This window comes from Ranitomeya variabilis, chromosome 2 (assembly GCF_051348905.1).
Source record: "Ranitomeya variabilis isolate aRanVar5 chromosome 2, aRanVar5.hap1, whole genome shotgun sequence".
Lineage (NCBI taxonomy): Eukaryota > Metazoa > Chordata > Amphibia > Anura > Dendrobatidae > Ranitomeya > Ranitomeya variabilis.
In genome coordinates, this window is record NC_135233.1 from 1,069,947,004 (window position 1) to 1,070,091,182 (window position 144,179).

Consider the following 144,179-nt stretch of genomic DNA (forward strand, 5'->3'; position numbering starts at 1 on the left):
CTCTAACTTCCTGCCTGACCCCCAGTTTACCCACTATGGTGGGGAGTGGCCTAATGAATAGCACCCTTAGCTCCCCCCGGAGGCCCAGCTGTGAAACATATTGGTGTCTGTGATACCTGATTGGAGGAACTCCTTCAGTGCCATCGAACGCACCATGGCTCCCCTTAGTGGCGGAGCCACAGTACTGCAACGACCAGGACTCTGGGGCGCTGCACTCCCCCCTGGTTAAACACAGTACTCCGGGACTGGGAAGAAAACAACAATACAGGTTAGCAAAAAGACATACAAATTTGTTGAGTGCAAAACAATAAGCATACTTGAACAGGCTTCCCTTTATGGGAGGTGAGGACACTTTAACGTTACAAAACATAATCAAATATCATAGCAACAGGCTACAATTAACTCTCATTACCCAACCGGGTATTCTACTAAGTGCAAATGCTGGAACAATAAATTAACATTGCCTTTAAGAAACATACACTCTTAGTTTATCAAAGGCCTTCCTATAATCACATTACAGGGCAAGGTAACTCTTCATTCTCCTACTTTTGAACCTGCAGGACCGCCTGTCCCTATGGCACCAGACCTACTGCCTCTCCTTTCTTTTACAGGACCGCCCCGTTCAGCCAGGGCCTACTGCCTTTCTCTACTATACATAGTATAGACATAACATTCCTTTCAGTTTGAGAACATGGAGCCCACTCTGCCTGGCTCCTATAAGGACTCACTCACTAACCCCTACGGGTCTACTTTCTGTCCTTAGTAACGAACTAACTTTCTATGGGGACGCAGGGTTTACCTTCTATCCATGCAGAACTCTAGTCTACCTCAACAGGCTTTCTGCATCTTTCCTTTTGAAGAACATTATTCAAGCTTCACATTTCAAACATATTAAACACATATAACTTTTCATGTAAAACGGTTACATTTCTTGCAAAGCATCATCATGACATTACTGTTCCAAGACAGTATCACTTTCAGGTTCAATTCCCACCTCCCCTTTAAGAGGAGATCAAGTCTTTCTAAGGTAGCTCTTCTTCTCAGCCTACCAGTCCATACCAGAGCTCCGGAATGGCATCTTCGCAAAGTGTCTTTAACTAAAACCAGTAGGAAGCACCTTTAAGAAGGTGCAAACTATTTACAGGAAAGTTTGAATCATGCACAGTCCATGATTTCGCAGTTTGTGTAACTTTGTGCAAAACTTCAAGAAAACAACAATAGTGACCCCGGGTCAACAAAGGGGTCACCTTTTTAAAGTTTACCCTGAACGGGTTTAGCAGCAACAGGAACAAAAGAACAAACAGTAACTATTTACATTTTCATCAAGCAATAAAATCTCAGAATCCCCCACGAGGCGCCACCTGGCGGGGGAACCCCTGCAATACAGGCAGTGCAGGTTCCAGGTTCACTCCCGCGGCCAGGTACACCCCATGGGTGCGGGTCTGCTGCACAACCAGATCGTGTGCGGTGATGAGGGTCTGCGTTCCCACGTCTTTCTGCGCTGGTACATCAGGAACATCGGTCACTTGGAAAGGCACTTCCTTGGCCACTACGGTGGTTGCGGGGGTCATGCGGCAGATCGCAGGTTCTGTGATCAGACAGGTGGGGGCGACCGGGGTGGTTACGGATCGATCACACGGTGGCACCTTGGCTACAGGGGCTGGTTTCTCTTTCTTGTAGACGTTCAGAGCAAACCACCCCTTTTCCCCAAAATGCCGGGTGTAAGTAACGCTATCCCCCGGGTAGAGGTCCCGATCGGGGTGGCCCTCTCTAAGGTGTGACTCAACATCCCGTCGGTTGACAAAGATCTCCGCATATAGCCCCGGTTCCTTAATAAAGCCCCAGCCTCCTCGGAGCTTAAAGGTGGTGACGATGCCCTGCCTGCGCGGGGCCTGGTGAGTGGTGGGGTCCTTGCGGGCCCGATCCTTGACCGCCAAATCCTTTTGATGGTGAGCCTCCCGCCCAGCCTGATGTACTTTCTCCTCCTCTCGCCACCGATGTTCTAGCTGGATTTGGTATTCCTCCCAGCTTAGGGCCTGTACCATCTCCCCCTTCTGGGTCTCCACCCCGGGGAACCCCATAAGATTGGATCCGGGGTTCACCCAGCGGCACACCATGCGCTCCGCGTGGACCTCACACAGCAAGGGAGTAGGGGTGATTGGGGCTCGCATACGGTGTTCCATGCCCGTGGCTTCCTCCCATGGTAGCAGGCGTTGGAGTCTATGGGTTCCCGGGAGAGGTGGTGCCGCTACAGGACCCACTAACACACCCTCGGCTGGCGGGGCAGGATCGGCGGACTCACCAACTGGTACGAGTTCACTTTCCGTAGCAGGTCCCGCTGGTTCTTCCGATGAGAACTCCGATGTCCGGGAACCCTCTACCGGCTCCACCGGGTGCGGAGCCTGGACTCTCACATTCAGTTGGAGGAGCTGGTTATATAAGTCCTCCATCTCAGCTCTCAGGAATCTGGTGTTATCCACGGAGGACGGGCTACTGGGCTCATCCGGGTAGTCGGGGGAGACTTCCACTTCAACCCCACTGTCGGGTTCGGAGCTGCTGGCCATAGCGTCCTCCACGCGGGTCACTTCCTGGTCTTTTTCCCGCTCTCTCCTTCGGGAGCGGTTTCGTTTTCTCTGCCTCCGCCCCCCATTAAGAATTAGGAGGCGGATCTCTGCTGCTGACGGACACGTCCTCACCGTGCAGAAATACTTAGACTGGGCGGCCATTGCTGTTCGCGCTCTCCAACTTGTCTACGCCCACTCCACGCCCCTCTTCTCTTCCTGCGCTCTCCTCAGCGCTGCAATGGCGGCGGATTTTGGCGGCAAATGGCACAACACACAGTCTTTTCAATAAAGTACGGTTCAAGTACAGTAAATCACAGTCTCTAGGCACACATGACCTGATTCTTCAGGCTTAAGTAGATCCTGTTCGTGATGCCAAGTTGTGGAGCGCCCCCACACCGCCGCAGGGCCGAGGGGTACCCGGAGCCGGGCCTCTAAGTCTCAGTCCTGGGGTTGTCACGGTGGCTAGACCCGGTCCGTGGCCCTGTCCGTCAGTGGGGGACGTCCGGTGAAATAGGTGGTGATAACGGTGGTGTAGCGGTGCAGTTGTGGGGTGCAGGTCGCGGTAAATAACGAGGACACCAGGTTGCAGTCTCTTTACCTCTTTACTGGAGATCTCTCGGTCCTCAGTCCGGAATCCGGCCCACCAGGCTGCGCAAGTCCGGCCGGTCCAATGGCACCTCCAGAGTTCTCCTCACAGGTGGAAATCAGTGCCTTCCTTCTTAGCGCTTTGTGTTGTAGTCCTTCCCTGCTGTGCTCACGGAAAGTACCCCACAACTGTTGTGTCTGTTTCTTAAGTTCCCTCACAACTCGATTAGATGTTCCTCTCTTATTCCGTCCCTCCCTGATATTCAGGTTGGAACGGCACCCGTTTGTCAGGTAGGCCTGGAGTTCTTCCGGGACCCTAGTGATGCCCCTCTCCCGCAATTGCCCCCCAAGACTTCATAGGTGATATGTGGTAGACAGCCCGCCTGAGACTGACTGTCCTGCCGCTGTTTGGAGTATGGCTTAAAGCTGTATATTATTCCACTCCCTCGGCGTTCCGGCCACCGGTAATGCGCCTCAGCAAGGTGCTGCCTCTTTCAACAAAACCCCTGCTGGTATTCTCCGTCTGCTTGATCTCGTTTCTCACTCAGCACAATCTATCTCGCTTCTAGTCCTTTCTTGGGCACCGCCGCTATGCTGAGCAGGCACGGTCCCGTTACGTTCTTTCCAATGCCAAGCCTCTGCCAGGATCCCACCCCTGGCAGAGACCCTACTGTCTCTTCCTCCACAACACCCTCTCTCACTAGGTGTTGCTTCGTTCAATCCAGTCAGCGTTCTCTCTAACTTCCTGCCTGACCCCCAGTTTACCCACTATGGTGGGGAGTGGCCTAATGAATAGCACCCTTAGCTCCCCCCGGAGGCCCAGCTGTGAAACATATTGGTGTCTGTGATACCTGATTGGAGGAACTCCTTCAGTGCCATCGAACGCACCATGGCTCCCCTTAGTGGCGGAGCCACAGTACTGCAACGACCAGGACTCTGGGGCGCTGCATATATATATATATATATATATATATATATATATATATATATATATATACAGGGAAGCTCCCCTGAAACCGGGTTCAGAGCTACCCCTTCTGGCCTGGAGTCAGAACTGTGTTGCATGTATGTGAATACCTGATAAAGAGATCCTTCAGCGCTTATAAGAGAGACATCACTCTCCCCGTGAGGAAAGCAATGCCACTGTAACAAGCAGGAACCTGGGGTGTTACACACCCAAGAATCTAAAGTTGTCCTGTAACTGGGGTTAATATACTAGTCCTAGTGTTGAGCGATACCGTCCGATACTTGAAAGTATCGGTATCGGAAAGTATCGGCCGATACCAGCAAAGTATCGGATCTAATCCGATACCGATACCCGATACCAATACAAGTCAATGGGACTCAAGTATCGGACGGTATTCCTGATGGTTCCCAGGGTCTGAAGGAGAGGAAACTCTCCTTCAGGCCCTGGGATCCATATTAATGTGTAAAATAAAGAATTAAAATAAAAAATATTGCTATACTCACCTCTCCGACGCAGCCTGGACATCACCGAGGGAACCGGCAGCATTGTTTGCTTAAAATGCACGCGTTTCCTGCCTCCCGCGACGTCACGGCTTCTGATTGGTCGCGTGCCGCCCATGTGGCCGCGACGTGACCAATCACAGCAAGCCGTGACGTAATTTTGAGGTCCTGGAAGCCTAATTCTAGGCATTCAGGATTTTAAAATTACGTTCCGGCTTGTGATTGGTCGCGTCGCGGTCACATGGGCGACGCAACCAATCACAAGCCGTGACGTCAGGGGAGGCAGGACACGCACGCATTTTAAAATTACGTCACGGCTTGTGATTGGTTGCGTGCCGCCCATGTGGCCGCGACACGACCAATCACAGCAAGCCGTGACGTAATTTCAGGTCCTGAATGCAGAAATAGGCATACAGGACCTGAAATTACGTCACGGCTTGCTGTGATTGGTCGCGTCGCGGCCACATGGGCGGCACGCAACCAATCACAAGCCGTGACGTAATTTTAAAATGCGCGCGTGTCCTGCCTCCCGTGACGTCACGGCTTGCGATTGGTCGCGTCGCCCATGTGACCGCGACGCGACCAATCACAAGCCGGAACGTAATTTTAAAATCCTGAATGCCTAGAATTAAGCTTCCAGGACCTCAAAATTACGTCACGGCTTGCTGTGATTGGTCGCGTCGCGGCCACATGGGCGGCACGCGACCAATCAGAAGCCGTGACGTCGCGGGAGGCAGGAAACGCGCGCATTTTAAGCAAACAACGCTGCCGGTTCCCTCGGTGAGGTCCAGGCTGCGTCGGAGAGGTGAGTATAGCAATATTTTTTATTTTAATTCTTTATTTTACACATTAGTGTTGTATTTTACACATTAGTGTTGTTTCGATACCGATACCCGATACCACAAAAGTATCGGATCTCGGTATCGGAATTCCGATACCCGCAAGTATCGGCCGATACCCGATACTTGCGGTATCGGAATGCTCAACACTAACTAGTCCCAGTTACATGCAAAATCATATAGAAAAAAAGTATTGGAATGTTGAAAGTCCCCCAAATGTCCTTTGTGACCTTATTTAAAGCAGAATGTGTGAAATAAATGAATAAATAAATAAACAGAAGAAAATAAATAATAAAAAATAATAGGCATCTGCAAGTATGAAATTGCTGTTACTAGCCCCACAGCAGTATAAAAAAAAGTGTCTGACATACACTGCTCAAAAAATTAAAGGGAACACTAAAATACTACATCCTAGATATCATTGAATGAAATATTCTAGTTGCAAATCTTTAATTAAAAATTATCAATGTAAATCAAAGTTAATATCCCATCTGGGGATCTGGGAGGTCTGGATTTGAAATGATACTCAAAATCAAAGTGGAAAATCAAATTACAGGCTGATCGAACTTCAGTGGAAATGCCTCATGACAAGGAAAAGATGCTCAGTAATGTGTGTGGCCTCCACATGCTTGTATTTTCAAACAAAAAATGCAGCACATTGTAGAGCCAAAACTTGCAGACATGAAAAATGAAAATTGAATTGCATTACTGCACTAGAAATATGAAAAATTTAGAAACTTTAGCTCATAAATTGGCCAATTCATGTGTACCTGGTAGCCACCATAAGGCATTTCTCATATACCAGGGCCTAGCAATGCCTTACCTCTCTGAGAATAAAGTCTTCATCTGAATGGGAACCTAATGTGAGTCCTCTCTTAGACTAATATCTCTCTCTTTGGAGGGGTAGTGGTCCTGCTGTGATTAAAAACACCTGTGGCTAAAAGGTGGTGTGCTCAGTCAGAAGGCTAATGAATACAAATTTAAAAAAACTGACCGTCACATCCAAATTTGGATGTGACGGTCAGTTTTTTGACATTTTTAATTTCCACATGCTTGTATGACCTCCCTACAATGCCTGGACATGCTCCTGATGAGGTGGTGGATGTTCTCCTGAAGGATCTCATCCCAGACCTGGATTAAAGTATCAGTCAACTCCTGGACAGTCTGTGGTGCAACGTGACATTGGTGGATAGAACGAGACATGATGTCTCAGATGTGCTCGATTGGATTCAGGTCTGGGGAGCAGGCAGGTCAGTCCATAACATCAATGCCTTCATCATGCAGAAACTGCTGATACTCTTCAGCCACATGAGGCCTAGCATTGTCATGCATCTGAAGGAACCCATGGCCCACTGCACCTGCATATGGTCTCTCAATCTGTCTGAGGATTGTGATGTCATCCCAGTGCCTAATGGCAGTCAGGGTACCTCTGGCTAGCACATGGAGGGCTGTGCTGCCCTCCAAAGAAATGCCTCCCCACACCATTACTGACCCACTGCCAAACCAGTCATGCTAGAGGATGTTGCAGGCAGCAGAACATTCTCCACTGCTTCTCCAGACTCTGTCATGTCTGTCACATTTGCTCAATGTGAACCTGCTCTCATCCGTGAAGAGCACAGGGCGTCAATGTTGAATCTGCCAATCTTGGTGTTCTCTGACAAATGCCAATCACCCTGCACAGTGTCCGGCCCTCACACCAACCTCTTGGAGTTTGTTTCTGATAGTTTGAGCAGACTCATGGATGTTAGTGGCCTGCTGGAGGTCATTTTACAGGGCTTCACAGGAATTGATGGAATGCGGAAGGAAAAAAATAAACATGTAACTTTTATTCACAAAAAATTTCCTTTAAAACCAATTTTTTTTACTTTCACAGGGGTAACAGGAGAAAATTGACCCCAAAATTTGTTGAGAAATTTGTCCTGAGCACACAGATGCCCAATATGTGGAGGAAAACTACTGTATGTGCACATGGCCGGGCTTGGAAGGAAAGTAGTGCCATTTGACTTTTTAAAGGCAAAATTTGCTGGAATAATTAGCGGATGCCAAGTTGCATTTGGAGAGCCCCTGATGTGCCTAAATAGTGAAAAAAAACACAAGTGACACAATTTTGAAAACTAGACTCCTCAGGGAACTTTGTGTGGAGAGCACGTTCAACCCCCATATGCTTCACAGAACTTTGGGCCGGGAAAACAAAAAGAAATCACATTTGTCCTACAAAAAATTTTTTTATAGCCCCAAATTTTGCATTTTCATCATGGTGACAGAAGAAATTGAACCATACAATTTGTTGTGTAGGAAAACTACTGTTTGGGCGCAGAGCAGGGCTTGGAAGGAAAAGAGTGTCATTTGACTTTTTGAATGCAAACTTTGCTGGAATAATTAGTGGAAACCATGTAGCATTTGGCGTGCCCCTGATGTGCCTAAACAGTTGAAACCCCCCAGAAGTGACACTATTTTGGAAACTAGACCCCTCAAGGAACTTATCTAGATGTGTGGTGAGCTATTTGAACCCCCAGGTGCTTCATTAGAAGTTTATAATGTTCAGCCATGAAAATAAAATAAAAAATTCCCACAAAAATGTTTTTTAACCCTCAAATTTTGCATTTTCACAAGGGTAACAGGAAAAAATGAAACCCCAAATTTGTTGTGCAATTTCTCATGAGTACATTGATACCTCACATGTGGTTGAAAATTAGTTTTGAGGTACAATGCAATGCTCAGAAGGGAAGAAACACCATATTGAAGTTCAGATTTTGCTGGACTGGTTTGAGGGTGCCATGTCACATTCGTAGAGCCCTTGAGGTGCCAGACCAGCAAAACCCACCATATGTGATCCCATTTTACAAACTACACCTCTCATTGAATTCATCTAGGCATACAGCGAAAACTAGAAACAAGCAGTAGTGCATGTTACTAAATGAATATTGCAAACTGCCATTGTAGTGACCAGTGCTTCGTAGGGCCCAATACGTTGTAGTGACCAGCTTATGCTTCTAGAGATACGTACTCATAAATTAGGCAGGCTCGTATCGCTACAGAAGTGCCAAACATGTGGACACTAAATGTGGTTGAGACACACTGGGACCCAGAAAGGATGGGCGCATTTGGATTTGAAAGCGCAGACCTTTAATTTCTTTTGGGGCGGTGAGGAGCCATTTTGCTTTTCCAGAGCCTTCGTACTACCAGTAACGTGGTAGCCCTCTATATTTCCGATAACAAATGACGGACCTGAGCGGGGACTTTCTTTTTTGTGGATTGAGTTGAATCTTTTATTGTGAACATTTTACATAACATTTAGGATCACATTTATTCAGAGCTGTACCCTGAGCACTTACTTTGGGATTTCCATCTAAAACTCTGAGAGACTTGAAAGTTGAAACCCCCGATGGATCCAGTCACTATAATGAGGCAGCAGAGTTACTCTTGACTCCATCTGACCTCCGTTCAGCAGTGTCCTTTTCAGAAGTGCACAAAACTGTGGTCGTCCGCGATTTTATGCACGCCTAAAAAGACGGACACCATCGGATCACAGGTCCTATGGCGTCCACAGTGCCTCCATCTGCCTCATTATAAGGAATCTTCCACCAGAGGTTCTGACTGAATCACATGTACCAGAGATTTACACGGAAACTCTTGTGTAAGTGTTCAGCATAGAGTGTAGGATTAATGTGCGCCGAGCCTCAATGCGATCCTTGGGAGGCAGAATGAAAAAATCACCAGCAGGTGAAGAAAAGGTTTTATTTATTTTTTATGTCGTTCCTCGTGCAGTATAAGTGATTAGGCGACTTTATTCTTCGGGTCGGTGCGATTACAGTGACACAAGATTTATATCGGGTTTTTATGTTTGGCTGCTGTCGCACAAAGACGCTTTTATTGCAAAAAATAGTTTTTGCAGCCCCATAAAAGTCATTTGACAGCTTCTTTTTTCCAGGTCGAGATGACATTTTGATTGGTACCATTTTTGGGCACATGACATATTTTGATCGCTTTCTGTGTTGATTTTTGGGAGGCAGAATGAACAAAATTCAATTCAGCAATTCAGAAACAGTTTTTTGGTGTTTTTATTATGCCGTTCCTCATTTGGTAAAACTGAAAAGGCGGCTTTATTCTTCAGGTCAGCAATATCACACATATCTTTTTTTATGTTTTGGCGCTTTTACACCATAAAAACTATTTTATAGAAAAAAAATAATTATTTTTGCAACACTTTATTCTGAGAGCTATAACTTTTTCATTTTTATTCTGACAGAGCTGTATAATAGCTTTTTATGCAAGACAAGATTATGTTTTCAGCGTTACCATTTTTATTTACGTCTTTTTGATCGTATTTTATTGCTCTTTTTTTCTGTGGTATGATGATAAAGAATAGTTGGGTTTTTTATGATTTTCACTGAAATGGTTAACTATTGTGACAGTTTTATAGGTCGGGACGTTCCGGACGCAGCGATACCCAATATGTGTCCTTTTTTTTTTTACATAATTAAATGTAGTTACCGTATATACTCGAGTATAAGCCGACCCAAGTATAAGCCGACCTCCCTAATTTTGCCACAAGAAAATGGGAAAACTTAATGACTCGAGTATAAGCCTAGGGTGGGAAATGCAGCAGCTACCGGTAAATGTCAAAAATAAAAATGGATACCAATAAAAGTAAAATTAATTGAGAGATCAGTAGGTTAAGTGTTTTTGAATATCCATATTGAATCAGGAGCCCCATATAATGCTCCATACAGTTTATGATGGCCCCATAAGATGCTCAATATTAAAATATGCCCCATATAATGCTCCATAAAGTTCATGATGGGCCCCATAAGATGCTTCATACAAAAAAATGCCCCATATAATGCTGCACAAAGGTTGATTATGGCCCCATAAGATGCTCCATAGAAACATTTGCCCCATATGCTGTTGCTGCTGCGATTAAAAAAAAATGACATACTCACTTCTTGTCCTGAGCAGGCGGGGACACCAGCACTTGCAATATTCACCTGTCTCCGTTCTACCGCCGCTCTGTCTTCCGGCTCTGTGCAGTGACTGTTCAGGCAGAGGGACGTCCCTGCCAGAGGACAAGGAAGACGGAACGGCACGCGGCGGGGGAACGGGGACAGGTGAATATCGCATGGCTCACCCTCCCCGTCATACTCACTCTCCTGGCGCGGTCCCTGGCAGCTTCTCTGCGATGGTCTCTGGCATCAACAGCTTGTTCCCATGTTCAGCAGTCACTGGTACCGCTCAATAAAGTAATGAATGTGCAGCTCCACCCCCATGGGAGTGGAGTCACGTCCATATTCATTAATGAGCGGTACCACGTGACCGCTGAACACAGGAAGACCTGTGGGCGCCGTAGAAGCAGGGACATGCAGAGACGCGTCGGGAGCAGGTGAGTATGATGTGACAGCTGCCACTCCCCCTCCCCTGCTGACCCCCTGGGACAATGACTCGAGTATAAGCCGAGAGGGGCACTTTCAGCCTAAAAAAATGGGCTGAAAATCTCGGCTTATACTCAAGTATATATGGTATTTGGTTAATAATTTTTCATTTTTTCTGTTCTTTATTTGTTTTTGTTTTTTAATATTTTTACAATTTTTAATAACTTTTTTAAAAAACTTTTTTACATTGTCTCACTGTGGAACATCATCTTTACACTGACAGATCACTGATCTGTTACTCTGCAATGCTTCTGCACTGTAGGGCATCAGATCAGCATCTGACAGGCAGGGAGGAGGCATGTCAGCTCCTGCTCTTAGCAGGCGCTCACAGGCCATCTTCCCTGAAGGACCCCACAGCCATTTTGTGGCCTGGGGTCACCATGGAGACCATCAGCACAACACAATCGCACCGCGTTGTGCCGATGGGAGCAGACAGGGAGCTCACTCCCTCTGCGATGCTCCTCCATTCCGCCACTACTGACAACAGCATCATTCAGAGGGGTTAGACGTCTACGATCGGTGCTAGCAGGGTGTGAGCTCTCATATAGAGCTGACACCTTCACTCGATTGCGGCAGCGCTCAACGTGAGCCCACGCAATCAAGAAGTATATGTATGGCGGTTTGCAGAAACATATACGGCACATGTCCATTGTGGTTAAAAAAAAAACAAACAAACAAAAAAAACACATATTTAGTTTTACTGTATTGCTATGACATCAATGATTTTGATTTTGCAGCGAGCTAATTATAAAACCTAAAGAATAAAGATATAAAGCGTCCGTGAATTGTGATGTAATAATCTAGTGTTTATTTTTGTGTCCCTGTATTTATTTATTAGACTTCTGTCAGTGCCGCTCCTCAATGATACAAAAACTCCGCCATGAGACAGGGAGACAATAAGTGCCCATAAAGTGTCGCAATAAGTTAATAACTGTGGGAAATGGAACAATATAAGCAAAAGAAGGAACAATTGAACACAAAGCCAAAAACAACTCATGAACGACGATAAAGCAATCACAAGTGTATTCACAGGCTAGCCCATGGATTGTACCGAGACGTTCTTTTGTTGGCTTCAGCAGGGAAACCTACCCAATGTGAGGCCAAGGTTCCCTGGACACACTCGGAGAATTTGTTCTGAGGTCCCACTCTCCAAGACATAACGTTATTGGACCTTTCTGACAAGTCATTGGTTCCAAAGTCATCTCCATATTAGGTTGTCTTCTCCTGAACAACCCTTGGGGAATATTTGGCCATTTGTGCACATCTTTTATACTCAGGCGAACCAGATGAAGTTTTCACCCAGAAGATTTTTCGGGAAACTTTTGAGGGTTTTTTCCTGAAGAATCTTTTGTTTATTTTTTTCAGTCATTTTCTGGGCATTTTCCAGTCGTCTTTTCAGCTTTCTCATTAACACGTATTGTAAAGTACAGAGCTTGTGTTTAGTGAATCCTGCATTGAGCAGGGGGGTTGGACACGAAGGCCCCGGGGGTCCCTTCCAACTCTAACATTCTATGATTCTCTGATTTCAAGCTCTGAAGTTAAAAAGTGGTCAAAAGAAGCTCAAAAGCCTGAACAAAGCAAGTCGTTTTTACATAGAATTGCTTATGATCATTCTTTTGAACGTTTTTATTTTATATGCTTTTCAGATGGTTTCCATGGCTGAATCTACCTGATAACGTTGTTTTGTGCACATGGAGGTTTTTTTATTAGGAATTTTTGGAATACAAACTGGATTTGTGCACATAGTGTCTTTTCCCGGTGGTTTCCGCCACGGAACCGACCTATCAAAAAATGTTCAAAAGAATGAACATGTGTATGTCTATGGAAAAACAACATTGCTGTGCATTTATTACTTCTTTTAATCGCTTTAGGGTTTCGAAACTCTGGAGCTCTTAAAAAAGAGGTAATGTTCATTCTTCGGGCAACTTCCACACAGAAGCCACCCACTCTCTTAACAGGACTTACAGTATAGAAAAAAGCGCAGTCGGATCCGCTTCAGGAGAAAGCCACCGGCCCATGAATTGAGGAGAGAGAAGCAGATCTCTCTGATAAGAAGTATTACAAAATTATTATTATTATACATTTTTTTATAGCGACATTTATTCCATGGCGCTTTACAGGGGCTGGCTGGCACTTTTCAGCCTGGGGGGCAATCACAAGGCGGTGGCCCTCCTTTTCCCTGCTTATATCTGGCCACTGCATTAAAGTAGCAGAGATAATAGCCTTTAAAAACAGGCTGGTACACAGATATGGGAACAGAACGGAGCTTGCTGCATAGATATGGTAGCAGAACCAAGCTTACTCCAGAGATATGGTAGCAGAATTGAGCTTACTCCAGAGATATGGGAACAGAACCGAGCTTACTACAGAGATATTGGAGCAGAACAGAGCTTCCTATAGAGATATGGGAGCAGAACCGAGCTTACTCCAGAGATATGGTAGCAGAATTGAGCTTACTCCAGAGATATGGGAACAGAACGGAGCTTACTACAGAGATATGTGAGCAGAACAGAGCTTACTACAGAGATATGGGAGCAGAACCGAGCTTACTCCAGAGATATGGGAGCAGAATCAAGCTTACTACAGAGATAAGGGAACAGAACAGAGCTTAATATAGAGATATGGGAGCAGAACCGAGCTTACTGCAGAGATATGGGAGCAGAACCGAGCTTACTGCAGAGATCTGGGAGCAGAACCGAGCTTACTCCAGAGATACGGGAGCAGAGCAGAGCTTACTACAGAGATATGTGAGCAGAACAGAGCTTACTACAGAGAAATGGGAGCAGAACAGAGCTTACCATAGAGATATGGGAGAAGAACCGAGCTTAATAAGTCTACTACATAGAACCAAGCCTGCTACATAGAAACTGGAGCAGAACCGAGATTACGACATACATACGGTACCATAATCTAGATTACTACATTGATACAGTACCAGAACCAAGCTTACTGCTTAGATATGGTGCCATAACGGAGCATACTTACAAACATACATACAACAATACGGCTACACAGTGCCTAGTACTATCGCCACTACACAGTGAATACATATTATAATATCACCATTACCTCTACATGAAACTACACTCTATACAAAGACCAATGATGCCACCATACACTCCCTGACAGGAGTTATGTCGCTTATCCATGTTATGTAAATAAAAGCTTATAACCTGACGTTAAATTCATCCATTGGTTGTATAAATTATTCTTTTGAAAGCTGAAACCCTCCGAAATGTGGTTTAGGTTAAGAAAATAAATTGTCATCAATGCAGAAATATTGATCAGTTAATGGACACAGAATGGTCAGATTTTGGCAAGACAAAAGTTTTGACGCACACAGAAAGTAATGTGATATTCAAACAAATAATTAACTTAAAATACAAATATGTGTTGCATAACATTGGTGAATGAAGTTGTGGTGCTATTAGAGTCATATTTAATATTTTGTGGGACTTCCATGAGCTTGAAGGACTGCATCCATGCGGTTCAACAATGATTCATACAATTTATTAATGAAGTCATCAGGAATAGCAAAGAATGCAGTTTTACATGCCTCCCAGAGTTCACCCAGATTCTTTGGTTTTGTCTTCCAAGCTTCCTCTTTCATCCTACCCCAAACATGCGCAATGATGTTCATGTCTGGTGACTGGGCTGGCCAGTCCTTAAGCACCTTCATCTTTTTTTGCCTGGAGGAACTTTGTTGTAGAGATGGATGTATTAGATGGAGCACATCCTGCTGCAGAATTTGACCCCTTTTATGTTTTGGAATATAAGAGGTAGCTAATACTTCTTGATATTTTAGGCTATTGATATTGCCTTCCACCTTGCAAACGTTTTGCACACCCCCATACTGAATGTAACCCCAGACCATGATCTTTCCACCACCAAATTTAACTGTTTTCTGGGTGTATTTTGGAGCCATACGGGCTCCAGTAGGTCTCCTGCAGTATTTGCGGCTGCTGTGCTGTAATTCTACTGAAGATTCATCAGAGAAATCCACCTTCTGCCACTTTTCCAGCATCCATCTGTTTAGCAGGCTGTGGGGCTTTGCAAATGTCACACGTTTTTTTATTTGCCTTTTGTTTAGTGCTGGCTTCTGGGCACTGATTCGACCATGGAGGCCATTTCGAGACAGAATCATACAAACTGTTCTAGTTGACGCAGGGACTTGAGGTGACCAGGCCTGTTGGAGCTCTGCTGCATTGGAAGAGGGGCTTGCTTTGGATTTTCTAACCAAAAAAAATTCCTCCTGAGCAGTTGTCTTGCGGGGTCTGCCGGACCTGGGCTTATCAAACACATCTCCAGTCTCTTCAAATCTTTTTTTAATTCTTTGTACTTGACGCTGAGACACATTAAAGGTGCCCGCCACCTCTGCAGTGGATTTGGTCTCTTGATAATCCAGGCTTTGGTCGCAGGGTGGATTTTTGGCATGTTGTCAGAGCCTAAGTTGCAGTTCAAGTGAAGGTCTGGGGTGCTGAGTTTCTTTTTATACACACACACTAATTAACCGATCATTTACTGAGCACACGTGAGGATGTAAACTAGGATTGGGTGCATTATATGACCAGGCGACAAAACTTTTGTCTTGCTGAAATCTGACCATTCTGTGTCCATTAACTGATCAATATTTCTGCATTGATGCCAATTTATTTTTGTAACCTAAACCACATTTTGGAGGGTTTCAACTTTCAAAATAATAATTTATACAACCAATGGATGAATTTAACGTCAGGTTATAAGCTTTTATTTACATAACATGGATAAGCGACATAACTCCTGTCAGGGAGTGTGCACCTTTTACTACTTGTATACTACAATACTGATAATTAATTAAAAAAAAATCACAATGCTAAGTGCCATTGTATACAGGAACTCTGTATTTACTGTCAGTGTAAACATAATACAGTGATCACTCGTGACATTATACACAGGAGATCTGTATAAGGTGTCGGTGTACAGGTAATACAGTGATCACCACTGCCAGTGACATTATACACAGGAGCTTTGTATATAATATACAGTGTATAGTGTCAGTGTATAGGTAATACACTGACTCACTAGTGACGTCTCTAGCTGAAGTCCTTCATCTTTGCTTTTCATTTTCATCCAGCACAGACCGCCGTCACTTCTTCCAGCCAGGACTGGTCTCTGCACAAAATAACAGTTACCTAGAGCACTGCTTCCAGAGCACATTCCCCACTTTTTCCCTTTCTTCTACACTACACATCTGAATACAGAGGTGCAACCACAATCAATATATAATTGGTTATTATGCAACCTCATAGATTGTAAGCTTGCGAGAAGGGCCCTCATTCCTTTTGGTATCTGTTGATCTATGTGTTTATTGTTATGCTTAATGTCCATTGTCTGTACAAGTCCCCTCTAAAATGTAAAGTGTTGCGGAATATGTTGGCACTATAGAAATAAATTATAATTATTATTTATTATTATTAACCCACCATTCCAAATATAAATTATAATCCACCACTGTGCACCCACTAACTATAAATAGCCACTTTCCCCATTTAATATATAAATTAATTAGTACCTGTACTCTTTCCCCCAATTCATTACCAGTCACTTCATCCCTAACGCCCCCACTATGTACCTACCACTCTAACCCTAACCCCGATTCATTATAGTTACATGCCCCTCCTGCCCCAATTCATTGTCATGTCTTTCTCTCCCACCCTCTATTCATTATCAACTGCTCTACCCCACATTCAATACATCATTTACTCCTCCACCCTTAAAATTCATTATTTGTTCTTCCCCTAGATCATCATTTGCTCTCCCCACCCCCTCTTCAATTATCATTTGCTCTCCCCACCCCCACCTTCAATTAAATTGCTGTCCCCTGTCCCTCACACTGAATTCATCATTTGCAGTCCCCCCACTTTAATTTGAAGTCCCCTTACTTCATTCATTGCAGTCCCCTATCACCCCCTCGCTTCACCTGCAGTGCCCCTTCATCATTTGCAGCCCCCTATCCCCCTTCCATTTAATCATGAGCAGTCCCACCTCAGGCACACTTCATTATGTGCAGTCTTGCAGTCCCCTTCCCCCCACTTCATCATGTGCAGTCCCCATTACCCACCCACTTCATCATGTGCAGTCACCCTTACCCCCCACTTCATGTGCAGTCCATCTTACCCCTCACTTTATCATGTGCAGTCCCCATTACCCCCACTTCATGTGTAGTTCACCTTACCCCCCACTTCATCATGTGCAGTCCCCCTTAACCCCCACTTCATCATGTGCAGTCCCCCTTACTCCCCCCCACTTCATCATGTGCAGTCCCCCTTAACCCCCAATTCATCATATGCAGTCCCCCTTACTCCCTCCCACTTCATCATGTGCAGTCCCCCTTACCCCCCACTTCATGTGCAGCCCCACTCTCCCTTCATCATGCGCAATCCCCCTTACCCCCACATCATCATGTGCTGCCCCATTCCACCATGTACAGCCCCACTCTCCCCACTTCATCATGTGCAGTCTCCTTTATCCACTAAACTCCATCATGTCCAGCCCCACTCCCCCTTCATCATGTGCAGCCCCACTCCCCCTTCATCATGTGCAGCCCCACTCCCCCTTCATCATGTACAGCCCCACTCCCCCTTCATCATGTGCAGCCCCACTTACCCCCTCACTCCATTATGTGCAGTCTCCTTACACCCCCCCCCCACACTTAATCACTTGCAGTTACCCACCATTAAATTTATTTTATAAAGAAAACAAAAAAGTTTTTCATACTTACCTCACCAGTCGCTCCCCTGCAGCACCTCTCTGCTTCTAGCTTTCGGGACATGTCGGCGCGTGTGTGATGATGCCATCGCGCATGTTCGACACCTAACCTGGAAGCATAGAGAACATGAAGGGAGCAGAAGCTGTGCAGCCATCAAGGTGACAGCCAAGCATAGCTCCCGGCCCCAGTGCAGACGTGTGCGCTAACTGTGATGCGGCTGTGTCTGCTGCCGACCGCATCACAGTACAGCGGACATGGCTGCGCACAATTTGCTGTGTGACTGTAGCCACCACCAGGCAGCCGGCCCTGAACAGCTGCTGGGGGAGTGGCCCGGGGGGCATTTGCCTCTTTGCCACCTGGGCCAGTAAGCCCCTGGCGCTTTACATGTGAAAAAGGGGGCAAATATAGACAAATACATTAAACATGAGGAAAAAACAAGGCACACAGGTACATAAGGAGGGAGGACCCTGACTGCGAGGGCTCACAGTCTACAGGGATGGGTGAGGATACACTAGGAGAGGGTACAGCTGGTTGTGCGGTGGTTCAGTAGGTTGAGGATCACTGCAGGCTGTAGGCTTGACGGAAGAGGTGAGTCTTCAGGTTCTTTTTGAAGGTTTCTATGGTAGGTGAGAGTCTGATGTGTGGGGGTAGAGAGTCCCAGAGTAAGGGGGAAGCACGGGAGAAGTCTTGGATGCGGATTACTATTTTCAGGTGCACTAATAAAAGTAAAAACAACGGTTATTCTTTAGCACTGTCTAATGAAAAGGCTGCAAAGAACACTTCAGAAAAAAAAAACTCGTCACCAGTCCTGTGATTTTATCATAAATCAAATCAGTGACAAACGAGCTCAACATCCGTCCAGAGCTCCTGCGTCGTTGACTTGAGCTCAAAGGGCTGGTGACAAAGCAGAAACACTCCCTCCTGTGATAAACCAGGCAGGGAAATTGGTTACCTTAGAAATTGGTTTCATTTCCAGAAACAGAACCTCCTTTTATTGTTAAAGGGGTTGTGCGGTGCAATATAGATAAGTCTGCAGTCCCTCAAGCTCATTCACTGTGTATGTATGTGTTATACATACTCCCAGGGCTAGAGACAAGGCTAATTCACTCGCTCCTGTGATAAAACAAGCAGTATATTTGGTTACCTTGCAAAACAGAAGTTGCGAGTGCCTGCTGTTTCCTGTCTATCATTAGTGGCTTATCCTTCCTCCCTTGGCCAAGAGCTGTTGTATGTGCTGACCGTGGACAAGCTCTGCATAGTCGGACACAGCAAATAAGACATTTATAAGATTATCTCATCACAGGAACATTTTTTTAACACATCCAAATGTGGAACTTATTATTATTCCAAGATCTATTAACTCAAATGTTCTTTATTCATGGGAAAAGCATTGTAAGTCTGTAAGTAGGGAATATATTAAGTAGGCTGCGCTTCGGAATATGTTGGCGCTCAGGGTGATACAGAAATATGTACAGTGACGTCTCTTTTCAAAAACCTGCAACTAGTAGAATTTATTAGTCAACTTTGAGTTTTCCATCCTCGTGGTTTGGGTTGCCATTTCCAATTTAGGGGACTGAGAAAAAAAAAAGATGATGCATAATGAAAGGTTTACATTAACCTTCTACACATCAACGAGGACATGTAAGAATCCACCGACGCCGATGTGGTGTCACTGCAGAATGATGACGGACGATTTACCACACTCAACTTTTGTATTCTCAGAAAGCTAAACACATCAAAAGGCCGGAAGGGTGAGTAAGAGAGAGGTGGAGGGACGCATTGCTTCTATTGGACCTGAAAAATCATTGTGGATAAAGCAGAGCATGCCAGTGACGTACAAGACGTGTTGTGCAGGGTTTCATTAGGTGATAGGCAGTAATAAGTGGAGGCTAGTGATGAGCGAACATGCTCACATATCATCATATCGGAGCACGCTCGGCGGTTATCCGAGTATCTTGTATTGCTCAAATATTATGTTCGAGTCCATGCAGCTGCATGATTTGTGGCAACAAATGTGGGGGTTCCCTAACAAGCAGGTAATCCATGTAACAGCCGCAAGACATGCAGCAGCAGGGACTCGAACATAATATACCAGCCCGCCCAGAAGCTAGGATAACACCCGAGCGTGCTCGGAGAAGACGTTATCCGAGCATGTATGCTCATCACTAGTGGGGTTGTCCTCCACAGCAGCTTCCAGTCTTCTGTTTAGGTCGGCTAATGTAGTATAACTATATCTAACCAAGTCTGGTCAAAAGTGGCCAATTTTATTCCCGCTGGTCCTTATTTTATTCCTGCTTCTCCCGTGAGTGTTCTGGGGTTTTTTTTGTGTATTTGATTCCTGAGATATGGGACTTTTTATTTAGAGCTGTTTTTTGCTTTTACAGCTTTTACAATGGGGTGTGGCTTAGAGGGTAATTATGCAAGGCAGACAAAAGACACGCCCCCATAGAATGTCTGAGCCATGCCCCTATTCAAAGACCATAAACATAGCACTAAATAAAAAAGCTCAACTCTTTGAAACGATATGGTGCATTAAAAAAAAAACCTAAAAAGCAAATGGAATACTCAGGGAAGAAGCAGGAATAAAGTAAGAACAAAAACTGGACTATTTTGACCTGATGGGCTCATACTTAGCATTTTAAAAAAGTCAAAAGGAGCAAATGCCCCAAATCGTCCAACACCCAAATTCCTACAGCTATTCAAATTTTCTAAATCTTTATTAGGCCACGGTCACAAGAGCGTATAGTCTCTCATCCGAAAGAATTGGGCCAATTATGCTAATCACACAGAGTGACATCATAGTGTGGTCTGATTCTCTCAGATGAGAAGATGGAGAAAAAAATGTCTCCATCTTCTTCATTGTGTCGGTTCGTGGAAATTGGAAATGTCTTCCAAGTGCAGTCCGATGGTTTCCATGGACTCATTGATATACGTGGCCGAGTGTGATCTGAATATTGGATTAACCTTAGACATGCTGCGTTTATTTCCCAGGACCTTTCTCTGTCCGAGGAAGCAATGTGCACGGCCCCATAGAATAACATTGGTCCGGGTGTGATCCAGTGTTTTGTTGGATCGCACATGGATGATTATACGGATGTTTGCACAAGTCCTTAGGGTGAGAACTTCTTCTTCTTTTGCATTGATCAACGTCTCCTTCACCCGAACTACTAACTAGGAGGAGTCCCATTAACAAGTTTATATTTTCATAGTCATATAGAAAATGTTCCCTAGAGAAACCAAAAATTGCTCTTAAGGTAAAAAGCCAGTATTGTTTTTTTATTTATTTTGTAATGAGCTGAAAAAAAAATACAGTATAATTCGGCCAGTCGTGCTACATTTAGTTGCTAATTTTTAACTGAGAATTCATGGATTCCTTTTCTTCAGTTGGGCATGTAGTCTCATAGCGAACCTGTGGGAATGACGTACCTGTATGGTCAACAGTTTGATGAAACGGCAAGGACAAGTTATACAGCACTGTGTACTTACAACTGCTCATTTTGCCTTTCTACCCAGCTAATTCTTCTCTTTTCTCTGCTCTATGTAGAAACAGGAAGTCTCTTGTCCCTGCCAATCATTCCCCTTTTCATCTCCTGACCCAGCTGCTCTCTCCTTCCCCTGGCAGGGACTTTTGCAGTGACTCATGACTCATACAGGGAAAATTGACCTCCTGTTTCTACATAGAGTTTAGAAGGATTCAGATAGTCACTTTTTAATCACACGGTCATAGCCGTAACGAAAAAAGATAATTAATTGGGTAGAAAGGTAATATTAGCAATTGTAAGTGCACAGTGCTATATAATATGATCACTGCAATATATTAAGAGGATAAAACTTTTGAAGGGAGGAGGAGTGCTGCTATAAGGCTATAGCATATATGTATATATATATATATATATATATATATATATATATATATATATTTCCATTTAGATTCAAAAGTATCTTTTCAATGACGTAAGCCTAATAAAGGGAAGAATTTGATTTTTTCCTTAGCACCAATTTAAGGTACATATGATGTGTGCTGTAAGGGTATATTCACACGTTGAGTTTTTACAGCAGATTTTTCTGCATGAAAAACGCAGTCCCTTGGCAGTTAAAATTTAGTGTATAGTAAGTACATTTATCCTGAGTTTTATTGTGTTTTTTTTTTTTTTTTTTATGCAGTCATTTGAATGGGTGAAAAACACTGCAAAAACGAGGAAACAATCGGGCAGGCCGCAGATGTGAAAAAACGCAAATGAAAAACATTACAGCATGGGCATGAGATTTTGGAAAATTTTGGAAATTATATTTATGATGCTGGCACTTTAAAATATTGCAATTTGCTGAAATATGCTGCAAAGTCCAATTTTTTTCCATTAATTCCACCATTATTTGGGGGGTTTTCTTATTAGAGCATTCACTGTATAAGTGATACAATAAGTTTATTGAGTGAGTCATTACGGCAATATGAACTTTATGCTGTGAGTCGCTCGGGTGAATCATTAGAGAAAGTGTAACTTCAATAAGGTGACAAATCTGTGCCGAAGAGGGGCTTGTGGGATGAAAGTCAAAGCCCCCATCTACCGGCTTAGGTGTAATGGCTATTAATGACTGAATCATGTAAAGGGGAACAAAAGGAGGGCAAGGATTGGCGAGAGCCATGTTCTAGCCATGTTCTCGTGATTGCGTCAGGGCATCAGCTGTATGATACAGCTCTCACCCGCTGCTGGTGGTGCGGGCACAGCTCCTGCGCCTGCACAGTTCCATCCAGTGTTCCGTCCAACTTTGCGTTAATTACTAGATCTTTATATTGTTTATATGTTTATTAGTAATGAGTGAATGTGCTGGGATAAGGTGTTATTTGAGCATCCTCGGGTGCTAACTGAATGTCTTTGATGTGCTCAAAAAATATTTTCGAGTCCCCGCGGTTACGTGTCTCGTGGGATTGCCTAACAGTCAACCCCCGCATGTATTGCAGCTGTCGAACAGGCACGAGACAAGCAGCCGCACACCGAAGACATTCAGTTAGCTCCCAAGCATGCTCGGATAACACCTTATCTGAGCACGCTCAATCATCACTAATGTTTAGATATTGTGCAGGGTGGGAAAGGTGTTAAAAAACAACCCCAAAAGCAAAAATTTGAGGAACATTTCTGGACAAAGAGTATAAACAATATGCAAACATAGCTTAAATGGAATCTGCCAGCAGATTTTTGCTATGTAATCTGAAGACAGCATGCTGTAGGGGTTAAAACACAGATTTCTGTGATGCCTCTCTTGTCAAGCTCCGTGCTGTTGTTTATTTGCAATGATTGTTTTAGCACCACGAGCTTATCAGGGCTGGACTGGGACAACACATGCCTGGTAGTCCGACTCCGCCTCCTTCTGTGATAAGCAGCTCGTTATCTACAGACAGGGTTAGCTTTCTTCATTCACTCCCTGCATTCAGCTTTTTGCCTCTGAGAGAACGAATGGAGAGGCGGTCGAGCATCAAACCTGTCACTCCATTATATCGAGGATAAAAGTAACCCCCGTTGGATAAAAACTGCATGATCTGTCGATCAGTTACGGGACCGAGCGGTCAGACTCCCAGATAGACCTATCCTGTGGTAAGGGGACTTGTTTTCACCAAACAACCCCTTTAAACATAAAGCCAATGCGTTTCGTAGCCAGAGAGAACGCGCTCATCATCCTTTCCCTAAGTAATAATGATTATACAGACCTGATAGAAATTTATCATAGGGAAAGGGCACAAATCTTCCATCTGACGGAAGTCTGGAGCGTCCCCATTCTAACACTCTTTTATAGTAAATACTTGTACTTAGGGGTCGCTGCTTAGGGGTGAGGGTGAGAATAATTATGGAAAAATATGAAATTAGGGAGGATAATCATAATAAATAGGAGACGTCTATGGCCAGCTGTGTTATTCTACAAAGCCCATTCACTATTCATGGGGTAATGTGTTAAATCCCTCTGTAGCGGATAACATAGGAAATGGAGACGTGTTCTGTCTGGAAAGAAGTCTCCGATGGATCAATGTTTAAAAAATATTCAACCTAGAATACAATCAGCCTTCATTAAAGGGCAGAAGTCATTCTGAGCGCGGCATGTAATACTCTGTCTATGGAAGGAGTCAGCAACCTCTGCTGTAAGTGACAGCATGGCCACCGATCAGGGTTATTGGAATGTTTTATACATGAATATGTGTGGCTAGATAGATAGGTGGAGAGACTGAAAAGACAGGGAGAATTAAATATATTCCTAGAGTCTCATTCACACATCAGTTTTTTTCGATAAAAGAAAAACTGACCGGGTTTCATGAGTAATTTCGGTCAGAGTTTGCTCTGAGTTTTGCTAGTTTTTCTCGTATGTATCTTTTATCTAACAGTCCGTAAAAATCAGACCGCACTCAGATAACATCCGATTTTTTTCATGGACCCATAGACTTGCTTTGCTGATTTTGATCCAACACTTTGATCAAAATCGAATGTCCCGGCAGTTTTGTGAGGACCTCACGGACCGTGAAAAATTGGGAACATGTGCATGACATTCACTATTATATTGTAAAAAATGCTGGGTTATGAGAATTTCTGGATAGCGGTATGCTGGATTAGCGGAATTTTAAAGGGGGTTTACCTGGACTATTTAATTTTTTGCAACTACCCGCCTGTCCTACCCGGCGCCGGCTCAGAGAGGTCATTGACCGGATCCTATTAGCGCGATTCAGCTGCTCCACATTTTCCAGGTTTTTTTTTGTCTTAATAAATCTTTTTTAATAATTTTCCAAAAACCACAACTTTAGCAAAAAGTAAATTTACAATAATGTTACAAGATTAAGGCTGTGTGCACACGATGCGGAATTGGTGCGGATCCGCAGTGGATTTTTCCGCGCAGAAACGCTGCAGATCCACACTGTCATTTACAGTACAATGTAAATCAATAGGGAAAAAAAAAGCTGTGCACATGGTGCGGAAAAATCCGCACTGAATCCGCTGCGGATTGAAAAGACATGCATGTCACTTCTTTTGTGCGGAACTGCAGCGTTTCTGCACCCTTCCATTATACAAATCCGCAGTGGTAAAAAAAGCACAAAATCCGCATTAATTCCGAATCAAAACCACACAAAATCCTCGGCAAATCCGCACCTGTGGTTTCTGCCAGGAGATGCGGATTTTGTGCGGAAAATTCTGCACCCCAGTCCGCAATGTGTGCACATAGCCTAATGGAAGTTCACAAACCCCCGATAACAAATTCAAAAGATTACATAAATATAAAGTTACCTTATGGATATATTCACCCTACTGATGATTGACTTTCAGGCACTTAACTTGAATTATCGATAACCCTGTTATAGAAACATTTCACATAACAATTTGCAATGAAGACAATTAGTATTATCATTTTATATATCCTAATTCTAATACATAGAGGATGGGGTTACACCTGCGAATTCCCGCCACATTGACCACAATTTTTAATATTTACCATATACTCTTCTCTTAAGATATGTAGAGTTTTCACATATTATGACCAAATTAACTTTATTAATAAAATCTCTCTTGGTAGGTGAGGAAGGTTGAATACTGTTTGTTAGTCCTCCTGTATGTGTTGTGGCTGTGGAACAGTCGTGAGACATAGCATCCGCAGGGACTAGGACATATTCTTTGAGCGCGCTGAAGACACTCGAGCACGGCGGATAACACCCTATCCCAGCACGCTCTCTCATCACTAAAGGCTAAACATGTCTTAGGTCTCTCTGTCTCTGGATATGTTAGTATTGAATACATTATCAAGAAGGTCCAGTATCCCAGACCAAAACCCATGAAGTTTCGATCAGGACCAAAGCATGTGGATCATATCAGCTTGGCTTCTGCCACACCAAGGACAAGTGGCGCTCTGTCTAATTCTAATTTTCTTCAAAAACTCTGGGGTTGTATAAACTCTATGTAATATATATATATATATATATATATATATATATATATATATATATATATATATATATATATATATATATATATATATATATTTGAGAAAGTATTAAGTCTCCCAGCTTGGCTAGCGCTGGCAGATCTGGACTTGACCATAACGGTGTAAATTCTGTATAATTGGAAATGTCTCTTATCTATTTGATTTTGGCCCATACTGAGCTCTCAAGGATCAAGACAGGAATATTCCCTCCCTGTCCCTTTCATCTGTTTCAATTCTATGGAATGAAGCAGGTTTGTACTTCAAAGATATTGTTTTAATATGTCCCCTGTCAATGCTTCAAAGGCCTGTCCGCCCCAAACCTTAAGGTGCTGACGTAGTGCTGCTAAAAAACACAACCTAGGGTTCGATAGGGCCAAGCGTCCATCATCCTTACTCGTCTGCAGTACCTCAGGTTTGATTCTGGGATGTCCCTTTCTCCAAATGAGATATATGAGGTATTGATATAGTGAAATTTATGAAGCGGAATCCAGGTGCGTTATGTAAAACATAGAGCAATTGAGGCATCAGAACCATTTTCATGAGGTTCAACTTTCCAATTACTGAAAGGAACAGTTTGGACCAGGCAAGAATTTTCTTTTGAAGTTCAGCAAGTAGGGGTGTTAGATTAAGATGTAGAAGCGATCAGCTCTATTAGAGATCATAGAATCCTAGAATGTTAGTGTCCAACCTCCTGCTCAATGCAGGATTCACTACATATATATATGCACACAGATGACAATACCTAAATACTTAAATTGATCTACACAAGTAATTTGCACCCGATTATATATTAACGGGCCTGTTATGGGTCCACCGGCGTTAGGACTGACTTCTGCCAATTAATAATGAGTCCTTATAGCCAAGCTCATCAAATAAGGCCATGCTTCCAAAGATGGACCTGTATCACCTAAAAAGAGAAGAGCATCAACCACCTACAAAGTAATTTTACTAACAGTAGGACCGTATCTAAACCCCTGAATCTTTTCTGTGGTTCTTATGATTGCTGCAAGCGACTCCATGGCCAGGACAAACAATAGCGGTTCCCTGTCTCATATCCCTGCAAAGGCTAAACTGTCCTGATAACCCACCATTGGCACAAACTTTGGCCTTAGGACTAGAACACGAGACCTGAAGTCAAGATATAAATTTGCTACCGAACCCATTTGATTCAATGTGTACCGAAGATAACGCTATTGTTTGCTATCAAATACCTTGGTAGCGTCCAATGACAAAATTCTCCTATTCCCACAATTGTCAGGGGGTAGCTACAGGCATGTAAAAAGGTGTGTATCATTTATGGCTGTTGAGCACTCTGGCATAAATCCTGTCTGATCGTTATGTATTAATGAGGGGATTACACCGTTCAGACAATTGGACAATACCTAAGCCAGAATTTTCATATCTATGTTCAAGAGGGAGATTGGCCTGTACGGGCTGCTCTGTTCACGGGTCATGACTGCTGATGATAGCCGACTCCACGCAGTTCGGCAGCGGGGAGCCAGCTGTCAATTGACATGATGTTGGCAGTCACACCCCATCTCCAAAGCAGAGCAGATGAGAAGCTATTGTTCCGTCGACGTGACATCAACATCGGAAGACAGAGAATCGGTGGCAGGAGCGGTCTGTGATTCAATTTTTATTGATCTCTTTTATCTATCTATTATCTATATATTATATATCTATTATCTATCCATCTAATATTTATCTCTCTATCATATATCTATCTATTACCTATCTATTATCTATCCAGCTATTATCTATATATTATCTATCTATTACCTATCTATTATCTAGCTATCATCTATCTATTATCTATATATTATCTATCTATCATCTAACTATCTATCATCTATCTATCATATTAATATATCTATCTAATATCATATCTACTGTATCTTATCTATCAATATATATTTATCAGTATCCATTTATTTCATATCTACCTACTGTCATGATCCAGGATGGGGTTTTGACTTTGTCCCGTCCTGGTCAGACAGGGTTTAATTGTTTCGGCCTCTCTCTGGCAGAGGGCGGCTACTTATTTGCCAATTGATCTAGGTCTGCTGTCGGTTACACTCCTGCCCTCGGCTGAGTTGGTTGATCTCTTGCGTGCCTGTGCCTTGTGCCCGATATCCTGTTGCTTGTTTGGTTTTGACCCGGTCCGCCTCTTCATTGTGAGTTTGTCTACTGTCTTGGTAATGTGTATTTGCCCGTTCTGGTTTTCTGACGCCTTGGCTACGTCCTGACTACTCTATGCCTGCTTCTCTTGTACTGCGCTGCTCTCTATGTGTATGACCCCTTGGCTCCGTCCCGACTATCCGTTCTGTCTAATCCCTTGGTAACTTTATCCAGCCGTTACTAGTGATGAGCGAGTATACTCGGTACTCAAGATTTCCCGAGCATGCTCGGGTGTCCTCCGAGTATTTATTAGTGCTCGGAGATTTTGTTTTCAGCGTCGCAGCTGAATGATTTACATCTGTTAGCCAGCATAAGTACATGTGGGGGTTGCCTGGTTGCTAGGGAATCCCCACATGTACTTATGCTGGCTAACAGATGTAAATCATTCAGCTGAAGTGAGGAAAACTAAATCTCCGAGCACTAAAAAATACTTGGAGGACCCCCGAGCATGCTCAAGAAATCTCTAGTACCGAGTATACTCGCTCATCACTAGTAGTTACCCTTCTAGTTTTCCTTCTGCTCCTAGCTCTCGGAGCTTAGGTCACTCCCCCAGCAGTCAGGTGCTTCAGTTCCTATCTGACCTGAAGCAGTCTCTCTGCTCCTGCTTCCTCTGAGAGACCTGTGGCTGGCTCCGCCCCTTGGCAGTCATGTGCTTCAGGTCCTGTTGGTCTGAAGCACACATCTTTACCGCCTTTGCCCAGCTCCACAGGTATCTCTGAGTACAGTCTGCCTTAAGGTACCTTCACACTAAGCGACGCTGCAGCGATACAGACAACGATGCCGATCGCTGCAGAGTCGCTGTTTGGTCGCTGGAGAGCTGTCACACAGACAGCTCTCCAGCGACCAACGATGCCGAGGTCCCCGGGTAACCAGGGTAAACATCGGGTTGCTAAGCGCAGGGCCGCGCTTAGTAACCCGATGTTTACCCTGGTTACCAGTGTAAAAGTAAAAAAAAACAAACAGTACATACTCACCTTCGCGTCTCCCGGCGTCCGCTTCCTGCACTGACTGAGCGCCGGCCCTAACAGCAGAGCGGTGACGTCACCACTGTGCTGTGCTTTCACTTTACGGCCGGCGCTCAGTCAGTGCAGGAAGCGGAAGGCGAGGGACGTGACGGACATCAGAGGGTGAGTATGTACTGTTTGTTTTTTTACATTTTACACTGGTAACCAGGGTAAACATCGGGTTACTAAGCACGGCCCTGCGCTTAGTAACCCGATATTTACCCTGGTTACCATTGTAAAACATTGCTGGTATCGTTGCTTTTGCTGTCAAACACAACGATACACGGCGATCTGACGACCAAATAAAGTTCTGAACTTTAATCAACGACCAGCGATATCACAGCGGGATCCAGATCGCTGCTGCGTGTCAAACACAACGATATCGCTATCCAGGATGCTGCAACGTCACGGATCGCTAGCGATATCGTTTAGTGTGATGGTACCTTTACTCAGGACATGCGCACTGGCTCAGTGAGCAAGTGCAGTGCGGTGTTCCTGATACCGAAACTATCAGACTTGGTGTGAATTGATTCATAGGACCTGGTCTGGTGGCTACATCACTAATAACCCCTGGACGAGTGCTCTGAGAGAGAGTTGCCTCCTATCTAACGGAACCTGCAGCTCTTCTATTGATTAGTCGGCCTCGGGCAGCGTCAAATGTGCATCACACCACAAAGAAGATGATGCCGGGAGGTAGGAAGTGGTTCTCAGAGCTCCTCTCCTGTGGCCACAGACTCCTGATGTAAGAAAGATTGACTTTGTCATGGCTGGTGGGCACAGACAAATTATTACTTTTTTCTCAAAGCAGCATCACTGGAGGTTTCACCGTTGTCTTTGTGACGGCTCCGCCAACGGCGTCTTTCTCTCTTTGGAACCCAACTGATGAACGAACACGTTACCTCTTTTAACCGCTTCGCTGTTTCCGAACCTTGAAGAGGTTAAAAGAAGTAACGAAAGACTGAACATGTCGTTTTTTACATTGCTGCGCATTATGTTCTCTTTTTTAGTTGGTTTTGCTTTTTCAGAAGGGTCCCAGACAGAATCTGCCTAAAAAAAAATAACATTGTGTGGACATAGCCTAAAACTATATTTCAGACAACGAAGAAATCTTAAAATTTCCGCTGTATTCAAAACTCACACAACAAATTTTATCAAAAAGAAATTTATTGGAAATAAAATTCAAACATCCACTTACAATAATAACAATAATAATTATAAACAGGTGCAGAGCAACAAAATATCATTTACAGATGCCCCCAGAAAAAAAAAAGAAAAACAAAAGTCCCTTTTTCATATGATAGTAAACGTTTCCACAGACGCAAAGCAGAGACATGAAAAATACAACATAAAACATGTGCAGGTAAAGCAAATATAACTCGCCAAATGGACCAAAAGCTTCTATGTACAAGACGGCGCAAGTATTCTGCTTTCAGGAAAAACTGGGAAACAACATTGAATGTCACGTAGTAGTGAACTAAATTTCCATTTTAAAAAATCGTATTTTTGGCCGATATGTGTGATCTTATAAAGTTAAGTACAAAAAAATAGAAAAAACACAGACCTATGTAAACATGAAATCTCCATATATTTCGAACTTCAGCATAGATAAAATTTGTACCAAATGTACCATGCGCTAGATAAAAACACAACATCAGACAAAGGCATCGGGTGGCTGCTCGGTGCAGGAGTTTCCTGGGTTGACCAAACTTTTTGGAATGTAAAGTTGACACTGTGATAAATATCTGAGTATCATCGGCTTCCTGAGAACTGACACAGTAAAGTTAGCACTACAAACAGATATGGCGTTTCAGTTTTCAACAATGATAAAATAAAAAGTCATAAAAAAAAGATAAAATAATATTTTTTTTAAAAAAGAACTCTCAAGTAAAAATGATTGAGAGTCACCATTGATATCCAATCTCCACCCTGGCCAAGAGGTGAGGAACCTAATCAAAGGGCCTCCTCTACTAATCCAGAATTCCCTAAAAGGATAAATGAAAATGGGATTTCTAAACTTGACAATCCCTTTAAGGTGAAGGCAATATTCCTTTCATAAATTCAAAGTAGAATAATATTTGGCTCATAGGTTGGCAAAAAAACATTCGAAAAACGAATTACTATGGAGGCTGTCAAAAAACCTTCAAGTCCATGGTAGGAGAAGGCGCAATAACTGGATTTTTCTCAGTCAATGTTCATTGCACAGCTGTAAGAGTAATACGACTGACTACTTTGGTTATAGTCAAACCTTCCTGACCTCTGGACGTATATTTTTATATCCACACTCAGCTCAGTATGATATCTTTGTCAATAGGAAAAATCAGTTAGTTTGAGAAGTTGATGGCTTTACTGCTCCTTATTGATCTCAACGCCTAAATATTAGGATCAAGTTACAGTAAAATAATAGGTCGTAGAAAATAGCAATATGTATTTTTTAAAATGACCCAACATGAAAAGTTAAAATTACAGCTTAGATTTATGTGTTACTTTATATTGTTATTATTTTATTAAAAGGAAATCCAGTTCTAAAGAATAAAAACTGTACAAAACAAATCATACTGGGGCTTTGAATTGGACGGAGGAGATGTAAACATTTGAAGAGGTGGTCATGGTATTGTATAAAGGCCCCTATACACATTAGACTAATGTCAGTTGAACCCGCCTATATCGATGAGAAAAACTGATGAAACTAACACACTGACTAAATTTTGAAGAAAGTCTGATCAAACAAACTGACGAAACTTGGACCGGTCTTTTTGGCGTACAAGAAAAATCATTGACATGTGAACGAGGCCTTAGACATCAAACTGTTGGCAGCTCATGGTCTGACTGGCAAGATCGGACCAAGAAAAACCTTAAAAATTACAACCAGCTTAAATCTTGGCCCTAGTTGTTTTTGTTTTCTTTCCAGAAGGCAGGATGGTTGTACAATCTGTATTTTATATCAAATCCAAATCTCTTGGTAAAATACGTAAACTTGATGAGTTTAGGGATTCATTTAATTTTGACTACGAACCATAAAACAGAAGTGTATGGACTCTAAAGCTGCCTAGACATAGCTCAACGTTTCTGTGCAATTTGACAATTGGGTGACATAGACGGCTGCTGATGAGCCCGTCTGACAATATTACTCAACAGACTTCTAACAATATTAAAACAATCCTCCAAAAAATGGAATTGAGAGATTATCCATCACCATGAAAATTCTCTCTGGAGTACTGAGGAGCACAGCACCCTTGATCATAACTTGATTATCTCTCCGACATCACCTGTTGGGGAACAGTCTTCATATCGGTGGGTTCGAACGTTGGTTGTCTAATGTGTATGGAGGCCTTATGCCACACACTATGGTATATTATGAATATGTGGCTGTCGCGTGTTGACAAATACAAAATTATCAACACTTGGTTCGGAGACCCCTGTTGAGGAGGGGTCCTTGGCAGATGTCTACTTGTAGACAATATCAATTGTACTATAGCACCATCTTCTAGAATACATTGGGGAAAGGTGACAAAATCAAGTGCGTATGAATCAGTCGTGCCCATATTGGGCATTCACCATGGGTAATGGTCATCGCCTCCATTTTTCCTTTCCATTATTGCTACTGGCGTAACCCTTGGAGAACAGATATTGAGGCATCGGTGCCAATATGTTAAAAGAAAAACATTAAGTGCATACACCTTTTACAGACCGGCCCGACCATCTTTAACTTTTAAGACAAATAGAACAAAAATTTCGGAACTGAGAAGTGCAAGATAGAAATCATAGCAAAGGTCGCAGTGCATTTTTTTTACAAGAACATGATATAATTTAGATATAAAATATAGTGCCCTTGGTTTTAAAGTTGCTTTAAAGCTCTTTAGTTCATTTATTTGCTCATCGCTACATCATCATTTCACTATACACCTGTATCCAAAATAATTTTTAATGTACTTTGTCATTTTATGACCAATTCCAGCACATTGTACAGATATCCCTGGTATATTTCAGAACAGAACTCCATAGGCTCAACAAAAAGAAACGCAAAAGATAAAAGAAGGCACAAAACAATACCAGATTCCTTGGCTTACAAATGTCATACTTAAATGCCTGATGCCTATATGCTGTGGAAGCGGGCATTCAATGGGCAGAACTATAGAGAAGAGCAGATCAGGCAAAATTTGAAGTTTTTCGATTAGCGGAGAAGTTAATGTCCCTTATCATGCTCTTAGGTCTCTCCAGATCCCAGAACATAATAAACATATGTAAAAAATAAAAAATACTTATATTCACTCACTCCTCCGTCCCCGCCATTACTCACTGCTACTCAAACGGTCCTCACTGCATCTTCTGATCCCTCACCGTTCAAGTTGGAAACTTTGGGCCTCTCACAATGTGCTGGATTCCCAGCTGTCATGGCGTCCAGGTGGGTTCTGCATAAGAGCATGGGAGGTCATGCTGTCACGACATACACTGTGACCTTCCTGCTCACATGTGCAGAACGGTCCCATGTGCCATGACAGTCAGAAGTCCGGCACAGTTTGTGAGGCCCGAAGATTCCGACACGAGTGGTGAGAGATCAGAAGATGCGGCGTTAGGTGGATGGGTGGTGGTGAATGGTGGAGGGTCCAGAGTTGTAAAACAGTGAGGTAAGCTTAAGGATTTTGAAAAAAAATTGTTTTAACCTTTTGATGGACCATCATGATTCAGAAAAATGGGGGGGGGGCAGTGGCAAAACCTTGAGGCTGAAGCCACTTGCCGATATTAAGCTTCCATTTAATTGCAGGAAAAAATGTTGGCACGGTGGCGGACAACCTTGCCTTTTACCAGCTTAGATTTCGAGCATCGGTCACCAAGACACTGTTGCACACCAAAGAGGCATCCATTACAGTGTCACGGCTTATATATTAGGAAACAGCTAATCAGTTTTGAGTCTCATGATGTTTCCAACTTTTTTTCACCCATTTCATCTTGACCCATCAAACGTCAACTTCCACAGCATGTCCTGGGTACATTTCTAATTTCTATTTAATTTTTATCTGGACGTAAAAAAAAAATCGATATTTTTGGAAGAATTTATATCTATGCGATTTGTAAAAATAATAAAATATATATATATATATACGTTTAGGGACCTGTCTACACAATTTTTTATTAAGAAACACTTGAGGGTCCAAATATTATTAAATAATTATAAATTAAAAAAAGAACATTAAGATGAATCAAACTTACCAGAAAACAAAAAAGATTACACATACCGATAAATTAAAAATTAAAGAACAATAAAATTCATACCATTGGAGCTGATATTGTTACATTTGCTGTTGCATAGGAAAATTATTTTTGCTTGTATTATTTTTTTTTCGTTACAGTTGTAAGATGGCGAAATGAAAATTTCGAGAGAAGTGCATTTTGCATTGTTCCGAGTCTGTACCGTTCCACAAAATTCAATTGTGAAAACATTTTGATCATTGTTTTGTGCAGCTTTTTGATGCATGTGAGGTTTTCCCTTTTTTTCCTGTAAATAAGGCACAGTTTTTTTTATAGCATATTTTTTTGTATTTTTGGTACTGGAATGAACAAGTCTTCTTAGATTCCTACATTTTTTTTCTTTCTTCCCGCTTGAGAGAGTAACTGAGTTTCTTTTTTTTAACTATTTTCTTTGGAATGTTTTTTTTTGTTCAATATAAATATAAAAGAAATAAAGAAAAATAGTTTAAGGCAAAGTGTGCTTTTAGCCATCTTTTTTTTTTAATATAAAAATGATTGCGGTAATTATCAGAAAGTTCTATTGCAACAAAGTCTTGGCGTCACATATAGAATATGACACCATATCAAAAAAGGCATTTTCTTGAATGGTTAAGGCACTTCCATTTGTTTTCTATTAGTCTTAGAAATTATTTAGCTCCCGGAGTGGAGTTGGAATCAATATGGCCTCCATACTGACTCATCCATTCGACCGCTAGAATTTAAAACAGTGGGGGAACTGCTATGACTGCCATCCGCATCCACGCCATCATTTTGGCTGCCCATGTTCGGGTTGAGCAACGTATTGCCGTTGGCTGTTGTACAAGGAGGAAGCATTCTAGAAGGAGAACGATCACCCCCTGGAACCATGGGAAACTGGTAGGATCCGGACGATGTACCATAGTAAAGATAGGGCGTGCTGCTGGTTTGGAAGGGTCCACTTTGGTTCTGGGAGGAGCCTGGATACGGAGGCGGTAGATACGTATGATAGTGAGTGGTTGGTGACATACCCAGCGACATCCCTGAGGTGACCGGAGGCGTGTATGTAAATGTGGCAGAATAGTGCATTCGTGGGTTTGAGAATCGACTTTCTGTAAGTGAGGAAATACTTGTAAACTGCCTGGGATCAGAGAACGGACCCAACTCTGAGGCACCTAAAAAAAAAAAAGAAAGACAAAAATGTGTTATTTGGACGCGCTCAACATCAATCAGGCTAAACTTTACACAAAGTAATATAAATTCAACCTAGAATAAAAATGTTCTTGGAATATGGCGTTACCAGAAGTCGATTTAGCTCAAGCTTTTGTTCTACCGCATGTTACCGCAGATTTTTGTAAACCAAAAAAAGTGACTTAGAGAACCAGTAATGGGACAAAAGTTCAGCAATGATTTAGTCTTGGAGTAAATGAGGACCAGTGATGACCAAGGAAGGACACTGAATATTAGACTGCCTACTTACCAACATTAGCGGAATAGAAAGATTTAAGTCCCACCCCAAATCTACCTGAGAACGTCCTAGCCCTTCTACAACACCCAATTTGGGGTGGGGTTTATATAAACCCAACAGGACACCCTGCAATAACTGAGATCCTGTATCAAATTTCGGGACAGTCCTGGCAAATCTGTACAGTATAGACATGCATTTGATAGAAATCTATCACCATATATTTTTTCTAATTAAAACCAGATATTGGAACATTTTGTGCAATCTGCTTTTATTCTTTGATTACTCTTATTTTGTTCCATGACTATGGGGGGTGACCATCTTTCCCGAATCGTTGTTACAAAACAGTCCAGAGATTTATTTTTTATGGAAGTCACAAGGACCATAGGAACATTTAGATCCTTGACTTCTATCACAGAGTGTTGTGGGCATGCTCTGTGATCTGAGCAGAGGTCATCATGCAGGGAGGGGGAAGGCACAGACTCATTACCTATTGTCAGTGATGGATCCTGTTACTTGCCTCCTCCCCATTCATATTAGAGGTGTTTGCTTTCATTGTAATTCTGTCTGGGATTGTTTAAAATGTTTGACAGTAGAGTCTCTTTAAGTTACAATTGAACATCACTGAAATAATGTATTTTAAGGGGGTTGTCCAGAGAAAGCAAGTTATACGTATCCACAGTTTAGGTAATAACTTACTGAGCAGTGGGGGTCTGAGCGCTGGGACCTGCACCGATCGGCAAAACGGGGGCATTTTTATCTTCGTTACAAAGTGAAACGACAGGTCACTTGCCCGACCACTACGCCTTCATTTCCTATTGTGCTGCTAGAAAAAGCCAAGAGCAGTGCCCTGCAGCCCCTTAGGGAATGAAAGGAGTGGCGATTGCACATATGTCATTCCAATCTAACAGGAATAAAAGTGTCCCATTCTGCCGATCGGTGTTGGACCCAGCAGATCACCGATCAACAAAGTATTTGTTCTTGTTTCCACCGGACAAATCATTTAATGTTAGAGGGTATTAATCAATTTGTTTCCATACCTTCCATATTTGGATTCACATACCAATTGCAATCTTTTAGCCTCACTTACCCAGAGCTTTGTATTTTTTTTAAATATTTTTTTTCTATTTCGTTAATTTTTGCATTCCCGTCCTGTAAGAGGAAGCATTTCTCTTCTACACCGATAGCGGTGGTGCTGAAGCTGCGCTATAAAACTATAATAGGTCAATAACGTGTCAGTTAAAGTGCCAGTGGTCAGTCTTTTTTTTATTTTTTATTTCATAAAATTGTCTATAAAAATATTTTCAAGGGTTGACGGAGCCGGTAATTGCTTTCTAAGAGGCGACTGCATAGGGGCTAGCCTTCAGAACGGTTCAGGTGGGTCAGGATAGGATTAGTGCGTTAAAGCCATGGAGACCGCAGTACCGTATAATAAGGGAGTCGCGGAACAACTCTGCAGCCAGTAAATGTAAATGGCACATATTTGTGTTATCCACGCTCACTTGTAACCCAAAAAGTCAATTGAAAGGGCAATAAATAAGTAAATTAAACGCTGAAGTATTCAAACTGCAGCTACAACACCTTCCCTTTACTACGAAGTATATTGCGCCGGTCAGAAACGAGGAACAATTAAACGGCATGTGTTTCCAGTTAGTTTGTTGCAGGAGTCTCATTAAAGTCTCGGGGTTGGCTCGGCTCCAGCTCGGTCTGTCTGCTTCTCAATGGCTAATTCTTCTCGTTTACCCTTTTACCTGTTGTCGTCTGCAGAATTCGGAGGCCTAACAACCGTGTCATGACCGTTCTCCACACACACTCACTTATGCCAGGTAATGTCACTTGCCATTCATGTAACAATTACTGGCCAAATCATGCGGTTTACGGGAAGTGATGGAGAACAAATGCGTCCCTGGTTTGCCAAGCTTTGGTCTTTCATTCTCAATTATGGTAGCAGACGTAAAGAGAGCGCTGCGTCGGCTTGTCAACGTAATTGTATAATGATCCTTATATTAATTCGCCGGATTATTACAAAGTCATTTTCGTGTACTCTTGCATTCGATTAGGCTAACGCAACCATGAAAGTCGAATATTGGAGCAAAACAAGGCTGAAGGTTTTTCCATCTACATTTATTTTTCGAAAAATCTGATTACTAAGGCAGCCTGAGATGGCGAAGGGCAACATGCGACTTATGCCATCCTGACAGCAAAATGCCATCCAGTCCTGACCTCAGTGGCTAGTGAAACAGATTAATTGCAAGGAATACATGGCCTGAGGAGAAGCGAGCAGGTATGACAATAAGGTTCTCCATCTACCGTAAATGTCATTTTACAAAATTTTACAAAAATCTGAGTACTAGCGCAGCCTGAAATGGCAAAGGGCAACGTGAGACTTATGACATCTTGAAAGCACAAGACCATCCAGTCCTGTCTTCAGATTATTTGCAAGGAATATAAGGCCCGAGAAGAGGCAAGTAGGTATGACAATAATCTTCTCCATCTAAATGTAATTTTACAAAAATTTGAGTACTAGTACCTGAGATGGCAAAGGCCAACGTGAGACTTATGCCATCTTGAAAGCACAAGACTAACAGATTAATTGCATGGAATACATGGTCTGAGAATGCACAGGTAGAATTGACAATAAGGTTCTCCATGTAAATGTACATTTACAAAAATCTGATTAATAGAGCAGCCTGTGGTTCCAGAGGGCAAGGTATGACTGTTGCCGAGATGACAGCACAACACCATCTAGTTTTGGCCTGATTGACAAGGGGGACAATTTGGTTGCAAAAGGAGCAAGTAAGAAGGGGCAGAAGTATTATAACTTTAGTAGTCTCTCTATTGATGCCATAGTAATCAGATTTCAAATAGTGAAGGCAATGGCAAAAGATGGCATAACGCCATCTGGTTTTGACTTGAAAGGCAGCTGATGCAGAAAAACTGCAAAAAATACACTGGCAAGTAAACTAGGTAATAAGCTTCTTATTTTGATAAAAATCAGACTAATAGTGCCGGCTGTGATTCCAAAGCGAGAGGTATTAAAATGTAACTTTTAATAAATATAAATTAAATAATAGCCACAAAAAACACTAAAATGGTGAATAAACCATTGATCAAAAATGGAGGTATCCAGTGAGTACCATTAAAAAATACACTAATTCCTTCAATGGAACAACACTGCATAAAAATTCTCCATGAAATGAATGATACCCAACACTGGTTCATGTAACACTTGGTGTTGCTATCAGGTACACCTTGATCCATTCAATGGGGAAAAAAACATGTGTGAGCAGAAATAAATAGAATGATCTCACCAGTTTAGTTGATCCTGCTGGTGGGATACATGGGTATCAGTAGTCACATAAGAGGCATACAAAGAGGCATCCATAAGTAAGCCCCAACAGTCCCTCAAAACAGGCAATGCCTCTCCTTGTGGTCCCATAAACTCCCACCCTTAGAAGGGCAGTCCACAGCTGTCCCTATAAATACCCTATGTGCGCTTCTGCCACGAGGATTTATCAGGGGAATTGTATATATAAAAAGTAGTCCAAAGGGTAAGAGCCTGGTCACGTATGGTGATTCCAGCCTGGCATCTCCAACATTCATTGATCAGACCCAGTAGTTTAACTTGAAGCTCTTGGATCCCAATGCGTACATCAGGACGCCCAACTATCGTGGGTATTTTATAGTGCTGGCCTTCTCAAATGAGAGGAACAGGCTGCCGCAAGAGGTTTTGGTTTCTCCTTCAATGGAAGTCTTCAAAGGTTGGACAGACATCTGTCTGAGAGGGTTTAGTGAATCTTGCATTGAGCAGGGGATTGGACACGATGACCCTGGAGGTTCCTTCCCACTCTAACATTCTATGATTCTCTGATATGGGCCGAAAAGGTCTTTTGGGCACCACTTGGCTTAGTAGGTCCAGGTGGGACTGCAACCTTCTACACCCACTGTCATTACGTTACTGTTCAGGACTAATATTTGCCATCAACATATAGGATTGAGATTAGGTAGACACCTATGTCTGGCCAACTTTGTTTTGGGTAATTTGGTTGAGACATCTGACCACTATAAGCTGTACAAATTTTGTCCTTCTGGGACAATGCTGCTGTTAACAAACCAAGCAAGTGGGCCTCCCCCGACAGAAGTAAATCAGACTGGAACGTTTACAGGCAAAGAACAGGAAATCAAAGATGATGGTTATTTACAAACTCCGAGTAAACACCATAAACAAACTGTGTCCTGAAGTAAGGAGGCCATTTCATTGAAGGCTCCATCACATGAGCAGAGGTGGAGAACATTTTCTCCTCCCTGTCATAAACAAAAGGTCAGACTGGTCTGTGCAAAGGCAAACGAACGCTCTCCAAGCTATCTGTACTATCCAGCCACACAATAATATTTACGCTTTTGCCTGGGGTTAATAAAGTAATATTTGCTTACTGTACGTTGATAAATGCAGCACACGGTGACATAGAAGCCCCAGAATGTGGAGAGGAAAGAGATGCAAACATTCTCTGATCAAATATTTGCTTAATATAAAGTCTTTAACTGCACAACAGTCACAAGAAGAGGTTCTCACAAAGGAATTGAGCTTCCGAAGAGAAGCTGACCTGTAGACTGAACATGGACTCATGAGTCTCCATGTCCAACGTACACGTGGACTACCAAAAATGTGCCATTTATAGCCTTGCTGTGCGGTTATGTGACCCTTTAGGCCTTCAAAGGCACCAGGACCACATGAGGTCCTGAATTCAAAATTGGACCAGAAGGTTTGCATGATCTCTCTTGTATATTTTTATGGGTTTCCTCTCCATTGCAAAAACATAGTGCTGAGAAGACCATTTGGTGTCTTCACGTAAACACTCAAAAAACTAGAGTAAGATGCAATAATACACACTAGATGAAAAGCCACATCTGCTATTCAGAAGCTTGAACTGAATGGTGACAACCCTAGGAGGAGCTATCATTTTAGACACTTTTTGTTGTCACTTTTGGAAATCATAGGAAATATACGGGTAGAAAACAGATATCACGTTGGGCTTCCGATAAGTGGAGCTGATATAGACTTCAAAACAATAGAGCAGAACCCTTGCAGAAACCTAACAGACCTCACAGAAAGAGATTTTACAGGACTTATAGTATATATTGATGACCTATCCTTCAGATATATTGATGACCTATCATTTGGAGATATTGATGATGTATACTTCAAATATATTGATGACCTCTCCTTCTGATATATTGATGAACTATTCTTCAGATCGAAAGTATAGGTCATCAGTATCAGATCTGTGGGGGTCAGTCAAGTAGCACTTCCACCGACCAACTGTTTGCAGCTCCCTCCAATGAAAGTTGTACATGGTGTACTGAGTAGTAGCTGTTCCTGGGTGATTCATCTCGGATCACATGTATAATAGGGCTGCAGTACCCCAGAACAGCCACTACATGGTGTATGGGGCTGTGATGTTATGCTCAGTATACTGGGTACACCAGGCAGCTGCAACAGCCGGTAGGTGGGGGTGCCAGGACACAGAGCCATGTTATTTCTTCCAACTGCTTCAGAAGTGAAGTAAGGCAGAACATGTGTGCACGTATCATTTTGGCATTGCTCTGCACTATGTTCATTTTATATTGCTCTTTTACAGAGCTTTTTTAGGTGGATTCCGGGCAGAAAAAAACGTTGCTCGCACATAGTCTCAGATTATGTGCACAAAACTAAGAAGAACCTCAAAGTTTTATCTCAGTTTCTGCATATTGGTAATGTGCGCTCAGAGTTTTTCGAGGAGGTTTTGAAGCAGAGACTGAGCGGAAACTGTCCAATTTCCTCCTCAAAAACTCCTGAAAAATTCGGAGGTTCTGTTCAGTTTCCCCTCTGAAAACTCTGCAAAAACACCCTGTGGACACGTACCCCAACAGTGCACAGTGTCGGTTAGTTGCAATTTTTGCAGCAAAAGAAGATTCAGGAAAATGGTGGCTTTATTTTCTTTTCTGAGATCTGGTTTGTCTCTTTTTCTTTTTTTTTTTGTGGCTTTGCTTCCGGCGTCTTTTTTTTTAAACATTTTTTTCTTTTTTTATCCTATATATAACATAGTGGGGGCTTCCAAGCAGAAGCCTCCAGTAGAATGAATCAGTCACTTCTTTAAGCCGCTTTCGAAGGCGTGAACAGTGACAAAAGACGGACCATGTGCGCGACAGAACAAGAATATTCATTTCAATTCTACATAAATCCAACACTTAAGTTGAATATTTAGTTTTTTTAAATTTTTGCTTCACAACAAAGTCTCCCCAGCACAGGACAGTGTTCATTAAGCAGAAATCAGCAGGGCTCCCTGACAGATTGATTACAAACCAGGAAAAGTTTGGGCAAAAAAAAAAAGTGAAGTAGGGGAGGGTGGAGTATTTTTGACTTTGAAACTAGATCCGCGACACTACAAAAGCTAGTCCTGGGGCAGCTGGCTGTGCGGAGAGCCCACACACAGTGCCAGTGTAGCCATGTGACTGCTCTGTCACATCCTGCAGTCATTTCCAGCCAGCGTGCGTGCGTGCGTGCGTTCTTATTCCGCTCGGAGAAAAAAAAAAAGACGAGATATATTAGGAAGCAACATATGGAAACACTTTTAGTAAATCCGCTGCCATGAAATTCATAATGAGCAAGAAGTTTCAGATGTGGTTAGGAGCCTGAGATAAGACCCTTAAAACCAGGACAGACGATAAGACTCCCCTCGCTGTTTATGCCTTTAAAAAGCAAAAAAAAAAAAAAATGCAGGGAAGGTAACAACGTAGAAAAAAAAGGAAAAAGCAACTGACGGTCAAGTGGGTAATCGGCGAACACTTGTCAGTCACGGCCCGATCAGATAACGTACAGGAATTCTGCACCGGACGAGACTACAAAGGCGACGGCTCTTACAACATGTGCGCCGGATCAACCTTCATTTATAACTCTGATCGAATAGTGAAAAGTTAAATCTCCAGGAAAATAAGTGATGGTGGTGGGGAGTGGGGTGAGAGCTGTGTGTTTATTCTGATTTTTTTGATAAGACGAATTTAAAACGCTATAGTGTCAGATCCATGTGATTTATCGTCTGCGGGGGGCGCTGAGAGGCAACATTTGTTACCGTGGATCAAGGGAGGGAATTAGGGCTGTCACGGCGCAGACTCTTCTAGCAGACAACGCAACGTGTGCACTTAATCTCCACGGCGTGGAGCAACACGTGAAGGGATTTGGGTTCACGAGAGACCACACGACAATCTGACGTGTCGTGCCGGGGAATGATTGATGGTCGCCTTTATTGTAATTTTGGATGAGTGGCAGCCAAAGGCGAACACGGCAACAATTTTAATGGAGCTCGAAAAATTCAAGAAAAATCGGAAAAACATAGTTTGATAGACGCTCGAGACTGAGCCACAAGTCGGGTCTCGCCAGCCTGTCCCCACCCACTGCCCTGGAGTGAGAGGTCTCCTCTTGTGGATCGGGCAACATGTGTCAGCTGTCAGGTTCCTATTGAAATTAAGAAAGGTTCTCCGATCGAACCATATCCAAACCACAGGTTGGTCAAGGCTCTGTCACTTTGGGCTTGAGGAAAGAATGGCCTCCTCTTACCTTTCGATTTTCCCTCCTTTTATTCTAAGAGCTGTAACTTTTTTAGTTTTTCAAGATTTTATGTTCTGGGACATTTTAATTTTTATATTGGGTGATGTGAACTTTTATATTTAAAAAATATATGCTTTTTTTTTAATATATATATGTATATATACACATTGTTATTGGTCTCCCAAGGGGACTTGAAACTGGTATTACTAAATCTTGTATAATACACTGAAATCCTGTAATATTGCAGTGTATTGGAGAATTAAGTATTTCTTCTGAAGCCAAGGCCCAGGCTGGGCTTCATAGGTGTAAAAACCTGTACGACGGTTCAGTAGACCCTCCGGCTGCAATGACAATGCTATCGACACCTTGCAATCATGCCCGAAGCTACTGATGAGGCTTGGAAGGCACAATTCCCCCATTTCTAACCCCTTAAATGCCACAGTCATGATTGACAGTGGCATCTATGAGATTAAACTGATGTGATCGGAGCTAGTTCTGATCCTAGCAGTTAGACTCGGGTGCCAGCTATGTAACACAGTCGGCATCCGCTGTGTATGGAGCAGAATCAGCTTCTGACTCCTCGCCATACGTTCAGTGTGCACATCTATTGTACATGTATGATGGATGTCTCAAACTGAAACCTAGGGTGAGTTTGCCCCTCTTCCCCCCCGGGTCCTGTTGGACCCAGCCTTTGATCGCGTTACCTGCATCTGGTGCACTGTTGCCCTATGCATTTTCAACCGAAATAAGCAAGTGGTAGTCCTCGCGAAAAGACTCCATTCGGAGGCATGGGATGCGGATTTCATGCAGGTCTACGAACGAAATCACTGCTAAAATCCCACAAGTGTGAACATTCTGGTTCTGGGATTTTTAAAAGGCAGCACAGTTCTTACTATAAAAACTGTATGTAATGACTTACAGGACTTAGGATGCTCTCCCAGGTGTCAGCTTTGCTGCCGTCTTTTAGAATTGTAGCAAAAACATTGGAATTATTGTTTTTTAAAATTCCGCCTAAAATGGTTCATAAAACTGCATGTACAGTATGTGAGATCCGAGTAAGTGACGCCTATGCAACCATTTACCGCCTGTGTCCCCATTTGTCCTCACTGATCCCATGATCCAAAAATTTCACGTCGTCTCAATAAAAAACATTAGACCTTGGAGGGGATATTTCACCTGTTGTCAGACGTGGGCAGATTTTGGGTGTGACGGGCTCTATGGTATTTAAGTACACCCACACAACGATGTAATAATGTCATTAGCGCTGTAAAACAATAAATATACAATCCGACTCTTTAATGTGCAATAATATTTTTATAGCGTGAGCTTAAACCCACATCTCTCCAACGCAATGAGAATTATCTTATGTTTACTCGCCATTGATATTTCCTAAAGGTATGGTCTTGAAGACAACCATGTTTCATATGGCGCAGATAAATATCCAAGTATTCATATAGTGACTAGTACCTGAGAGGCGACGAGGAACATCGGTGATAGCAGGAAGCCCTGTCCCTCGGCTGGAGGACAAGGGGGTGGTGGAATGAATGGATGGAGAGGTCATCTGGCTCAGATACGATGGATACGACTGGTCATACGACCATGGTGGGGATGACTGCGTCTGTCTGGGGTCTAGAAAAAAAAAAAGGAAAAAGAGATTTTTCTATTACATCTGAAATCATCCCACAAAACATAATAATAATATCCAACACATAGGGGGAATCTCTCCATGGTACTCTTGCTTGTTTTCATTTGTTAGTGCATATAAGACATATAAAGTCTAGGAAAGTCCTAAAGAACAAGAATGGTTAACAAAATAAAATCAAGATCATTAGCGAATCCAATTATTCAATGTAATCTTTATTGGGAATCTGGAAGTGTTTATTTCCCTTTTGGGGGGGAAGATGCAGGAAAACTAAAATATTACATCATTTTCATAGGCTGCCTGAGTTAACCATAAACCTGGTCCTCTAGAGAGAAGTTAAAGCTGGACATACACATGAGATGGCCGTCAGCAGAATGTTGGTTTGACAGATCTCAATCTCTCCCGATGCCCCATGAACATGAGCACTCAGCTGTGAGAGAGGTGAATAGCACTGCCAAACACCTGCCCTGAAAACAAAAGAATCGGGAATTGTAAATTCCAACTGTTTGATCCTTTTCTCATTTGTCGGGGGAAAGTGAGGATGTCTCCAAACATAACATGGTCCAGCTGAAATTGACGCATTTAGCCAACTTTCATCTAAAATGTTATGTCTGAGGGAGTCATTTGTTTAGCTGTCTCTAATAACCTTTACCGTCTTCAACTGAGAAAGCCACACACATAGACATCTACTTCTTCTAAATGTGGATGCTTTGAGTTGGTCTCCCCCTAAAACATATATTGGCAGAGAGTGGGGAGGTCTCCATATATGTAAGATGGTTGACGAGTCCCACCAAAATAGGCATTGGCTAACTATCTCCATAACCTGTACTGACTTCAAATGAGAAGATCACATACATGGACGTCTGCCTCTTCTATATGTTGCTACAATGGGTGGGTCTCCCCAATATCATCTTTAGGGAGTGAGTGGGGAGTTCTCCATACACATAAGTTGGTTGGCTAGTACCACCGAAATATGTATTGGTTTGCTGTCTCTATTATCTCTACTGAGTTCAATTGAGAGGGTGATACACGTGGACGTCCCCCTCTGTTATATGAGGCTGCAATGGGTGGGTCTCCCCAATATTATATATCAGGAGTAATTTGGGAGGTCTCCATAAGCAAAAGATGGTTGGCTAGTCCCACCGAAATCAGCAACTGTCTTCATAACCTCTACTGACTTTAATTGAGTGGGTAATACACATGGACCTCCACCTCTTCTACATCTGGCTGAAATTGGTGGGTCAAATGGGGTGCTTATCCCAGACATCATATAGGAGCCATTCAATTAGCTTATATTCAAGTAACTACCATGGTAAAATTGTGGTCTACCTCATGAGATATTACCGTAGGGAAAAGAACTTGTTTAACAGTTGCAAGAATTTCTATAAAGTCATGAGGTGGACACGTTAACCTTAAATTTTACCTCAAGTGTATCATGTGAGATACATGACTTGTTGGACACACAGGTGAAATGGCTTAGTTTTCTCTTCACGAACACTAATCGTTCATTTAATGGTGGAGCAGTTGGCATCTTTCAATATTTGACTCTCAGAAGTGATTTGGCAATTGACTTGACATCGTCTGGTTTTCAGCTAAACCACATGAAAAAGCTAATAGAACAAGGAGCTCATATCGGTGCGCCTGCCTTGTAGGGTCTGCCAAAAAACTATTATCCAATTTCAACATTAACCAGGAGTACTCGGAAAAGTTGTTCCAAGAGGAGGACTACCCTTAATCCTATTAACAAGTGTCCAGGAAATACGTACAAAACAGGTTGGACCCCATCCTGGTCCATCCTCCGACCTCCCTGGATTTTATGTACGTCCAGTAGCCGGATGGGGAACTGTTATTAGATCAGTTACTAAACCAGACCTCATTAGTCTGTCCTATAAAGAGCTGGATGAGTTTGCTTGGCTCTTACATAAGTTGGCCGAGCATTTGAGTGTGTCGCTTGGATTTCCTCTGGTTAAAAAAGTGGAAGAAATAAAAATAAAATAAAACAAACAATGTGTCTTATGGAAACTTCATAGACGTCGTCATTGCCAAGTGTACAGCCAGGCCTCGCCCTCCTTGCCCTGAAATAGCAGGACCGTAGGAAATTTGTGTTTAACAAAACCGGGATGGACCAGCACCAACAATAAGGCAAGTTACATAATATCAATAATCCTGAGTGAATCATTGGTCTTAAGAGTTTGGGATCGGGTAATGATGGACCTACAATGTAGCATGCTGATAGCCTTACAAAGCTTACAAAGCTTCAGTGTAATGAAGTGAGCTTTATCATTTTGGTTGCTGTCTATGCAGTGTGCAGCCTAACACAAACTCACCTAGCCTGTTGCGCTCTGCATATGCAGCAACAGAACTGAATGATGTGCACTGCACAAGAGCTGCACTGTGATCTTTACTGTCTCCCTCTCCTCTCACTTGTCATTTTGTAAGAGGAAACACAAAGACCTATTGGGAGTTGTCCACAATTTTTTTTTTTTTTTTAAAAAGTGGCACCTGTACAAAATAGATACAAATTACTAATATTATAAAAACGTTTCTGTTATAACATACTTTTTGGAACCTTAACTAAGGCTAGCATTATTGTGTGGACATGGATTAGGATTAAGGCAATAAAATGAAATATGCTTGTCTTGCCCCAGGTGTTTGCAACCGGAGTTACATTCGTATCCTGACGCTTTGCGTATAAGCCTAGAAAAGCAGTCAGCGAAAAAAAAACCAACAACTCATCCTTGTGTCCTGTTGGGTTACTATAACTCTTATTCAGACTGCACTTTCATATAAATCTACCTATCTATCTATCTATCTATCTATCTATCATCTATCTATCTATCTATTATCTATCATCTATCTATCATCTATCTATCTATATATTATCTATCATCTATCTATCATCTATCTATTATCTTATCTATCTATCTATTATCTTTCTATCATCTATCTACCTATCTATCTATCTATCTATCTATCTATCTATCTATCTATCTATCTATCATCTATCTATTATCTATCATCTATCTATTATCTATCATATCTATCTATCTATCTATCTATCTATCTATCATCTATCTATCATCTATCTATCTATCATCTATCTATCTATTATCTATCTATCTGATATCTATCTATCATCTATTATCTATTATCTATCTATCTATTATCTATCTATCATCTATCTATCATCTATCTATCTATTATCTATTATCTATCTATTATCTATCATCTATCTATTTATTATCTTTCTATAATCTATCTACCTATCTATCTGATATCTATCTATCATCTATCTATCATCTATCTATTATCTATCTATCTATCTATCTATCTATCTATCTATCTATCTATCTATCATCTATTATCTATCTATTATCTTTCTATCATCTATCTATCTATCTATCTATCTATCTATCTATCTATCTATCTATCTATCTATCTATCTATCATCTATCTATGTATTACCTATCTATCTGTTATCTATCTATCTATCTATCTATCTATCTATCTATCTATCTATCTATCTATCTATCTATCTAGAAAAAGAAAACAAAAAGCAGCACCAAAGGAAAAAAATATCTTCCAGGTATGTACCAAACCTCATGCTATAATCCAAAAAAATGAAGGCAGCGCTCCAATAGAAAAAAAGATGTGGTTGATTGGCCCATGTGCACATAGGCCAATAAACCACATCTTTTTTTTCTATAGATAATAGATAGATAATATATAGATGATAGATAGATAGATAGATAATAGATAGATGATAGATAGAAAGATAGATAGATAGATAGATAATAGATAGATAGATAGATAATAGATAGATGATAGAAAGATAGATAGATAGATAGATAGATAGATAGATAGATAGATAGATAGATAGATAGATAGATAGATAATAGATAGATATAGATAGATAGATAGATAGATAACCTTTTACTGTAATTCATATTCTGATAACTCACGAAATTAAGCCGATATTGGACTATAAAGTGATAGTTCCAGACCTTATATTTTCACTCTATTTTGCTTTTCTTTACTTCTCTATAATAATCCAGGATTTGTAAGCCTGACAGTGTGAATCGTCCATACTTCTTTATCACAATGAGTGCACAATGTCAGCGAGGAGGCGCACATCCCTTATAATATTATCGTTGCACAGACGGCCGTTTTGCAGGTGCACCGTGAGACCGTATTGCCCTACACAGCAGACAGACAAGTGTATTTCTCCACTTCCGGGACATGCCATGCAGGGCACGCTTGCACAAGTGAGGCCCGAACAAGCCTACAAACATCTCCTTCCTGTGTGTGCAGCGACAGCGCGTTTCGCGGAGCTTCAAACGTCAACTCTGCAAGTTATCTCGTTCCAAATAAGTTGACTTGTGACTTTGAAGATCAGTCCCCCGTGCTTGTGTGCTGCATATGCTAACGATCTGAGGTTCTTTTTATCTTGGCTGCCGACAATTTGAGCGAGTAAGAAAATAGAAAAATAAAATTAACTCATCAGCTGCCAGTGATGCCCATATGTTCTGGTGGTAGGGAGTGGAGTCCTAGGACATGCCACAAAAAAGGGTCACACAAGGTAATTAAATAGTAAACCGTGCTGGGGTTTTATCCTAAAACTGCTTGTGAACTCACCGAATTACCAAGCAAGGACATCTAACGTAGCGTTTATAGGTACCACGTACACTGTATATGGATCTTTCTAAAATACGGCCCATCAGAAAAATTCCTGGCCTGGAAAATTAAAGGGTTTGTCCAGGACTTGGTCATCAATATCAGACACCTGGCACCCACTGATCAGATGTTACCTACAAACATCTGATCGCTACGCCATATAGTGGTCCGAAGTGTACGGACCTGAGCTGGGAAACCCAGGACGGTGATTGTTGCTGAATCTGAGACGAAAGCTATGTCAAATCTTCAACGTGTGAGTGGGCCTAAACAACTAAAGAACTGGCTTTCGTATTATCCGTTACCTTTACGTATTAATACATGTTCTTTCATATCTCTCATTTGTAGGAAAAGCTTAAATTTGACACACAGATAAAAATGAAAAACAAAAACCCCACAAACATTACAGTAAAAGCAAAACAAAACACAGTCGTAGATGACGGGGCATATACTACACCATAAAAATATTAGAAACGTTGCAAAAAATTAATGTGACGTGTCCATCTTCATGGACAATAAAACAAGGCTGCAATCACACGACGAAAAAAATATAATCCACCACTAAAAATGGAAAAACTCCTACACGGAGACACATCTATATGTACATGTTCCAGAAGGAGCTTTATGTCCCTAACGACTGGTCATTAAGTATTAAAGCATTAAACTAGCACTGTTAGATGGTGCACACAAGTAAGGAGTTTCATAAATTTTAGTGACCTGTTTGAAGGATTTATTTACCTTCTTAAAGGCGACCAAAAGCTTGACAATGCGCTCCGTTAGCTAAAGGTGGGAGCCCAGCTCTTGACATTGGAAGACAAAAGCTGGCCATTATGAAAGTGAACCTCAATGGATGTAATCAGAATGCAAGAGTTTGAAGGAGTTGGCCTGTTTGATGTCAATCATTCCTTTCCTAAACGGTAGGGGTTGTCCGGTAAAAACAAGTCATCACCTACCTACAGGATATTGATAGGCGGTTCTCCATTCATTAACTATGGGGCTGCAGAGCGCCGTGCTTGGCTCCTTCCGGCATTCCTATAGAGAATGAATAAAGCAGGGGACAGGTGTCCAACCTGCAGCTCCATTTTCTAACAGGAATACAAGTTCCACAACAGGGATAAAAGTTCCCCATTCTGCCAATCGGTGTGGGTCCAACCGAGTTATCACCTATACTGTGATGGAGTAGGAGATGAATTGGTCTTAGGACCTCTTCCTTTGCACTCTTACTTGAGAGTGACCCATAGCATGAGAATGAAAATAAAACCCTGCTAAAGTCCACTATACAAAAACATTAACTAAGTGGCTAAGAGGCAATACACGGCTGTTATTGAGCCCATGAACAGAGTGAGACCCCAACATAAGTTACCGTAACTTTGTCCTATTTCCCTATGGACATCGTAGAATGACCTCATGTAGCACACCAACTTTCCATGACCAACATAACGTTAGAAGATTACCTTCTTAGATGATCTCCTTGAAGCCATAGAAGATAAAACAATCACCAAGTCCCAGTATGAGTAGCATGTAGGATTTAACAGGTCAAAATCACTATATGTCTGTGGTGCTCCCAATAATACCTTCTACACAACAATGACCGGCCAACATGAACAACCAGTTCTTAACACAGCCGTGAAAAGGTAGAGAATTTTAAAAATGGAAATCTATGATTTTAGGGGATATCAATGTATGGAAAGCACCTAACATAGGTTTGCCTTATCCTTTTCTCCATGAACATGAATGGATATAGATACTCATGTAGGACACCAACTTTCCATGGTCAGCACAAGATTAGAAGATTACCTTCTAAGATTATCTCCTTCAAGAGATACAAGATGATAGAAACCATGTTGACGTATACTATCTAAAATGCTTTCACTAGATTCATAGCTGAGAGACTAAGATTCATGTCGGTTTGAGTCAACCCACAAGACCGCTATTGAGCTCATTTACACAGAGAGTCCTTTTTACCTCACCCTACTTCTCCATGGACATGAACACCAACTTTCCAAAGTCAACACAATGTTAGAACATTATTTTTTATGTCTAACTCCTTCAAGAGATACAAGATGAATTAAATCATTTGAAGTCCACTATACAAAAACATTAGCTAAGTCACTAAAACCATGAGTCAACCTATGTCGCTGCTCTTGAGTCCAAGTACAGACTGATCCCTCACTTTAGTTTTACTTCACCTTACTTTTTCTTTTCCATGGACATGACTTCATGTAGAACACCAATTTTCCACGGTCAGCACAACATTAGAAGATTATTTTCTAGGACTATCGTCTTCAAGAGATAGAAGATGATAATATTACTGGGTTCCGGTACAAGTAACAGGTGGGATTTATAGGTCACAATCACAATGTGTATGTGGTGCTATCTATAATACCTATCACACAACAAGGACCAACTACCATGAAGAACTAGCCATTTTTCATAGTCTCTACTGGCAAAATAGTGTCAAAATGTAAATTCCCCATCCAGTCAACACCTCTACTCTATAAAAGTTGTTTGATTTTTAATTATCAGTAAATTATCTAGAAATATAAGAAGGGAATGAGATCAATAGTAGGTGAAGGACCACCAGGAATCCCCGAGGACTGTCTACAATTCTAACACTACTAACATAGAAATGAAGGCCTATTTTCGATCGCCGGTTACGAGACCAATGAAAAGGACATGTAAACCTCTCTATAATCTCAACGATAATGTCTATAAAAAAATGACCGAAAAAGTATATCTGCCCCTTACCTGCAATCTGACTCTGTCCTTGTGGATTAAAAGGACTTGATGCAGAGGTCAGGGAGGGCCGTGGACTCTGAGTTGGGACACCCACTCTCATACTGGGATGAGGAATGCGCCCTAAATCACTGAGGCGTTCAGAGAACAAACTAGGCTTAGAGTCATCAAGCTTCTGTCTGTGCCCTAGAAACAGCAAATCATAGAATTAGAATTATTATTATTACTGTTGCCCACAACAAACCTACCACACAAAGCACTATATAAAACACCTGGCTGGTAAGAAAAAAATTAAGGTACAATCGGCCGGGGATCTTTAAAAAAAAAATGCCCCTAGCATTCAACTCTGATAAATGCATAACATAAATTACCTCAATATTTCAAATTATTCAATTTAAAAAAAATCCCAAAAGTTTATTGCATCATGGAATGTTCTTTATAATAATGGCTTTATCAGGGAAAGATCTAGGTCAATAGTAAAAACCCGCGTGTTTCAAGAACAAAGTCAGTATGTTGTATAAGACAATGTTGAAAAGTGGCATTAAAAAAATCTAATAAATTAAATAAATTAAAAAATAAGCAACATATAAAAATAATAAAAGAGTAAAATAATAGATTTTAGAAATGTTGGAGAATTAAAGTAACAGACTACTATGTATTGTCGTATGTTTGGCAAGTAAAAAATAACACCTAACAAGAGGCTTCATAAAGATTCAGAGTAAAGGGTATAAATCCAAATTTTATTGGGGTGGACAAAGCATTTAAATGCGAAACGCGCGTCGGGTGTGGTGGACGCCTGGACCTCTACTTAGCTGGTAATGTATATGTTACCGTATGCTTTGTTATGTATTGGATACTCAGTGCAGATTAAGGATTTACGTGTTACTTACTAAATTTGTATATGCACCGATACAAAATAAGTTCACTACTGAACTATTAAAGGTATTTTTTCATTTTCTGGCCTGCACTTTAAACGAATCATTACAGCATTGTGTTCTTTTGAGCCACACAAGGAATGTTATCCAACTACTGATGTATTGATTTACCTGTATTTTAATACTATTGCCTCTCTGCAAAGTTGCAATTCATTATGTCGGATTCACACATCCATGTGTCGTGGTCCAAGTACAGACCAATACTCAAACTGGCCGTGGTTCTCCCTACCCCAACTTGACCACTTCAATATATACATACGCTGCCGTTGAGTTGAGATCTGGACACTTGGGCCATGGATGTGTGAATGCAGCCTCAGTCCATGTTACAAAGGGACCCAAGGCAATAAAAATTAATTAAAAAATAAAGAATATTCTATATAAATTCTATAGATTTTTTTCTTTTTTAAATATTGGATTAAATAAAAATCAAAGAAAAAAAGACCTTTGACACCTGAATCTGTATCAACGTTCAAAATGTAAAAACTAAAAAAAAAAAAAGAGGCTCAGGGCATTAAAAACATTTTGTTCTTTGATTTGGACATCAATAAACAAAAAAAAAACTATTTATATATCTAAAAAATATATATATTTTAATTTAAGGATTTTAATGTGGGTGTAAGTGTTTCTGAACAAGTTGAACCTGCTAATTATGATTAGAAATAAGAATTTTGAGGATTTGAAGGGATTGTCTAGGATTTAAAAAAAACCCGAATAATTAAAATGTCTAACAGCGGTAAATACTAAAAAATAAAAAAAATAAAAAATCAATAAACAAGCTATACACCTGTTAAATCCTCCAAAGCTCAAGTGGTCCCTCCTGAATTTTGCTGCAGTCATAATGTCCCTAACTACCTTGTAACCAATCACTGACCTCAATGATCATGTGCCGTACATCCCAACTGAGGTCAGTGATTGGCTGCTTGGACACATGACATGTGGGGACCACTGGAGGGAAATTTAACAGGCAAGTCCGGTCATTTTTAAAATTTTTAAATCTCTTATTTATTTATTTTTATTTTATTTCATTTTCTGCTGCTAGACAATTTTTTTTTTTTAAATTCTGTAGAACCTGTTTAAACCACAAGGGGCTTACATCTAAATATAGGGAGAAAGGAAAAAAAGATATACGAGAACCTTTAATATACTGGACATTTATCCACCCTGTATTTGGAGGGTTTGTCTGGTATCAAAAACCCACCTTTTCAGGACCCTAGTCTAGTGGCTACATCGGCAGCCCATGGCCAGAGCCGAGCGAACCACCTCCTACCTGCAGGTATTCCTAGCACTTCTTCGAATTACTAAGCCTAGTAATCAGAAGATGCCAGCAGATAGGGGGAGATTCCTTGGGCTGGTGGACCAAGGTCATGCGAATCTTTGTGCTCAACTCTACTGAGGACCCCAATCTATCAGGCAGAGTGCCTGCAAAAAGCGTCTCTGGAGGACCCAGCATGACAATACATTACACATAAACGTTAGTGTTTTTATTGGACACTGTGCAATGCCTCATTTCTCCTGTTGGGGCACTGCAGCTTAAACTAGTTTCCTTCACAGTTAAAGCCGATCATTGGGGTTCCCTGCAGCCGTAATCATCTTGTCATTGAGGGACCCTTCTAAAAAAGAGGATTGTTTTTAACCTTTAAGGCACTTGTCTTGAAAAAGTTTCAAAACTTTTTTCTATATACAGGAATTTTGTCAATTTTGAAAAGAATAGCTTTACCATGGGTGGGAATAGGAGCAATAACTCTTGTGACCTGCAGTTTATCATAACATATTACATAAGAGGCTGATGGCGATTGGGCCAAAGAATACAGAAAATCTTCGCACTATCGCCCTCGGGCTACAAGAACTTGCTAAACTCCTCTGCTCCTCTGTGAAACTAATAAAAGAGAATATAAAAGTTGGAGTGTTTCTGTGCCAGCGGGAAAACCAAACGAACACGATGGTATTATTGTTGTTAAAAGATTTCAAAGACGGCACGGCCAAGTCAAGAATGTCACGCCATGTTCCCAAACCACTCTACCATCTCTGAGTCCTTGAGGAAGGAGACAGGACAATGGCATCCTCAAGTCTTCCATTCAGCTTTCCAAAATAAATATCGAGGTTACATCTTGTTCTGTTATTCTATTTTTAACCCTACGGAGCACCATGTAACTGGATATACTGGTGTGACATGTAAGCCCGATCCAAGACTGTTTTTTTCTCTAATTACAGTGGTTTAGCAAAAGATCATGTTTTAAAAGCCTAAAAAAAGTGTTGGCAAAATGAAACATGGGTGCAAGGGTTTGTAAACTCTTGGGCATGAAAATCAAACTATGAGTTGACAAGTATAGAAAATGTTTACGTAGATCTTCATGGACCCTACATTCTCAAGGGACTGCCCTTTGCTGACATCAGAGACATTTAGATTAACACGTAAGTCTCTTTGTTCATGAAAAAAATCTATTGCCCCCCATGTGGATTTTAAGCTGTGTGAAATAAAAAGCTTGCGTTTATCCTAATTTTTGGCTAGATTACTGTTTGCTTGAATCTTCAGTATTGGCATGGTCCAGGGGTGAACATATCGTTAGTGCAACCTATGAAACCACACAGGGGCCCAAAATCTTAGGGGGCCCACTTCTACTTCCAAAGCTACAAGTAGCTTCTCTAATATACAGAAATGTGGTTCTGCAAAGAGCCCATACACTGTACTCTTACGGGGGCCCTTTTTATCCGGGTCCAACACTGGCATAGTCAGTCAAGCCATCCCTCTGGTGAACTGGTTCACTTTCTTTATTTTTTATAAAGTTACATATAGATTCTCCATACTACTGCTCAGCCAATTTTATGTGTACAGCTAGGGCTAGTGACCGTGGGTCCCATACACTCCTAGTCATGACCTTGGTCCTACAGATTCAAATTCTGGCTCCTAGTCACGGCCTTGGTCCTACAGATTCAAATTCTGGCTCCTAGTCACGGCCTTGGTCCTACAGATTCAAATTCTGGCTCCTAGTCACGGCCTTGGTCCTACAGATTCAAATTCTGGCTCCTAGTCACGGCCTTGGTCCTACAGATTCAAATTCTGGCTCCTAGTCACGGCCTTGGTCCTACAGATTCAAATTCTGGCTCCTAGTCACGGCCTTGGTCCTACAGATTCACGTTCTGGCGAAACAGAACATACAAGAAGTAAGAACATAGCCTTAGTAATTTTCCAAGTGGCGACCTGAGATGGAGTAAGAGAAAAATCAGTTTATCCCTTCACCAGCATATTTTTTATTCTACTTTTAAACTAAAGGTGGTTTCCCACAATGCACAAATCATAACAAATGGCCAACAATGCATGATAGACTGGGATTTAAATCCTGGGACTTTCAAGATCTGTAAAATGTTGTACCGGACACAGCCGTATAAGAAGATGAACCATGGGTGAAAAATGAAGAAAAGGGGCTCTACTGACACCTACTGCATGTAGAAATCTTAGAAGTCAATACTGATCATTTAAAAGGGTTGTCCACTACTCGGAAAACTCCTTTTTAAATATTATATTCCCCAGTGTAAAATAAAAATAACAGATATTCGTCAACGCACCGATGCCTTTCCAGCGATGCCATCGCCGGGGCTCATGTAACATTTTTATGCCACAGGAGCACTGCAGCCATTCAGGGGTTCTCTGTTAAGCTTGCTTCTCTCATATTTTCATCGGACGAACCTTGGAAACCCATAGAAAGTGTGAGAACTTCAGATCACTAGCGGCTGCTGATTGGCTGCAGGGTTCACTTGGCTTAAGAATGTTATGCGAGCCCTGAGACCAAGATTGCTGGTATGGCGGTGCCGGTATGGAAAGTGGGTAGGTGTTATTTTTATTTTACACTGGGAAATAACCTTTAAAAAGCTAGGATATTGTCCGAAAGGAAAAGAAAAATCCAGCTTTGTCAAAGTTTTTGCCTCTTGTCAGTGCAAAATAGGAGACTGTTTGGCGGATTACATGATCTTTGATGGAGGTCTACGATGTATGGTTTCTCCTTGAGGAGAGCGCCAAACTGACACAGACTTATTGGCTAGGCAATAACCGGCCTGGGAAAAGGGTAAAAGGCACTACCTAGCATATAAGTTTACAAACATCAGGATGGTGCTATTCTCAAAGAGAGCCGAATGAACATTGTAGTGCTACAGTTGCTGAATTTTGATGAGTATCCAAATCCTGTACGTTTTTAGAAAAAAGAAGACACCCAGACGGATTAGTTACTTAGGACATGCTGCACAATTCCATATGAAAATGCTGTGACTTTTAGATAAATTTTAGGTTACTTCCAGTGACAAAGGCCACCATACATAGTAGACAGCTGTTGGCCGAAGGTTGGTTCGGCCTCTCCGATACACCCATACACATGAAAGCTTGGTGTTCCTGTATTCACCATGAGATAGCCGAAGTCAAAATCTACTAAAAGCAGTTTATCTCCACACCAAACCAAAGAATAAGCCATTGCAATTCAACAGGAAGAGAAAGAGAAGAGTCAAGAGGCCCCCATACACATCAGATGATTTGCCGAACCCACAGGAATTGTTGGGTTTCGTTTACTTTCTTTTAATGTAGTCTACGCCTTAGCAAATGTATAAACAGACTTGATTTTCTTCAGATCAAATGGAAAAGTGCAGATAGTACAAAACCCATTAAAGGGGGCTTATCTTATTAAAAAAAAATCTAAAAAAAAAATTAATTCAATTTAATTCCAGATCAGTAGTGAGCCGCTAGGCTCGGACACTGTACTTGCCACACGTGAGCTCCACATTTCAGATTTTCCTTTTTTTTTGCCATTAACGTATCAGGCAACTGTTTCAAAAACAAAAATAATAAAATAACCGTGGAAGGTGTCACTCAGACATCAGCCATATTTATTACCAATGCTGCGTGCAATGACAGATAAGATGCTGCGGTTGCTCCCAGCGTTGCGAGCGGCATGGGACGGCTACATCTGTTCATCTCACAATATTTGAGGTGGAAGTCAGATAAAGCTCTTCTGCAATAAACATCTGTGTGTGAGTGATAGGTCCTTCTCACACACTGGTGCAAGCAGTACAGTGAGGAGGGGCCCCGAAATGTCATAAAGAGACAGCAGGGTCTCCTGCGGTTTAGAAACAGGAAATGTGCAAAACAAAGATCAAGCAAGGTCCTGGCACAAGCAATAAAAACACAAAAGACTCACAGGCCAAACAAATATCACTCACCCCGGAGAGCGGCTTATTCTCCCACCAGTTATATGCTGCAGGAGACAATGATGGACAGGCCCAAAAATTTTGTTTTATCTCCTTTTGCTAGCAATGTACAGTTCCACATACTCATTCACAGTGACCACAGAAATGCGATAAAAGTCGCCCAAAACAGAACAACTATCTTTACCAATTATCAGACATTCGCGAGGGTTAAGGTGCAATTTAGGATATTCTTTTACTACAGAATGTCAGGAAACGCAAATATTCTAAATATACTCACAGTCGTAAAAAAAAAAAATACTCAGGCCAAAGTTACTTCTTCCAGAAATCCGGCCAGTAACCTCATGTCTACGGAGAGGGAACCCATGCCTAGAGCAGTCAACCATTGAACACCCGAAGGGCATTATGTTAGAAAGGCCATGGCATCAGTAAATGTTACAATCAGTGGCCATGTAGGATAGCTGCGGAGACACCATCACGTGTTTCTCAACGCAAGCAGTGAATAGCCAGACCTTTCCCCGGGAAGGAACAACCACGGGAAGGGTAGCATCCAATAAAGGAAAACATCCAATACAGGAAAACCACCTATGCCAAGCATGGTATCCATCCACAGACAGCTGTTTCGGGGTGTTTGCCCCTCATCAGTGTGGAGTAGGAATCTGGCTATTAGGAGCAGTGCCTAGTAAAAGGCTGTGAAGGAACAGATGATTGGCCTCGGGGAGACCAAAACATCCAACGCCGCGGAGACACCATCACGTGTTTCTCAACGCAGTGATCCAGAACACTGCCCCCATCCCTTATGGGAAATATGCGAATGCATGTAGGATAGCTGCGGAGACACCATCATGTGTTTCTCAACGCAAGCAGTGAATAGCCAGACAGCTGTTTCGAGGCCAATCATCTGTTCCTTCACAGCCTAACATGGATGGTTTTTCCCCATACAGACATATGATGCCGGGAGAAGAACGACTGGGCACAGTGAACTTTAACTCGACAAAGTTTTGTACTTATGGGAGGTGAACTGCCATCAGTTGTCTCAGGCAGAGGAGTAGTCCCTTCTCCTGATTCATAACTCATCCCTGATTGGCTTAGCAGTCTATGGAGGGTTGGAAAGAAGGCTGTTGGTCAAATGAGTGTTCAGCTGCCGCCTATCAAAAGTGTTGCCTCAGCCAAAGTTTCTTTAATGTGTATGAAGGCTGTAAGCCAAGCACAACAAGGAAAACTGATATTTTGCTAAAAATCTGAATTTAAACATATTTTAATAATTATTATATGTTGCCAACATATTATAGACTTTGGCATTTCTATGAAAGTCCATCAGGGCCTTTACTCCATCACTGAATCCACTCAAGTCCCATGAAGTACATAATTAATAAGCTAACAATCAAAAGTTGTGATTGGCCGCCAAAACACCAGGTTGGGACTGCCTATGCACTTTTCAGCATTGCCCTTCAATTTATCGCTATATGTCCTTATTGGGAACCCGTAGAGTTGATTTCATATGCCTGAACCACAGACAGCATGAATCAGACACTTGCTGCCTTATTGCGGCCATGTAAGTTTTACGCTGCGGCGTTTCTGGGAAAACATACATTGGAAAGCCAGTTGGAGACTATGAGTCTCAGATGACAAGCCCGAGGCAGCTCCTTGGCATCTTCTCCTCCACGTAATTACTTTGTCTGACATGTCAAACCTTTCAATCTAGGGGAGCTGGGAAGGGAAAAACCATTGGGGACCGGCCTCAGACTAATCATCCCATACGCAAAGTCTCTAGTTGGCTTTTTAAACTATTTTTTTTTTCTGAAAAGCTGCCGCGTTTCAAAGTAGAACATACATGGTTGCAATAATGGAGCTAGACTCTGATTTGTGCTGTCCGTGGTTTGGGTAGCATGAATCAGTTGACAGACTCAATTAAGGTCAACCTTGGTGGTAACTTTGGATCTGGTTGTTCTTTGAGGATCTTACTGGTTTTATACCCATGAATAAACAGCTATCATAAACCCACGAATCTTAGTATGCATTGGCAACCTCAAGATGTAGCATATAATTCCACAGTAGCCAAAAAAGCCAGACTCACTCCATTAACGTACCTTATAGAAACAATTGTACCAACCAAAAAGCTAGTCTTATCCAGCTAAAACACATGCTAATGTCAGCAGTCCACCAAAACGATGAATGGTCACCTACAGATTTGCTACAGCTGCCTGAGGAACATGTATAAACTGGCCGTCTTCCTGATGCTAGCAATTGTTTTTAAAACCCAGCGAAGGCCCACTTCCACATTCTTACCGCACAAATGTGATTTCACAAAAGTAATTCAACGGCAAGATTTTGGTCCAACTAAAATAATTGTGCAGACAATGTGACCTGATTGCTTTCAACAGAGCTTAACCTGTGTGGTCCATATGTATTTCTTCTGCACCTCAGGGAAACACAAAATAATATTCATGTACGTATGTAATTAATGTGCAGGTCGGGATGAAGATGAATGCTCTGCAAGATTAGCACCTGTCACATTAAATATGCCATCGCCTGGAAGACTCACATAATCACACATGGAACGAACTTTAGGTTAGGCTGGGGCGATGTCTCAGCAGCTTTTACAGGCTGCTCCTGAGACTGCTGGAAGACAAGGAGTTTCTAAGGGACAATAAAATGTTATAGCCAAGACCCCCTCCTAGAAGCTCAAGGCAAGAAGGACCTCGACCTCCCACCAGTAGAACATACAAATGTTTCAATAGGAAACCTGAGTCTTATAAGCTCGGCACCACTTGTGGTCCATAAATGATCTACACAGTTTACGAGATGGGTCCAATTTTCCACCAAGGTGTTAGAGCCTTGTAGGGGATGTTACCTCTGCAACTCACAATCAGTACTTCATTTTTCTAAATCTACCATCATGAATGCGCAAATTTCATGAAGCCCCAAGTTTTTATTCAACCATTGAGTAAGCCTTGGTCTTAAATGTGTAGAAACACTTGTGGTTCATAAATGATCTACAAGTTGGCTCCTATTGTTCTCTAAGGTGTTGGAGACTTGTAAGGATTATTGCCTCTGCAACCCACAATCTATCCTTCAATTTTCTAGGGTTAGCATCATGAATACACCAATTTCATGGAGCTACAAGCGTGAAATCAGCCATTTACAGCCAGATATTTGACCTAATCAGGCAGGAATTGTGCCCCATAGGAAATGAGATCTTGAACACTTTTGATTGTGGAAAGAAGATCTTTACTGATGTAGGAAAACATCTATAATATGATAAAATTGTTCCTTGTTCTTCCACTAAACTACCTGTCTGGGGAGATACCTAGGCTGGAACAGCGCCCCCATTTGACAATATTAAAATTCAGCAAAGAAAAATAATAAAAAGAGCTTTATTATTATTTTATTATTATTATTATTATTATTATTATTATTATTTATTTATATAGCACCATTAATTCCATGGTGCTGTACATGAGAAAGGGGTTACATACAGAGTTACAGATATCATTTACAGTAAACACATTTACAGGGACAGACTGGTACAGAGGGGAGAGAGGACCCTGTTCTTGCGGACTTACATTCAAGCTTTATACCCCTTGGCATTCTCTCATCAACTTTACCAGGTAGTCAAAGGTGTGCCTCATCAAAAGGTTAATTTTGGAATCACCGGCCTTCAATGTGTTTGTAACCATCAGATGTGTTTTGCAGAGGCAATGTTGTTATATAGATCCATGCAGTGCTGAGCCCTATTCCACCACTAATGTCAGACAGAATAAAACAAAAACCACTCAACTAAGCAAATAGAAACAACAGTCCATCATTACTATAAGACATGAAGTTCAGTTGGTCTGGAAAATTGCTAGAACCTTGAAGGTTCGGCCACGTGCCTTCTTCCGGGGGGGTAGGCACGTAAAGAAGGCACGTGGCCGAAACGCGCGTCGGGGTGGGTGGCATCATGGTCTCGCAGGTAATTATATCTTTTATTACTATTATGGGTCATGCTCTCCTGTTACTTATAGGTTTTACTTTGGCAACCTTGTGATGAGACCTTTTGGTGTTCCTGCATCTTTTACATTGGTAAATATATTTATATCCCTATGAATTTTCTGCACAATGCACTGGCACTTTTGGAGCTGACCATTTGTTTATTAATTACTAACTATTGATTGCCTGTTGGGTACTGCTTTGCCACTCCTTTTGGTGAGTCCTTTGTCATTTCCCTGTGATCTCTATTGTTTTACTAATTGTTATGCTATTTTTTAATTAATAAAGCTGTTACTTTTATATTATTTTGGCTCTTTTGGTGCTTTTGTTCTCTATTGGTTGCCCAGCATTCTGTAATGCTGTAGATAAGCCCCCGATGTATCCTAAAAGATGAGAAAAAGAGGTTAGATTATACTCACCCAGGGGCGGTCCCGGTCTGGTCCGATGGGTATCGCGGTCCGGTCCGGCGCCTCCTATCTTCATCAGATGACATCCTCTTCTTGTCTTCACGCTGCGGCTCCGGCAGAGGCGTACTTTGACTGCCCTGTAGAGGGCAGAGCAAAGTACTGCAGTGCGCAGGCGCCGGGCCTCTCTGACCTTTCCCGGCCCTCAACAGGGCAGACAAAGTACGCGTGAAGACAAGAAGAGGACGGCATCGTAAGAAGATGGGAGGCCCCGGACCCCGACGCCCATCGTACCGGGACCGCCCCTGGGTGAGTATAATCTAACCTCTTTTTCTCATCTTTTAGGATACATCGGGAGCTTATCTACAGCATTCCAGAATGCTGTAGATAAGCCCCTGATGTCGGTGGGCTTAGCTCACCTTCCATTTTGGGGGCGACAGGTTCCCTTTAATCTATCAAGCTATTATCTATCTATCTATCTATCTATCTATCTATCTATTTATCTAATCTATATCTATCTTTATTTAAACATGTATATGATAAAGGCCTAATCAGTCCTCATACTTGAGGTCTCAGTTCAACCACAATATCTGCTCCTAACTTCAGGGGCCAATAAATAGGGTTTTCTCAATTTTTCAGGAAAAAAAAATTACGGTTCAGATGTTATAAAAAAAAAACAGGTTTTACATTTTAAAAATGAATAATGATAAGTCAGAATCTCTCGTTAATCACAAGATACTTGGTTTTATCAATCTTATAAACCCTGGTCAAAAGCAGATTTCACAGTGGTCTGCCCACCGAGGGCGACATGTCTCCTATCAAACATCTCCGGTTCCGCTACCCCTCTGATCCACTTCCTTCACTATGTGCCCTCTCCTGCCTCCTCGTTTTACTTTTTGGCTCGATGCGACACTAATGTCAGTGATGGATTCTGGGCGAATTCTCCGTGGTGGTTTTGAGGTTTCGAGTACTAAGAAACTGCGCGACGTGGTGTAATTGACAAACTGTGCTCCAGATCACGTCTGATTTCCCATGTCTACAGAGATTCAGCTTAACTATTTCTCTCCTGATGGTCAAAAGAAGCAAAAAGTTGTGGTGAAAAATAAACCCTGTGGATACTAAAACGGACCTGCTAAAAGTAATTACCGTATACTATTGCAATATGTGTATGGTCACAAAATGTTTACAGATTATATTAAAGATTTGTTCAAAAATGAGCATTCGTAGGTAAAGACTGATCAGGGGTTTACAAACTGATGGATGGCCACCTTCAAAAAGTCCCAGTAGGGACCAATGCACAATAAGCACCCGCACAATACAGAAATCCTCAATATGGACCATAAAGGAAGAAGCTTACAACTCAATGGCCATGCGTACAGTCTCATGAGACCACATATGAAGCCATGACACAAAACTACCAAAAATTCTCCTGGTCACACCTCCATATACTATTGACAGGGGGCTCCTATGGTGCACGATAATAGTTAAAGCTTTGAACAAACCTTTTCATGTCTATTGGATCTTTGTGCAATTTTCAAAAAGTTCTAAATCCAATTGTCCTCAAAGGCTATTTGCAGTAATGTAGTAAAAAATAATGGGGAGGAGGGGGATGAAGATGCAGGAAAAAAAACAAAAAGCCCTAGGTAAACAGAACAATAGGGTTTTATCCTGTATAAAAAGTAAACAGTGAATGAACACGTAACTGCTCACTTTTTGAAGTTGTGCAACCCACAACTGACGAATTAAGGGAAGGTCTGCTGTTGCAGCACTCTCAGGACAAGAAAATCTGCTGTGTATAGCACGAGCATGGAGGATCGGATGGGTGATCTGCACTGCCGATGAGGTATTCCCAATAAAAATTCAAAGGACGCGGTAAAAGAAGAACAATGTGGTTTATTTTAAAACGCGTCTTGAAGTTGGACTAACTTCTTCATCCGGAGAACCGCAATTAGTCCAACTTCGAAATGGGTTGAGAATAAACCGCATTGTCCTTCTTATGCCACATCCTTTGGGTTTTTATTGAGAATACTTAAGCGGCAGCATAAATCACCACTTCAATCTTCCAAGCACGTGCACAAAATAAGCCCTCAAACAAGTCCAATGACTGAAAAATGAAAATGTTACAGGTCTCTACACAAACAAAAATTAATTTTTAGCAAATTTCTGAATTTTTTTTCTCAACAGGAAAAAAATATATATATATAAGTTTGGCATTACTGTAACCGTACAGATGTGGAAAATCATATTTTCAGGTAATTTCTCCCACCATAAAAACAAAACCCCAAAAACAATTGACAAATTGTGTGTGGGGGGGGGGTCCCAGTTTCACTGCATTTGGGATTTTTTTTTACTTAATTTCCAGTATGTTTAATGGTAAAATGAATGCTGTACTTCAACAACTCCTCGTACTGCAATATGGACTGAAAAATAAAGAAGTGATGACTCTTGGACAAAAGGGAAGAAAAAAATGAAAATACAAAAACGGAAAACCGCCATGTCGGGATTGGGGTTAAGATTATCTTCTTTAAGTTTACACTGCCTATTAATTGTCTTACCCTGTGCTAGAATTTTTTGTCAAAATTTTGACACGTATTTTTGGTGAAATGTCGAGCACATTAGTCCACGATCGTTTCAGAAAGGCCATGCCCCTTTGTATGGTAAGTTGTGAAAAGTGTCTAAATCACATAATAAATATGGCTTCAGTCATGAAAGATAGTTTTTTTGCACAAATTATGCCAGAACTCTGGTGCATTTAGCATGATAAATATGCAACATTAATTTTTTTTTTACATAACTGTTTGTAGATATACAAAGCAGGCATTAATATGGCAGGCGGGAGCTAACTGGTTGCAGCTTCCCAGTATCCAGCGGTGTTAATGGTCAAGTACCGTTCATGATCCAACCACAGACTCGCTTCCATATCTAGAGCGCGGTGTTGAAAGCCAAGACCACAGTAAATTACAATCAGGACCGCGTCTTGCACAATCCGGAGATTTATGTGTGGTACTGATTTCCTCTCTGCTTTTCCTTCAAAACAATTACGACTTTCGACATTTTCTTTAAACCATATTATCAAAATAGTCATTTTCTTTGCAATGAGATATCCGCATTAAATTGCTACTTGGTGACGTGAGGAATTACCAGCCCACCTTTGGGCTCACAGATCTTCCCCAGTTATTCATTTTGCTTTGTCCCCGGAGTCGGCGTATGCCAAACTCAACACGACTTATCTGCCAAAAAATCATTTACAAAATAATTTCCAGTGCAGACACTGCACATTGTCGAGGTCCAGAATGCAGGACGTCCCGGTGGATAATTTCCCGCGGCTGGGCCGATATAGAGGGTCACGATCTGGATGATTTGCAATGGATGCGTTTGGAACAGTTGTGTTGGCAGCCTGCTTTTTCTTTTCCAAGAAGATATATTTATACCCTGTCATTAAAGGGGAAATGTCAAGGTAGAGAAAAGCTGGGACTTGTCCTTTTTGGCCTTCTTACCGTGTGTGCACACAACAATTTTCACCTGAAAAAGCACAAAAAAAAAACACCCAAAAAACTGAACATAGTGCACGGCAAAGTCGAAATGACTTGATGCGCATGTGTACAACCTCTAGTCCTTTCCTTTAGCTTCGAAAGCCGTGAAGTGGCTAAAAGAAGTGACCTGACCATTTTGGTGGCTTCTGCTTGGGAGCTGCCCCTATGTTATATATGGAATTTAAAAAATAAAAACACAATCGGCAAAGCCAACGCAAATGATGTCCAAAGAAACAACTGAAAAAGTGTTTTCCCTGAAGCGTCTTCAGCTCCAAAAACAATGCGGGAACGCCGGCATCTAAAAGATGGAGTGTGTACAAAGATGGGGCTCAGATACAGAATAAGAATGACAGATTCATTATTGTCTCACCCAAAAAAATACTATAACGTCGATGAGAGCTGATTGCGATCACATATCACTGTTGGGTTTCGCAGGAAAACACCTCTACGGCAATCGTAAGTGATCAAAGGACGTCCTCTATCCACATGCCCTAAAAATGGGATCCCTTGTGCTCGTTGCCTCAGGGAGCCATATTGGAGTTTCCAGATAGTTTTGGAAGATTCATCAATTTTTAAAAAGATGCAACATTTTTTGCACAAATTTATTTCAGTCTCCCAGCCCCCCCACACTCCTGCAGTGAATGTATGTATGCCTGTAAATTTTGTCCAATCTTTGAAAGTAGCGTGAAAGCTTAACGAGAAAGGCAAGGAGCATTTGGGATTGTGCATTAAATTTTGCACTTGAGCCATTTTGAAGAATTTGGAAATAAAATAAAATAAAAATCTTAATGATTTAGAGATGATCTGCAGAGAGGAGTGGACCAAAATTCCTCCTCACATGTGCGCAAACCTCATCATCAACTACAAAAAATGTCTGACTGCTGTGCTTGCCAACAAGGGTTTTGCCACCAAGTATTAAGTCCTGTTTACCAGAGGGATCAAATAGAGTACTTATTTTTCACTGTAAAATGCAAATAAATTTATATAATTTATACAATGTGATTTTCTGGATTTTATTTTTGATATTCTATCTCTCAGTGTTAATATTAACCTACCCTTAAAATTATAGACTGTTCATGTCTTTGTCAGTGGGCAAACTTACAAAACCAGCAAGGGATCAAATACTTATTTCCCCCACTGTAGATAGATAGATAGATAGATAGATAGATAGATAGATAGATAGATAGATAGATAGATAGATAGATAGATAGATGTAGCAAGTGCTGTATAGAACAACTATCCCCAGCATTGTATGTCTTCGCTCTGGTATTACTCAATGCCTGGAGTCATTCCTCCCGGGCAGCTGTTTCCTGTCCTCCTCGCTTCCAGTCCCCCTCCTGTCCCCTCTATGAAGCTGCTCTGGAGTTAAATATGAGGACAACAAAAAACACAGAATAAAATATAGAAAATAATGAAGAGACAAAACAGTATATCCTTGGCCAGTGGGGCTGCAGCCGACTGGCCTGATCTACCTGCCAGGATAATGACACTGACACTGGGGGTACAGGATAATGACACTGACACTCGGGGTACAGGATAATGACACTGACACTGGGGGTACATGATAATGACACTGACACTCGGGGTACAGGATAATGACACTAACACTAGGGGTACAGGATAATGACACTGACACTGGGGGTACAGGATAATGACACTGACACTGGGGGTACAGGATAATGACACTGACACTTGGGGTACAGGATAATGACACTGACACTGGGGGTACAGGACAATGACACTGACACTCGGGGTACAGGATAATGACACTGACACTGGGGGTACAGGATAATGACACTGACACTCGGGGTACAGGATAATGACACTGACACTGGGGGTACAGGATAATGACACTGACACTGGGGGTACAGGATAGTGACACTGACACTCGGGGTACAGGATAATGACACTGACACTCGGGGTACAGGATAATGACACTGACACTGGGGGTACAGGATAGTGACACTGACACTTGGGGTGCAGGATAATGACACTGACACTGGGGGTACAGGATAATGACACTGACACTCGGGGTACAGGATAATGACACTGGGGGTACAGGATAATGACACTGACACTTGGGGTGCAGGATAATGACGCTGACACTCGGGGTACAGGATAATGACGCTGACACTGGGGGTACAGGATAATGACACTGACACTGGGGGTACAGAATAATGACACTGACACTGGGGGTACAGGATAATGACACTGACACTCGGGGTACAGGATAATGACACTGGGGGTGCAGGATAATGACACTGACACTCGAGGTACAGGATAATGACACTGACACTGGGGGTACAGGATAATGACACTGACACTCGGGGTACAGGATAATGACACTGGGGGTACAGGATAATGACACTGACACTTGGGGTGCAGGATAATGACACTGACACTGGGGGTACAGGATAATGACACTGACACTGGGGGTACAGGATAATGACACTGACACTCGGGGTACAGGATAATGACACTGACACTGGGGGTACAGGATAATGACACTGACACTGGGGGTACAGGATAATGACACTGACACTCAGGGTACAGGATAATGACACTGGGGGTACAGGATAATGACACTGACACTTGGGGTGCAGGATAATGACACTGACACTCGGGGTACAGGATAATGACACTGACACTGGGGGTACAGGATAATGACACGGACACTCGGGGTACAGGATAATGACACGGACACTCGGGGTACAGGATAATGACACGGACACTCGGGGTACAGGATAATGACACTGACACTTGGGGTGCAGGATAATGACACTGACACTGGGGGTACAGGATAATGACACTGACACTGGGGGTACAGGATAATGACACTGACACTGGGGGTACAGGATAATGACACTGACACTCGGGGTACAGGATAATGACACTGACACTGGGGGTACAGGATAATGACACTGACACTCGGGGTACAGGATAATGACACTGACACTGGGGGTACAGGATAATGACACTGACACTGGGGGTACAGGATAATGACGCTGACACTCGGGGTACAGGATGATGACACTGACACTCGGGGTACAGGATGATGACACTGACACTCGGGGTACAGGATGATGACACTGACACTCGGGGTACAGGATGATGACACTGACACTCGGGGTACAGGATAATGACACTGACACTGGGGGTACAGGATAATGACACTGACACTGGGGGTACAGGATAATGACACTGACACTCGGGGTACAGGATAATGACACTGACACTTGGGGTACAGGATAATGACACTGACACTCGGGGTACAGGATAATGACACTGACACTGGGGGTACAGGATAATGACACTGACACTGGGGGTACAGGATAATGACACTGACACTGGGGTACAGGATAATGACACTGACACTCGGGGTACAGGATAATGACACTGACACTGGGGGTACAGGATAATGACACTGACACTCGGGGTACAGGATAGTGACACTGACACTTGGGGTACAGGATAATGACACTGACACTCGGGGTACAGGATAATGACACTGACACTGGGGGTACAGGATAATGACACTGACACTGGGGGTACAGGATAATGACACTGACACTGGGGTACAGGATAATGACACTGACACTCGGGGTACAGGATAATGACACTGACACTCGGGGTACAGGATAATGACACTGACACTCGGGGTACAGGATAATGACACTGACACTCGGGGTACAGGATAATGACACTGACACTGGGGTACAGGATAATGACACTGACACTCGGGGTACAGGATAATGACACTGACACTCGGGGTACAGGATAGTGACACTGACACTTGGGGTACAGGATAATGACACTGACACTCGGGGTACAGGATAATGACACTGACACTGGGGGTACAGGATAATGACACTGACACTGGGGGTACAGGATAATGACACTGACACTCGGGGTACAGGATAATGACACTGACACTCGGGGTACAGGATAGTGACACTGACACTTGGGGTACAGGATAATGACACTGACACTCGGGGTACAGGATAATGACACTGACACTGGGGGTACAGGATAATGACACTGACACTGGGGGTACAGGATAATGACACTGACACTGGGGTACAGGATAATGACACTGACACTCGGGGTACAGGATAATGACACTGACACTCGGGGTACAGGATAATGACACTGACACTCGGGGTACAGGATAATGACACTGACACTCGGGGTACAGGATAATGACACTGACACTGGGGGTACAGGATAATGACACTGACACTGGGGGTACAGGATAATGACACTGACACTGGGGTACAGGATAATGACACTGACACTCGGGGTACAGGATAATGACACTGACACTCGGGGTACAGGATAATGACACTGACACTCGGGGTACAGGATAATGACACTGACACTCGGGGTACAGGATAATGACACTGACACTCGGGGTACAGGATAATGACGCTGACACTGGGGGTACAGGATAATGACACTGACACTCGGGGTACAGGATAATGACACTGACACTTGGGATACAGGATAATGACACTGACACTGGGGGTACAGGATAATGACACTGACACTCGGGGTACAGGATAATGACACTGACACTGGGGGTACAGGATAATGACACTGACACTGGGGGTACAGGATAATGACACTGACACTGGGGTACAGGATAATGACACTGACACTCGGGGTACAGGATAATGACACTGACACTCGGGGTACAGGATAATGACGCTGACACTCGGGGTACAGGATAATGACACTGACACTGGGGGTACAGGATAATGACACTGACACTGGGGGTACAGGATAATGACACTGACACTTGGGGTACAGGATAAGGACGCTGACACTCGGGGTACAGGGTAATGACGCTGACACTGGGGGTACAGGATAATGACGCTGACACTCGGGGTACAGAATAATGACACTGACACTGGGGGTACAGGATAATGACACTGACACTGGGGGTACAGGATAATGACACTGACACTCGGGGTACAGGATAATGACACTGACACTCGGGGTACAGGATAATGACACTGACACTCGGGGTACAGGAAGATAAAGCATACATTAGAGGTACTGTACTTTGTATATTATATATCTTATGTATATTGTGTATTATATGTACTGTACACTGTATATGATTTATCTTATGTATATTGTGTATTATATGTGTTGTACGTTGTATATATCTTATGTACATTGTGTATTATATGCACTGTAAGTTGTATATTATATATGCTATGTATATTGTGCATTATGTATATTTTGTATTATGTAGTAATGGGGCTGATATGTCTTCTCTGTGGTTGGGGGGACAATGGACAGGACTCGGGGGTCGTGTACATGTGTCTTGCTCCGCCATGCCCCCTGCAGCCCTGCAGGAATGTGTAAACAGCCTGTGTATCCTTGCAGCAGTTTTCTCAGAAGGTTGCTCAATAAAAATGCCTCTTGATGTGTCATTTCCTGCCTGGACAACAGCCGAGCCCCTGACAGTGAAACGGAGAAAACAGCAGCCTGAATGATGAGTCCTGAGACCCCGAGGAGGCTGGAGGGCAGACACTGTGTGCACACTCTCCTGGAGGGCAGACACTGTGTGCACACTCTCCTGGAGGGCAGACACTGTGTGCACACTCTCCTGGAGGGCAGACACTGTGTGCACACTCTCCTGGAGGGCAGACACTGTGTGCACACTCTCCTAGGGAATGTCCACTGCCTGCAAAGTGCCAGCCACACTGCCCTTCCACCTCTACACAAGCTTTAAGGGGTCCCTTAGCTTTGGGAGTAAAAGCATGGCCACACATCACTCAAACAGGAGATGTGTAATGCCTCATGTACCCTGCGGAGGCGCTGCAGGAAAACGAAACACATCTACAATATCAGTCATGGCAAAATGTCAAACTTAAAGAAGTTGTCTACAATGGGAAAAACATGGATAACTTCTTTTTCAAAACTTTTTTTTTCCCCAAAAACAGCGCCACCCCTCCGTCTTCAGGTTGTGTCTGGTACTGCAGTTCAGTTCCATTGAAGTGAATGGGGCAGAATCTGTAATACCACATTCAATATTAAAGGGGAATCACATTATAGCCAGTTATTGCACAAAGTTTGCTGGTAGTCTGGTATTATGGAGACACTTAGATTGTTGCATTGTAGCTGCATACATAAAACGGTAGGGGATTTTCAATCAAATTTGTTTAATTTTCCTAATTTAGATGCATCGGAGCAATAAAAAGAATAATGTGGAGCTGAGGATCGATGCATTGCTTTTTACCCGCGGACCATAGGGCTTGAGTGGCCGCGTCACACAGGAAGTCGTCCTCTATGATCTGTATTTGGGAGGACTTCTGGTGCTTCTGGTCCCCGAGTGTGTGAATCATCCCACGGTCGCCCTCCCCTTGGTTTTATGCCATGGGGAAGCCATCGGAAATCCGGTCTCTCATCTTTCTCATCTGGGATGTAGATGTCCAGGGAGTTCACGCATGTTTTCAGTTCCTCTGTCTGTCAAGAAAAAAATGAGTATCTCCCGCAGTGGACAGATCTACGGCCCATCCTCTGAAGGTGGATCTCCAGCGCTGGATTTATATTCTGAAAAGTTTTGCATTCTTTTGCAAGTCGGATCAACACGATAAATGGTTGAAATAGCAAAATGTTTGTACAAAAAAAAAAACAAGCAACTTGGTAATTTTCCTCTTATTAAAAATCTCCTCCTTTCTAAAGAACCAAGGAATTTTTAAGACTATAGTTTACACCTCATTGCCAAGGTTACTGGCCACCTCAGAAGTGGCCGGTTTCCTAGGCAAGGTGCACTTTTGCGAGCAGTTTTCTTGGAAGATGGGGCAGCACGGTGGCTCAGTGGTTAGCACTGTTACTTTGCAGCGCAGGGGTCCTGGGTTCAAATCCCACCAAGGACAACGTCTGCAAGGAGTTTGCATGTTCTCCCCGTGTTTCTGTGGGTTTCCTCTGGGCGCTCCAAAGACATACTGATAGGGACTTTATATTGTGAGCCCCATTGGGCAGTGATGATAATCTCTGTAAAGTGCTGCACAATATGATGGCGCTATATAAGCAATGCATAGAAAAGGAACAGCATCGGAGGCCTGAGTGGTCAATCATTAGGAGTGGACAAGCAGAAAGCCCGGAGGTATAGAAGTGGTGCACTCATGAAGACTGAAAGTGGTAGCGGTGCGCTCATTAATACTGAAAGTGATACAACCCCTTTAACGACTATATAAGAAGAAAAGTTATAAAACTTTGTAAAATACTTTTTGCTTCAATTTGTTACAATGTATCAGTCAATGATGTAACTATGATAGGTGCAGGGGTTAGGCCGTAGCGCTTAGGGGCTCAGAAGTCTATTTGGCCCATATGAAAGGATGAATACACTTTCTCCCTGCGCTCCTCCGTCTCCCTGCATACCCAGCCCATGTCCCAAAGGATGGAATTAAGGACTTTACTTTTAACCGACTTGATGAGTAACGCGCTATCTATTCTTCAGATGAATACTTTTAAAGACCTGAGATACTTTGGGGCCATGTTGGAAATTTACTTACTGAAAGAGGGGCTACCGAGAAGAAATTAAATTTATTTCTCCCAGGAGATGCCACCTTTCAGTCATAGAGGCACGGATGACACGCGCCAGCTTTCAGTCATAGAGGATTCGGCCGACACCCTACAGCTTTAAGTCATAGAGGCGCAGCCGAAACCTGCTGGCTTTCAGTCAGCCAGCTACAATCACACAATGATCAGTTGCTGTGAACACTGACTTGACAGTTGGCTCGGCAATGATTTAAGCTGTCAAGGTGCCAAGGCTTGCTTCCAGCTGCCGCTCACTGAGTACTGAGCAGTGACTGTAGCCACACTGGCCACACCTCTATGACTGAGAGCCAGCAGTTTATTTTCTAGGCTTTCAGTAAGGCAGTTTTGTAGCACTATTAACCTGCATATTATCCTATCCCTATATCTTCAGGTTAATAGCATTTGGGTACATGACAGGTTCCCTTTAATTATCAATATAAGCAGTCACCCAGCCCCTTTAAGCTTTATTGCACGTAGAATCATAGAATGGTAGAAGTGGAAGAGACCTCCAGGGTCATCATGTCCAAGCCCCTGCTCAATGCAGTGTCCAACCCCCTCAGTGCCCTACTCACTAAACCATCACATTTATCCTTTTGAAGGCTTTACCCTTTTCTACATTATTTTTTAGCGTTCCGAAGCATTTGAGATAAGAAACAAAACAGCTTTGCGAGCAGCGTTGATTAAAAAACCTCCTGCTGTTTTCTGTGTACAGCTCCTATCAGACCTATGTGTCTCCGTGGTCACAGACTACAAATAAACATTGTGTCGTCGTCATGCTCCATCTCATAATTATTTCTTGATACCCTGCTGATATACATATCCTTTCTGCCACAAATTCTGTGATTGAATAGGCGAACACAACCTCCATAAAATACTGGAGCCACTGTGATAATAACACAGCATCCCATAGGCCCCCACAACTGCCCTTCGAAATCTTATCCAACATCGGGAGGAGCCATCACTAGTTCCCAGCTATCACTACCTTATATGAGAGACTGGTGACAAGACCCTCAGGTATGCTGCCCCTTTTCTGGTTTGCTTACCATCTACTAATAAAGCGCCCAGCCAGAAGTCCCTTCATCAGACTGACCTCGCGGGACAGGAAATGGGTGGGACCTAGTTATGCAAAACTTTTCTAAAATGTTGTCAAGTGTGCCTTCCAATATTTCCGAACCCCTACAGGAAAGCTCCAAAATAGAAAGCACTTAACCACTTATAAGGGTTCTCACATAACATATATCACCTCTCCGACATGTTTATGAGCGCAGCTCCCAAGAACAGGCCTCCCAAAGTCCTCGGTATGAAAGAAGCTTTACTGAGCATGGGCGACCACTGATCAATTAGTGTTGGTCGCACATGCTCAGTGACATTTCATTCACACAGGGGACTTTGACACAAAGGGACAAATTTCTTATTGCATTCGTTTAGATTTTTGTCTCATCTTTGGTGTTTTTCCTATTTTTTATTTGCGCCTTATTATTCTTTTAGCTCTCACTTTTTTTTAAGGATATTTTTTATGTGTTTGTCTGTTTTCTTGATTTTTTTTTTAGGTTCATCATCGTGGTCGGGGTTTGGAGCTTCCAGACTTTTGTGACCAATTTATCAGTGCAACTTTGGAATAATCAAGTCACAATCATTTTTATCTTATAGTACCCAAACTGGCGCAGGTTTATGTACATTTGACGCTTTTTGGGCAAATATTTTGCAACATATTTGCTGAATAATCGACTTTTCGGAGCTACAAAGTCACAAAAAAAGACAAAAATACATTTTTTAATTTGCACATCATCCACTGAACCCCCTGCTGTGCAAATTATTAGGACCAAAAAATGTCATCAAATGCCACAAAGCAAAAAAAAAGAAAAGTGACATAAAAAAAATGCAAATGAGATATTGGGCTCAAAGTTTCCCAAACTGGCCTGAACTTCTCACATCTGCATCCTCACTACTGGACACTGAGAACTATTCCTTCTCCTTCCGTTTATCTGTCTGGCATAAATGATTCTCTTTCATAACATTTTCCCATCTTATCAACAGAATATAAATATTTCTCGCAGAATCTGGGCATTCGACCTTAAAGAGTCACTCTGACACTCTGTAATCTGCTATCTGCTGTACACGGGGGCTGCACGGTGTCAATCCGGGGAGATTTCACTGAAACATCACTAGACGAATGTAAGGAAGCCCGGTTCATTTAGCTGCATCCAACCGCGGTAATTGCTCCTAATTCTGCATATGAAGCTATTATTTCCGCTATCAGACGATTGCTATAAATGTGGTGTTTTTTACAGGTCTGGGTACAATTTAAGCTCCTGGGTAATGTCTTTCGATCTGTACAATACCCTTGAGTATTACCAGTTTATCACTTCCCAGATTTAAAAAAACAATACTGTAATGCCTCATTTAGCCTGTGGGGGCAGTGCAGAATAATTGAACACTTACAGGTTTCGTAGAAATTACAGCTGATCGCCAGCTGGTGTTTTTAACAAGTCTGGGTACAATCTCCTGGGTAATGTCTATCGATCTGTACAGTACTCTTCAGCATTACAAATGTATCACTTCCCAGATTTAAAAAACAAGACTGTAATGCCTCATTTAGCCTGTGGGGGCAGTGTAGAATAACCGAACACTTACAGGTTTTACAGAGATTACAGCTGATCCTTAGCTGGTGTTTTTAACAAGTCTGAGTACAATTTAATCTCCTGGGTAATATCTACCGATCTGCACAGAACTGCGGAATATTACCAATTTATCACTTTCCCAATTAGATAATCAAGACTGTAATGCCTCATTTAGCCTGTGGGGGCAGTGTAGAATAACCGAACACTTACAGGTTTTACAGAGATTACAGCTGATCCTTAGCTGGTGTTTTTAACAAGTCTGAGTACAATTTAATCTCCTGGGTAATATCTACCGATCTGCACAGAACTGCGGAATATTACCAATTTATCACTTTCCCAATTAGATAATCAAGACTGTAATGCCTCATTTAGCCTGTGGGGGCAGTGTAGAATAACTGAACACTTACAGGTTTTACAGAGATTACAGCTGATCCTTAGCTGGTGTTTTTAACAAGTCTGAGTACAATTTAACCTCCTGGGCAATGTCTACCGATCTGCACAGAACTGTGGAGTATTACCAATTTATCACTTTCCCAATTAGATAATGAAGACTGTAATGCCTCATTTAGCCTGTGGGGGCAGTGTAGAATAACCGAACACTTACAGGTTTCACAGAGAATACAGCTGATCCTTAGCTGGTGTTTTTAACAAGTCTGAGTACAATTTAACCTCCTGGGCAATGTCTACCGATCTGCACAGAACTGTGGAGTATTACCAATTTATCACTTTCCCAATTAGATAATCAAGACTGTAATGCCTCATTTAGCCTGTGGGGGCAGTGTAGAATAACTGAACGCTTACAGGTTTTACAGAGATTACAGCTGATCCCTAGCTGGTGTTTTTAACAAGTCTGAGTACAATTTAACCTCCTGGGCAATGTCTACCGATCTGCACAGAACTGTGGAATATTACCAATTTATCACTTTCCAAATTAGATAATCAAGACTGTAATGCCTCATTTAGCCTGTGGGGGCAGTGTAGAATAACTGAACACTTACAGGTTTCGCATAGATAACTGTTGATCGCCAAAATTTAGATGCCCATATTATTAGGGAATAATCCTCAGAAATAGGGACACTTTCTTTAAAGGGGTTTGTAAATAGTCAAATCAGGAACAGCACCAATCTTGTCCAAGCTTGTGAACTGCAATACCAGGCACAGCCTAAAAACAAAAGGGGCGCTGTTTTTTGTTTTTTTTTAAAGAAGGATATTATTTCGGATCTTGTCTGACTCTTATAATAATCATGATGAAGAGTCCTGCAACTTTCGCATATACTTTGTGGTTCAAATCCTTTCTATTTCCAAGATCTCTGCTTGCTGTCAGTGTATGGAAATATCCTCGGCTACGTCGACAGAGACTCATGCACAAAGGACTGGCTTCACTGGATATATTAGGAAGAGGCAATCAGGGCTGAGAATGAATGAAGGGGGTTTGAGGTGGAGGTGGAGGGGCAACAAGCCATTTTGCTGTGTCCAGGGTATTAAGAAACAATGCTAGGGTGAAAGCGAGAACTCGGTCAAGTCTGGCTTCTACACTTTGCACGTAAACAGGAATAATCCCATTCACTGACAGCAAGCAGAGACTTTAAAATGATACCGGAAACACAACAAGCAAAGGAGAATCTTATTACATAGGTTACGTCTACATTGAGATGACAGCAGAGCGATCTGGGACTTACGTCTTGGTTCCCGTGGCCCGTCCACCGTCACTTTTATGGCTCTGTGGTAGGTGGCGACTTGAGGTGGGTTGGTAAAGACAGTAATGGTCAATGTAAAGCTCTTTCCTGCAATGGAGAATAGGGGTTATAGTGCTGACCGCTGATTGTATAGTGCCACATTCCAATATTACAGTATATTACACATGTGTGTGTTTGTAGCCGGAATATCCCTTTAAAGTATTTATTTCCACTTATTATTCAGTTTGGCTTTTCTTCCTGCAAAAACTGTCAACAAACTGATGTTCACAGATCTGTTATTGCAATTGTTTTGGGTTGTGGAATAAATTATTGATTAATTTTTAGTTAAATGCATGTATTGAAGGCTAAAAAAAATAAATGAATTTTTGCAATTAAAATTTTTGCACCAATTTTTTCTTTTTTTTTTTGCTCTTCGTTTCTCTCTATATTAAACTTTGATCAGGTCTGTGGTCATAAATGAGCTGAGAGGAACTAAAAAAAAATGTTACAAACTCCTCTTCAGATAGTCGCGGCGGGCTCACTGACAGATTCTCAGTTAACTCATTCTGTAGCCAGCATTAGCCAGTGCAACCTAGAGGAGATAGAAAGCAAACAATGCCACATTTTTTATGAAACAATTGCAAAAATATATTTTTTGCCCCAATTACATGCATTTAAGTATGGAAAAAAGCGTCCCTAAAGGTGAACAACCCCTTTAAGTGCAAATTGTTGCCCTGTTGTCAGCAAGACGTGGGAATAATTTACACTTAACTTATCAATATATAAAAAATAGATACCGTAAATAATAAAAATGGTAAATATTAAGCTCCATCAACAGCAACAGCTAACCTACAAGTATTCAAAAAAGTTGTTTTAACACCAAAAAAACTTTAAGGGGAGTCCTGGTAGGTAGAAGTTACCCCCTACCCATAGGATAGGCAATAACTTTCTATTGGGATACCCCTTCTAGGTATATTGCCTGAAATTGCACATTTTTTTTTACAGAAACAGTGCCTCCTCTATCCGTAGGCTATCCCTGGTACTACAGATTGACATCATTCAAGTGAATGATGACAAAATAAAAGTGGCACTGTTTCTAAAAAGAAAAAAAAGAATGTATTTTTTCGTACTCCCGAACAATCCCTTTAAGTGTACATGCGGATAGTATAAGCCAGGACCCCTTTTTCATTTTCCCACTTACCAATATTTTTTGAAAATTATAAGGAACCCATTCTTAAAGGGATTGTCCTTACAACTCTGCCACTCTCTATATCCTCTAGACATCGCAAAATGGGGGACTATCCCCTTATATTAGACCAAAAAGAACACCCCGGAACAAATATCTTCTCTGGCAGACTCGATGGTCCCCTTAAAGTTGCCCTTCACCTTTAGTTATTAGAAAAGGTGAATGAAGATGAATGATGGATGATAGCGTCATTACAAATTTCACCTGTCGGTAAATTTACTGACACAGAGTCATGGCGCTTCCTCCATTCATTATACAGTACATTCCTCCATAGGAAATACTGCCTGATAATAATCTGGGATCAGTAAGGAGTCTGCACGCCAGGAGCCATGACGGTTGTAATCTGTTAAATGTATGGCGGGTTTTTTTTTTCTCCAGTGAGAGAAACTTCTGCAAACTGTTTTAGTAGAGGAAGATGTGGGCGGTAAGCGGTGACTCAACAAACCGTCATCATAACACATGTATGGGGATACTTCTGCTCCCGCTGCGTCTGCTGTCAGCGTCCAGCACATTGTCAGCACTCCTAGGAGTACTTGAGATATGAAATCCTCACGCTTCATACTTCGTTAGTCCTCACCGCCTCAAGTTACAGTGCGAAAATGTAACAAAAATCAATCAATTTAGGCTTAAAATATCAAACTTTGCAACTTTAAGGAGGACCTGTCACCAGGACAAAAGTGTCCAGTTTTTGCTCTTATATTATTCCCGTTGCTCATCTGAGTATTCCGTTTTTTATTTTTTTTTAATCCGACATACGGGTCCAGAGATATGGGTCTTTTTATTTAGTTCTCATTTTTATAGTCTTTGTAAGGGGGCGTGGCTCACATGATCATGGGGGCGTGTCTTTAGACTGTTCTCCATAATTACCATGTGAGCCACGCCTCCTTAAAAAGACCATACAAATTAGCACCAAATAAAAGGGCCCATATCTCTGGAACCAAATGGCAGATTTAAATCAAACTAAAGATTAATTATTCAGGAGATGAGGGGGGAATGAAATAAGAGCAAAAACTGGTCGCTTCTGACTTTATGATAGGTCCCCTTTAAATTCCCATAGCCTTCTATTTGTCTGACAGATGTTAAAAAATGTCTTCTGGACCTCCGATAGGTGATGACTTGGTGATCACTGGAGGTTCCCTTCACTGAGACCCCCACTGATTCTGAAAACAGAGGGCTAAAGTGCCCAGATGTAAGAAAGCAGTGGATGCTCATGTGTGCCATGACTCCATTCACTGTCTATAGGACTATTGTTATTACAAGACTGTATTTATAATGAGTGCTGATAGGTACGGGTGACCCATGGCATGGGCAAAAACCAGAAAGACTCTTTACCTACCCCCCTTAAAATTACAGGTATGGGTGGCCGACCCATGGCATGGGAAAAAAACAGAAAGGGTCCATACCTTCTCCCCTTAAAATAAAAGTTATGGGTGATCCATGGCATGGGCAAAAAAAAGATAGGGTCCATACCTACCCCCCTTAAAATTCAAGGTCTGGGTGAACCATGGCATGGGTAAAAAACAGAAAGCATCCATACCTATTTCCTTTAAAATTCCATATATGGGTGACCCATGGCATGGGCAAAAAACAGATAGGGTCCATACTTGCCCCTCTTAAAATTCAGGGTATGGGTGACCCATGGCATGGGCGAAAACCAGAAAGGGTCCATACCTACTCCCCTTAAAATTCAAGACATTTAAGCCCCCATTCCAGAAGCTTCCAGGACCGCTCTAAAATGCTCAATAACTGACCCAAAATTTGTTCCGAATTATTGGACTGTCCAAGGAAAATTGGGACAGTCAGCGACTATGTAGGGGCGTATGTTGGAAGTTTGAATCCCACCTTTATTCAGAGCCAAATTCAGATATCTGATGGACTGTGTACCCCAGCTCAGCACAGAAAGCATCCTTCCTCTCCTGTCTCAGAAATGGGCGGCTGCAGCCCCTCAAATTGCCCAATGTCCCCTTTTTGCCCCCTTCTAGCCCTTTTTAATAAAATCTCTGCAAACAACACAATGAACCCGATTCATTATTATATTTTTGTCTTTTTTTTCCTCGAGCTTCCGGTGGGATTTTTTTGCCTGTTTTTTATTTGCGCCCTATTCTTTTAATTTGCTCCTTTTTACATGCGCGCACCTGTTATTTTTTTATGTTCCTCGCTGTAGGCAGGAGATCGGGGTTTCCAAATGATTTGGGCTGATTCATCAGTTCCGATTTTTTAATAAGCCGCAACATGTCCTCCAGGTCCTCCCCTTCCTAGAGTGATTTTATGTAGATTTTGCAACATTTTAGACGAACATGTGATTTTTTTTTGCACTGAAAGTCTCAATAAAAGGTTAAACATGAAAATAAAGAGCATTTATTTTCTCATTTTACTCAAAATTCATGAACCGCCTGCGCCATTTTGAAGAATTTAGTGCAAAAAATGAAAATAAATTACACAAAAGCTGCGTAACAGTAAAAACTAGCCTTGTTGCCCATAGCAACCAATCAGGGCACAGCTTTCATTTTCCCAGAGCTGTTTACAAAATGGAAGCCGAGCTCTGATTGGTTGCTATGGGCAACAAGGCTAGTTTTGTTTTAGTCACTTTTGAAGACATGAGGCCTACTAGGACTCCTTTATCAAAACTGATTAAAAGTAAAATTATTGCTCATAGTAATCAGTTTTGTTAAATGAGTCTTAGTGGGCCTCATGTTTTCAACAGTGACTAAAACTAGCTGTATTGTTGATAGAAACCAATCAGAGCTCAGCTTTCATTTTGTAAACAGCTCTGGGAAAATGAAAGCTGTACTCTGATTGGTTGCTATGGGCAACAAGGTTAACTTTTTCGGTTAGGCCTCACTGATAAATAAGGCCTTCAGCTACCTTCAGTAACACTTTCAGCTCTGCTACCTCAGTATTGCACAGGCCTAGACACAAACTTTAGCATTCCCAAAAACCCGAAATAGTTGGTTTTAGGGTGGTTTGTGGCAAATTTTTGTGAGGCCTGGGGGACTTGTTGACTTTTCTGGGATGACTGTCAAAGTATGGTGTAGATTAAAATTCCTTTAATCCCAGTACTAACCCGTGATCCAGAAAGTCTGATAATCCGGCATCCATGTACCTATAATGAATATATCTTGGGGTCTTATTACGGCCTCAATCCTTATTAGTCATTTTTGTATATTTTTCTTCAGCAGTCCAATAATCCAGAATAATCCCCCAACCCAAAAAAATGAAAATTTACTTCAAAATCGTAGAATTTCATGTATATTTTGTAAATTGCCTACAAAGCCAGATGAATGACATAAGACAAGAGGTTCTGGAGAGGAGGTCCCGGGGGGCCCTCGTAGTGTAAGAAGTGCAGTGAAGTATAGGAGGACAAGTACGGGCCCATATCTCCATCATCAGACACTCGAGGAATCTCCAATCTTCCGCAAACTCCCGCCTGCTTCAAAGGCGAAGCTAAAAAAGCCCTGTTTTCTCTCCATTAAGATCATAAGAATGGAGGAAGGGAGGGGGTCACTTCTGTTTGGACATAATTACTCCCCATCAAAAGAGCCTTTCTTCATCTCCCATGCGTGAAAACCCTGCTAGCAGCTACGTCTGCCCCTTTTCCCCCCCGCCTTCCGAAATATTAAAATGACTACTTGGGACATGGCCAAAGCCCCGGGTCTATATGGTAACAAGGAGAACATCCTTTGTTTTTCTTTTAAGTCTCTAGGATAAATACGTTCTGGAGAGGAGCGCACTTTCCTTGTGCCTTATAACTTCCTTAGGTCGTGGGTCACAGCAGCGTTATAAACACTGCGGGTCACAGCAGCTGAGATACTTAATATAACGATGAGGGGAACATCTGTACTTTTTTTTTTCCAACTAAGTCGGTGTATCTAAGCTTATCATGTGTGATACACCCTCAAAGAACCACATGTAACATTATTGGTGGTGTATCTAAGAATATGACGTGAGATACTGCCTACTGAGGCGGTGTATCTAAGCTTATCATGTGTGATACACCTTCAATGAATCACATGTAATATTATTGGTGGTGTATCTAAGAATATGACGGGGGATACTGTCTACTGAGGCGGTGTATCTAAACCTATCATGTATGATACAGTCTGCTGAGCCCAGGTATCTCAGCCTATCATGCGTCACATTGTTTGCTGCGCTGCTGTATCCAACCTCTCATTTGCGCTGCTGTCTGCTGAGATGCCGTATCTAAACCTAACCAGGCCTGCAATGTGTGATACTCTCTGAGGTGCCACTATGGGTAATGCTGAGCCAATGAATCTAAGCCTATCAAGAACAATGAAGTCAGCTGTGCCACTATATATAATTTTATCACGTGAGGCCGCGGCACCAAATATGTCCAATATTATCTGCTGAACTGATGTATCTAAGCCCATCATATGTTACACAGTCTACTTATCCGAGGTATCTAAGTCTATCTTGTGCGATACTGTCTGCTAAGATTCTGTATATCAGACCGCCATGAGTGATACCGTCAGCCGAGATGCTGCATCTAAGCTTATCATGTATGATAACATCTCTTGAGCCGGTGTATATCTATTGGTGATATTGTCTGCTAAGCCACTGTATCTAATCCTATCTTCTGTGACACTGTCTGCAGAACTGCCATATCTAAACCTGCCATATTATACAGTCTGCTTAGAGAATGCATCTAAGCCTATAATCTATGATACTATCTGTTATGCCACCTCTATCTAAGACCATGATGTGTGATACTGTGGAATAACCCGGTGTATCTAATCCTTTCAAGTGTGATACTATCTGCTAATCCTATCAGGATTAATGTCTGTATCTGCTGAGCTGGAATATCTAAGCCAATCACATGTGATACTGTCTGCTAAGCCATGTATCTAAGCCTATCATGTATAATACGGTCTGCTGAGCCATGTATCTAAGTCAAGTGTGTGGCAGGCCTGTGGGTGCAGAGACTGTGGATGCCAGGCCTGTGGGTGCAGAGACTGTGGATGCCAGGCCTGTGGGTGCAGAGACTGTGGATGCCAGGCCTGTGGGTGCAGAGACTGTGGATGCCAGGCCTGTGGGTGCAGAGACTGTGGATGCCAGGCCTGTGGGTGCAGAGACTGTGGATGCCAGGCCTGTGGGTGCAGAGACTGTGGATGCCAGGCCTGTGGGTGCAGAGACTGTGGACGCCAGGCCTGTGGGTGCAGAGACTGTGGATGCCAGGCCTGTGGGTGCAGAGACTGTGGATGCCAGGCCTGTGGGTGCAGAGACTGTGGATGCCAGGTCTGTGGGTGACTAGCCTGTGTGTGCCAAGTATATGACTCCCTAACCTGTATGCCAGGCCTATGACTACCTATGACTCTCTAGCCTGTGTGTGCCAGGTCTGCGGGTGCAAAGACTGTGGATGTCAGGCCTGTGGGTGCACAGGCTGAGGGTGCCCGGCCTCTGGGTGCTACAGCATTAAGAAAAATTATAAATAAGGGATCCCGGGTGTATGTGTCATTACTAATGTCCCCAAATGTAATTTTCTCATTGTCCTGGGACGCCGAATGTCATTGCTCCTTCTCTTTGGGTCTCTGTGTCACTGCTCCTGCTTCTTGGGTCACTGTATCTTTGCTACTGCTCCTTGTGTCATTGTGTCTTTGCTCCTGCTCCTTGGGTCAGTGTGTCATTGCTCCTGCTCCTTGTGTCATTGTGTCTTTGCTCCTGCTCCTTGGGTCAGTGTGTCATTGCTCCTGCTCCTTGGGTCAGTGTGTCATTGCTCCTGCTCCTTGGGTCAGTGTATCTTGGCTCCTGCTCCTTGTGTCATTGTGTCTTTGCTCCTGCTCCTTGGGTCAGTGTGTCATTGCTCCTGCTCCTTGTGTCATTGTGTCTTTGCTCCTGCTCCTTGCGTCAGTGTGTCATTGCTCCTGCTCCTTGGGTCAGTGTGTCATTGCTCCTCCTCCTTGGGTCAGTGTATCTTGGCTCCTGCTCCTTGTGTCATTGCTCCTGCTCCTTGGGTCAGTGTGTCATTGCTCCTGCTCCTTGGGTTATTGTCTTGGCTCCTGCTCCTTGGGTCAGTGTGTCATTGCTCCTGCTCTCCTTGGGTCAGTGTGTCATTGCTCCTGCTCCTTGGGTCATTGTGTCTTTGCTCCTGCTCCTTGGGTCAGTGTGTCATTGCTCCTGCTCCTTGTGTCATGGTGTCTTGGCTCCTGCTCCTTGGGTCAGTGTGTCATTGCTCCTGCTCCTTGTGTCATGGTGTCTTGGCTCCTGCTTCTTGGGTCAGTGTGTCATTGCTCCTGCTCTCCTTGGGTCATTGTGTCTTTGCTCCTGCTCCTTGGGTCAGTGTGTCATTGCTCCTGCTCCTTGTGTCATGGTGTCTTGGCTCCTGCTCCTTGGGTCAGTGTGTCCTTGCACTTACTCCTTATGCCTCAGTGTGTTATTTTCACTGCTTTTGCTTTTTTGGTGTCATTGCTGTGAATTCTCAGATTCACAGATCTGGGTTTCACGGTTCATGAATGGACCTCAATCCCTGGACCTACCACTGGTCTTCTGTCTGATACTAATAGTCTTCTATATGCCTAGCAGACTTGAGGAGAATCACAATTGCGGTCCATACACATACCATGAATCAAGAAGTGACAATTTCCCTTAGTCTTAGATCCCCAAGTATCACTGTACCACCGCTAAAATTAGTAACATTCCAGCATAGTAACTATATAAAGAAGAAATTATCTACGTAAAGGATCCCAGAACATAAAACCATGAATGTGCAACATCACTTAAAAAAAAATCTGATTTCCATATTGATATATAATTAATTGAATTTCCAGAACTAAATCCTAAAGAGAAAAGAGGGATGAAGACGAATCTGACCATGTATGGCTACAAATAAGAGCAAATATTAGTTCTTCCAACAATAAGGAGATGGCAGAATATGGTGTATCTGTTGGGACGGACAGAGATGATGTAGGAGAACCTCGTCAGACACACAAAGGTTTAGCCACAAGATTATCAATGACAGAAGCAGAGAACCTACCTCTTCCGCTCCTGCCCACAAATCTCAGGTCGTTAAACCTCGCCACTTGATTTTTCATGACAGCAGAAGCATTCCTGAGTTCAGCAGAATAGTTTTCATCGTTCCCAGCCATGACAGTGACCACAGAGCCATCCGCCACCTCTCCAAGTGCAACCACCTATGAAGATACAATGTTAGACAATTAATCGGACGCAGTAATGGTGGATGTAGAAAATAAATGAGGAGGGTTATAGTTCCACTACGTGTCCGCAAAGTATATGATTTGCATACATTGGGTCACATGCCAACTAGACATGTGCTACCTCTCTCAATGCAAGCATATTGAGCAAGGCTGGACACAGTCTAGTCGGAATGTGGCTGGGAGTATGCAAAATACATACTTGGGGTCACATGAGCGCCCGCTCCTGGCGCTAGAGAATCCTCACAGGGTGCAATGCATGCAATGTTAGGATTCCCACATAAAGTGACTGCAGACTTGTAGCCTGAAGCCAAACAACCCCTTTAAATGTATTAGCAAATCTGGACAAGCTGCAGGCAACGCTACATTCACACACTTGTGTTTTTCCCTTGTGCTGTCCACTTCTAAAACGGAGAGCACAATGACCCACAGCATTTAATGGAATCCCTCACAATACAAAATGTAACTAAGGGTCAGTACAGGATCAGTAATGTAATGTATGTGCACAGTGACTGCACCAGCAGAATAGTGAGTGCAGCTCTAGGGTATAATACAGGATATAACTCAGGATCAGTAATGTAATGTATGTACACAGTGACTGCACCAGCAGAATAGTGAGTGCAGCTCTGGAGTATAATACCGGATGTAACTCAGGATCAGTAATGTAATGTATGTACACAGTGACTGCACCAGCAGAATAGTGAGTGCAGCTCTGGGGTATAATACAGGATATAACTCAGGATCAGTAATGTAATGTATGTACACAGTGACTGCACCAGCAGAATAGTGAGTGCAGCTCTGAAGTATAATACCGGATGTAACTCAGGATCAGTAATGTAATGTATGTACACAGTGACTGCACCAGCAGAATAGTGAGTGCAGCTCTGGGGTATAATACAGGATATAACTCAGGATCAGTAATGTAATGTATGTACACAGTGACTGCACCAGCATAATAGTGAGTGCAGCTCTGGAGTATAATACAGGAGGTAACTCAGGATCAGTACAGGATCAGTAATGTAATGTATGTACACAGTGACGGCCCCAGCAGATTAGTGAGTGCAGCTCTGGGGTATAATACAGGATGTAACTCAGGATCAGTAATGTAATGAATGTACACAGTGACTGCACCAGCAGAATAGTAAGTGCAGCTCTGGGGTATAATACAGGATGTAACTCAGGATCAGTACAGGATCAGTAATGTATGTACACAATTTGTTAGATGGCCTGATTCATCATTTGCAGTTTTTGCCTTGTGTTTACCACTGTCGTTTTTTACGCCATATTCATCATATGGCACGTGCGATTCATGAATTTTGTGCAAAGCCCAAAATTGTCTTTTTTTCTGTCTTTAACTGGTTTTGACACTACTTATCGGGAAAAGCCACATATTTCGCAAAATATGTTTCAAAATAACTGGTGCACATACAAGAAAAGACTAAAGTAGAGTTGCACCAAATTTTGTGACTTTTTTTTATTTTATGAGAAAAGTCGCATTTCATGAATCTGTATAAAACAACAGAAAACGGCACGCTGATGTCAACTTTAGAAACGCAAATAAACCACAAATCGCTTGATGGAATTGGAACAAATAATAGAAAAAAAAATCACTAATTGAGATGTATTCGCACAAAAATAAAAAAAATAACTTGCTGACATGCAACGATGAATAATCGGGGCCAAAGATTTTACGTAGATTTTATACACAAACGTTGTATACACTATATAAAGATATACAGTATATCCAGAAATCTAAAATGGCTAAAGCAAGTCCGGTGTAATGTCTCATGGGGAGCAATGAAAATCGTTCGTTCTGAGAATCACGATAACAACGTACATGTCATTTTCCAGGAAGGCTCGAGCACTCAGAGATCAGATTTGAGAGCAAATATAGAAAAAAAAAAGTTTAGTTTCCTTATAAAAGTTATAAACCCAAGATAGTACAGACTACGGCAGCTCATGGGGTCTTTATAGAGGACTCAGATCAGACTTTTATTCAAAAGGATTGGAAACTATTCTAGCGCCTGATCTAACACACATCTCACATCCAGAAGTTACGAGATGGCTTTACCAGCAGCCTCCTGACACATTTCTTTAGCTTTGTTATTTTACTCACTTATATAATGCCATCATTATCACCATCCCCAATGGGGTTCACAATATACATTCCCTATCAGTATGTATTTGGAGTGTGGAAGAAAACCAGAGAACCCGGAGGAAATCCACGCAAACACGGGGAGAACATACAAACTCCTTGCTGATGTTGTCTTTGGTGGGACCCAAAGCAACAGTGCTAACCACTGAGCCACCGAGCTGGCCACAGATCGGCCACCTTCACTTCATCTCTACTGGAACAACCTCGAATGTACAGACATTGCCATCTTTCTATGTAGTACTTTGAGTGGTTGCCACTAAATCGAGGGTTTGACCTATCGAACACGGGTTTCCGTTACGAGTAGGACAACTGGTTTGAAGAATTGGAGTTATTAGGCCCCTGATGTCTACACAACATTCTATCGATATGCCACAAGTTTCAGAAGCGGGAATACAAAATGTTTAATCCGTGGAGTTATCACATTTGTGACAGCTGATCCATCATAGCAAGGCATAAAAAGTCTAAACTATGCAGCAATTTAGCTAACCATCTCCTTAGGAGTAAGGTCACCCCGATCTTCTATGGGTTTTAAAATCCCTTAAATCATTGTATTCGGACTCTACTTTGAGAAGCGCATCACCCTACAAGAGTTTTAGATGATTTTTTGCCGATCGGTGTTTTCTATCCCACTTTTTCAATCCATTGTACAAACATTTTTATTTTCTGTAAATTTTGTAAAAATTAGATCCTGATACAATGGAAGCAAATTTTTCTTGTTTTTTACGAAACACAATAAACTTCAAAAACTAAACATAGAAAACAGTGTGATCAAAGCTTAAGAGAGTCATTTACATAAAGAGGTTGTCCACTACTTTTAACATTGATGACCTAACCTTAGGGTAGGTTGTCAATGTCTGATCGGTGGGGGTGCGACACCAGGCACGCCACCCGATCAGCTGTTCTCGGTGCCGGCGGCTGCCAGAAGTGCTCAGTTATGGAACTGCTCCATCTACTGCTAGTGGCTGAGGCCGAGTACTATACATCCGGACCCCCTATACATTTGAATGGGGGCAGATGTGCTGTATCCAGCCACAGCTACTATCAGGAGATGGAGCAGCTCTGTAACTGAGCACTTCCGGTAGTCGCTGATAGGCGGGGGTGCCGTGTGTCGCAACCCCACCAGACATTGACGATTTATCCTAAGGATAGCTCATCATTGTTAAAGTAGTGGACAACCTCTTTAATAAATTATTATATCCTACTTAGATAAAGTTAACAACAATGTTTCTAAAATCCAAGAATAGAAATTAGCAAATAAGTAAAAAAAAAATGGATTTACTGTTGATTTCCCAGCCGCCACGTTTCCAACCAAGGAGCCATATTTCCACCAAGAAAGGTAAACAGGGACCTGAAATAAAGTATTTCAGCCTCCTTTGTCTTATATTCTGCTAATATGGTTCTATAATTGGAAAACTGCCCAACGGTGAACCAAAATTTGCCATACTTGCTCGTCTGTAGTGAAGATGTAAATGTCCATGGTTTTTATAACATCCCCATCACTGCTCATTATAGGAGACCTCACAACTGACCACAATCAGAATTGTGCACTCATCAGTAAAAGACTCAATACATTACATCTCAAACAAAGAGTATTTGCAAACTAACCCTGCATCCTCCCATCTATGCATCCACCTACTTTTCTTGCCCACAACGCAAACCATGACAAAAAAACAAAACAAACAAGACTCTTTTGAACAAATCTCTACCATCTACTCTGATCTTGAGCTTAAAAAGTCAAGTAAGGTCATGAGTTCTCCTTATTCACAATAGTCTGGGACAAATCACAGAGGCCAAGAGGGGGGCAAATGCTTTAAGACATTTCTAAGTGGGCCATAACATTTTGTGATTTTTTTTTAATCTAAGTCTATTGCAGGGACCTTAGGAATTAATGGTAGCTCCTGGAGAGGTCTACCTGTAGCTCCTGGAGTGGTCTTCCTGTAGCTCCTGGATAGGTCTACCTGTAGCCCCTGGATAGGTCTACCTGTAGCTCCTGGATAGGTCTACCTGTAGCTCCTGGAGAGGTCTACCTGTAGCTCCTGGAGTGGTCTACCTGTAGCTCCTGGAGAGGTCTACCTGTTGCTCCTGTAGAGGTCTACCTGTTGCTCCTGTAGAGGTCCCCGGTAGCTCCTGGAGAAGTCTACCCGTAGCTCCTGGAGTGATCTACCCGTAGCTCCTAGAGCGGTCTACCTGTAGCTCCTGGAGGTCTACCTGTAGATCCTGGAGTGGTCTACCTGTAGCTCCTGTAGAGGTCTACCTGTCGCTCCTGTAGAGGTCCACCGGTAGCTCTTGGAGAGGTCTACCTATAGCTCCTGGAGAGGTCTACCTGTAACTCCTGGAGAGGTCTAACTGTAACTCCTGGAGTGGTTGACCTGTAACTCTTGGAGAGGTCTACCTGTAACTCCTGGAGTGGTCTACCTGTCGCTCCTGGAGAGGTCTACCTGTCGCTCCTGTAGAGGTCCACCGGTAGCTCCTGGAGAAGTCTACCCATAGCTCCTGGAGAGGTCTACCCGTAGCTCCTGGAGTGGTCTACCTGTAGCTCTTGGTGAGGTCTACCTGTAGCTCCTGGAGAGGTCTACCTGTAGCTCCTGGAGTTGTCTACCTGTAGCTCCTGGAGAGGTCTACCTGTAACTCCTGGAGAGTTCTACCTGTAACTCCTGGAGAGGTCTACCTGTAACTCCTGGAGTGGTCTACCTGTAACTCCTGGAGAGGTCTACCTGTAACTCCTGGAGTGGTCTACCTGTAGCTCCTGGAGAGGTCTACCTGTCGCTCCTGGGGAGGTTTACCTGTTGCTCCTGGAGAGGTCTACCTGTAGCTCCTGGAGAGGTCTACCTGTAGCTCCTGGAGTGGTCTACCTGTCGCTCCTGGGGAGGTCTACCTGTAACTCCTGGAGTGGTCTACCTGTCGCTCCTGGGGAGGTCTACCTGTAGCTCCTGGAGTGGTCTACCTGTAGCTCCTGGAGAGGTCTACCTGTAGCTCCTGGAGTGGTCTAACTGTCGCTCCTGGGGAGGTCTACCTGTCGCTCCTGGAGAGGTATACCTGTCGCTCCTGGAGAGGTATAGCCGTAGCTCCTGGAGAGGTCACCCGGGACCTTAAATTGCACATTATTTTGCTACATTTCATTTGGAGAGCCAGGACCACTGACAATATAAAAAGTAAGACAATTATGGAGCAAATATATTATCCCAAATGTGATCACTCCTCAAGTCAAGAATAGATCTAAAGAACTGTGATGCACGTAGATCAGTGTTACTACTTACATACATGTTGACCCTTGGATGGAAAAGCCTTTTTTGTGATTTTATTTTTTTCTGCAGAAAATTTACTTAAAAAAAATCAAAGACAAGTAAAAAATGTACCTAATTTTAAAAACCCAAAATGTAATGATGGCCCAGATCATAAGATATTGACACTGAAAAGATCATTACGATCACAATAACCTCCAGTTTTTCTAAAATATTCAAAGGTACATTTTTATTATTATTATTATTATTATTATTATTATAGACACTGGACAATAGTTCTCATTTTTTTACGAACTGGCTTCAATTTCAGAAAGCTGTCGATTATGATTTTAAAGTCTATGCCCTTACAATCTTTAAGTAAGGTTTACATTTTATAGACTCCTGGTAAATCCCTTTAAGTATGGTAGAAAAAAGATAGATATTTTTTTAAGGACATGATCTATATTGTTTAATAACCTGTCTATATTACAATGGTGACATTTAATATTAAATTGTGTAAAACAATATAAAATACAATGGTAATAGTACCATAATTAAAAATTCTGAAAAAATAAATATAATAAAAATAATATAATATCTTCTATTGTGAATGAATGGCACTGCAACGAATGGAGCAGACAAGTGAGAAGTTCTTATCACTGTGCCGTAAAAAAAAACTACTTCTGGTTGATAAAAGAAACATAAAAGGACTACAAAAAAAAAATGTGTAAAAATTATCGAGGTACTTTAACCATTTGCTTAATTATAATGATCAGTTTATCATAATAGCTTTGTCAGGAAGTCATAAATGGAGAGATGATCGATCCAATTCCGATTCCTACAAACCATTTTTGATATGTAATTGTATAAAATAGCAAGAAACGACAACAAAAAAACATACAAGTATATGTCTAATAATAAAAAAATGCATGTCAAATAAGCAAGTCATACACAGGAACATGTCAAACAAGCAAGACATACACAGGAACAAAAGAATCAAGAAAACTATCAATTATATTGACCACTATTAACTTGGATGTTCGGTAGTTTTGAGTTTTTTTCCTTGTTTTTTCGCCAAAGGCAGGAGGAGATTTCCCTATATCATCCATCCTTGGTTAGGCGAAATAAACACATCAAAAACATGTTGTGTGTCTGTATTAGTTCCGTTATATAGAGTAAGCTTCATAGGCCATTTATAAGCTTAGACTAAATAAACTAAAAAAAAGCAATAAAATATTGCACCTGCATGATCACATAAAATACACATTAAAAAAAGGGTAAAAATATATAAATATGTAAAAAAATGTAATAAAATAATAAGTAGTTGAATAACTATAAATTCAGATTTTTTTTTTCCCAGGACATTTTCAACAGTATTTTTTGTGTAATCGTAAAACTCTAAAAATATTATGAGAAAAAATAGGGAAAAAAAAAATAAAATTTGAGCTGTTTTGAAGAATAAAAATATTATAGTTACAATATATCGGTTTAAAAGCACAAAAAGGTCATTATTTTTTAAGACAAAAATAACACAGACGTCATTACTTTTTATTGTCAGGTGGTCATGTCAATGTTTATTGACCATTTTTCAAGAACGTGTCCGTGTACTGTATTCGAAGATATTATAAATAAAAAAAAGTAATAATAGTAATGAAAATAATAATAATAATAATATGGATTTTAACGTGACAAACTAAAACGAGAAAGAGGAAATTAAAAAAAGAAAAAAAAATGACACAGAAATTTAAGGACAAATATGTTAGAAAATAACTTTTGCCGCTTTTTCTGTGTTGTAAATTTTCACGTGTGACTCATAGAAATTCTCACTGAGGTTGCGTAGAAGGGAGTCATTGTTTTACCGACCTGTAGTTTGCCACTGGTACAGTAGCCAGGCGTTAGTAAATAATTCTCCTGTAACTACTGCCCACAAACACCCGCTCAGCTAAAGCAGCTAGCATTAAAAAAAAAATACACAGTGCAATTTTTTTCCTAATTTTATTTTATTTTTGTATTCTTTATTTTTACACATTAATGTAAAATATAAATATGGCTATATAGGTTTATTGGTTTTAACTAAAGCACAAATGATGCCTATGTTAACCTGTGTCCAATAATATTTCCAAGAATAACATATAGTCACATTATTTTATATATTTATTATTATTATTATTATTACTATCTAACTGGCTAGATGCTCTAGAGACTGCAAATATGTCCTATAAATAGAATTAAATTAAATATAAATTGAGCATTCACAAAATCACTATATAAACAATTTTTCACAATGTATTTAATTAAAACATATATATATATATATATATATATATATATATATATATATATATAAAACAAAATATATGCATGTGACACCTGTATATATATATATATATATATATATATATATATACATATATGCATTTGTGAATATATATATATTTATATAAATATATATAGTAACACTATGTGGCAACAGTTTTGTAGTTTAAAGCAAGGATTCTATATTTTTCCTGAAACATCTAGGCTCCTATTCTAAAGAATATGTTTATGTGTTTTGTCTGTTTGTTTATGTCCCAAGTAAAACTAAACTACAATAGCTAATAATTACATTATAAGCCTGCCAGCATTATACAACATATATTGTTTGTTTATGTATTTTGTGGCCACGTTCATTAAAGAATGGAACTGAAAGTTAAGGATATTTTTTTTGTTGTTTGAAAATGAACCGATGGTTTTCCGGTTAAAAAACATGTTTAGCTAAAATTGCACGATACATTTGCAGCTTTCCTTTCTAGCTCATCTGACCAAACCCTGGTACTAATAATATAAAGCAATTTGCGCTGTACAAACACAATAGATGATTGTGCAGCTCCTGTACGGAGGTGACACCATCCTGGCCAGTGTCTGTGTGATGCCACATAGTGCACAGAGTACAGAACGCTGCATCTATTCCCCAGAGACACTTCCCATCCTGTTAGTTTGATGCAGCAGTAACTTAGTGTTATACATGTGCCCCCTGGAGAAACATTCTGCTGCATCCTGGGGTTATGCAGAAACCCCTCTGGGGATATTTACTGTAAATTAAAATACTTGGCTCCAATCATAAAACAGGAAAACACAGACAGCAAAAAGAGAATTAACTAGTACACTGCCAAGGGAATAGATAGATAATAGATAGATGATCGATAGATAATAGATAGATAGATAGATAGATAGATAGATAGATAATTGATAGATAGATAGATAGATAGATAGATAGATAGATAGATAGATGATAGATAGATAGATAGATAGATAGATAGATAGATAGATGATAGATAATAGATAGATAGATAGATAGATAGATAGATAGATAGATAGATAATAGATAGATGATAGATAGATAGATAGATAGATAGATAGATAGATAGATAGATAGATAGATAGATAATAGATAGATAGATCATAGATAATAGATAGATAGATAGATAGATAGATAGATAGATAGATAGATAGATAGATAGATAGATGATAGATCGATAGATGATAGATAGATAGATAGATAGATAGATAGATAGATAGATAGATGATAGATCGATAGATGATAGATAGATAGATAGATAGATAGATAGATAGATAGATAATAGATAGATGATAGATAGATAGATAGATAGATAGATAGATAGATAGATAGATAGATGATAGATCGATAGATGATAGATAGATAGATAGATAGATAGATAGATAGATAGATAATAGATAGATGATAGATAGATAGATAGATAGATAGATAGATAGATAATAGATAGATAGATCATAGATAATAGATAGATAGATCATAGATAATAGATAGATAGATCATAGATAATAGATAGATAGATAGATAGATAGATAGATAGATAGATAGATGATAGATAGATAGATAGATAGATAGATAGATAGATAGATAATAGATAGATGATAGATAGATAGATAGATAGATAGATAGATAGATAGATAGATAGATAGATAGATAATAGATAGATAGATCATAGATAATAGATAGATAGATAGATAGATAGATAGATAGATAGATAGATAGATAGATAGATAGATGATAGATAGATAGAGATGCAGACTGACACTACATAAACAAATTGCCCTTCTGGGGTAACTGTTTTAGGACGGAGCCTAACTGTACCTTCAAGTGTAAAGTGCTGTGATTCCACTGTAGTGTGTTGTGTGTCCTCTCTCTGGCAGTGTGTGCCATCATACAGACACATCAGGCTGTCGGGGAGTTACTGTGTATCACACTGTGGATTACATCCCATACATTTTACATCCATCAGGTGTTGGTGTGAATTATTAAGCATCAGCCGGTGTATTATTTATTTTGTATTATAATGTGCCAAGCTGTATAATATAACAGGGCGATATAGAAATATATAGTGAATTTACATATAGATATAATATCACCATATATCTCTATATTAAACTGTTATATATATATATATCTGTTATACATATCTTTGTGAGTTTCTATATATAACAGTGTGATATAGAGATATATGGTGACTGAGATATACATATATAAATATCTTGCCTGCAGCTGTTTTATTCCAGATACCTTACATTACAGGAGGCCATTATCATGCAGTGCAGCGTTGGACCGGGCAGCAGGAGGTGCAGGACCGAAAAGCAGAGGGTGCAGGACCGGGAAGCAGAGGGTGCAGGACCGGGCAGCAGAGGGTGCAGGACCAGGCAGCAGGAGGTGCAGGACCGGGAAGCAGAGGGTGCAGGACCGGGCAGCAGAGGGTGCAGGACCGGGCAGCAGAGGGTGCAGGACCGGGCAGCAGAGGGTGCAGGACCGGGCAGCAGAGGGTGCAGGACCGGGCAGCAGAGGGTGCAGGACCGGGCAGCAGAGGGTGCAGGACCGGGAAGCAGAGGGTGCAGGTCCGGGCAGCAGAGGGTGCAGGACCGGGCAGCAGAGGGTGCAGGACCGGGCAGCAGAGGGTGCAGGACCGGGCAGCAGAGGGTGCAGGACCGGGCAGCAGAGGGTGCAGGACCGGGCAGCAGAGGGTGCAGGACCGGGCAGCAGAGGGTGCAGGACCGGGCAGCAGAGGGTGCAGGACCGGGAAGCAGAGGGTGCAGGTCCGGGCAGCAGAGGGTGCAGGACCGGGCAGCAGAGGGTGCAGGACCGGGCAGCAGAGGGTGCAGGACCGGGCAGCAGAGGGTGCAGGACCGGGCAGCAGAGGGTGCAGGACCGGGCAGCAGAGGGTGCAGGACCGGGCAGCAGAGGGTGCAGGAGCTTTGGCAGCGCAGCACAAGCCGCAGAGCAGGTTGGAGGCTGGAATCTCCGGCAGCCGTTAGTGCAGCACATTAGTGCTGGCAGTTGCCCCGGCTGATACAGCACGTTGTACAGGTCTCCCCGCACCCCTCAGCCCCGTGCACACACACATTAGCCCCCTCAGCAACGTGCACACACACATTAGCCCCGTGCACACACACATTAGCCCCCGTGCACACACATTAGCCCCCGTGCACACACATGCGGCACCCACCTTGAAGGCGACGGGCAGCGTCTTGTTGCAGCGCCAGTGAGAGGGCAGCACTGAGCACAGGAAGTTGGGGCTGTCAGTCCGGACCAGCTCGGCCGGGTGGTCGGCGATGATCTCCACCATGGTGCGGTTGTCGTGTGGCCGCAGCCGGGGCACCGGGAGCGCCGCTTCCTGCTGCTGCTGCTGGCTCTGGGGCTGCTGCGGGCCGCCGGGCACCGGGCTCACGTCGCTCATCTTGCCGGGCTGCAGGCTGCTGGAGGGCGGGCTGAACCTCCGGCTGGTGCTGGGATCTACGGGAATACGCATCACAACAGCCGGGGGTTATTGTCAGGCGATGAGGGGGAGGACAGCGGGGAAGACGGGCACCGGGGGTCAGGCAGCGGAGGGTTACAGGGCGCCCCGGGCACGGCTAGTACATGGCGGCTGGTGGTGAGCTCGGGGAATGAGGGGATCCCAGGAATCAGTCCAACTCCTCGGGGATCTTCTGGAGATCACTGCTTGTGTCGGGGAGCAGTGGATGGCTGAGAGGAGAGCTCGCTCCAGATCAGTTCATGTGTTTAGCGGATCCCTCTCTGCTGGAGATCAGGTCCTCTGGATCCCCCTTTTTTGTTGTTGCTGAAGTTTAGTTCTTGTATTAGCGGGATCTCTGTCTACTGGAGATCAGTCCTTGTGTTTCTGGATCCTTTATACAGGAGATCAGTTGTATCTCTGGATACAGGTCTACTGGAGATCAATTCTTGAATTAGCGGATCCTTTTTTTTAGTGGAGATCGTTCCTTGTATTTCTGGATCTGTCTGCTGGAGATGATCAGTCCTTGTCTTTCTGGATCCCTGTCTGCTGATCAGTCCTTGTATATCTGGATCTTTTTTTATTACTGGAGATCAGTTGTTCTATTTCTGGATCCCTGTCTGATGGTGATGATCAATCCCTGGATCCCTGTCCCATGAATGTGATCACTCCCTGTAGCTCTGGATCCCTGTCTGCTGGAGATAATCACTCCTGGATCTCTGGATACCTGTGTGTTGGAGATGATCAGTCCCTGTATTCTAGATCCCTGTCTCCTGGAAGTGATCAGTCCCTGGATCCCTGTGCTGGAGATCACTTCCTGTATCTGTGGATCCCTGTCTCCTGGAAGCGATCAGTCCCTGTGTCTGTGGATCCCTGTCTCCTGGAGGTGTTCAGTCCCTAGATCCCTGTGCTGGAGATCACTTCCTGTATCTGTGGATCCCTGTCTCCTGGAAGCGATCAGTCCCTGTGTCTGTGGATCCCTGTCTCCTGGAGGTGTTCAGTCCCTAGATCCCTGTCTCCTGGAGGTGATCAGTCCCTGGATCCCTGTGCTGGAGATCAGTCCCTGGATCCCTGTCTCCTGGAGGTGATCAGTCCCTGGATCCCTGTCTCCTGGAGGTGATCAGTCCCTGTGAGGTCCGGTAGGTGTCCCCTCTCCTGTGTGATCTGGCCCCTCGGTCCAGTCCCCCTCTACCTATACGCTTTCCTCTCGCTCTGCGCACATGGGTTCTGTCTGGGATCCCCCTGTCCTGCAGAAAGTCCCTGATTAATAAGAATGCGCCCCCCACCCGGGATCTGCCGTGTGTCAGTAGCCTGTCCCCCCACGATCTTATCTGCAGTGTCCAGGGATCGGTGCAGCCTCCGCCAAGTCTTCTGCGATCTCCTTTCTGATAATTGGAGGAACTGCTGCTGCTGCTGCTTCTTTAGATCTGTCAGGATTTCTCCATGAAGGCAGCAGGAGGAAAAGCAAAGAAAAAGAAAAAAGTTCCTCAGCCCCAGTGATGGTGATGGTGGTGATGATGATGGTGATGGTGGTGGAGGTGGTGATGATGATGGTGATGGTGGTGGTGGTGGTGGAGGAGCACCGGCTCTTTTTTCTGCAGGAGGCTGGCTTTGTGAATGATTGGGGGTTTTGTGGTTTATATAGTGAGTCCTCTGCAGCAGACACGTGGTGTCCTGACCCAGGACCAGGCTGATCAGCAGGAGATGTGCCCAGCCTGCTGCCCCCCCATGCCCTGAGCTCATCACCAGCCACAAGGAAGCCAGAAGTGCAGGAAAGAGCCGCAGCAGCAGCCTGGGCTCAGAGGAGGCTTCTGCTTGTTTGTGTCTATGCTACAAAAAAAAAAGGGCAGATCTTAGGAATAGAAGCATTTTCTGTACCCAATAGTAGTGGTGCTGCCCTCCCCCTGCAGATAAAGGGCCTATGGTAAGCCGCAAGGAGATTTGGGGAAAAATCTACTGTGCCCTGCGCTATTCCAGCAAGGGGGGGCTGCATCTAGTTCTTGGGGGGGTGATACCTTATATTTCTAAAAACATGACAAGTAATGTATGCCATCATTAGATAACTGTAGTGGGATTGCATTGCTTTGACACCCTGGCCGGCACTGAAGAGGTTAATGGGATCCAATTATTGTCATTATACAGGGATCTGCAACCTGATGAGAGACTCTCCCAGCATGTTTCATCCCTTCCACTGCAAGGGTTAATAGCATGGGATTAACCCGTCACTCAACTCCCAACATCTCCCAATCTGCTCCCTGTGGAATCTCATAGGACTTTTTTTTCTAACTAGGGGTTAATGGGATGGGAAGCCATGATGGCAGATGAGGGAATACCAGCCTGCTGCCCTCTAGCTACAACTACAACTCCCAGCATCTCCTGTACAGTGTCACATTGCATTGAGTGCCTTCCATTGCGAGGGTTAATACGTTGTGTCACCATAATGGCAACTGAGGTCATTGCACAGAAACCCCCAGGCTGTTGCACTCTAGCTAAAAACTACTACTCCCAGCATCTCCCATCTTGGTCCTTGTGCATCACATTGCATTTTTTTTTTCAATTAAATATCTGAGATTAAAAGGGTTAATAGGATGAGATGCAGTGATTGCAGCTGAAACTACAAGTCCCAGCATCTCTTGTTGAAAGGGATAAAGCCAAAGATGTATAGGAAAGGTCTGGCCAGCAGTGCGGGGGTTAATCACATTTGATTATGTTATTATATGATAATGTAGGTTTAATGCAAAGAATAAGAATGTGTTGGGAAAGTGCAAGGCACAGGATGAGCGGACTGCATGGAGCTTCCTAGGCATGCTGGGGGTTGTAGTCCCATAACAGCTGGGGAGGCACAGGTGGCAGTCTGCTGGAATAACATATCCCCTACTGCAGTATACAGCATAGTCTGCGGTTATCACACACAGATGATGTGTTATACGGAACCGTCACTTTAAATTGAAAGAAACGTTTATTTACGAATTCCTTTCTTCTTGTTACAATGTATCTAATTCTGTAACCCTTAACGTTCTGGTCAGAGCAGAGAAAGGGTAAAGTGTCCTGGCATAAGTCGTGGCGCCCCGTTCCTAATACTAGGCTGCGGTGTGCTTTATTTTTCTGAAAATAAGTGTAATAATAGTAATCATCTTTATTTATACCTCGCCAACAGGTTTCGCAGCAGCAGACAGTTCCCGTTATTTCAGGGCTGTTGACGGTTTGATGAAAATAACACGCTCTGGTTCTGCACTTAAGAGGATTGTCCATGATTAGAAAATCAAAAGCTGCTTTAGTTATAAAAGAGCGCCACACCTGTCCTCAGGTTGTGTGTGGTATTACAGCTCAGCCCTATTCATTGAAGATGAGTTAAAAGGGGTTTTCTGGTGAAGATATGATACATGTCACCTACATCTTGTCCAATGCCTGGAGACCAACTGCAGGGACCAGGGGAACTTTTATATATGTAAGTCCGCAAGGACAGGGTCCTCTCCCCTCTGTACCAGTCTGTCATCGTATATTTGTGTACTGTAAGGGATATCTATAATTCTGTATGTAACCCTTTCTCATGTACAGCACCATGGAATTAATGGTGCTATATAAATAAATAATAATAATATATGTATAGCTGGTATAACATGGGTATCTTCTGTATATAATTATATATGTATAGCTGGTATAACCTGGGCATCTTCTGTATATATTTATATATGTATAGCTGGTATAACATGGGTATTTTCTGTATATAATTATATATGTATAGCTGGTATAACATGGGTATCTTCTGTATATAATTATATATGTATAGCTGGTATAACATGGGTATTTTCTGTATATAATTATATATGTATAGCCGGTATAACATGGGTATCTTCTGTATATAATAATATATGTATAGCTGGTATAACTTGGGAATCTCCTGTATATAATTATATATGTATAGCTGGTATAACCTGGGCATCTTCTGTATATAATTATATATGTATAGCTGGTATAACATGGGTATCTTCTGTATATAATTATATATGTATAGCTGGTATAACTTGGGAATCTCATGTATATAATTATATATGTATAGCTGGTATAACCTGGGCATCTTCTGAATATAATTATATATGTATAGCTGGTATAACATGGCTATCTTCTGTATATAATTATACAGTATATGTAAAGCTAGTATAACATGGGTATCTTCTGAATACAATTATATATGTATAGCTGGTACAGCCTGGGTATCTTGTGTATATAATTATATATGTACTGCTCGTATAACCTGGGTATCTTCTGTATATACGTAATTATACGTAGATGTACAACTGGTATAACCTGGGTATCTCCTGTATATAATTATATATGTACTGCTGGTATAACCTGGGTATGTCCTGTATATAATTCCATATGTACTGCTGGTATAACCTGGGCATCTCTTGTATATAATTATACATGTACTGCTGGTATAACCTGGGTCTCTCCTGTATATAATTCCATATGAACTGCTGGTATAACCTGGGCAACTCCTGTATATAATTATTCATGTACAGCTTGTATAACCTGGGCATCTCCTGTATATAATTATATATATACTGCTGGTATAACCTGGGTATGTCCTGTATATAATTCCATATGTACTGCTGGGCATCTCCTGTATATAATTATAAATGTACTGCTTTTATAACCTGGGTCTCTCCTGTATATAATTCCATATCTACTGCTGGTATAACCTGGGCATCTCCTGTATATAATTATACATGTACTGCTGGTATAACCTGGGTCTCTCCTGTATATAATTCCATATGTACTGCTGGTATGACCTGGGAAACTCCTTTATATAATTATTCATGTACAGCTTGTATAACCTGGGCATCTCCTGTACATAATTATACATGTACTGCTGATATAACCTGGGCATCTCCTGGCTTAGTCCGGCCGCGAATTGGCCCCTCTCTACTCTCCTCAAGTTAGTGCCCCCTCCCTACTCCCCCCAGTCAGCGCCTGTGTGTCGCCCCATCCCGGATCAACTTCTTACTATTTATGCTGCCTATGCAGCACCAATAGTAAAAAGATACAATGTTAAAAATAATTTAAAAAAAAAATAAATTGTGCTATTCTCACCTTCCGACGTCCATCGGGACAGCTTCGGTGGATGCCGGAGGGTGAGTATATAACTATTTTTTTTTTACAGGGATATGGTGCCCACACTGCTATATACTACGTGGGCTGTGTTATATACTGCATGGGCCGTGTTATGTACTGTGTGGCCTGTGTTATATACTACGTGGGCTGTGTTATATACTGCGTGTCCTGTGTTATATACTACGTGGCTGTGTTATATACTGCGTGGGCTGTGTTATATACTACGTGGGCTGTGTTATATACTGTGTGGGCTGTGTTATATACTGCGTGGCCTGTGTTATATACTACGTGGGCTGTGTTATATACTACGTGGGCTGTGCTATATATTACATGGGCTGTGTTATATACTGCCTAGCTGCTATATACTACGTGGCTGTGCTATATACTACGTGGGCTGTGTTATATATTGTGTGGCCTGTGTTATATACTGTGTGGGCTTTGTTATATACTGTGTGGCCTGTGTTATATACTGCGTGGGCTGTTATATACTGCGTGGCCTGTGTTATATACTACGTGGGCTGTGTTATATACTGCCTGGCTGCTATATACTACTTGGGCAGTGTTATATACTGTGTGGGCTATGTTATATACTACGTGGCCTGTGTTATATACTGTGTGGGCTGTGCTATATATTACGTGGGCTATGCTATATATTTCGTGGGCTGTGCTATATATTACGTGGGCTGTGTTATATACTACGTGGCTGCTATATACTACGTGGTTGTCTGTTACGTGGGCTGTGCTATATACTATGTGGCTGCTATATACTACGTGGCTGTGTTATATACTACGTGGCTGTGCTATATACTACGTGGCTGTGCTATATACAACGTGGCTGTCTGTGTTATATACTACGTGGCTGTGTTATATACTATGTGGCTGTGTTATATACTACATGGCTGTGTTATATACTATGTGGCTGTGCTATATACTACGTGGCTGTGCTGTATATTACGTGGGCTGTGTTATAAACTACGTGACTGTGCTAAGCGCAACGTACATACATACATATTCTAGAATACCTGATGCGTTAGAATCGGGCTACCATCTAGTAATTATATATGTACAGCTGTTATAAACTGGGCATCTCCTGTATATAATTATATATGTACAGCCGATATAACCTGGGTATCTTCTGTATATAATTCCATATGTACTGCTGGTATAACCTGGGTATCTTCTGTATATAATTATATATGTAATGCTGGTATAACCTGAGTATGTCCTGTACATAATTATATGTTTACAGCTGGTATAACCTGGGTATCTCCTGTATATAATTATACATGTACAGCTGATATAACCTGGGCATCTCCTGTATATAATTATATATGTACAGCTGGTATAACTGGATATCCTCTGTATATAATTATATATGCACAGCCGATATAACCTGGGCATCTCCTGTATATAATTATATATGTACAGCCGATATAACCTGGGTATCTTCTGTATATAATTCCATATGTACTGCTGGTATAACCTGGGTATCTTCTGTATATAATTATATATGTAATGCTGGTATAACCTGAGTATGTCCTGTATATAATTATATGTTTACAGCTGGTATAACCTGGGTATCTCCTGTATATAATTATACATGTACAGCTGATATAACCTGGGCATCTCCTGTATATAATTATATATGTACAGCTGGTATAACTGGATATCCTCTGTATATAATTATATATGCACAGCCGATATAACCTGGGCATCTCCTGTTTATAATTATATATGTACAGCCGGTATAACCTGGGTATCTTCTATATACAATTATATATGTACAGCTGGTATAACCTGGGTATCTCCTGTATATAATTATATATGCACAGCTGATATAACCTGGGCATCTCCTGTATATATATATGTACAGCCGGTATAACATGGGTATCTCCTGTATATAATTATATATGTACAGCCGGTATAACCTGGGTATCTTCTGTATATAATTATATGTTTACAGCTGGTATAACCTGGGTATCTCCTGTATATAATTATACATGTACAGCTGATATAACCTTGGTATCTCTTGTATATAATTATATATGTACTGCTGGAATAACCTGGGTATATCCTGTATATAATTATATTTGTATAGCTGGTATAACCGGGTATCCTATGTATATAATTATATATGTACAGCCGGTATAACCTGGGTATCTCCTGTATATAATTATATATGTACAGCCGGTATAACCTGGGCATCTCCTGTATATAATTATATATGAACAGCTGGTATAACCTGGGTATCTCCTGTATATAATTATATATGCACATAATTATATATGCACAGCTGATATAACCTGGGCATCTCCTGTATATAATTATATATGTACAGCCGGTATAACTTGGGTATCTCCCGTGTATAATTATATATGTACAGCCGGTATAACCTGGGTATCTCCTGTATATAATTATATATGTACTGCTGGAATAACCTGGGTATCTCCTGTATATAATGATATATGTACAACTGGTATAACCTGGGTATCTCCTGTATATAATTATATATGCACAGCCGATATAACCTGAGCATCTCCTGTATATAATTATATATGTACAGCCGGTATAACCTGGGTATCTTCTGTATATAATTACATATGTACAGCTGGTATAACCTGGACATCTCCTGTATATAATTATATATGCACAGCCGGTATAACCTGGGCATCTCCTGTATATAATTATATATGCACAGCCGATATAACCTGGGTATCTCCTGTATATAATCGTATATGTACAGCTGGTATAATGTATGTACAGCTGGTATAACCCGGGTATCCTCTGTATATAATCATATATGTACAGCCGGTATAACCCGGGCATCCTCTGTATATAATTATATATGTATAGCTGGTATAACATGGGTATCTCCTGTATATAATTATATATGTACAGCTGGTATAACCCGTGGATCCTCTGTATATAATTATATATGTACAGCTGGTATAACCCGGGTATCCTCTGTATATAATCATATATGTACAGCTGGTATAACCTGGGCATCTCCTGTATATAATCATATATGTACAGCTGGTATAACTGGATATCCTCTGTATATAATTAAATATGCACAGCTGGTATCACCCGGGTATCCTCTGTATATAATTATATATGTACAGCTGGTATAACCCGGCTATCCTCTGTGTATAATTATATATGTACAGCCGGTATAACCCGGGTATCTCCTTTATATAATTATATATGTACAGCCGGTATAACCCGGGTATCCTCTGTATATAATTACACATGTACTGCTGTATAAGTTGCACATCTTATCTAACTGTATACAGCGGATGCCCAGGTTATACCATTATCACTATCTGCATACAGGTGGTATACAGCATACATCATCCTCTGTGTAGTGCTGTGGATAAAGCCGCGGGTCTGTTGTGTTCACATGGGGTTAAATCCAGATCTCTATTTCCTGGCTCCTGATCTCCATCCTCCAGAATAAAGTCTTTAAAAAATTATCTTTTCCGTCACAGGGGAGAGCTCTCGCCCAACTCAGGCCGCTGGAATGACTGGAGAACTGAGCCGTGCTGTGTTCCGTGTGAGCCCAGAGCCAGCGCCGCACCGTGTTCCCGAGCCGGAACGTGAAGAGGGAAGTGTTGCCCAATGTGGCGGATCCCTTACTCATCAGCGTCCCACCTCCCGGGTGACAGCGCCATTCTCCGGCCTTGTGCAGCTATTGCCGCTCTGTTTATTTATTGCATTGTATCTTTTGTAAGAAAACATGTTGCCAGTATTAATACAGTGAGCTAATACGACGCCACCGGTGCCAAGAAGAAGGCTCATTACATTTCAGGGTTCATTCTATGTCGCGCCGGAGGATTGTTTATTATTATTATTATTAATAAAAATATACATTATAAAATGAATAATAATATTTGTAACGAATCCCTTAAAGATATGGACATTTTTACTTTTGTTCTTTTTCTCTTCATCTTCCAAGAGCCATACGCTTTAAACATTTTCCCACCAACTTAGCCATATGCTGGGGCGAAACGGTCGCAGTCTTAGAAGGGTCCTACCGCAATAGGGCCCATGCGGGAGGCGGCCTGCCTGGTTCAGCGCATATGTCAGCTGGACGCACGTTCCTCTCCAATGTATTGTGGCGTAGAGACTCGCCAACTCCCTACATTGCATACACGTCGTCGGCCAATGAGAGCCTGGCAGCTGACGTCAGCAAGGCTGTCACCAACAGAGCATGACAGCAACATCATGTGCCGCCCATGGCTAACACCCCACAGCTGCCGGCTTCTGAATGGATTATAAAAGAGGGCGACGCGCGTCTTGGGAGGGGAGATGGATAAGAAGAATCAGGGTTTTCTTTGAGCAGCAAAATGGAAGACATACTAAGAAGAGATCCATGATGAGGGGCATTAAATCCGGATTGAGGACATTATACCAGGATGGGGGAAAATTACTACTGGAATGGGTTCAGCATTGGAGGGACAGGGTGAGGGACATTATACCAAGAAGGGGCCCAGGGTGGAGGACATAATACCAGGGTGGGAGACATTTATCACTGAAAGGGGACAGGATGGTCGACATTATATCAGGAAGTAGCCCAGGGTGAGAGTCATTGTTACTGGAAGGGGCCAGGATGGAGGACATTATTACTGGAAAGGGCCCAGGATAAAGGTTATTAAACCAGAAATAGGCCCATTAAGGGGGACATTAAGCCAGGAAGGGATGCAGGATGGGGGCACATTATTACTGTAAGGGGCCCATGATGAGAGATATTACACCAGGAAGGGGCTCATTATGAGGGACTTTATGCCAGGATGGGGGCAGAGTATTACTAGAAGGGGTCCAGGATGGGGAACATCATTACTGGAAGGGGCCCAGATTGGGGGACATTATACCAGGAAGCGTCCCAGGATGGGGGACAAACCAGGAAGGGGCCCTGCATGGGAAATATACCAGGATGGGGGAACATTATTACTGGAAGAGGCCCAGGATGGAGGACATTATACCAGTAATGGGCCCTGCATGGTGAACATTATACCAGGATGGGGAACATTATTACTGGGAGGGGCTCAGGATGGGGGACATTATAGCAGTAAGGGGCCCTGCATGGTGAATATTATACCAGGATGGGGAACATTATTACTGGAAGGGGCACGGGATGAGGACATTATACTAGGAAGGGGCCATGATGAGGATTATTACAGGATGGGAGACATTATTACTGGAAGGGGGTCAGGATGGGGACATTATACTAGGAAGGGGCCATGATGTGGATTACTACAGGATGGATCATTTTTACAGGATGGTGGACATTATTATATGCGAGGGGGTAAACACATATCTTTATAAGATCTAGAGCACTGCAAGGGCGCATACATCTGACCAGCATGCAGCTGGGGACCCAAGTCCAACTTTTGCACCAGGGTCCATCGGACTCTAGTTACGCCACTGGCTGTATGAGGGCTTTTGTCGAGTGAGTTGCAGTTTTGAATAACACCATGCACTTTATTATATATAAAAAACTGAATAATGAGATAAAATTCCAAGTGCAGTAAAATAGTGAAAAAATAAGCAGCAATTTTCACCAACTTTGTATGGCTCTTTTTATATTTGAGTGTTTAAAACATTCAGAACTTGATTTTTCTGACACTCGTCAGTTTCTGACACACTAACTTTTATATTTTTCCATCGGTGAGCCTGATTAAGCACTTGTTTTTTGTTTTTTTTCCGTGGCGAGCTATTGTTCTTTTTTTTACACCATTTTGGGATGCTGTGGACATCTTGATTTCTTCGGGGAGGTGCAGAGATTGGGAAACGGCAATTCTAGTATTTTGATTTTTTTTTTTGTTTTTACGCTATTTTACATTTTCAAAGACCAGACTCTTATTAATTTGGCAATCCAAAAAAAATGATTTTTTTTTCCTTTATTTTCACATGCGGAAAAAGGTGGGTGGTTAGAATTTTTTTAATAGTTTGAGCTTTTTTGGGGGGGGACTTGACTTTTTTTTAATTGCCCTTAGGAAACTTGAATCATATGATTACTTGTATACTTCACAGTGTTGTCCAATACTTTTTTTTTTTTACTATGGTCCTAAAAACAAACAAAGACAACCAGCTGCCTGTTCTACTCGACACTGGCTCAAAACAGTCATCTACCGCTCCTGCCGGCGATTCTGCTGTCCCGAGTCATCAGACCAGCTCTTCTTCTGCTCTGCTCTCTTGACGTGGTGCGACTACCAACATCATGCAGATTGACAGAATGCTCATCGTGGTTAGGCATCGGGAATCAATCTGTCAATCAGCATGATGATGCCAGTCATGCACCATCAACAGAGCAGAACGGAAGAGAAGGTGCTGATCTGTCAATGTGATGTCAGCGTAAGCCACTGAATCGCCGGCAGGAGCCGTCTGTCACCGTTCTGTGCTGGCACAGATTGACACCGGACACAACAGGTAGGTAGTTACCAATCACCGCCCTGTTAGTTCTTAGGCTCGTAGTAAAAAAAAAATCCCTCATATCCAGCTGTCAATCAAGATAACTTCTGCTGTGAACAGAAGAAAAGGAACCCGTCTATTGATGGGATTACACAGGAAATTGGTAAGATTGCTTCGTGACCTCGGTGTGCAGGACAGGTTTGGTGCCAATTTAGAAAACTGCTAATTAGCCATTACATTAGCTCTGCACCCCTGAACTGAACAGAGGTATGTATGATTGGGCTCCACTCGATTCATTGTCTATTAGACTGCCAAGTATAGCGTTCAACTAAATCCAGACAGTCCTATAGACAATGAATGGAGTAGAGGCAAGCTTTTTCGAGCTCCCAGAAATCGTCAGGTTAGCCCCTATCCTTTGGAGAATAATCAACATTTATCAGCCATCCACAGTGAAAGTGATAAGTGCCAGATTAGTGGTTGTCCCACCACTGGGGCCCCTACTGATGAATCCAGAGATCACTGGTGATCCTGGACAGGACATTGCTGGTAGGACATCCATCAGACACTTATCCTATGGATGGGCAATAAATGTTCTTGGTTATCCCCCAAAAAGTCAAGTTCTCTCCTATCCACAGGATAGATGCTAACTTGACGATCTCAGGGGGTCCGAACACTGAGATAGCATGTGCAGCCATAGCTCAATTGAAGCTCCAATACTTGTTCCACCAAAATGGGACCCCGATAGTGATTTTTCCTTAGAGACACTCATCTTCTATGTGCTCCACTGTGCAAGGAAAATCTAGTATCACCTGGCACACACTCAAGTAGAACATAGTGTGTATATAAAAGGGGCAAGGATCCGGAATTGTCACTTCGGGCCTACTTTAAAACACCAAAGGGGATTTAGAACTAGGCCCACTTTAGGATAAGTTCATAAGTGGCAGATTTTTTTTTTAAGTGAAGACACCGCTAAATACATGTGAACGGAATCGCTTCAGTATTTTTTTTTAAATAATGGGTCACATATGGAAGATCTATAAGATTCTTTGGCGCCGCCCCCATTGGGGCCATCAAACGCCCAAACTCGGAAAAAGAAGGGGCTCCTAAATGTGGACTGTATATAAAACAATCCATTCCTTTCTCTGTCTGTCCCAATGGTGAGAATATTTGGCAGACTCAAGTGTGAAAGCAGATGGAGCATATCCCCATAGCTTAACATACTCCTTGTCAGTAACCGTTAACTATTAGGGCAATAGGCACGAGTCACATCTCGGTATGGCGATACACCAGACAGTGCGATGTACACACTGCATATCCCTATAACTTAATGTGCTCCTTGTCAGTAACCAGTAACTATTAGGGCAATAGACACAAGTTAGATCTCGATATGGCGATACACCAGACCGTGCAATGTACACACTGCATATCCCTATAGCTTAATGTGCTCCTTGTCAGTAACCGGTAACTATTACAGCAATGAGCACGAGTCAGATCTCGGTATGGCAATACACCAGACAGTGCGATGTACACACTGCATATCCCTAAAGCCTAATGTGCTCCGTGTCAGTAACTGGTAACTATTAGGGCAATAGACACAAGTTAGATCTCGGTATGGTGATACACCAGACAGTGTGATGTACACACTGCATATCCCTAAAGCTTAATGTGCTCCTTGTCAGTAACCGGTAACTATTACAGCAATGAGCACGAGTCAGATCTTGGTATGGCAATACACCAGACAGTATGATGTACACACTGCATATCCCTATAGCTGAATGTGCTCCTTGTCAGTAACTGGTAACTTTTAGGGCAATAGGCACAAGTCATATCTCGGTATGGCGATACCCCAGACAGTGTGATGTACCCACAGATACCAAATTACCCCATTGTGCAGGTGGGCATCTTATCCACAGCCCATGTCATGTGTCCCTTCAAAGTCTTGTAGAAACCCTTCCCAGAAGAGCGGGAGCCGATATATCCGCAGAGGGGCAGACTCCATATTAATGTCTATGGATGTAGAATGGGAGGTCAGAGAAGCTCCTGTAGTGTAATGTGGAGGGTGATGTGTCCAACTATACATAGGGTTCATCCCGTAATCTGGCGCCCGATGGTTCAGAATTTCCTCATATCCTAGTCTTAGTGCGGCATCTTATCGCCTATTTACGCCCCCAGGCTTCTCCCGTGGGCGCACGGACTTCTTTGTACAGGACAATCCCTGTTTTTTGTTTTGTTAGTAAAATACAAAAACATTCCAAACTTTATTAACCCATTCCTGAGCTACAGAAATATTTTCCCCGTTGCTCAATGAGGGTAATTTACTCTGTTTGTCTAGTTCTTATTTGTTGATATTGCATTAAGTGTAATTGTCAGGTGCAGAGGGGGGTAAAGTATGGCGCGGTCACCTTGTCGCTGTTGTTTTTAGCATTTGCATCCTCTTCACGTGACGCCGAGTGTTACATTTGCCTTCCACACATATTACGGATACAGTTCCGTTCATTAATTCTCGCTTTGCTTTTGCAAGGTAAAAAGTGACATATAAGCAAAGTTGTTCTCCTTAGCCGTGCACAGAGCGTGGAGATATACAAATCGCGACTTCCTACAGGCTCCGCGACGGCAGATCTCTCTCTGCTCCTCTCTGGTGTATTTGCTTGAAAAATATATGTCTATTTGCAAAACTAAAGAGGATGATTCTAAAAGAAAGGCGTTTAACCCCTTTCGCCTCATCCTAAAAACAGCTTCCCCAACCTGAAAAATCCAATATTTAAAGGTGTGTACAGTTTTGCAATCTACTTTATGTACTATTCTAATGCGTCAAAGCACACACAAAAAAGTAACTTTGCAAATTTCCCTATTTAAACATCCTACCGTTTCGTGCCTGCAGCTCCCATGCAAACATATGCGTTGCTACAGTTACAGACCACAAACAATTCTGTCTGTAGACTATTTTTTCACTCAATGTTTTCTAGTCACCTAACTGCATATTGCGAGGGGTTTGTTTATAATTGTGGAGACGCATAGATATGCAGAGGAGCTGTGTACACCAAGCTGTAGAATGTATAACTAAATATATATATTTTTTGTTCAATATCATTTTAGATACATTGAAGCAAGATAAAACTGTTTGCAAAAAAAATACAAATCCTCTTCAATGGCCCCGATTCATCATTGCATTTCAGCCAGTTTTTCAGTGTGAATACCCCTCAATTAGTGACTTTTTGATTTGCGCCTTTTTTCATGTTTTTTTTTTTTGTGGTTTACTCACCTTTCTAATTTTTATGTTAATGTGGCTTTTCTGGATGTTTTAGACAGATTCATGAAAATTTGGCGAAGCTTTACTACAGTCCTCCTCCCCCCACGCCAGTGTGATTTTATGTACACCGCATTATGTGACAATTTGTGCAATTAGTGTAAATTAGAAAAAAATGGGGGCTTTGTGCAAAGTTCTTGAATCCATAAGTTAAAATGGACTTAAAGGAAATCAGTAAATTTTTTCTATGGAATCTTATGTAGAAGCAGAGACCTTGATTCCAGAGATGTGTCACTTACTGGGCTGCTTGCTGCAGTTTTGATATAATTCCTGCTTTCTCTGCTGTAGATGTAGCAGTGCTCAAACACTTGGCTGTGTATAACCCCGCCCACATCACTGATTGGCAGCTTCCAGTGTACACTGCTAATCGGTGGTTGGGGGCGGGGTTACACAGAGAAGCTGGACTACCTGGCAAGGGACACCTAGTCCTGCAGTGATAATCTCCTGCTGATAAAATGCTGATTGTATTGAAACCACAGCAAACTGCTGAGCAAGTGACACATCCCTGGAATCAAGCACTCTGCCTCTACACCATGTTGCTTTCAGATTAAGTAGCAAAAACCTGCTGACATATTCCATTTAAGAAAAAAACGCACAATGATGTATCAAATCCTATGTATTTTCACAATTAAAAAAAAATGACTCCACAGTGCCAGAATGTAAGGTCTCTCCCTTCTGTCTAATTGGCTGCCCACCACCAAAAGAATGCAATGAATCCCTAACAGTGTAGAAACTGATTAGTGGTAGCGCGGGCCGGGCATTGTCTCTCTCTACAGGATGTGTGGATGGATCTGTGTCTCTCTACAGGAAGTGGGGCGAGGTATTTGTATCTCTACTGGAAATGGGGGCGGGTCTTTGTCTCTTTCTACAGGAAATGGGGGCGGGTCTTTGTCTCTACAGGAAGTGGGGACGGGTCTTTCTCTACAGGAAGTGGGGGCGGGTCTTTCTCTACAGGAAGTGGGGGCGGGTATTTGTCACTACAGGAAATGGGGTCGAGTCTTTGTCTCTCTACAGGAAGTGGGGGCGGGTCTTTCTCTACAGGAAGTGGGGGCGGGTATTTGTCACTACAGGAAATGGGGTCGGGTCTTTGTCTCTCTCTACAGGAAGTGGGGGCGGGTCTTTCTCTACAGGAAGTGGGGGCGGGTATTTGTCACTACAGGAAATGGGGTCGGGTCTTTGTCTCTCTCTACAGGAAGTGGGGGCGGGTAATCGTCACTACAGGAAGTGGGGGTGGTTCTTTCTCTTCCTCTACAGGAAGTGGGGGCGGTTATTTGCCTTGCTTGAGAAAATGTGGGTGGGTCTTTGTCCTTCTACAGGAAGTAAGGACCGGTCTTTGTGTCTCTCTACAGGAAATGTGGGTGGTCTATGTGTCTACAGGAAGTGGGGGCGGGTCTTTATGTGTCTGCAGGAAGTGGGGGAGGGTCATTTTATCTACAGAAAGTGTGGGCGGGTATTTGTCCTTAGACAGGAAATGGGGGCAGGTCTTCATCTCTCTACAGGAAGTGGGGGCGGGTCTTTTTCTCTCTGTACAGGAAGTGGGGAAAGATCTTTGATTTTCTTTACAGGAAGTATGAGCGGGCTTTGTCTCTCTGTGTTATGGACCTGGTGGTTAGGAGCACCTGGAATGACCTGATGGTTAAACTAGAAATCAGGACAAGCTCTGGGGAAGTGGGAACTGTGCTGACCGCAAACCCTAATCCTATCATACACACTAGAAATAGCCGTGGAGCGTACCTAACTCTCCCTAGACGCCTCTTCACAGCCTAAGAGCTAACTACCCCTAAAGATAGAAAATAAGCCTTACCTTGCCTCAGAGAAATTCCCCAAAGGAAAAGGCAGCCCCCCACAAATATTGACTGTGAGTTAAGAGGAAAGTCACAAACACAGGAATGAAACAGGTTTTAGCAAAGGAGGCCAGTCTTCACTAAATAGTAAGAGGATAGAAAAGGGAACTATGCGGTCAGCACAAAAAACTACAAAAACCACGCAGAGTGTGCAAAAAGACCTCCACACCGACTCACGGTGTGGAGGTGCAACTCTGCACCCCCAGAGCTTCCAGCTAGCAAGGAAATATCATGATAGCAAGCTGGACTAGAACTTAGCATGTACTAAGAAATATGTTCAGAAAGCAATGAACAACAAATGAACTAGCAGGGACTTAGCTTCTGCTGGAGTAGAGGGGTCATCAGAGAAATCCAAGAGAGATCTGAACCAGTACTGAGACATTGCCAGCTGGCATGAAGTTACGATCTGAGTGGAGTTAAATAGGGAAGCCAGCATAGCAATAAACGAGGGCAGCTGAGAAAGCCAACCTCAAGGACCAGCAGTTCCACTCAAAGCCACCAGAGGGAGTCCAAGGACAGAACTCACCAAAGTACCATTCATGACCACAGGAGGGAGTCCGAGAACGGAATTCACAACAGTACCCCCTACCTTGAGGAGGGGTCACCGAACCCTCACCAGGGCCCCCAGGCCGATCAGGACGAGCCAAATGAAAGGCACGAACTAAATCGGCAGCATGGACATCGGAGGCAACAACCCAGGAATTATCCTCCTGACCATAGCCCTTCCATTTAACCAGGTACTGAAGCTTCCGTCTTGAAATACGAGAATCCAAAATCTTCTCTACCACATACTCCAACTCCTCCTCGACCAACACCGGAGCAGGAGGATCAACGGAGGGAACCATAGGCGCCACATATCTCCGCAACAACGACCTATGGAACACATTATGGATGGTAAAAGAAGCTGGAAGGACCAAACGAAATGACACAGGATTGAGAATTTCATAAATCTTATAAGGACCAATGAAACGAGGCTTAAACTTAGGAGACGAAACCTTCATAGGAACATAACGAGAAGACAACCAAACCAAATCCCCAACACAAAGTCGGGGACCAACACAGCGACGGCGGTTAGCGAAACGTTGAGCCTTCTCCTGGGACAACGTCAAATTGTCCACTACGTGAGTCCAAATTTGCTGCAACCTGTCCACCACAGAATCCACACCAGGACAGTCAGAAGGCTCAACCTGCCCTGAAGAAAAACGAGGATGAAAACCAGAATTGCAAAAAAAAGGCGAAACCAAAGTAGCCGAACTAGCCCGATTATTAAGGGCGAACTCAGCCAATGGCAAGAAGGTCACCCAGTCATCCTGATCAGCAGAAACAAAGCATCTCAGATAGGTTTCCAAAGTCTGATTGGTTCGTTCGGTTTGGCCATTTGTCTGAGGATGGAAAGCCGAAGAAAAAGACAAATCAATGACCATCTTAGAACAAAAGGACCGCCAAAACCTAGAGACAAACTGGGAACCTCTGTCCGACACAATGTTCTCCGGAATGCCATGCAAACGATCCACATGCTGAAAAAATAATGGAAACAAATCAGAGGAGGAAGGTAATTTAGGCAAGGGTACCAAATGGACCATCTTAGAAAAGTGATCACAAACCACCCAGATGACAGACATCCTTTGAGAGACAGGAAGATCTGAAATAAAATCCATGGAAACATGCGTCCAGGGCCTTTTCGGGACCGGCAAGGGCAAAAGTAACCCACTGGCACGAGAACAGCAGGGCTTGGCCCGAGCACAAGTCCCACAAGACTGCACAAAAGAACGCACATCCCGTGACAAGGAAGGCTACCAAAAGGACCTAGCCACCAAATCTCTGGTACCAAAAATCCCAGGATGACCAGCCAACACCGAACAATGAACCTCAGAAATAACTCTACTAGTCCATCTATCGGGGACAAACAGTTTCTCCGCTGGACAACGGTCAGGTCTATCAGCCTGAAACTCCTGCAGCACCCGCCGCAAATCAGGGGAGATGGCAGACAGAATTACCCCCTCTTTGAGAATACCAGCCGGCTCAGGGACTCCCGGAGAATCAGGCACAAAACTCCTAGAAAGGGCATCAGCCTTCACATTCTTAGAACCCGGAAGGTATGAGACCACAAAATCGAAACGGGAGAAAAACAGCGACCATCGAGCCTGTCTAGGATTCAACCGCTTGGCAGACTCTAGATAAGTCAGATTCTTGTGATCCGTCAAGACCACCATGCTTGGCTCCCTCAAGCCAATGTCGCCACTCCTCGAATGCCCACTTCATAGCCAACAACTCCCGATTGCCAACATCATAATTACGCTCAGCAGGCGAAAACTTTCTAGAAAAGAAAGCACATGGCTTCATCACAGAGCCATCAGAACTTCTTTGAGACAAAACAGCCCCTGCTCCAATCTCAGAAGCATCAACCTCGACCTGAAAAGGAAGTGAAACATCTGGCTGACGCAACACAGGGGCTGAAGAAAAAACGACGTTTCAGCTCCTGTAAAAAGCCTCAACGGCCGCAGAGGACCAATTCACCACATCAGCACCTTTCTTTGTCAAATCAGTCAAAGGTTTAACCACACTAGAAAAGTTAGCGATGAAGCGACGGTAAAAATTAGCAAAGCCCAGGAATTTCTGAAGGCTCTTCACAGATGTAGGTTGAGTCCAATCATAAATGGCCTGAACTTTAACAGGATCCATCTCGATAGTAGAAGGGGAAAAAATGAAGCCCAAAAAGGAAACCTTCTGAACTCCGAAGAGACATTTAGACCCCTTCACAAACAAGGAATTAGCACGAAGGACCTGGAACACCATCCTGACCTGCTTCACATGAGACTCCCAATCATCCGAAAAGACCAAAATATCATCCAAATATACAATCATGAATCTATCCAGATACTTTCGGAAGATGTCATGCATAAAAGACTGAAACACAGATGGAGCATTAGAAAGCCCGAATGGCATCACCAGGTACTCAAAATGGCCCTTGGGCGTATTAAATGCTGTTTTCCATTCATCGCCCTGGTTAATACGCACAAGATTATACGCCCCTCGAAGATCTATCTTGGTGAACCAACTAGCCCCTTTAATCCGAGCAAACAAATCAGGCAGCAGAGGCAAAGGGTACTGAAATTTGACCGTGATTTTATTGAGAAGGCGGTAATCTATACAGGGTCTCAGAGAACCATCCTTCTTGGCCACAAAAAAGAACCCTGCTCCCAACAGTGACGAAGACGGGCGAATATGCCCTTTCTCGAAGGACTCCTTTATATAACTCCGCATAGCGGTGTGTTCTGGCACAGATAAATTGAAAAGTCGGCCCTTAGGAAACTTACTACCAGGAATCAAATTAATAGCACAATCACAATCCCTATGAGGAGGTAGGGCACTGGATTTGGGCTCATCAAATACATCCCGGTAATCCGACAAAAACTCAGGGACTTCAGAAGGAGTGGAAGAAGAAATTGACATCAACGGAACATCGCCATGTACCCCTTGACAACCCCAACTAGACACAGACATTGATTTCCAATCCAATACTGGATTATGAACCTGTAGCCATGGCAAACCCAACATGACCACATCATGCAAATTATGCAACACCAAAAAGCGAATATCTTCCTGATGTGCAGGAGCCATGCACATGGTCAACTGAGTCCAGTACTGAGGTTTATTCTTGGCCAAAGGCGTAGCATCAATTCCCCTTAATGGAATAGGATACTGCAAAGGCTCCAAGGAAAAACCACAGCGCCTGGCAAACTCCAAGTCCATCAAATTCAGGGTAGCGCCCGAATCCACAAATGCCATAACCGAGTAGGACGACAAAGAGCAAATCAGAGTAACAGACAAAAGAAATTTAGGCTGTACAGTACCAATGGTGACAGGCCTAGCGAACCGCTTAGTGCGCTTAGGACAATCAGAGATAGCATGAGTGGAGTCACCACAGTAAAAACACAGCCCATTCTGACGTCTGTGTTCTTGCCGTTCAGTTCTGGTCAAAGTCCTATCACATTGCATAAGCTCAGGCCTCTGCTCAGAGGACACCGCCACGTAACAAAGAAATAATAATTTTTACTTGCTGAATGGGGTCACCAGAGGAGCGGGGTTTCAAAGCAAGAAACAGTCTACAATTATTTTTGAAATTCAGAAACTTAGATCTATCCCCAGAAAACAAATCAGGAATTGGAATTCTAGGCTCTAACATCGGATTCTGAACTACATAATCTTGAATGCTTTGTACCCTTGCAGTGAGTTGATCCACACAAGAGGACAGACCTTGAATGTCCATATCTACACCTGAGTCCTGAACCACCCAGAGGTTAAGGGGAAAAGAAAGACAAAAGACACTGCAAAGAAAAAAAAATGGGTTCAGAACTTCTCTTATCCCTCTTTTGAGATGCATTAACACTTTGCGGGCCAGCTGTACTGTTATGGACCTGGTGGTTAGGAGCACCCGGAATGACCTGATGGTTAAACTAGAAATCGGGACAAGGTCTGGGGAAGTGGGAACTCTGCTGACCGCAAACCCTAATCCTATCATACACACTAGAAATAGCCGTGGAGCGTACCTAACTCTCCCTAGACACCTCTTCACAGCCTAAGAGCTAACTACCCCTAAAGATAGAAAATAAGCCTTACCTTGCCTCAGAGAAATTCCCCAAAGGAAAAGGCAGCCCCCCACAAATATTGACTGTGAGTTAAGAGGAAAGTCACAAACACAGGAATGAAACAGGTTTTAGCAAAGGAGGCCAGTCTTCACTAAATAGTAAGAGGATAGAAAAGGGAACTGTGCGGTCAGCACAAAAAACTACAAAAACCACGCAGAGTGTGCAAAAAGACCTCCACACCGACTCACGGTGTGGAGGTGCAACTCTGCACCCCCAGAGCTTCCAGCTAGCAAGGAAATATCATGATAGCAAGCTGGACTAGAACTTAGCATGTACTAAGAAATATGTTCAGAAAGCAATGAACAACAAATGAACTAGCAGGGACTTAGCTTCTGCTGGAGTAGACAGGTCATCAGAGAAATCCAAGAGAGATCTGAACCAGTACTGAGACATTGCCAGCTGGCATGAAGTAACGATCTGAGTGGAGTTAAATAGGGAAGCCAGCATAGCAATAAACGAGGGCAGCTGAGAAAGCCAACCTCAAGGACCAGCAGTTCCACTCAAAGCCACCAGAGGGAGTCCAAGGACAGAACTCACCAAAGTACCATTCATGACCACAGGAGGGAGTCTGAGAACGGAATTCACAACACTCTGTCTATGTGGGAACATATCTTCAGCTCACTACAGGAAGTAAGGTGGGTATTTGACAGAAAGGTGAGCAATGGCAGAAACACAAACTTCATAAAGACATATTAGGGATCAGGTAAGCTTTTAGTTCCTTGCAAGGCAAGCCATTGGACTGTAGCATCAGCAATGCACACTAGGAAGAAAACTGGGGAAAGAAAGTTTCAGCACCTACTGTGCTGGCAGGACACTAACTTGCCATTCAATCTTTTTTTGAGTGGGAGATTCTTTTTCAACAAAGCATGAAATTCAGGACAGCTTGTGGACATATTACATTGGTATGTCTAGGTCATTAATATCAGATCCGTGGGAGTCCAACACCTCACTGAACAAACATTATAAGTCCTACAGCTGTTAATAGTCCACAGTAAAAACCACAGCTCCTTACACTGTGTAGTAGTCATCCTTGGGTATTGCAGTTCGGATAATAATTTAAAGGGAACCTGTCAGCAGGATTGTGCTCAGTAACCTACAGACAGTGTCAGGTCGGCGCTTTTATACTGATTACAATGATACCTGGTGATGAAATCTGTCTTGTGGTTGTTGTGTAATCTTTGTTTTCAGTTAATGATATGCTCGTGCTCCGGGGCGGGCTGTTGGCGGGGCTTTATGTGGTGCTTACATATGGATCTGTATGGCTTATGACAGCTCACTGATCCCTTACTGACCTGCCCCCTATTTTATATACTGATTATAATTAGTGTTGAGCATTCCGATACCGCAAGTATCGGGTATCGGCCGATACTTGCGGGTATCGGAATTCCGATACCGAGATCCGATACTTTTGTGGTATCGGGTATCGGTATCGAAACAACATTAATGTGTAAAATAAAGAATTAAAATAAAAAATATTGCTATACTCACCTCTCCGACGCAGCCTGGACCTCACCGAGGGAACCGGCAGCGTTGTTTGCTTAAAATGCGCGCTTTTACTTCCTTCCGTGACGTCACGGCTTGTGATTGGTCGCGTGCCGCCCATGTGGCCGCGATGCGACCAATCACAGCAAGCCGTGACGTAATTTTCAGGTCCTCAATGCCTAATTCTAGGCATTCATGATTTTAAAATTACGTTCCGGCTTGTGATTGGTCGCGTCGCGGCCACATGGGCGACGCGACCAATCACAAGCCGTGACGTCACGGGAGGCAGGAGATGCGCGCATTTTTAAAATTACGTCACGGCTTGTGATTGGTTGCGTGCCGCCCATGTGACCACGACGCGACCAATCACAGCAAGCCGTGACGTAATTTCAGGTCCTGATGCCTATTTCTGCATTCACGACCTGAAATTACGTCACGGCTTGCTGTGATTGTAGAATACAGAAACTTGGCACTCAACTTGGTAACGTGGAATATGCTTTTTTATTTCAGATAGCAGTCCCAGTATATAAACGTTTCGGTCTGTTATGGACCTTCTTCAGTACAACTAGGTTGAAAATACATCACAAAGGGTATATAACCATTGTATGATAACAACATCAAATGAAGTTACAAAGATAACAAAAAATAATAGTAGAAGGGATAGCTAACAAGATAAATCTGACAACGATATTAGTGAGTATGTGATGGATCAAGGGTAGGGGAGGTAAGGAAAGGTAGAATAATTTTATATCATACCCGACTGCTCAAGAGTAGTGTTGAGCATTCCGATACTGCAAGTATCGGGTATCGGCCGATACTTGCTGTATCGGAATTTCCGATACCGAGATCCGATACTTTTGTGGTATCGGGTATCGGGTATCGCAACAACATTAATGTAATAATGTGTAAAAAAGAGAATTAAAATAAAAAATATCGCTATACTCACCTGTCCGACGCAGCCGGGACCTCAGCGAGGGAACCGGCAGCGTTGTTTGTTTAAATTTCGCGCTTTTACTTGGTTACGTGAAGTCCCGGCTTGTGATTGGTCAGGGCGGCCATGTTGCCGGGACGCGGACCAATCACAGCAAGCCGTGACGAAATTACGTCACGGCTTGCTGTGATTGGTCCGCGTCCCGGCAACATGGCCGCCATTAACCAATCACAAGCCGTGACGTCACGGGAGGCTGGACATGCGCGTATTTTGAAAAGCGCGCATGTCCAGCCTCCAGTGACGTCCCGGCAACATGGCCGCCATTAACCAATCACAAGCCGGGACGTCACGGGAGGCTGGACATGCGCGTATTTTGAAAAGCGCGCGTGTCCAGCCTCCAGTGACGTCCCGGCAACATGGCCGCCATTAACCAATCACAAGCCGGGACGTCACTGGAGGCTGGACACGCGCGCTTTTTAAAATACGCGCGTGTCCAGCCTCCCGTGACGTCACGGCTTGTGATTGGTTAATGGCGGCCATGTTGCCGGGACGCGGACCAATCACAGCAAGCCGTGACGTAATTTCGTCACGGCTTGCTGTGATTGGTCCGCGTCCCGGCAACATGGCGCCGTGACCAATCATAAGCCGGGACGTCACTGGAGGCTGGACACGCGCGCTTTTCAAAATACGCGCATGTCCAGCCTCCCGTGACGTCACGGCTTGTGATTGGTTAATGGCGGCCATGTTGCCGGGACGCGGACCAATCACAGCAAGCCGTGACGTAATTTCGTCACGGCTTGCTGTGATTGGTCCGCGTCCCGGCAACATGGCCGCCCTGACCAATCACAAGCCGGGACTTCACGTAACCAAGTAAAAGCGCGAATTTTAAACAAACAACGCTGCCGGTTCCCTCGCTGAGGTCCAGGCTGCGTCGGACAGGTGAGTATAGCGATATTTTTTATTTTAATTCTTTATTTTACACATTAATATGGTTCCCAGGGCCTGAAGGAGAGTTTCCTCTCCTTCAGACCCTGGGAACCATCAGGAATACCGTCCGATACTTGAGTCCCATTGACTTGTATTGGTATCGGGTATCGGTATCGGATTAGATCCGATACTTTGACGGTATCGGCTGATACTTTCCGATACCGATACTTTCAAGTATCGGACGGTATCGCTCAACACTAATTATAATATGTATTGGAGAAAAAATATTCAGCAGGCCGGTGGTGCTGGTGCCTGCGCTGCAGTATGATCATATCTATAATATGTATGAAATTATTTTATTTGGTGATATACATTTATTTATTTATTTCTCAGAATGGCGCCGACCGGGCCTGTGCAGTAGCATCTATTGGTGATCCGATAGAGGCTACTACGCAGGCGCCACCAGCACCATCTTGGTGGAGACAATTTTATTTTTCCTCTAGCAAAATGGCAGCGGCAGCGCCTGCATAGTAGCATCTGTTCGATCGCCGATAGATGCCACAGTCAGTGCCATTTCGAGAATTTTTTTTTTTTTTTAATGCTTTTCCTATAAAGAAAGCCCATGTCGTCCGTGCCGCATATTCCTAATGTCTGCTATTATACTTTGCATTAGGTTAATCCCCTCTTGGATGTGTTCTCTAAGAAAAAAAAACAAACAAGTCACCTCCAAATGATAAGACGGAAAGCGCATTGCTGCGACTACAAATCCTACATTCCTGTATCGTGTCTGATCTCCCCGCCAACATATTAAGCAAATCGAAGGCAGAAAAGTCCCATTATCCGCACATTCCTCTTTCCATTATTTCCGTAGATAAAGGGAGCTTCTGAACAGGTAAACAGAGCCAGACAGCACCCCCATAAGGAGACCTCACCATCGTCCTTCCTGAGGAATGACGTGTTGTGGTTTTCTACGACCGTCTATGGAGTAACGCCCACTCCATCATCATCATCAATTAGTGAATAAAGGGGGGAAGGATCGTCATCTCTTAACCAGAATGGTCACTCTGGAGGACCGCTCCTGTCCTGCATTACACTGATGTGAATTGACACTGTGTAATACCTCATTTCCCCTGTGGAGGTGCTGCAGGGAAATGAAACACTTGGTTTCTTTACAGATTCCCGCTGATCACTGGAGGGACACTTTGTAATCTGCCTATACTCAATGGACTCTTCGGCAACATAGGAACTGACGAAAACGTTAAAAAAAAAAAAAACTAAATAAACTCCTTTTTATCACTTCCGGCTGAGGATTTTAATTTTTTTTTCCTCTCCTTTTTCCAAAAATTATAACTTTTTTTTATTTTTCCATGAACATAGCCTCAACAAGAGGGCTTGTTTTTTGCAGTTTCCATTAATACCATTAATGTTAAAAAAAATTCCAAATGTGGTGAAATTGTGAATAAAAAAGTGTAACCCCCAACTTTTTTTTTTGGGGGGGGCCTGAAATTTATTGCATGGTAAAAGTGACCTGGCGATATAATCCTCCAGGTGAGTACGATTACGGCGAGACCAGACTTGTATAAGTTGTTTTAATTTAAGTCATAAAAAAATAACTTTATTGAAAAAAAAAAAAAATGTGGTTGCAATTTCTGAGAGCTGTGACTTTTTTTTATTGTTCCATCGATAATCCTGACCGAGGGCTCGGTTTTTGTTTTGGGAGCTTTAGTTGTCAGCGATACCATTTCGGGGAACACATAAAATGTTATGATTGCTTTTATTTGCATTTTTGGTGGGAGGTGTGACTATTAAAAAACAGCAATTTTGTAATTACCATTTTCTTTTTTTTCAGATTTTACCATATGGGTTAATTATTGTTTATATTTTGATATATCATACTTTGGGAGACATGGCGATATCAAATATATTTATTTTTTTATTTCTTTTATGTCTTTATTTTTTTTAGTTGGAAAAGAGGAGTGTCTTTTTTTCACTTTTTTTAATATATTTTTAAACTTTTATTTTTATACTTTTTTTTTTTTCGGCAAACACTTGTACTATGTGCTGCAAAACTTTTTAAAAAATCACAATCTCCTATGAAGCGAAGTCCTACCAATTGAGGTACCTATTGTGCCAAGATTTATTCGGAACATTCCATCCCAACGCACCAAGTAGGGCGATAGCTTTCAATTAGTCCTTTTTCATTAAATTTACAACTCTGCTGACTCTGTCCCAGTCTACACAGCAAAGCAAACAAATGATCTGTACAAGAATGGAAATGTGAGGGTATCTTGTGTGCCTCTGGTCCAGTCTACAAATCAAAGCTAACAAGTAAGGAGCAGTAAACAGGAAATGTCAAGGTATCTTGTCCTCAGTTGACAAAGCAAAGCTAATAAGTGAGCTACAGAAAGCAGTGTATGTTATGTATCTCTTGCTAAATCTACACAACAAAGCCAACAAGTGTGCTGCAGAAAACAGGAAATGGCAGGGTATCTATGGCTGAGCCTACATAGCAAAGCAATCAAGTGATTTGCACAAAATAAGAAAATGTCAGGGTATATTGTGCACCTCTGGCTCAGTTTACAAAGCAAAGCTACGAAGTGAGCTGCTGAAAACAGGACATTCTAGGGTATTTTATATATCTCTGCCTAAGTCTACACAGCAAAGCTAACAAGTAAGCTGAAGAAAACAGAAAATCTCAGGGTATTTGATGTGTCTCTGGCCAAGTCTACATAGCAAAGCTAACAAGTGAGCTACCGAAAGCAGGAAATGTCAATATATCTTGTGTACTTCTGACCAAGTCTACACAGCAAAGCTAATAAGTAAATTGCAGAAAGCAATACATTTCAAAGTATCTTGTGTATATCCGGCCTAGTCTACACAGAAAAGCTTACAAGTAAATTGCAGAAAGCAATACATTTCAAAGTATCTTGTGTATATCCGGCCTAGTCTACAGAGAAAAGCTAACAAGTAAATTGCAGAAAGCAATACATTTCAAGGTATATTGTGTATACCGGCCTAGTCTACACAGAAAAGCTAACAAGTAAATTGCAGAAAGCAATACATTTCAAGGTATATTGTGTATACCGGCCTAGTCTACACAGTAAAGCAAACAAGTAAATTGCAGAAAGCAATACATTTCAAGGTATATTGTGTATACCGGCCTAGTCTACACAGAAAAGCTAACAAGTAAATTGCAGAAAGCAATACATTTCAAGGTATATTGTGTATACCGGCCTAGTCTACACAGAAAAGCTAACAAGTAAATTGCAGAAAGCAATACATTTCAAGGTATATTGTGTATATCCGGCCTAGTCTACAGAGAAAAGCTAACAAGTAAATTGCAGAAAGCAATACATTTCAAGGTATATTGTGTATACCGGCCTAGTCTACACAGAAAAGCTAACAAGTAAATTGCAGAAAGCAATACATTTCAAAGTATCTTGTGTATATCCGGCCTAGTCTACACAGAAAAGCTTACAAGTAAATTGCAGAAAGCAATACATTTCAAAGTATCTTGTGTATATCCGGCCTAGTCTACACAGAAAAGCTAACAAGTAAATTGCAGAAAGCAATACATTTCAAGGTATATTGTGTATACCGGCCTAGTCTACACAGAAAAGCTAACAAGTAAATTGCAGAAAGCAATACATTTCAAAGTATCTTGTGTATATCCGGCCTAGTCTACACAGTAAAGCAAACAAGCGAGCTGCACTAAACAGGAAATTTCAGGGTATCTTGCGTATGGCAATGTAAAAATGTAGTATCTATAATTTTTAATAGCATAAAATAAAAACAACACTACCACAAGTTAAAAAAAAATCACTGTGACATAAGGTTAGTCCCTGTTTGTGAGTACCAAGCAGACCCCAGAGGTGGGACCTACTGCTAGCAGACATTTATGGATATGCTATTTGTTTCAAAGATGGCACTTGAATATCCCTTTAAGCATGGCTATTGTATGCAACTTGGGTCTGTCTACCTAGTGCCGAGTGTCAGGTACAGTCATCCAGGCCTACTATCATGGTAGAACTAGGGCTACCAACACAGGGCCCCATGTATAGGGCCCAAAGCCTCGTGTATTCCCTTACCCAACAGTGGGGGACGCAGCCGTAGAGCCATGGACTCAAAACTGAATTAATTTATAGGTTTCCAACCAAGACATAATTGTTTTAGAAGCAGTAACGTCTGCAGTCTTGCAGAACATTGTAATTAATTCCGCATTTGCTTGAGTTTGCAGGAATCTTACCCCGTACAGTGCGTCATGGTGACACATACATTTGCGGTGCGTGTGATCTTCATAAACTATACGTCTTGCTTTGACAGAACTCGGGACAGGGCAGAGCGGCCGGGCTGCAGACGCACAGTAAGCAGATGATGTGGGTGGGAGGCCGCGTCTCTGTAAATTCATATATATCATTATCTATATCATCTGCTGAGGACTGGAGTCATTCGAGATCAGAGACATGGAAGCAGCTGTTCTGCTGGAAGCCCCTTGCCTTAGACCCCCGATATATCGTTCCTTAGACCACTGGCTACATACTAGATACCTGGCGGGCGGCTATTGTCCCTTCTGATTCCTCTATATGAATCCTTCATCAAGTATATGCATTTTGTTTGGAAGAGGAGTAACGTTTCTCTTTGCAGAGAGTGACATGTCAAGCCTGACATGTCGAGGTGAGGAGACTTTTAAGCTGCAATGCTACTCTGGGAAACACGCAAAGTGTCTCTTCAGAGAAGAAGAGGACTAGAACTATAGGACCACCTATAGGAAGTACCAATCTTAAAAGTCAATATCGACTCTCTAACAAGCCTTGTCACATGACTTTGGATAAATGTCAAAACCAGAATCTCAATTTGCTGCTTGCGTTTATCCTAAGTCATGTGACAAGGCTCGTTAGAGAGTCAACATTGACTTTTAGGATTGGTACATCCTATAGGTGGCTCTAGAGTGCCTGACCTCTTCCACTCTGAAGAGACAATTTGCATAGTTCCCAGAGGAGCATTGCAGCTTAAACATCTCTTCACCTCGGCATGTCAGGCTTGACATGTCACTCTCTACAAGAAGAGATGTTACCCCTTGGATCCCGGTCAGACGCCTCTTGCCCAGCCAAGCCAGATCTCACACTTTGCACTGACGAGGGGCAGTACTCTGAAACACAATGTCTGCAAATTGAGATTCTGGTTTTGGCTTTTATCGTACGTCATGTGACAAGGCTCGTTAAAGGGTCCACATTGACTGTTAGGATCGCTACTTCCTATAGATGGCACTAGAGTTCTAGTCCTCTTCCTCTCTGAAGAGACAATTTTCATTGGAAAAAGCATGAAAAATGGACCAGCCATGTTGAAGTTCAACATGACCCATCCTTATATTTGTTTTTTAGACTTCTGCCTTTGGGGACTATCAAGACACCCTCCATGCATGTTAGAATGTTGGCTATTCTACAGCTACATATCCAAGTACTTGAGTACTAGAAATGGATATAGAAGAGTTGGTGGGACTCGAATTGCATGGCCTAGGCCATCAGCCACGTCAGTAATCTGTGGCCGTTGGATGGTGGCCTTTTAAACGACCTCTAATCTGACAGTGTTCACTGATCCTTTTTTGTTTGGTTTAGCACAACGTCATTGTTGTGTTATGATGTTCATGTGACGTATCGTCAGGCCGGCTAACCAAAAGCCCGGGCTCTGCTTCCTTCACCTCATTCTGTTGCCTTCTGCTCCACGTTGGACTTTTGCAGGTTGCCCGATGTGGCTCAGTAATGTCATCTCCTTAATCCTACTTAAGGTTCATTAGGACACACATCTGTGTTTTAGGATTGAGACTCAAGACTTTGGTTTGGTGTACTCCACCTGTGCACACCGTGGTTTAACTTGCTTCAATCTCTACTGGATTACACTTCGTCTTGCTGTTTCCTGAGTGTGCCAAGTCCTCACTTCTCACGTGTCTCCTTGTTTGTTGGACCAACGGCCAGGGTCTGTGTGCTCACCAGGACCTTAGGCTTAGAGGATCCACCTCACCAGGTGAGCCTAAACAATTGGTGAATGTCAAGTCTAGTATTATCCCAATTTATTATCCCCTTTCCAAGGTTCCAGACTACTTGAAGACTGGTTGATCATTCGAGGTCACTCTCCAGTCCAACCTATTTAGATTAATGGACATCATGAAGGGTAGCCACCTACTGATGGTCACTCCTCTCCATAGGCCTCAATCCTATATTACATAGATGTCCATTCATGGTTATAATAATACATTTCTCCTGCTTGGAACTAAGTGGCCACATGGAGCTTCCAATGGTGATCACTGGTGGGTTACTGAGAGGACAAAATCATGGTTGATTGGGCAACTCCTTTAAAGTAAATAGGGGATATCATAGAATGCTAGAATGTTAGAGTTGGAAGGGATCTCCAGGGTTATCGTATCCAACCCCCTGCTCAATGCAGGATTCACTAAACCATCTCTGTCCAGCCTCTGTTTGAGGACTTCCATTGAAGAAGAACTCACCACCTCTCGTAGCAGACTGTTCCACTCATGATCATCTACTCATTCCACTCATGGATGTAGTCAAGTGCTGTCACTTTCTACATTGTAGCCTTGACTTTAGGCATTGTCTAGGACTGCAATACGATGTGTAGGACTACGAGATCCTAAGGAAAGCTGATCAATATCAGATCAGTGAGGGTCCTACAATTCTACCAATCAGTAGGTACAAGGTCTCACAGTGGCTTGAAGTAAACAGTGTGTGGAGCCAAAACACCAAAGCTCTGTAGACCATACAATGACGGAAGATCAATGCCCATTGAAGTGAATGAGTTGCAGAGCTCAAAACCGGCCACCGTAGACTATTTACTTCTGACCACCATGGCACTAGAGGGTGGATGCTATGTCATTGTTAGCGACTGGTAGGGACTACCAAGTCTTTTTTTTTTCTAGTTATTCCAGCTGACAATTGTTTGAAAAATCCCAGCCAACCCCTTTAAGATCTGACGAACCCCATTAAAAATTCAAAATACAGAGATGGAAACCTACCAACTTGTGTAGAAGACCCGCTAGAGGCTCGTTCATGACAATTAATGCTTGTTTTCATGTTCCAGATTAACAGTCTAATTGGGGAGTTGTATAACAAGTTCTGGAACCGCTGGGAGTTTATAAACTATGGTCAGGAAGTCGCACAAAAACAAAAGCTTACAGGAGTTTATATCGATGAAATGCTCAAATTAAACACTGAAAAGGAAGAGTAAACAAGAAAACGGACTGTGAGGAGACATGAGCCCAGCCGGACAGAGGTCTACTGCTTCATCCCATAGACATGGAGAATTACTGCTAAATATTGCACAGGTCTACGGCACGGTTTTGCCACTTTATTGTGATTTTGTCACACTTTGTAATATATAAGTATTACAGGCTCTCCTTCATACTAATATATAATATTACCGGTCCTCCTCCTTACTAATATATAATATTACCGGTCCTCCTCCTTACTAATATATAATATTACAGGTCCTCCTCCTTACCAATATATAAGTATTACAGGTCCCCCTCCTTACTAATATATAAGTATTATAGATTCTCCTCCTTACTAATATATAAGTATTATAGATTCTCCTCCTTACTAATATATAAGTATTACAGATTCTCCTCCTTACTAATATATAATATTACAGGTCCTCCTCCTTACTAATATATAATATTACAGATTCTCCTCCTTACTAATATATAATATTACCGGTCCTCCTCCTTACTAATGTATAATATTACAGGTCCTCCTCCTTACCAATATATAAGTATTACAGGTCCTCCTCCTTACTAATATATAAGTATTATAGATTCTCCTCCTTACTAATATATAAGTATTATAGATTCTCCTCCTTACTAATATATAAGTATTACAGATTCTCCTCCTTACTAATATATAATATTACAGGTCCTCCTCCTTACTAATATATAATATTACAGATTCTCCTCCTTACTAATATATAATATTACAGGTCCTCTTCCTTACTAATATATAATATTACAGATTCTCCTCCTTACTAATATATAATATTACAGGTCCTCCTCCTTACTAATATATAAGTATTACAGATTCTCCTCCTTACTAATATATAAGTATTACAGGCTCTCCTTCATACTAATATATAATATTACCGGTCCTCCTCCTTACTAATATATAATATTACAGGTCCTCCTCCTTACCAATATATAAGTATTACAGGTCCTCCTCCTTACTAATATATAAGTATTATAGATTCTCCTCCTTACTAATATATAAGTATTACAGATTCTCCTCCTTACTAATATATAATATTACAGGTCCTCCTCTTTACTAATATATAATATTACAGGTCCTCCTCCTTACTAATATATAAGTATTATAGATTCTCCTCCTTACTAATATATAAGTATTATAGTTTCTCCTCCTTACTAATATATAAGTATTATAGATTCTCCTCCTTACCAATATATAATATTACAGATTCTCCTCCTTACTAATATCTAAGTATTACAGGTCCTCCTCCTTACTAATATATAATATTACAGGTCCTCCTCCTTACTAATATATAAGTATTACAGGTCCTCCTCCTTACTAATATATAAGTATTACAGATTCTCCTCCTTACTAATATATAAGTATTATAGATTCTCCTCCTTACTAATATATATTACAAGTCCTCCTCCTTACTAATATATAAGTATTATAGATTCTCCTCCTTACTAATATATAAGTATTATAGATTCTCCTCCTTACTAATATATAAGTATTATAGATTCTCCTCCTTGCTAATATATAAGTATTCAGGTTCTCCTCCTTACTAATATTTAAGTATTATAGATTCTCCTCTTTACTGATATATAAGTATTACAGGTCCTCCTCCTTACTAATATATAAGTATTACAGGTTCTCCTCCTTACTAATATATAAGTATTATAGATTCTCCTCCTTACTAATATATAAGTATTACAGGTTCTCCTCCTTACTAATATATAAGTATTATAGATTCTCCTCCTTACTAATATATAAGTATTATAGATTCTCCTCCTTACTAATAGATAAGTATTACAGGTCCTCCTCCTTACTAATATATAAGTATTACAGGTCCTCCTCCTTACTAATATATAAATATTACAGGTTCTCCTCCTTACTAATATATAAGTATTACAGGTTCTCCTCCTTACTAATATATAAGTATTACAGATTCTCCTCCTTACTAATATATAAGTATTATAGATTCTCCTCCTTACTAATATATAAGTATTCAGGTTCTCCTCCTTACTAATATATAAGTATTATAGATTCTCCTCTTTACTAATATATAAGTATTACAGGTCCTCCTCCTTACTAATATATAAGTATTACAGATTCTCCTCCTTACTAATATATAAGTATTACAGGTCCTCCTCCTTACTAATATACAAGTATTACAGATTCTCCTCCTTACTAATGTATAATATTACAGGTTCTCCTCCTTACTAATATATAAGTATTATAGATTCTCCTCCTTACTAATATATAAGTATTATAGATTCTCCTCCTTACTGATATATAAGTATTATAGATTCTCCTCCTTACGAATATATAATATTACAGGTCCTCCTCCTTACTAATATATAATATTACAGGTTCTCCTCCTTACTAATATATAATATTACAGGTCCTCCTCCTTACTAATATATAATATTACAGGTCCTCCTCCTTACTAATATATAATATTACAGGTCCTCCTCCTTACTAATATATAAGTATTATAGATTCTCCTCCTTACTAATATATAAGTATTATAGATTCTCCTCCTTACTAATATAGAATATTACAAGTCCTCCTCCTTACTAATATATAAGTATTATAGATTCTCCTCCTTACTAATATATAAGTATTATAGATTCTCCTCCTTACCAATATATAATATTACAGATTCTCCTCCTTACTAATATATAAGTATTACAGGTCCTCCTCCTTACTAATATATAATATTACAGGTCCTCCTCCTTACTAATATATAAGTATTACAGGTCCTCCGCCTTACTAATATATAAGTATTACAGATTCTCCTCCTTACTAATATATAAGTATTATAGATTCTCCTCCTTGCTAATATATAAGTATTATAGATTCTCCTCCTTACCAATATATAATATTACAGATTCTCCTCCTTACTAATATATAAGTATTACAGGTCCTCCTCCTTACTAATATATAATATTACAGGTCCTCCTCCTTACTAATATATAAGTATTACAGGTCCTCCTCCTTACTAATATATAAGTATTACAGATCCTCCTCCTTACTAATATATAAGTATTATAGATTCTCCTCCTTACTAATATAGAATATTACAAGTCCTCCTCCTTACTAATATATAAGTATTATAGATTCTCCTCCTTACTAATATATAAGTATTATAGATTCTCCTCCTTACCAATATATAATATTACAGATTCTCCTCCTTACTAATATATAAGTATTACAGGTCCTCCTCCTTACTAATATATAAGTATTACAGGTCCTCCTCCTTACTAATATATAAGTATTATAGATTCTCCTCCTTACTAATATATAAGTATTACAGGTTCTCCTCCTTACTAATATATAAGTATTATAGATTCTCCTCCTTACTAATATATAAGTATTACAGGTCCTCCTCCTTACTAATATATAAGTATTACAGGTCCTCCTCCTTACTAATATATAAGTATTACAGGTTCTCCTCCTTACTAATATATAAGTATTATAGATTATCCTCTTTACTAATATATAAGTATTACAGGTCCTCCTCCTTACTAATATATAAGTATTACAGGTTCTCCTCCTTACTAATATATAAGTATTATAGATTCTCCTCCTTACTAATATATAAGTATTACAGGCTCTCCTCCTTACTAATATATAATATTACAAGTCCTCCTCCTTACTAATATATAAGTATTACAGGTCCTCCTCCTTACTAATATATAAGTATTACAGGTTCTCCTCCTTACTAATATATAATATTACAAGTCCTCCTCCTTACTAATATATAAGTATTACAGGTTCTCCTCCTTACTAATATATAAGTATTATAGATTCTCCTCCTTACTAATATATAAGTATTATAGATTCTCCTCCTTACTAATATATAAGTATTACAGGTCCTCCTCCTTACTAATATATAAGTATTACAGGTCCTCCTCCTTACTAATATATAAGTATTACAGGTTCTCCTCCTTACTAATATATAAGTATTACAGATTCTCCTCCTTACTAATATATATTACAGGTCCTTCTCCTTACTAATATATAATATTACAGGTCCTCCTCCTTACTAATATATAAGTATTACAGGTCCTCCTCCTTACTAATATATAAGTATTATAGATTCTCCTCCTTACTAATATATAATATTACAAGTCCTCCTCCTTACTAATATATAAGTATTACAGGTCCTCCTCCTTACTAATATATAAGTATTACAGGTTCTCCTCCTTACTAATATATAAGTATTCAGGTTCTCCTCCTTACTAATATATAAATATTATAGATTCTCCTCCTTACTAATATATAAGTATTATAGATTCTCCTCCTTACTAATAAATAAGTATTCAGGTCCTCCTCCTTACTAATATATAATATTACAGGTCCTCCTCCTTACTAATATATAAGTATTGTAGATTCTCCTCCTTACTAATATATAAGTATTCAGGTCCTCCTCCTTACTAATATATAAGTATTACAGATTCTCCTCCTTACTAATATATAAGTATTACAGATTCTCCTCCTTACTAATATATAAGTATTACAGGTCCTCCTCCTTACTAATATATAAGTATTATAGATTCTCCTCCTTACTAATAAATAAGTATTACAGGTCCTCCTCCTTACTAATATATAAGTATTATTGATTCTCCTCCTTACTAATATATAAGTATTATAGATTCTCCTCCTTACTAATATATAAGTATTACAGATTCTCCTCCTTACTAATATATAAGTATTACAGGTCCTCCTCCTTACTAATATATAAGTATTATAGGTTCTCCTCCTTACTAATAAATAAGTATTCAGGTCCTCCTCCTTACTAATATATAAGTATTACAGATTCTCCTCCTTACTAATATATAAGTATTATAGATTCTCCTCCTTACTAATATATAAGTATTACAGATTCTCCTCCTTACTAATATATAAGTATTACAGGTCCTCCTCCTTACTAATATATAAGTATTATAGATTCTCCTCCTTACTAATAAATAAGTATTACAGGTCCTCCTCCTTACTAATATATAAGTATTACAGGTCCTCCTCCTTACTAATATATAAGTATTATAGGTTCTCCTCCTTACTAATAAATAAGTATTCAGGTCCTCCTCCTTACTAATATATAATATTACAGGTCCTCCTCCTTACTAATATATAAGTATTACAGGTCCTCCTCCTTACTAATATATAAGTATTACAGGTCCTCCTCCTTACTAATATATAAGTATTATAGATTCTCCTCCTTACTAATAAATAAGTATTACAGGTCCTCCTCCTTACTAATATATAAGTATTACAGATTCTCCTCCTTACTAATATATAAGTATTACAGATTCTCCTCCTTACTAATATATATTATAGATGCTCCTCCTTACTAATATATAAGTATTATAGATTCTCCTCCTTACTAATTTATAAGTATTACAGATTCTCCTCCTTACTAATATATATTATAGATTCTTCTCCTTACTAATATATAAGTATTATAGATTCTCCTCCTTACTAATATTTAAGTATTATAGATTTTCCTCCTTACTAATATATAATATTACAGGTCCTCCTCCTTACTAATATATAAGTATTATAGGTTCTCCTCCTTACTAATATATAAGTATTACAGATTCTCCTCCTTACTAATATATAAGTATTATAGATTCTCCTCCTTACTAATATTTAAGTATTATAGATTCTCCTCCTTACTAATATATAATATTACAGGTTCTCCTCCTTACTAATATATAAGTATTACAGGTCCTCCTCCTTACTAATATATAAGTATTACAGGTCCTCCTCCTTACTAATATATAAGCATTACAGGTTCTCCTCCTTACTAATATATAAGTATTACAGGTCCTCCTCCTTACTAATATGTAAGTATTACAGATCCTCCTCCTTACTAATATATAAGTATTACAGGTTCTCCTCCTTACTAATATATAAGTATTACAGATTCTCTTCCTTACTAATATATAAGTATTACAGGTCCTCCTCCTTACTAATATATAAGTATTACAGGTCCTCCTCCTTACAAATATATAAGTATTACAGGTCCTCCTCCTTACTAATATATAAGTATTACAGGTTCTCCTCCTTACTAATATATAAGTATTACAGGTCCTCCTCCTTACTAATATATAAGTATTACAGGTCCTCCTCCTTACTAATATATAAGTATTACAGGTTCTCCTCCTTACTAATATATAAGTATTACAGGTCCTCCTCCTTACTAATATATAAGTATTACAGGTCATCCTCCTTACTAATATATAAGTATTACATGTCCTCCTCCTTACTAATATATAAGTATTACAGGTTCTCCTCCTTACTAATATATATATGTATTACAGGTCCTCCTCCTTACTAATATATATGTATTACAGGTTCTCCTCCTTACTAATATATAAGTATTACAGGTCCTCCTCCTTACTAATATATAAGCATTACAGGTTCTCCTCCTTACTAATATATAAGTATTACATGTCCTCCTCCTTACTAATATATAAGTATTACAGGTTCTCCTCCTTACTAATATATAAGTATTACAGGTCCTCCTCCTTACTAATATATAAGTATTACAGGTCCTCCTCCTTACTAATATATAAATATTACAGGTCCTCCTCCTTACTAATATATAATTATTACAGGTTCTCCTCCTTACTAATATATAAGTTTTACAGGTCCTCCTCCTTACTAATATATAAGTATTACAGGTCCTCCTCCTTACTAATATATAAGCATTAAAGGTCCTCCTCCTTACTAATATATAATTATTACAGGTTCTCCTCCTTACTAATATATAAGTATTACAGGTCCTCCTCCTTACTAATATATAAGTATTACAGGTCCTCCTCCTTACTAATATATAAGTATTACAGATTCTCCTCCTTACTAATATAAAAGTATTACAGGTCCTCCTCCTTACTAATATATAAGCATTAAAGCTCCTCCTTACTAATATATAAGTATTACAGGTCCTCCTCCTTACTAATATATAAGTATTACAGGTCCTCCTCCTTACTAATATATAATTATTACAGGTCCTCCTCCTTACTAATATATAAGTATTACAGGTCCTCCTCCTTACTAATATATAAGTATTACAGGTTCTCCTCCTTACTAATATATAAGTATTACAGGTCCTCCTCCTTACTAATATATAAGTATTACAGGTCCTCCTCCTTACTAATATATAAGTATTACAGGTCCTCCTCCTTACTAATATATAATATTACAGGTCCTCCTCCTTACTAATATATAAGTATTACAGGTCCTCCTCCTTACTAATATATAAGTATTACAGGTTCTCCTCCTTACTAATATATAAGTATTACAGGTCCTCCTCCTTACTAATATATAATATTACAGGTCCTCCTTCTTACTAATATATAAGTATTACAGGTCCTCCTCCTTACTAATATATAATATTACAGGTCCTCCTCCTTACTAATATAAAAGTATTACAGGTCCTCCTCCTTACTAATATATAAGTATTACAGGTTCTCCTCCTTACTAATATATAATTATTACAGGTCCTCCTCCTTACTAATATATAAGTATTACAGGTCCTCCTCCTTACTAATATATAAGTATTACAGGTCATCCTCCTTACTAATATATAAGTATTACAGGTTCTCCTCCTTACTAATATATAAGTATTACAGGTCCTCCTCCTTACTAATATATAAGTATTACAGGTTCTCCTCCTTACTAATATATAAGTATTACAGGTCCTCCTCCTTACTAATATATAATATTACAGGTCCTCCTCCTTACTAATATATAAGTATTACAGGTCCTCCTCCTTACTAATATATAAGTATTACAGGTCCTCCTCCTTACTAATATATAAGTATTACAGGTTCTCCTCCTTACTAATATATAAGTATTACAGGTCCTCCTCCTTACTAATATATAAGTATTACAGGTTCTCCTCCTTACTAATATATAAGTATTACAGATTCTCCTCCTTACTAATATATAAGTATTACAGGTCCTCCTCCTTACTAATATATAATATTACAGGTCCTCCTCCTTACTAATATATACGTATTACAGGTCCTCCTCCTTACTAATATATAAGTATTACAGGTTCTCCTCCTTACTAATATATAAGTATTACAGGTCCTCCTCCTTACTAATATATAATATTACAGGTCCTCCTCCTTACTAATATAAAAGTATTACAGGTCCTCCTCCTTACTAATATATAATATTACAGGTCCTCCTCCTTACTAATATATAAGTATTACAGGTCCTCCTCCTTACTAATATATAAGTATTACAGGTCGTCCTCCTTGCTAATATATAAGTATTACAGGTCCTCCTCCTTACTAATATATAAGTATTACAGGTTCTCCTCCTTACTAATATATATTACAGGTCCTCCTCCTTACTAATATATAATATTACAGGTCCTCCTCCTTACTAATATATAATATTACAGATTCTCCTCCTTACTAATATATAATATTACAGGTCCTCCTCCTTACTAATATATAAGTATTACAGGTCCTCCTCCTTACTAATATATAAGTATTACAGGTCCTCCTCCTTACTAATATATAAGTATTACAGGTCCTCCTCCTTACTAATATATAAGTATTACAGGTCCTCCACCTTACTAATATATAAGTATTACAGGTCCTCCTCCTTACTAATATATAAGTATTACAGGTCCTCCTCCGTACTAATATATAAGTATTACAGGTCCTCCTCCTTACTAATATATAATTATTACAGGTTCTCCTCCTTACTAATATATAAGTATTACAGGTCCTCCTCCTTACTAATATATAAGTATTACAGGTTCTCCTCCTTACTAATATATAAGTATTAGAGGTCCTCCTCCTTACTAATATATAATATTACAGGTCCTCCTCCTTACTAATATATAAGTATTACAGGTCCTCCTCCTTACTAATATATAAGTATTACAGGTCCTCCTCCTTACTAATATATAAGTATTACAGGTCCTCCTCCTTACTAATATATAAGTATTACAGGTCCTCCTCCTTACTAATATGTAAGTATTACAGGTCCTCCTCCTTACTAATATATAATATTACAGGTCCTCCTCCTTACTAATATATAAGTATTACAGGTCCTCCTCCTTACTAATATATAATATTACAGGTCCTCCTCCTTACTAATATATAAGTATTACAGGTCCTCCTCCTTACTAATATATAAGTATTACAGGTCGTCCTCCTTACTAATATATAAGTATTACAGGTTCTCCTCCTTACTAATATATATTACAGGTCCTCCTCCTTACTAATATATAATATTACAGGTCCTCCTCCTTACTAATATATAATATTACAGATTCTCCTCCTTACTAATATATAATATTACAGGTCCTCCTCCTTACTAATATATAAGTATTACAGGTCCTCCTCCTTACTAATATATAAGTATTACAGGTCCTCCTCCTTACTAATATATAAGTATTACAGGTCCTCCTCCTTACTAATATATAATATTACAGGTCCTCCTCCTTACTAATATATAAGTATTACAGGTTCTCCTCCTTACTAATATATAAGTATTACAGGTCCTCCTCCTTACTAATATATAAGTATTATAGATTCTCCTCCTTACTAATATATAAGTATTACAGGTCCTCCTCCTTACTAATATATAATATTACAGGTCCTCCTCCTTACTAATATATAAGTATTACAGGTTCTCCTCCTTACTAATATATAAGTATTACAGGTCCTCTTCCTTACTAATATATAAGTATTACAGGTTCTCCTCCTTACTAATATATAAGTATTACAGGTCCTCCTCCTTACTAATATATAAGTATTACAGGTCCTCCTCCTTACTAATATATAATATTACAGGTTCTCCTCCTTACTAATATATAAGTATTACAGGTCCTCCTCCTTACTAATATATAATATTACAGGTCCTCCTCCTTACTAATATATAATATTACAGGTCCTCCTCCTTACTAATATATAAGTATTACAGGTTCTCCTCCTTACTAATATATAAGTATTACAGGTCCTCCTCCTTACTAATATATAAGTATTACAGGTCCTCCTCCTTACTAATATATAAGTATTACAGGTCCTCCTCCTTACTAATATATAAGTATTACAGGTCCTCCTCCTTACTAATATATAAGTATTACAGGTCCTCCTCCTTACTAATATATAAGTATTACAGGTCCTCCTCCTTACTAATATATAAGTATTACAGGTCCTCCTCCTTACTAATATATAAGTATTACAGGTCCTCCTCCTTACTAATATATAAGTATTACAGGTCCTCCTCCTTACTAATATATAAGTATTACAGGTCCTCCTCCTTACTAATATATAAGTATTACAGGTCCTCCTCCTTACTAATATGTAAGTATTACAGGTCCTCCTCCTTACTAATATATAATATTACAGGTCCTCCTCCTTACTAATATATAAGTATTACAGGTCCTCCTCCTTACTAATATATAAGTATTACAGGTCCTCCTCCTTACTAATATATAAGTATTACAGGTCCTCCTCCTTACTAATATATAAGTATTACAGGTCCTCCTCCTTACTAATATATAAGTATTACAGGTCCTCCTCCTTACTAATATATAAGTATTACAGGTCCTCCTCCTTACTAATATATAAGTATTACAGGTCCTCCTCCTTACTAATATATAAGTATTACAGGTCCTCCTCCTTACTAATATATAAGTATTACAGGTCCTCCTCCTTACTAATATATAAGTATTACAGGTCCTCCTCCTTACTAATATATAAGTATTACAGGTCCTCCTCCTTACTAATATATAAGTATTACAGGTTCTCCTCCTTACTAATATATAAGTATTACAGGTCCTCCTCCTTACTAATATGTAAGTATTACAGGTCCTCCTCCTTACTAATATATAATATTACAGGTTCTCCTCCTTACTAATATATAAGTATTACAGGTCCTCCTCCTTACTAATATATAATATTACAGGTCCTCCTCCTTACTAATATATAATATTACAGGTCCTCCTCCTTACTAATATATAAGTATTACAGGTTCTCCTCCTTACTAATATATAATATTACAGGTCCTCCTCCTTACTAATATATAAGTATTACAGGTCCTCCTCCTTACTAATATATAATATTACAGGTCCTCCTCCTTACTAATATATAATATTACAGGTCCTCCTCCTTACTAATATATAAGTATTACAGGTCCTCCTCCTTACTAATATATAAGTATTACAGGTCCTCCTCCTTACTAATATATAAGTATTACAGGTCCTCCTCCTTACTAATATATAAGTATTACAGGTCCTCCTCCTTACTAATATATAATATTACAGGTTCTCCTCCTTACTAATATATAATATTACAGGTCCTCCTCCTTACTAATATATAAGTATTACAGGTTCTCCTCCTTACTAATATATAACATTACAGGTCCTCCTCCTTACTAATATATAAGTATTACAGGTCCTCCTCCTTACTAATATATAATATTACAGGTCCTCCTCCTTACTAATATATAAGTATTACAGGTCCTCCTCCTTACTAATATATAAGTATTACAGGTCCTCCTCCTTACTAATATATAAGTATTACAGGTCCTCCTCCTTACTAATATATAAGTATTACAGGTCCTCCTCCTTACTAATATATAAGTATTACAGGTCCTCCTCCTTACTAATATATAAGTATTACAGGTCCTCCTCCTTACTAATATATAATATTACAGGTTCTCCTCCTTACTAATATATAAGTATTACAGGTCCTCCTCCTTACTAATATATAAGTATTACAGGTCCTCCTCCTTACTAATATATAAGTATTACAGGTCCTCCTCCTTACTAATATAATGTGTTCTGTGCAGTGACGGATCACCCTGGGTTCGGTGACTGCCAGGAGAACGTTCCCCCCTGACTGCATTGTGCCCCCTGTACAGGTTGGTGGAGGAGGATAATGCTATGGGCTGCTATCAGGGCTTGCCCACCGCCCCTTAGTTCCAGTGATGGAAATCTTTCTGCCTCAGCACAAAACACTTTGGCCAAGTTTAGTTTACCGCTTGTTGGGAACAGTTTGGGGAGGCACAAGGTCCATGCAGACATGGTTGGAGGAGTTTAGAGGAAGAACATAAGCGACCTCACAGAGCCCGGACCTCATCCCCATCCAACACCTCTGGGATGAACTAGAGCGGAGACTGTGAGCCCGGCCTCTCCCCAACACCGGGGTCTGACCTCACAAATACTCTTGGATGAAGGGACAAAAATTTACACAAACAAGTCCAAAATCTTGTAGAACGTCTTCCCATAAGAGTGAGAGCTGTTATATGTGCAGATGGGCCGACTCCATATCAATTGCTATGGATGTAGAATGAGAGGTCAGAAAAGCTCCTAGAGTTACTGTAATGTGGAGGGGGCACATACTTTTGTCCATGTATGTGTATGTTGCCTATAGAATTATATAGAGAATATTACTGGTGGTTTGCCCTCTGGTAACTCCACGCATCCTGTGAATGACAGGGTCACAGCGCTGATTCAGTACAGGGGTGTCTCTCTAGCCCACTGCTCCTGACAGAGGCCTAGCGAGACAGAAAGCTACGGAGCTGCGCCTGCCCCACGTGCGGCAGCATCCTAAGAAAGGACACGAAGAGAAGTGTATTGTAGAGGGTGAGAAACGAGATCACAGCACAAGGAGAAAACACCGGGAGGAGTTCTGCCCCGATATCGGCAGCCTCCTTCTGAGGCGCGTAGCCGGTGGCCGGAACACCGAGGGAGTAATAGGCTCTACGCATTACTTCAGAGACCGGCAGGACAGTCAATTCCAAGTTGGCTGCCCGACCTTAATACCTAAGAAGACACAGTGGCAAATTGTGGGGGTCGGGGCGTCTCTAGGGTCCCTATAAACAAGCCTCAGGCCATCAGTCATACGGGTTTGTCCTATCCACACCATCTGGGGGACAGAGAGGAAGAAATAACATCTAGAACATCTACAACAGTTGTGAGGACCTTACCAGGAAGCTCAGCAGGGAGGTACTACAACACACAGGCGCTAGTAGGAAGGCTACTGATCTCCACCTGGATAAGGGAACTCTGGATTTGCCTTCGGACCGGCCGGACTCTGCCTACCCTGTGGTCCGTACCCTGGACTGTGGATGCTGAAGCCTCCAGTAAAGGTAAAGAGACTGCAACCTTGTGTCCTCGTTATTTCCTGCACCTTACATCATCCACCATCCACCATCTACACTTGTGGGAAGCCCTGGGGATACACTTCACCTGTGGGAAGGTATACCATCTAGCTGCCATCACATCACCCCAGCGGACCCCTAAGCAGCGTCAGTCACCCTGACCGAATACCACAGGTGGCGTCACAAACACTTCCCCTTTTAATACGGACGTCCCTAGGGCCACGGACCGGGTCAGCCACCGTGACATCCCCATCGAGAACCGTAGGGCCCGGTACCGAGTTCCCCTAGCCCTGGGGGGCGATCCACTTCAACATGACTCCATCGAGTGGAATGGTTCCAGGTGCAGTTTCCTACATATTCTAGTGGCCACATTCGCTTGTATGCAGAGACATAGCACTGAGCCAACACTGTGGCCCCTTCATTCTCGTGACTGGTGATTCCAGAGGTGCCCAGGATGCTGGCAATATTACTGGAAAGGGTCAGGACAGGGGACATTATTACTGGAAGGGGCCAGGAAGAGGGACATTATCACTGGAAGTGGCTCAGGATAGGGAAAATTATTACTGGAAGGGACCACGATGGGAGCCATTATCACTGGAAGGGGCCCAGGATAGGGAACATTATTACCAGAAAAAACCATGATGGGGGCCATTATCACTGGAAGGGGCCCAGGATAGGGAACATTATTACTGGAAGGGGCCAGGATAGGGCCATTATCACTGGAAGGGGCCCAGGATAGGGAACATTATTAATGGAAGATGCCAGGATAGGGGCCACTATCACTGGAAGGGGCCCAGGATAGGCAAAATTATTACTGGATGGGGTTAGGATGGAGGCCATTATCACTGGAAGGGGCACAGGATAGAGAAAATTATTACTGTAAAGGGCCAGGATGGGGCCATTATCACTGGAAGGGGCCCAGGATAGGGAACATTATTACTGGAAGGGGCCCGAAAGAGGGACATTATCACTGGAAGGGGCCCAGGATAGGGAACATTATTACTGGAAGGGGCCAGAAAGAGGGTCATTATTACTGGATGGGCCCAGGATAGAGAACATTATTACTGGAAAGGGCCAGGATGGGGCCATTATCACTGGAAGGGGACCAAGATAGGGAACAGTATTACTGAAAGTGGCCAGGATGGGGACCTTATCACTGGAAGGGGCCCATGATAGGGAACATTATTACTGGAAGGTACCAGGATGGGGGTCATTATCACTGGAAGGGGCCCAGGATAGGGAAAATTATTACTGGAAGGGGCCAGGATGGGGGCCATTATTACTGGAAGGGGACACGATAGAGACCATTATTACTGGAAGGGGCCAGGATGGGGGCCATTATTACTGGAAGGGGCCAGGATGGGGAACATTATTACTGGAAGGGGCCAGAATGGGGGCCATTATTACTGGAAGGGGCAAGGATAGAGAACATTATTACTGGAAGGGGCCAGGATGGGGCCATTATCACTGGAAGGGGCCCAGGATAGGGGAAATTATTGCGGAAACAACCAGGACAGGGGACATTACTACATGGGGGCAAACACGCATGTCTGTATAGGATTTATTAAGCTACAAGGG

The 144,179-nt window shown here is 41.7% G+C and overlaps 1 protein-coding gene and 1 long non-coding RNA gene across 3 annotated transcripts; one reads left to right on the top strand and one right to left on the bottom strand.

Moving 5' to 3' along the window:
• Window positions 1–31,434: 31,434 nt before the first annotated feature.
• Window positions 31,435–98,412, bottom strand: RUNX2 (RUNX family transcription factor 2). Of its 2 annotated transcripts, XM_077291572.1 has the most exons (6): window positions 97,255–98,410; window positions 86,185–86,341; window positions 77,954–78,058; window positions 52,081–52,254; window positions 44,487–44,648; window positions 31,435–35,144 (listed from the first exon to the last, which is right to left on the bottom strand). In XM_077291572.1, the coding sequence occupies exons 1-6, from the start codon at window positions 97,555–97,557 to the stop codon at window positions 34,669–34,671; spliced, it is 1,377 nt and encodes a 458-aa protein (XP_077147687.1). In that variant the 5' UTR covers window positions 97,558–98,410; the 3' UTR covers window positions 31,435–34,668. The 2 variants fall into 2 exon arrangements, with proteins under 2 accessions (XP_077147687.1, XP_077147688.1); XM_077291573.1 differs by lacking the exon at window positions 52,081–52,254 and having other exon boundaries at window positions 97,255–98,412.
• On the top strand, window positions 97,274–106,479 carry LOC143808673 (uncharacterized). Its single transcript, XR_013221995.1, has 3 exons — window positions 97,274–97,375; window positions 100,697–100,987; window positions 106,143–106,479. It is a non-coding gene; the product is annotated as an uncharacterized LOC143808673 (long non-coding RNA).
• The last annotated feature ends 37,700 nt before the right edge of the window (window positions 106,480–144,179 follow it).

Excerpts from the sequence above, each read along its gene's own strand:
- RUNX2 (XM_077291572.1), bottom strand. The coding sequence starts at position 97,557 with ATGCGTATTCCCGTAGATCCCAGCACCAGCCGGAGGTTCAGCCCGCCC. Across the intron at positions 86,342-97,254 it reads CGCTGCCCGTCGCCTTCAAG|GTGGTTGCACTTGGAGAGGT; the intron begins GTGGGTGCCGCA and ends GTATCTTCATAG. Across the intron at positions 44,649-52,080 it reads AGGACAGAGTCAGATTGCAG|ACCCCAGACAGACGCAGTCA; the intron begins GTAAGGGGCAGA and ends TTTTTTTTCTAG.